This window comes from Macaca fascicularis, chromosome 8 (assembly GCF_037993035.2).
Source record: "Macaca fascicularis isolate 582-1 chromosome 8, T2T-MFA8v1.1".
In the NCBI taxonomy this organism is placed as follows: Eukaryota; Metazoa; Chordata; class Mammalia; order Primates; family Cercopithecidae; genus Macaca; species Macaca fascicularis.
In genome coordinates, this window is record NC_088382.1 from 76,093,511 (window position 1) to 76,237,689 (window position 144,179).

The window sequence follows — 144,179 nt, forward strand, 5'->3', positions numbered from 1 at the left end:
TTTTCCTTTCTCACATGGAATTTTTTGCTTCCACTCCTAGTTCCCCCAGGAAGCTGGTCCAAGAGTGGTTAAGATGAGAACAGGACATGGATCAGAATCGGAATTAGATGGTAGAATCAAATTGCTAGAGGGGTTCTGGCCAATGTTCCTCACAAAGGGCTAGTTTCTGGTTACAATGATGTGTGACAAATGCAAGCACTTGAATGCCTATGAATGAGGGAATGAATTCTGCAGAATGCTCCTTCAGCTACAGAGATACAAGAATCCACTCTTCATTAGAGGAGGAGCTGCTGAAGTATATTGTGGGGGTCAACAGAAGGGCTATCCAGAAGCACTGGCAGTCATTCTGAACTCACAAGCATCTTAGCAGGGAAGCTTCAAGGCAAGAAGAGAAATGCTGAGCGTGAGCCTCATCGGTGGACACGCAGAGTTCATTGAACGGTCCGTGTCAACAGCTCACCACCTATCCTGGGCACTGGGCTACTGGAATGGGAGACTTCTTAAAAAGTTCAATGAGTCATCCATTTATTTTTTTGCTGTCTTACATTAGAACATAATAAAAAACTTACATGTGCATTTTTCTTTACCCAAACACACACACACACACACACACATATATCAATTCTTTTAGAATAAGTGACATTCTATATCTAGAATGAAAAAACTGTCTATACATGAATTTTTTTTTTTTTTTTGAGACAGAGTCTCACTGCAATCTCTGCCTCCTGGGCTCAAGTAATTCTTGTGCCTCAGTCTCCCGAGTAGCTGGGACTATAGTCGCGTGCCATCACGCCCGGCTACATTATATTTTTAGTATTCTTAGTAGAGACGGGGTTTCACCATGTTGGCCAGGCTGATCTCGAACTCCTGACCTCAGGTGATCTGCCCGCCTCAGCCTCCCAAAGTGTTGGGATTACAGGTGTGAGCCACCACGCCCAGCTACATTGATTAATTTATTAGCATGATAGTTTTATATAAAATGCCTTCATTTCGAAAACATTTTTATTGTATTCAGCATGGAAATTATTTTTTTTAATCAATGTGTAACATACTAGAAAATTAAATATTTAGCTACCAAAACTTGAAAGATACCTGTTATTCTGAGTCAAAGAGTAAAGTTTTAACAAAATAAAATGAGTCACTTTCCTACTCATATTCTGCATTTCTTAGCTCTTTTACCTCTTCCTTTCTCATCCCATCCCCCAAAATAGAGGATTTGAAAGTGTTGGCCTTAGTCTCACAGGTGCATTTACTTGTATTTGAGAAAGCTGATTTATTCTTTCATAAATTAGAAATAAAATTTCTAAGAGAATAATAACCAAGAGTCATAGTGCTTAGTATCTGACACTGCCCTAAGAGCTTTATATTGATTCATTTAATACAACAACCTGTGAGAGAAGTACTGTCACCATCATCATCTGTGGTTTTTTAGACTATGTGACTAGAACATGGAAAAGATAAGTAACTTGGCTAACAGGGTTCAAAATGACTTTATACAATGTAATTACATGAACAATAAGAATCAAGTGTATCTTCACTGGAATTCCCCAGAATAGTTCCCTTTCTGACCTAGAAACATCATCTCTGTGGTTTCTCACAAATATCCTTCTTGGAGATGGTGCATATTTAGAGAAAACCATGGATAAGTCAATAAGCCTGAGTCTAGCCCTGCACCCCTAATCTGGATGGTCATTCTAAAGACATTGTTTAATCTTTCCGGGTAGAGCTTCCTTATCTGTAGAATGGTTTCCTTGACTGAAAGGAAAAACTTGAAAGCTCTTTAGTGCACATATGTCTAAGAATAATTTTTCTAGTAAACAATGGCTTTTTTTTTTTTTTTCACATTTCACGGAGTCTTGACACACCTCCTTGGAGCACTGCTGTTAACAAATTTAAGGGATTTGACCTTTGGATTTAGAGGTGAGAAGAGAATACCCTTTAATAGATGGAACACTTTGCTACTCCCAGAATGTCCGTTTTCTGACTGTACTGGCATCAGAACCTGCCTTTCAACCTCCTTCCTCCCAGAGTAGCAGCCAGCAGCCCAATCTCCCTAACCCAAGTGTCCGTCTGAGGACAGAGAGACCAAGCAGTGCCACAGAAAGGAGCCCTGGCTGTGACTCAGGAGGCCTGAGATCTCACATGCCACTTCTCCTCTTTGTAACCTTGGATAAGTCATTTCACATCTTTGGGCCTCAGTTTCTTCATTCTTAAGCAATTTTTATTAGAGAATATCTTTAATTAGATGACAATTATGGGACACTCTGACCCATACATGTTATGTAAAAATAACTTACATATGGTTAAACAAAAATGTACAAAAGCAAATTTCTTCACCATCCCCATATAGTTTGTTAGGGCTCTCATAACAAAATATCACAGACTGGGTGGCTTTTAAAAACAAAATTTATTTTATCACAGTTCTAGAGACTAGAAGTCTAAGCCAAGGTATTGGCAGGTTTGGTTTCTTCTCAGAATCCATGGCTTGTAGATGGCCATCTTCTCCCTGCATCTTCTTGTGGCCATCTCTCTGTGTGTGTGCATGTGCCTGCTGTCCCTGTGTTCTGTTCTCCTCATCTTGTAAGGACACCGGTTGTATTGGATCAGGACTTATCCTAATGACCTTGTTTTTGCTTAATTACCTCTTTAAAGGCCTTATCTCCAAATACAGTCACACTCTGAAGTACTAGGAGTTAGGTCTTCAACGAATAAATTGGGGTGGGGAGGGAAGTCAGCCCAACAACACCCATGCCATCAATTTCTCAAAATTGTGCCATATTTCAGTTTGCTTTATATTTGAACCACATATGTTTTATAAAGACTTTTTTTTTTTTTTTTAGAAATCCCTGAGTATCTTTGTTCTGTCTTTTTGAGAAAAGTGACATGTGCCTTTATCATATCTCTAAGGTCTCCCAGGTCCTTAATCACACTACTATTGTAAAGAATCTGCTTCTTTTTGAAAAATAATCTTCCCAGAGCCCTCTTTTTTCTTCCCCTTAATTTGTCCCGATTGCTTTCTTTGCCAGCTGCATCACTGTCAACCTGAGATTTTATTTTCATTGAGTTCCTGGGTTGGTTTCCCTTTTTCTTAAATCCTGTGTACTCCACCTTCTTGGATTCTTGCTTTGCTTTGCTGAAGTATATCCGTGGCATACACAGAGACATGCTGCTAGACATGCTGTTCTTTCCTTTCAAACAAGAACTCACTACCCAGCTGCAAGGAGGATGGTTAACTAGTAGCCACCACGTGTTAACTCCTCTAGCCGAGGTTCTAAGCCTCCGGCCAATGACTGAGCAAGGTGGTGATGCTAGGGCCTCACCATTTCTGCCCAACTTGAGACTCCTCTAAAAAGAAATCTTTGCTCTGGAGCCACCAAGAGGGTTGGCAGAAACTTTGTTGGGTCTGCATCATTGTCTAATGACTACCTCTACCCAATCCTGTGTCCTCCCCTTTTCCATTCACAGAAGTTACTCCCCTGTAAAATGTTGTGCTCTAATTCTGTTTGAGCTTCAGCTTCCTGGAGAAGCCATCCAGTATAACATCCTCAAATAATGTTTACTTACTTTTTATTTGTTTCAGAAAGGAATCATAGATTTAAACTTTATGAGACCTTGCAAGTGTGAACTATTTGTCCTCATATGTGATTACTACTTCGATCGGTATACAATTCTAGGCTTAAAATTATTTCTCTGCAGAACTTTGAAGGCCATGCTCCACTGTCTTCTAACATCCAGTAATGATGATGATAAGTCTGATCATAATCCAATTCTTATTCCTTTGTAGCTAGCCTAGTTCTTGTTTAGATTTTGTTTTGTTTTGTTTTTCTCCATCTTTGAAAGTTATAGGGTTTCATCTTTATCCTCAATGCTTTTGAATGTCACTAGGCTGTGTCCAGGCATAGTTGTTTTTCATTCATCCTAACTTGCATGATCCTTTCCATCCATCTGAGGACCAATGTCTTTCTTTTATTCTTTCCCTTGCATTGTCTCTGTTTGCTCTTTCTGGAGCTCATATTAGATACTCTTTATGTCTTCAGGATCTATCTTTTCTTTCTTTTTTTGGGGTGTGTGTGTGTGTGTGTGTGTGTGTGTGCGTGCGCGTGCGTGTATGTATGAAACCGGATCTCACGCTGTCCCAGGAGCAGGAGTGCAATGGTGCAATCAATCATAGCTCACCGCAGCTTTGAACTCCTGGGCTCAAGAGATCCTCCTGCCTCAGCCTCCCAAGTAGCTGGGACTACAGGTGCACACCACTATGTCTAGCTAATTTTCGTATCTTTTGTAGAGATGAGGGTCTTGCGTTGTTGCCCAGGCTTGCTTAAACTCTTGGCTTCAAGCAATCCTCCCGCCCCGGGCTCCCAAAATACTGGAATTACAGAGGTGAGCCACCGTATCCAATGTCATGTTTTTATTTTTTGCTTTCCACATATTTTCCATTCTGTCTTCTGTATCTTCATAGTTGATCTTTAGCCATGACCAATATGTTACTTTTCACCTTAACAATCATACTTTTATATTCAGGAACTCTCTTCTTCCCTAATTGCTCCTGTTAATATCACTGTATTCTGGTTTTCATTGCTGTAACACTCTCTTGGATGTCCCTGAGGATATCCCTAACTACTTTTTTGTTAAATAGTTCTGTTCTATTCCTTGCATTATCTCTGTTTTCTCCTCAGTCATTTATTTAACTTGTTCATCTCGGACTTTCTTTTTTAAGTTGTTATTTCCTCCCAAATGTCTGGTAAACACAATATGACGGAATACATTGATATCTGTAAAAATGACTGTGTCCTGAGGACAATCAGGCTTTGCATTTATGGTGCATGGGTGGGAACAGCCATGCTGGCCTAAGATCCCCCAACCTGACAAGTCAAGGAAGAACTTGCTCTAAGAGTTGGGTGGGGTGGCCTTCCTGTTCCCTCCATCTCTATTAGGCTCTACTCTGCCCTACTCCCTAGCCCTATACCACTCTACAGACTCTAGACTGGCAAATCTACTCTGCTTAAGCCATTCTCCAGTGGGATCTCCCTGGCAAAAAATTCAGCAGCAGCTGCACAATGTTGTGGGCGGCTGACCTCTGTGCTGCTCTCTCTGTGCCTGGAGTCTCTTATGAGCTCCATGGGGAGAATGGTTTTGTCTCTGCTAGCTTGCAGAATGTGCATTTGAAGCTGTGCTTTTCTCCATTATAATCTCATTTGATTTTCACCTTCCAGAAGTTATTTAAAATGTCTATTTGTTAATTATACCTACTGTAGTTTTCCATGTTGCAATAGATTTTTTTTTTCTTTTGTGTATTTTTATCATCTTTTCAATGTACTCCTGGGGAGGAAAGGGTGTAGTCGTATGCGCCCAACCTTCATACATGTAATCCTGATCCCTGGACACAGTGGGTGAGCACCTAAGTGAGGCCAAGAATAACGGAGAGTTTTGCAGTCAGGCCAGAGAAAGAGAAGTGACTCTCTGTGTGATAGACCATGAAGAATAAAGCTCCAGAACTTTTAGGGTGGGGGACAGCACCATGTTTCCAACTGTGTGCGCTAGAGAGGAGCTGAGAAGCACTGACAGAGAAACTTTTAAGGAGGCCTAGTGACATTTCATTTTTGGTTTCTTGGGGACACCCTTGTAGCATTATAATAAATGTCTTGCTTATACTAGCTCTTGTGAATTTCTGTCACTTACAAGTAAGAAGGCCAAAAATTATGCATGTTTGGCCTCCCTGAAACCTGTTACTCAAGTAAGGTTGGCCGTTGGGGAAAAGGGCTTGGCTAGGTATGGTAGCTTGCGCCTTAATCCCAGCACTTTGGGAGGCCGAGGCCGGAAGTCAAGAGTTCAAGACCAGCCTGGGCAAAAAAGCTAGAGCCAGGTGAGGTGGTGCATGCCTGTAATCCCATGAGGCTGAGGCAGGAGAATCACTTAAGCTCAGAAGTTTGAGGCTGCAGTGAGCTATGATTGCATCACTGCACCCCAATCTGGGTAACAAAGCAAGACTCTGTTTCTAAAAAATAATGATAAAAATAATTTAATAAACACCCTGCTTGCCACTCTTGTAAAATAAGGAGAAAGTAGGACTAAAAGGAGGCTCTTTTCTCTTAGCCTAATTTACATGGTTCTGTCCATGAACTTGAGCCAGAGGGGTACAACTCACCTCCTCCACCTCTCAGAGGTCATTTTCTCAAACTCTCAGAAACGCTGTATAACTTTAAAGATACATCAGCTTGTTACATGCAAAAATGGAAAAATGTTCACCAGGAAACAAAAATAATCTCCTCATGTTTGTGCAGCCTTAAGGAAGCCGCTTTCCCACTTAAAAATCCAGCCCTTTCCTTTTCTCTAACTTCCTATTTTCTCTTTCCTAATTTTACGTTTTATTAAAGCTTTTACGTTTGGGAACTACTATCTTATAGGGGAGATTTAAGAAACAATTCCAATCTCCCTTCCACAAATATTACTATAATAACATTAACACAGAAACTCAGTTTGCCCAAACCAACATGATGCCTTCTTGGTTAAAAGACCCCTAAGGGCAAAATCCAGGTCGTTGGATGGTTTTTATGCTATGCTAAAAACTGAGTGGGAATATGGCGGCAAACCTTTAACAATTTATAAACGCTGACTATGACCGTACAAAAATAGGCCGACAAAGCAGGATTATAGGCCTATTTGAGATTGAATAACTTTGTTAAAATTAAACATAAAATAGGAACCAGATCAAAAAGACATTTTATGTAATCTTAATCTTCTTCCCTCTCTTCGCTTAGCCGGGGGTTGGTGAGGGGACTTTCTCTAGGAACTTAATGACTCTGATGTCTTAAAGTACATGCGGTGGAACCAGCTCTGTCTACACAACCGCGGGCTTCAGCGGCGTCTTCCTAACCCGGCTTGCCGGCCGGGGGCGTCCCGAGAGCCTCGGGGCCTTCCCTTCACCCCGCGGAAGTTGGACGGGCGGCGCTGGTAAGGCCTCCCGGGCTTAAAGTGCAACGGACACTGCAGAAATCCAAACTGGTGGCATTCGCAGTTTGGGGACGCTAGAGGAAGTAATGATTTCTGGTTTGTTAACCTCAAGTGACAAAAATGCCGAGCCAGGCGGGAGCTGGACCTACAATCTTCTGCTGCGTGGTCAGACACGTTATCCATTGCGCCACTGGTCTACCACGCAACTCCTCCGCTGGCCGTTGAATTACTGCGTGTTGAGAACACACTCGGCAACCACTTTAAAGGGCAACGCAGGCTGGTAAAGGAAAAGTACGATAAGCGAGGGCGGTAGAGTCGCAGGGTCTTGGCACCGCGGGCCCCAGACACCTGGGTTGAGGGCCTTTACCCGGTCAGTCAGGCTATGGAGCCAGAGCGCGCTGTCTTTCTGCGCACGCGTGGAGCACACTGGCCGGCTCTGGCGCTGCGCTCAGTGCAATCTCCGGCTGCCTGGACTGGCGCTCCGATTCTTCTGTGCTGAATCTCAGGGGACGCCAACATCCATACACGTCCCTTCGATAGCTCAGCTGGTAGAGCGGAGGACTGTAGCTACTTCCTCAGCAGGAGACATCCTTAGGTCGCTGGTTCGATTCCGGCTCGAAGGAGACGAGTGCGGTTTTTATTCCAGCTCCCGATGACTTATGTCCCTTTCCTTGGGTGCCCTCAATGACACATTGCATTCCAACAAGCAGTTGGAAACTCTAGCGCGTTCTCCCCATTTTGGGCCTCCCAGCCTGCGCGGTAATTCTTTTTAGCTGTCCCCCCGCGGGGACGTGCCCGGGCAGGTTCCCAGCGCAGCTGTGGGTCTCCGCTCGGCCGAGCGACTGCCGGGTCACGGCTTCTGCATCTTTCTAACCGGTCTTTGGCATTGCCGGGCCCCTGAGTCACACAGGAGGCAGCGCCGGCTCCAGGGGGCCGGGCAGGGCCCTCTCCTCAGAGCCCCGGGCAGCTTCTGCGACCCGATGGCTCGCAACGGCTGCCCTGAGGAGGTGGGGGGTCCGCGGGAAGAGGGATCTAGTGCTCCTGGAACCTGGGAATCAGAAAGAAAGAGAACAAAATACCCAAAACAGGAAGCCTAAAAATGACACAATGTTACAGAGACAAGGCGGCACCCAGGCCGTTTTGCCCGCTCCCTTCGATAGCTCAGCTGGTAGAGCGGAGGACTGTAGGCGCGCGCCCGTAGCCATCCTTAGGTCGCTGGTTCGATTCCGGCTCGAAGGAGAGACTCGTCTGTTTTGTTGCTTTGAACCAAAGAAATCTGTCTTTAGTGCTGAGTGTTCTGACCCTTCTCTAGAGGAACAGATAACGAGCCGTGCCCAGCCGTGGGGGATTAGCTCAAATGGTAGAGCGCTCGCTTAGCATGCGAGAGGTAGCGGGATCGATGCCCGCATCCTCCAGTTTTCTTTCCTGTCCCGTACGGTTTTTCTTTCGATTCTCTCAGCCCAAACTAGAGCTGAAAAGTCAGACGAAGTCAGACGAAGTCAACTGAAGAGTAGGGCGAGCTCCAGGTTACCACTCTAAAACCTCCCAGACAAGGAGTGGTGGGTGCTAGCAGTTTATCCTTCTAGCTTTAAATTTCTAGACCCATTTAGTTGGGAGAAATTCACGAAATACAATTATTTCTCCTTCAAAATGGAGACAGATTGCCGTCACATGTATTATCCCTCAAAATCCTTTATGATTTGTGATAAGATGTCTGCATTTTCAGGGACTCATCTGAGGCTAAGCTGACCATCGTTCGGGGAGACCCTCAGGGAAAACAAAACAAGAAACAGAGAACTTGGAAACGGACACTGATTACTTTGAACGTTTGCTCAGCCGGGGAAGCAGGAACTGTTCGGCCCCGGGCGGGCTGCCTGGCTCCGGACAGAGGACAGATCCGAGGTGGATGGATAAGGCAAAAGGTAGCCCTGAGGAGGTGAGTGGATAAAGTCCCTGGACACAGGGGCTGCCGTTGGAGGAGGTTCTTATGTCATTGTCCTCCAGTGGAAGTAACTGTGCAGAATTTAGAGACCAGCGATGAGAGAGAATTAATTGGATAAAAATTTTATCTAGGGCAGTCCTTGAGCGTAATTTTGTTAAGCAAAGACAAGACAAAAACAAAACGAGTAAAACCCAAACACACATCCACACACTCACTGAAAGATTCAGAGATAAAACAGAACACAAAGACTTTTCTGGTAATAAAATCTCCCTATCCTAATTTTCTAGAAAAAAAGCTGTTGAAGCCACCCCGCAGTTCTTACAAGACAAAACACAAATCTTCCACACAAAAGCAGAAATACAGTATTATCCTTTGTGAGGAGTGCAGCAAATAAATGATATTTCTTCAGGGTCCTAGGCAACCTGTATACTTTTGTTACCAGTGTATACAACATGCTATGGTTTATTGCTGTCTTTCATTTTCTAGAGTGGTCTCCATTTTTACCTCGTTTTATTATTTTCAATAGTCTTTCAATTGAATGTGTTGTAAATTACTTGAAATATAACATCATGATGTTCATAAAAACAAATTCACAAAGTAAGAAAAAGAATTCTTTTATCAGATGCCATGTCCCAGTTTCTAGTTTGGGATTATGGGCGTTCTAGCTGGCTGAGGGGAGGAACTGGCAGTGAAACTTTAAGTGACCGAAAGAGCAAGAAGTAAGTAATAAGTCAAAGGAATAGCAAGTAATGCACCCAAAACCCAGTGGAGGACACACGTTTGGGGGAGGTGACCTGGGCCAGAACTCAAAGGATATCTCAGAGTCAGCAACCCAAACTGGGAATGGAATTCACATACAAAGCTCAAAGGTATCAATCAGGAAGCAGTAATGCATAGTGGTTAGTCAGGCAGACTGTGAAACCTGATGGCCTTTCTTGGCTTTGCTACTTCTAACTGTATGACCACAGGCAGGTTGCTTGACATTTCGGTGCTTCAGTGTCTTTGTTTCTCAAATGGGGATATAATAATAATACCTACTTTTAATTAAGATATAACATGTAAAAGCCTTAGTACAGTGCCTGGCACATAGTAAACACAAAATAAACATTAGCTGTTATCAGTGTGCAAGGAAGGAAAAAACAGAAACATAAAGTGTCATTTCCCTGGCAAACTGCAGAGATTCGACACATTTCAGCACCTGGAGGCCTGGCAAGCATAGCATCATACAGTGAAGGCCTGGGGGAATTAGTCTAAGGGTTTGTATATGTGTTTATATAAATATATATGGAAGTGCTTGGAAAGAGGTGCTTGGATCTACTGTGTAGGGAAAGTAGGAAGAACAATGCTAAAAATACAATATGATGGTTAGATATATTATGGTGTGGCCGTGTAATGAAATATATATAGCCCTCAGAATTGTATTTATTAAGAACTTACATTGACATGGGAAATGTTAATAATCATGCTTAGAAATAAAGTAGGTATAGAGCAATATAAACAAGCATAAGTTATTTATAGAAAAGACTAGAAACAGGCTGGCATGGTGGCTCATGCCTATAATCCCAGCACTTTGAGAGGCCCAGGCAAACAGATCCCTTGAAGTCAGGAGTTCGAGACCAGCCTGGGCAACATGGTGAAACCCTGTCTCTAAAAAAAATACAAAAATTAGCTGTATGCGGTGGCATGTACCTGTGATCCCAGCTGCTCGGGAGGGTAAGGTAGGAAGATCTCTTGAACCTGAGAGGTCAAGGCTGCAGTGAGCAGTGATTGCGCCACTGCACTCCAGCTTGGGTGACAGAGGGAGACCCCGTCTCAAAAAAAAAAAAGAAGAAAAAGAAAAAAAAAAAGACTGGAAACATGCATTAAAATGTTAACAACAATAATGATCTTTGGTAGTATGATTACTGTGATATATTTTCCTTAAAATTTTAAACTATTTTCTAAGTTTTCTGAAATAAACAATATTTTTAAATTGGAACTAGGGATGACTTTAAAAAAAATTAACAGCTGACATCAACCCAGCACTTCCTACAAGCCGAGCACAGCTCTAAGTACTTTACATGTTGTAACTTATTTCTCTCATAAAGAGAACACCAGGCCCAAATGGCTTCAGTACTGAATTCTACCAAAGAGTTAAGGAAGAAAAAAAATACCAATTATATACAAATTTTTCCCAAAAAAATGATGAAAAAGGAGTACTTTCCAACTCATTCTATGAAGTCTCTGATACCAAAATTAGGCAAAGACATTACAGAAAAAGAAAACTACAGACCAATATAGCTTATGAATATAGATGCAAAAATTCTCAACAAAATTTTAGCCAAGTAAATCCAACAACATATAAAAAGGAAAATACGTTATGACTAAGTGAGATTTATCCCAGGAATACAAGACTGGCTCAACATTCAAATTCATAACATTAAACAGATTAAAGAAAAAAAATCATGTGATCATCTGAGCAGATGCAGAAAAATCATTTGACCAAATTCAACATCCATTCCTGCTTTTAAAAACTGTCACCAAATTTAGAGGGGAAGGGAACTCATTCAACCTGATAAAGGACATAAGTGAAACACATGCAGCTTACATTATGCTTAATATTAAAGAACAGTGCTTTCCTCCTAAGACCAAGACCAAGGCAAGGGTGTTTTCAGCTCTCATCAGGGCAATAAAGCAAAGGAAATGAAGTAAAAGATCTCCATATAGGAAAGGAAGAGGGAAAACTGTCTCTGTGTGCACATCTCACTTTTAAACAGTATTGGTTACATGTTGAAATGATAATATTTTAGATGTTCTGGGGTTAAGTAAAATAATATTATTTTTATTTATTTTTAGATTTTTTAAATGTGGCTATTACAAAATTTAAAATCATGTATATGGAACATATTTGTCACATACATCTTATGTCTTTGGACAGTGCAAGTCAGAGAGATAGGCAAGGGCCAGATCACATCAGGTCTTGGGACCACAGTGAGGATTAATACCTTTATCCTAGAGGTGATGTGACCATTAATAGGATTTAAATAAGGGGTGACTTGTGAGAAGTGGATTGCAGAAGGCAAGAGTGAATTCAGAGAAATCAGTTAGGAGGCTGAGGTGGAGGAGAAGTGGGGCTGGGGCTGGGGCTGGGGCTGGGTGGGGAGGGTGGAGCCAACGTGTGGAGTTCAGACATAGGCCATTGGGAAGACCTTGGGCTAAAGTATTCGCTACTTGTTGGGACTGTCACTGCTTATTGCTGGCACATATATAATGAGTGTTTCTTATTTCCAAGAAGTGTTCAGGGGAAAGTAAAATATGTTCATTTTTCTGACGTTTCCTCAGAGATCTTTATGATGAAGTAAAATTTATAAACAACAGATTTGAAGAAGGAGTGATTATCAAATGAACAAAAGATTTCAAGCAGAAGTTGGCAAACCATCTAATGAAAGAAATGCCACAGTGTTAGCTGCTGTTAAGTGCTTTTCAAGTTCATTTCTCTTTGATTTTAGATTTTGTAAGATGTTTCTTTTCATTAAAAATTTAAAAATCACGCGGGGCGCGGTGGCTCACGCCTGTAATCCCAGCACTTTGGGAGGCCGAGGCGGGCGGATCACGAGGTCAGGAGGTCGAGACCATCCTGGCTAACACTGTGAAACCCCGTCTCTACTAAAAATACAAAAAAATTAGCCAGGCGTGGTGGTGCGCGGCCTGTAGTCCCAACTACTCGGAGGCTGAGGCAGGAGAATGACGTGAACCCGGGAGGCGGAGCTTGCAGTGAGCCGAGATCGCACCACTGCACTCCAGCCTGGGTGACAAAGCGAGACTCCGTCTCAAAAAAAAAAAAAAAAAATTTTTTAAATCACATATCCAAGCTACTAATTGCCAGGTAGACAGCTAAATAGAAAAGACTGATGACACAGGCAGAGGGAAAACATGAAGTATTTTGTAGATGTCATGGGTCAAGTCCTCAGTGCAAAGGGATGGCAAGAATATTTGTAAGGAAAGAGTGTTCTGGGTTATATTTTTTGGAATAACTTTTTTTTTTTTTTTTTTTTTTTTTTTTTGAGACGGAGTCTCGCTCTGTCGCCCAGGCTGGAGTGTAGTGGCCGGATCTCAGCTCACTGCAAGCTCCGCCTCCCGGGTTCGGGCCATTCTCCTGTCTCAGCCTCCTGAGTAGCTGGGACTACAGGCGCCCGCCACCTCGCCCGGCTAGTTTTTTGTATTTTTTAGTAGAGACGGGGTTTCACCGTGTTAGCCAGGATGGTCTCGATCTCCTGACCTAGTGATCCACCCGTCTCGGCCTCCCAAAGTGCTGGGATTACAGGCTTGAGCCACCGCGCCCGGCCTGGAATAACTTTTAAAGTTGTTACATGGAGGGAAATTTCTAAGCCGAATAATGGTTAGACAGTGCTTTATTTGGGCCACACCCTGAGCTCTAGGATACCAAAGGAAATAACATTATGTCTTCTGTGGTCAGATGGGTTATATCTGGCAGGACTGATAACCGAGCCTGGTGCTTGGAACACCAGCTCATTGAAATCCCAAATGAAGTGTGGCCTTCTCTCCACTGGTCATGAGTGGAGTTCTCACTAAAAAAGGGAGGGAGGGAGGGATGGACGGACGGATGTAGGCATGCATGTGTGAATATTGCAAGAAAGAATTAACAGCCTCACTGGCTTAGTTTAAGAGGACCTGGTTTGCACAAGATTAAGTGTTGGCCTTTGTTTTGGCATGGGATTAAAATAATTCTCAGATTATATTGGTGCTGGAGTTGACCTGAAAGTCTTGGTCCACTGGTGCCCTAGTGCTCCAGCCCAACTAAACTTCCTTCTTCAGCAATCACCAACTCTCTGCCTTCACATTCACATCATCTGATGTTCTTTCCCTGTTTTAATTCTTTAGTCAGTCACCCCCTTTCTCACTTCCAGTGGGCACAAGAAAGCAAGAATACTTCCTTTCTACCTTAGAGGCTGAGCCAGGAGTGAGATCCGTCTTCCAACTCCTCTTGTTTTCTCTTTCATCAGGACTGCACTCTCTCTGCTCACTGTTTTGCTTCAAACCATATCTGTTTTTTATTTTCTTTTAGCTGTACCCTCCATCTAACCATAAATTCTCTGTTCTGTTTGATGAACAAATGGCTCCTTAAACTAAGGCTGGATTATTTTCAAGTACCTGGAATTGCAATTACCTGCACCAAAGACACAAAACAGAACGTGGGTAAATGAAATGCTGAGGATGTTCTGGAATGTTCAGCATTCTTTGGGATTTTCTAATGTCTCCTGTTCACAGAATGCTCTGACCTATTTTGACAGTTACAATGAAGAATCGGTGCTGCTCTTCTGACCACACTGGGGCGAGTAGAGATTCATATCACTCTAGCCAGAGAGTACAAAATCACCAAAAGACAGTGACCCAGTTCTTGTTGGAGAGTCTTTCATATGCATTTGAATTTGCCCCCAATATTTTTTTATATCTCGTGTTCTAGGACTGATTGTCTAGTATAATAACCACTATCCACATGTGGACATTTAAATATAAGTTTACATTAATACAGTTTAAAATTTAGTTTCAGAGCTGCACGGTGCACATTCCAAGTACTCAAGAACCACAAGTGGCTAGAGATTGGACACTACAGATATAGAACATTTCCATAATTAGTGGAAATTGTTATGGACAGTGCCCTTCTAAAGCATGGGTGTGGTGCAGTTTAGTGGGTGAGGTCATGGGCTCTGTACTCAAAAGATGTGTCTCTTAGTCTGCATCACAGTTTCAGCAGCCATGTGACTCAAGGCAACTACTTAACTTGCTCAGCCACAGTTGACTCAGTGGAGATAATAATACCAGAGACAGGGAGCTATGATATGAAGTAATGGGTACTCAGTACATATTTATCATATTTGTTGTAGTAGTATAGTAGTAAAAATAATTTTAGCATCCCTTCCTGTCTTCCCTAGATGAAAAACACACTGAGCTCTTACTGTATAATAAAGAACTTAGCTGGTCTTTGTCCCAAGTCCCTGAGTGGGAGCCTCTAAATCCTTAGAATTTCTCGAGTGACAGACATGCCTTTGTTATTCATCGTGGGCCCTGATAGTTTATGCTAATGAGATAACTGAGGATGGGGGCCGGCCATGTCAGAAAGAACAACCATGAGATGCGAATCTTGGGGCTTTGAGCCACATGATGTCAGCCCAACCTCCAGGGAGGCAAGGAGAAAGCTGAAGATTGAGATCAGTAACATAGCTAATGATTCCATCAATCATGCCTCCATAATGAAGCCCCCATAAGAACTCTGGACACAGAAGCTGGGGTGACCTTCCCTGGTTAACAGCACTCTGTGTGCATTGTTACACATTCATGTGCCAGGAGGGTGATGCATCCTGACTCCACTGGGAGAGGATGTGGAAGTTCACATTTGGGACACCCTGCAACCTTGCCCCTATGAATTTCTTCTTTTGGCCAGTCTTAATTTGTATTCTTTTTGGCTCTAATAAAACTGTAATCATGAATATGTTTTCCTGAGTTCTGTGAGTCATTCTACCAAACCAAGGAGGTAGTGGGAACCCCCAAATTTGTAGCCAGTTGGTCAGAAGTACAGGATCTGGGAACCCCAGAGTTCGCTGCTAGTGTCTTAAGTGAGGACAGACCGTGCCCTTTACTTGTGAAATTTGGCCTAACTCCATTTAGGTCATGTAAGAATTCCACTGCAGATCTACATCTCATTCCTGGGCCCTGGCCCCTGAAAATGCCTGGTTCCATTTGGCCCGGCAGCTACAGGTTGAAAGAGGTCAAAAGCCTTCTTTTTCTGTTGTTACTCTTCAGCGTCACATCCACCGTTGGGTGCACACTCAGGTTCCTAGGGACCCATCTAATTTCCCCAGATGTATCTGGGAGACCGGAAAACTGTTGAAAGAGGGGAGGGTGGTGGTAACTTTGCTTCAGTTTTTCAATGTGTCTAAACATACTCCAGCCCCAGGCTGGTGGGACTCAGAAATGAGGGGCAACCAGGGCTTCCAACCATGGCAGCTCCCTGTGTAATTGCTCCCGATCAGTTTCTAGCCTCTGTCCTGATATGTGTGGTGAGAGTAGGGGTGGACGTGGGGGAAGCAGTGCACTCCTTCTATATAAACCAAAATACCTTCAGGAGACTACGCTTTGTTAAATTAAGTTTGACCTAAAGCTACCTTCATATATATTTTAGGTTTCACCTAAAGGTTTCTTGTACATAGTGAACTGTCGCCCAGCTGGGTGTCTAAACAGACTGTAACGTGCTCATGTAACAGGTCGCTGAGTCTCAGCCAATCCCAGGTGGTCAGCTGTTAAACCAGGTTCAAGTAAGGCAAACGCTGAGCTGTCACCAGTCCACCTAACTCTGTGCCCCACTTCTGCTTTCTGTACATCACTTCCTTTTCTCGGTCCATAAATCCTACCCAACCATGGGGCAGCCCTTCAATCTCTAAACCTATTCTGGTTCTGAGGGCTGCCTCATTCGTGAATCATCCTTTGCTCAATTAAATTTTGTTAATTTCAATTTGTCTAAATTTTTTCTTTTATCAGCTGGTTTTCATGTCCAGCACAGGCTCAGGTCCACTCCAAATCCCGGAGCCTGAAGATGACTTAAATTCTGATTCAGGTCCAGAATTTCCCCAATCTCCTGAACCCTGTGAATGATTTGGGAGTAAACAAAATGTTCTGATTTCTCCTTAGAGCAGAGCACTCCCTCCTGTGTCCCACTTCCAGCTCAAACACCCACCCCATGGACTGGTGTCTGAGAGCAGGGAGGAGCAAGAAATGAAGAAAAGAGAACGCAGAGAGGAAGGTGGTAATTATTCATGTTGTGAAGGGAAAATAAATCTTGGGGCCCCCAAATCACTAAGCTAAAGGGAAAAGTCAAGCTGGGAACTGTTTAGGGCCAATCTGCCTCTCATTCTATTCAAAGTCGCCCCTCTGCTCACTGAGATAAATGCATAAATGAAGAGGCTAATTAGAAACTGAAGAGAATGCAACCATTTTTCTCTTTTCTACCTATGACCTGGAATCCTCCTCCCCGCTTCAAATCTTCCACCTTTGCTTTGAGCTGTCCAGACCAAGCCAATGTTCATCTTGCATATGTTGATTGATGTGTCATGTCTCCATAGAATGTATAAAAACAAACTGTGCTCTGATCACCTTGGGCACACATTGTTAGGACCTCCTGAGGCTGTGTCACAGGCGTGCATCCTCAACCTTGGCAAAATTAACTTTCTAAATTAACTGAGACCTGTCTCAGATTTTCAGGGTATATTTTGGTAACCAAAAATATAATTCTAAGCCCCCCAACTCACTGATGGACGCCCCTTCTCGGCCAAGGTCGTTCCAAAGTAAACCTAAAAAATGATTTCAGGCCATCATGGGAAGATAGAGTCACACATGCCTCCTTCTAGCCTCTTTTAGAATTCAGGCTCAGCTGACCAGCATTAACACTAAAACAGAGATCTTAAGACTGAAAAAACAGACTCTTTGTAGCAATAAGATACCAAATTCCAATCTGACGCTAGTATAGCATCATATGACAGATAGCAGGCCCTGAAAGAAATTAAAGTATTTTCCCCCAAAATATATTTCTTTGAAATATTTTGAAATGGCCCTGCAACACTGTCTCTTGTGAGGAAAATCTATATTCTGTAGAGAATCCCTTCCTTTTCCAGGTCTTTTCCCTGATCCAGGAGAGATTTAACTGATTTAACTTCTACTCTCTCTGAAGCCTGCTAGTTGGAAGCATCTTCTGCACAAGAACCTTGGTGTCCACAACCCCTTATCTAAACCCAGACATACCTTACTGTAAATTGCAGGTCCTTAGGTGATATCTTAGCTCTTTTAACCAACTGCCAATCAGAAAATCTTCGAATCTACGTATGTATGACCTGGAAGCCCCTACTTCGAGCTGTCCCATATTTCAGACCAAATGAATGTATACCCCCACATATATTGATTGATGTCTTATGTCTCCCTGAAACTTATAAAACTAAACTGTAGCCTGACCACTTTGGGCACCTGTTCTCAGGACTTCCTGGGGCTGTCACAGGTCATGGTTCTTATATTTGGCTCAGAGGAAATCTTTTCAAATGTTTTACAGAGTTTTACTCTTTTTCATTGACATTCATCACCTGAGCTCTTAGTCCTGTGGGATTCATGCTGGTTTCCTGTGTCGCCTCCAGGGACAGTTCTAAGAAAAAGTAAAAGGCAGGGAGCAAGAAAGAACAGAGAGAAAAAAAAAAAAGACAGAGAAAGGAAGATAGAGATCAGCTCTGTAATCCCAGAGCTTTGGGAGGCCATGGCAGGAGGATGGCTTGAAGCCAGGAGTTCAAGCCTGGGCAACATAGCAAGACCCTTGTCTCTGCAAAAAAATTAAAAAATTAGCTGGGCCTAGTGGTGCACACCTGTAGTCCCAGCTACTCAGGGGGCTGAGGTGGGGGGATTGCTTGAGCTCAGGACTTTGAGGTTTCAGTGAGCTATGACTGCGCCACTACACTCCAGTTTGGGCAACAGAGTGACTCTCGGTCTCTTAAAAGAAAATACTGTTTCAGAGGTTTTTGTTTTTTTCTACGAATACTGCTAAGCTAGGTTATGAACCCCACTCACTTATAGAGGGCAGAACTGAAATCCTCCTAGGTGAGGTCACCTTCCAAGACCACAAAGCGAGGTAGATGCAGAAGTTGGGAGAAAGCCTGACTGTCTCTGACTCACTCTGCAGCCTCTCACTACATCATCGGTCACTCGGGCTCACGCATCTGAGTCATCTCTGTGGATTCTACTTTCATAGCAGCCCCAGGGATCATTTCCTTCTTTCCTTCCCCACTGCCATGACCTGTGCCAGGGCTTCCCGACCTCTCACCTGGACTATTGGCAACAGCCTCTGATCTGGTCTTTAGCCAGTCACCTTCATGCTAATCTAACCCAATTCTCACTGAAAGATCAATCTAACCAACCACTGCCCTCACGGAAGTGAGAAACTTTTAACGACTTCCTGCTGCTTAATTTATTAAGTGTTAAAAACTCTTTAACGCAGTATCCATGGCCAGCCAATGCTTGAGCAGCATGCCTGCACTCCAGCTCAAGTCACTGTGGCTCGGAGATCCCCTGCACGCCTGTGCATGCCCATGTTGCTGCTTCTGTGCCTTCTCTTGGAAAGCCCCAGCCATGCCTCACCTAACTACACGTCCATCCCTCTGAGATCCTCGGTGCAGCAGTTCAAACACTAACCCCACCCATGAAGCCCTTCTGATTCCTCCGACCCTGAATTGCTGTAGCTGTTGTGAAAGGAAAATAAATCTTGGGACCCCAAAATCATAAGCCAAAGGGAAAAGTCAAGCTGGGAACTGCGTCAGGCAAACCTGCCTCCCACATTATTCCTAAATAAGATAGCTACAAAGATTTAAAAGCTACATACCTCCCTTACAATTTGCACCCTGGGAAATTCCTTACAGGCCCCAATATCTTTACCTTAAAACAGTTTTGTTGAATTTTACCTTGACAGTGTAAACTGACAGCTTATCTTCACAGGCGTGGTACAAAGGACAGAACTCTAAGTCATCTCTCTGCTTACCTGAGACAAATGCATATCTGCTTTCTTCCTCTGATGTAAAAATGCAGACTCACTGAGCTAGAGGAAGACATAAATGACTATTATTCCTCTACCTACCGCCCAGCGCCAACATGTAAATTATGTATTTGGTGAAAGACTGATCAAAGACTCGAAAGAATGCAACCGTTTGCCTCTTATCTATACCCACAACTGAGAAATTTTTTTTCTCTTTCCCCAATATCCATCCTTTTCCCTTTAAATATTAAAGCCTCCGAAATCTTCTCTGGAGAAAGGCACAGACCTGCCTCCTGGCACGCGCCGTTAACTTTCTCGATTGAGACCTGTCTCAGGTACTTTTTGGCTTGGACTCTTTATCACATTTTATTTTGTACTATGTTGTGTGTGTGCACGTCTCATCTCCACTCTTAGACTGGGCTCCTTGAGGACAATGACCTATGTCTTGTTCATCTTTCAATCCCCAGAGCCTCACACAATGGAGACACACTACACATATCCAATGAATGTATTTTGAAGGAATGAATTCCTTCTACAAGAAAAGACTCTGCTGCAATGTACATGATTAGTTTAAGTGCTTTTACTTAGATTGCAAGGTCTTTGGCAGTAGAAACTTAATCTTTCCTAGAAAATATCTCACATATTGCATTCAGACCTCCCTTCCACAGCCCATGAATTGATAAACACAATTAACTGTCTAGGCGGGGTGAACCGAAGTAATTCAGTAAAAAAATTTTACCAGTTCCTGTCCTCACTGTAGTTGCTAAATAAATATTGAAAGGACTAAGATAATTCTCTAAAGATCCCCGATATGTTTATGAATACATATAACTTATTATTAATTAATAGAGCTTGTTAGATTCTCAATAAGCTCTCTGTGCACACAGCACTAAGACCACACATAACCAGTCACACTGACCTACACTTCACTGGTAATCTAATTCACACCAGGGATATGTTAACAAAATGTGTTCATTGTCCCAGGTTTTTAAAATCAAGGAGAAAGAAAGCCAAAATTTATCACATATAAACAGACATGGATTTCTTTTTCATTTTTGATCTGATTTAAAAATTTTTAAATACAATATATATTGGTTAAATTGTCGCTTCACAAAATCCCGATGAATGTCAGAATCAATGTTTTTGACTCAAGAGCAGACCAAGAATATTAGAAATTACCAGGGAAACTATGGTTTAAAAAGTCACCTTGGAGGAAGGGGAAATGCAAGGGCGTATAGTTATTTTGGAGGCAGATGAAATGCAGGTATGGAAAAAGGACTCCATTTATACTTCACTTGTCAATGGCGCTGGTAACTGTGCCCCAAGGGATGACAAAATGAAATAATAGATTTGCCACCCCCAGGCCCCTGCCAGTTGCTACCTCATTACTGATTATTGTTGCAAACTATTATATAATTTAAGAATTTAAATAATCAGTAAAAGACCATCAAATTTGCTTTGTGTTTTTGGGTGTGTGTAGGAGGCAGGGCAGCATAGGAGGAAAGAGGGCCAAGGAAGAGGAAAGCAATGCGGAAGAGCAGACAGCATACTAGAGTTGTTTTATCATATAACTTTTTTCTCAAATAATTAGATCATCCACTGGTTTTGAATTTTTATTTATGCATGTATTTATTTATTTATGAGGTGGATACCTCTGTGGTGAAGATTTGAATTTAGCTTTTAAATTGTAATTTTTCAAAGACCACAACCCCAGCTGACAAAGATGAAATACTTAACATTAAGAAAGTCTTTTTGATGATTGCCCTTGTGAAGCCTGGATAACAATTTTCAAGACATGTTTTGTTCATTTTCACCTAAGAAGGCTCTATTAGGCTACTTTTGGTGACTCAGTTCCTACACTCTCAAGACAGGGCTGGCATTAGTTACACAGTCAGACACTGTGCTGCGTTCTGCCCCTTCCTGGAGAAACTGTCACCAAATTCTCAGTGAGTGTTCACAGAGGGCATGGTTCAGTGGCTAGGCATGCACATTTGCATTTGTTGTTGACAACTGTCAGCTTTGACCTCCTTCTCTTCACAACCCTGTCTAAATGGGGTTTGTAATCCTCCTTCCCACCCACTCTCTTCACTCCCTGGGGCAAGAATGTTGACTCCTGCTCGTCACCTGTCAGGATCCATCCTCCTGTCACTGGCTTATATGGACAAGTCAGCCCACATCACGTGACTGCAGGTTGCTAAAAACAGCTCCGGCACCCACTCCAAACCAGGGCCTGAAACAATGTCCTCCACCGAGGGAAACGTAAAGGACACTTGATCACACAATCCCTGGAATAATATCCAGGAAACACTTGCTGGAGCCACTTGCAGCACCCTTCCCTGGCAGCACACTTGGGGACAGCGAGGAGATGAGCGCATCTCTGAATTACAAGTCTTTTTCCAAAGAGCAGCAGACCATGGATAACTTAGAGAAGCAACTCATCTGTCCCATCTGCTTAGAGATGTTCACGAAACCCGTGGTCATTCTCCCCTGTCAGCACAACCTGTGTAGGAAATGTGCCAGTGATATTTTCCAGGTAGGTTTGTTTGGAATTTGGTTGGGGGGAGGGGGTGGAAAAGATTCCCTTCTCTTGGAATCAAGTGCTTAACATTGAGGTGAAATGCTTTAAAAAACTTTATAAGGTTGCCAGGCGCGGTGGCTCACACCTGTAATCCCAGCACTTTGGGAGGCCGAGGCCAGTGGATCACCTGAGGTCAGGCACTCGAGACGAGGCTGGCTAACATGGCAAAACCCCATCTCCACTAAAAATACAAAAAAAAAAAAAAAATTAGCTGGGCATGGTGGCGGGCACCTATAATCTCAGGTACTTGGGAGGCTGAGGCAGGAGAATTGCTTGAACCCAGGAGGTGGAGGTTGCAGTGAGCTGAGATTGTGCCATTGCACTCCAGCCTGGGCAACGGAGTGAAACTCTGTCTTAAAAAAAGAAAAACAAACAAACAAACAAACAAAACTTTATAAAGTTGCATTTACTTTCAAGAAAAACATGTTTCTTTTAACGATTTGGTTTGTGTCCTCTTTACTCCCAAATCTAGTTTTATTTTAATACTAAGAATCATATATTTTTAAAAATCAAACCATTTAATGTGTTTCAAAACTATAAATAAGTAATTGCTGAAGACTTTAATGTGGAGTTTCTGGCTGGAACTTTTGGTTCTGAAAATGTTGAATGGAAAAATATCTTATGTACACAGTGGTATGTTCGCATATGACTGTGGATAAGGTCTGACCCTGTGTTTCAGAACCACTTGCTGAGAAAGCCCTGAGGGATGATCTTATGGCAAGCTTAAAGTAGAAGTTCATGTTGTTTGTAGTAGCAGAGAGTGAAAACAAGTCTCGGAGAAGCTACTTGTGGCATTACCCAATTCCTTTTTTCTTACTTGGCAAGAACAGGCCTCTAACCCGTATTTGCCCACAAGAGGAGGCACCACCATGGCATCAGGGGGCCGATTCCGCTGCCCATCCTGTAGACATGAAGTGGTTTTGGATAGACATGGGGTATATGGACTTCAGAGGAACCTGCTGGTGGAAAATATCATTGACATCTACAAGCAGGAGTCCATCAGGTAACACTCTTCCACTCTTCCATGTATCAAGGCCATCTGAAACTTGTTTTTGTTTGTTTGGTTTAATGGGTTGCTGCACTGAATGCTTGTTTATCAATCACAGACTGTTTTATGGAAAAATGGTTTTCCAAGTCAGTCCTTCCCAGTGAGATTGAGAGTTGCTCACAGCATGAGAGAGGGGAGTTGGTGCCCATGCTTTTGTATCAATTTAAGAATTAAGTGACTCATTAACACTAATCCATTCCAGATGGTGATGTTGAAAGAGACATACTGCTGTCCCTCTACACCTTAAATCCTGGTATTACATCCATTTTACACATTTTTGCACTTCACAGGTCCTTTGTAGCTCCAGATCTCTACAAAGTAAAGAAAAAATATCTAGTAAAAACTTAATAGAAAATTAATAGAAATGGCATCTTGCAAAATAGCCCAGTTCCTAATTCAGACAGTCTTGCCTTAAAATTGTTTGGATGGTAATAATAAAAACAAAATCCTCTAACATAGGTTGTCACTGTATTTACTCTAAGGGAAGTCACAAAGCAAGGCAAAACCCTGGCCTTTAGGGACTTAAAGTTCAGAGACATGAGGAAAAAAAAGATGAAATTCAGGTTATGTTTCCCTATTCCTTATTCTGTATTTACTGCATAGTCAGCATTCACTTGTTGATTGCGAATAGCATCGTGATAGCATTATATATCATCCATTCATTTAAAAAAATAACAAAAAAGGCTTCTTATTCACCAAACCACATTGGCTATAGAATTCCTTTCCTAGATACAATGCTGTGGGAAGCTTATTCCTAGAAAGGAACGATGTGAAGAGCCCCTTTTCAATTGTGCACAGGTCAGTCCAGTCCACAAAGCTTGATAGCAATATTGAGACCATCTAGAAGTGGCCTCATTGTGATTCCATTAGGGGACATGTATTTATGGAACATCTGCAGAGCTCTAAGAGGCTTGTGCTCTTGGAAGGAAAGCTGTTCTATAAATCTAACATAATTATTATAATTATTATAGCTATTAATTTCCGCTAAAGATCCAAAACTAAATTAGATAGTACCAGGATCTAGATGGGTTTGGGGAAGAATTGCTGATGACATATTGCAGAGATTGCAGCTGGCTGTTTCCCTTGCTTCCAAAGTCTCTTGACAAGAACAACAGTACTATTGCTGTTGCTGTTACTTTACAGATTTGATCTCATTGTATTTCACTACTTTAAAATACAAATACACACTGTCTCTTAAAAACTTAACCAACCAATTAAAAACCAATTAATTATGAGACTGATGCAAAATTGCGATTTTTGCAATTACTTTTCATGGCCAAAACAGCAATTACTTTTCCACCAACCTAATATTAAGAGAGTTTATATTAACAAGAGTTTCAGGGCTAGTCCAGTGCCTTGCACAAAATAGTTGCTCCATAAACCCAGCTGATTAAGCAATACCACAAATATTCTTACATAACAAGTTTCAGAGCTCGTACAGTGCCTTGCACAGAATAGTTGCCCCATAAATCCCAGCTGATTAAGCAACACCACAAATATTCTTACATGTTCCATTTATTGCAATAAATTTATGTTTTGTTACTTGTCACAGTGGGAATTTGAGACATGAAAAAATAGCAATACTTGTTATGAAATCCAGAGAAGAGATGTTAAAACTTGCAGTATTAGTAAAACTACAAAACACATCTTCACCTTAACTATGAAGTTGGCTTGGTGCAGCTGCCAAAAATAGTACCCAGGTCTGGGAAGTAAATTGCACAAAAGAAATGAACGAAATTTCCAACAATAAAGCTCATAGTTGAGTGGACTAGGGATGCTTTTGTAATTTTCTGTGATTTTGTTATGCTGTTTTTTCTTGAACTTGAGACTTGCTTGTGGGACAATTTTACTTGGTAGCAGAACCACAAGTGGCACAGAGCACTTGGCCACGTGTCTGGGAAGAAACGCAGGTGTCCCCTGGGGGCAGGCAGCCTTACTAGACCAGAACCTTGAGCCTCAGGGTACATTAGGTAACCCTGGAATGACCTTGGATATATAGAGTGAGAAGAGTTCAGCTGTGGCCTTTGGAAGGGGGTGGAGGGGTGACCAGTCACAGACTGGGATGTTATTGGTCAACTCTGACCTCCTCCAGAAAGGCTGGAGACTGTAAGTCTCCACCAAACCTAGCATTCTTTTTTTATTTTATTTTACTTATCTTTTTTTGAGATGGAGTCTCGCTCTGTCGCCCAGGCTGGAGTGCAGTGGCGCAATCTTGGCTCACTGCAAGCTCCACCTCCCGGGTTGACGCCATTCTCCTGCCTCAGCTTCCTGAGTAGCTGGGACTACAGGCGCCCGCCACCTCGCCCGGCTAATTTTTTCGTATTTTTAGCAGAGATGGGGTTTCACTGTGTTAGCCAGGATGGTCTCGATCTCCTGACCTGGAGGATCCGCCCGCCTTGGCCTCCCAAAGTGCTGGGATTACAGGCATGAGCCACCGTGCCCAGCCAAAACCTAGCATTCTTATCCAGAATTCTGCATGGTGCCAGACTAGCCACAGTTGGGAGGGAGAGACGGTAAGAGAAGGTACTATTTTGGCTAATATTAATAATTAATATAATAATAATTAACTTTAAACTATAATAAGTAAAACTGCTATGTGCTATGTGACAGACACTTTTCAGGGTTCCTACTACATGAATCATGTGCAATTCTTTTTTTTTTTTTTTTTTTTGAGACGAGTCTTGCTCTGTCGCCCAAGCTAGAGTGCAGTGGCACGATCTCCACTAACTGCAAGCTCCACCACCCAGGTTCACACCATTCTCCTGCCTCAGCCTCCCCAGTAGCTGGGACTCCAGGTGCCCACCACCAAGCCTGGCTAATTTTTTTTTTTTAAGTAGAGACGGGGTTTCACCGTGTTAGCCAGGATGGTCTCTATCTCCTGACCTCGTGATCTGCCCACCTTGGCCTCCCAAAGTGCTGGGATTACAGGCGTGAGCCACCGTGCCTGGCCCATATGCAATTCTTTAATTCTTACAATAATCCTGTGAGGTGTTGATTATTATAATTACTGCTATTCTATTAAAGTTTTTAGTGTCTTAAAGTAACTAACATACACACTTTTTAAAATTCAGTATACAAGGCCTCTGAAGAGAAATGCTATCTCCACCCTATTCTCTCTTTACCCCCAAGCCTCATTCACCAGAGTCAACCACTTTTAATTCTTTTAACTGTTTTTCTGCTATGTATCACCAATGACATGTGCATACTACTGGTATGCTTCTATTCTTTGACTTTTCAATTTTAGACATTTCCTATTGACTTTCCACTGTAGACGATTAGGACTGAGCCCTCACATGGCTAGACTTTACCCTCTACTTGGGAATTCTTTTACTCTCCCCTGGGTTGAACCCCTTGCTTCCTGGATTCCAGGTCTCCTTGTTTGGTGGCTTACTCTCTTGTTTCTGTGGAGCACATCCTCAAGTAATCTCTTGAAATGTGCACAAAGTCCTCCTCTTTTCAGCCTCTCCCACTCCGTCACTGCCTACTTCCGCCTTCAGGACTCCTGGCTCCTGCAGTTCCAGAGCCTTTCCAGGGTTCCATAGCTCAAGTCAGCTTGCTTATTGTAAGCTTCTCACTGCAGGAACGTAACAGAACTAAGATGCAACTCAAGTAGGTCATGTCCCTTCATCCAGATGTTCCTAATTTCCAACATTGGGTTGACATCTCTCATTTGCTGTCATCCGTGTTCACTTTTTGTCCTTATTAATGTATGCCCCTTTATTTCCTTATCCTCATTTCACTGGGATTTCAGCAGAATAAATACATACATACATATATAAATACATAAATAAATACGTGCTTGTGTGCATTCTGCCACATTTAATTAGAAGACCCTTAATCCGATTTTTGATACGAGTAAAAACTGAGACCAAAAGAGGTTAAGTAACTTGTCTAAGGCCACATAGCCACTACATGGAGAAGCTGAGCTGGAATGAAGCTTTAAGATCAGTTTGGCTGGGCACGGTGGCTCACACCTGTAATCTCAGCACTTTGGGAGGCTGAGTTGGGCAGATCACCTGAGGTCAGGAGTTCGAGGCCAGCCTGACCAACATGGTGAAATCCCGTCTCTACTAAATACAAGAAAAATTGGCCGGGTGCGGTGGCAGATGCGTGTTATCCCAGCATTTTGGGAGACTGAGGCAAGAGAATCACTTGAACCCGGGAGGTGGAGGTTGCAGTGAGCTGAGATTGAGCCATTGCACTGCAGCCTGGGCAACAAGAGCAAAACTCCATCTCAAAAAAAAAAATCAGTTTGACTACAAAGTTACTACTTGAATTGCCTCACCAAGACCAGATGCCCACTCCTCAGGAAACTCTAGGGTGGCCTCAGGAACCTCAGAGACCAGAGACAGCAGGCTACAGACTCCTCAGTCCAGCCTACACTGAATGGCAAGGGGCCACAGCCAACATTTAGCATTGGGCCTTTACCACAGCTGTGAGCTTGGCTGCTCTCACCTCATAAAAATGTATTTATGTCTTTTTTTTTACATGCCAAATCTGTCCCAAGTCTGTTACATGTTTTAAGTTGTACAGAGGTCTCATTATACGCTCATCTATGAATGGGTGGTGCCTCTGGGGCTGGGCTACAACCTAAATAGGAAAAACCCAATGAGGAATACGGGAAATCAGTGTATACAGCGCCATGAAAAAAATAAATAAATAAATTGAATCACAAACAAAACTAAATGTAGAGCCTTATGGCTGTTTTCACATTTTCAATATTTGCACATACTGCATAGACACGTGCTCTGTGACACTATCTCTGGTCACAGTTATTGATATCAGAACAGCATGTGGGACCCAGGCTGCCCACTCTTGCTTAACCCACGTTAATAATAAGGTAGAGATACCTAGGAGGGAAGGATTTAGAGGGGAAGATGCCTTTGACCAGGCAGAGACCAACTTGCCAGTCCAAACCCCAGAGGGCACTGTCATTTATTAAAGGAGTAATCAGGAAGTTGTCTGGTCTCTTCCTCTGCCACTCAGGAGTGCCAGGTGATCCCAGGCTTTCCCCATATTTGCCATGCCTTCTCCAGCTGGGTGGTGTTACACTAGAGCACAGAGAATACTGTCCATTAATAGGTCAAATTCCCTTTCGTTGTCTCACTCATTTGTGCAACGAATATTTACGGAGCCACTGCCTCTGTGCGAGGCACTGTTCCGAGTACTGGAGATGCAGCAAAAAAGAAGACTCACCATGGCCCCTGCCTTCATGGAGCTGATTTTCTAGTGGAGGAAACAGACAGACCTGAGAGGGGAACAATTTTCTCAATTGTGGAGTTGACTTTCCTTATTTGAGTTCCAAATATGTGGTCAAATCAGAAGGTCATAGACTTCAAGGAAAGCATATTGGTGCAAAACCAGACAGAAATTCCTTTTGCAACAATCAGATTCTAATATTTTGAAACTGGAAGTCCATGCAATTTTCTTATGAGACCCAGGGATTCTCCCAATGTTTGTCCTAATCTCAAGTACTTGACATCCACCTAGCAACTTATAAAGGAACATTAGTCTCTTACAGAGGTACATCAGTATGTTCTCTGCCTTTCTCTGAGTTCTGGGGTTGCAGCTACAAGATACCACACATCAGAAACAATGGGTTTCAACACCTGTATTCATGATTCACAGTAGGAAGTGCATTTTACATTGTAACCACTTACATATATGGATGGATATATATACACACACATACATACATATATACGCACATACACACACACACGAACACACATACTTTTGTTTCAGTCACATATATACACATGTACACCTGAAACAAAAGTTTCGAATAGCTATACTTTTTCTTACTACATGTAATTCACAGTATTTGCTATTCCATTCTATTTTTATTTTAACAATGCGGATCATAGCTCCCTAAATTGATTTCATGCCTCATAAAAACCTGTAGTTTTTAAAAATTGGATCTGTATAGCAACAAAAAAAAAATGTAGTCCCAAATCTAAGATATTGCTAAATAACTATGTGTTTGGAAATTTGAAGAAAGCTTCTGGATTTGGATTTGAATTTTTTTAATACTTCTGAAAACTATTAGCAGCCTCAGTCATTAGATAGGATATATCAGAATTCCTGGGGTTTATATAAGGAGGTACACCCACACTTGCCTCTCATACACAGTTGCATCCAACCAGTACTTGAATTAATAATCAGAAGATTTCGGTTCCATGTGAGCCACGCCTATCCTCACTCCTTCAAGTGAAAGGGGTGTTTCCTGGGGCCAGAGGCTGGAGGGGTGTGATCTAGCTCCTCCCAAAACTTGTGCAAACTTGACTTTTAGTTAATCAACAACTTCCTGTTCTTGGTCCATAATGGGAAAGTGTCCCTTGAGAAACTCGTGAGCATGTGGACACAGTGCTGGACCACATTCCTGACGGCTCACCAGGGTCCGATGTTCGAACTTTCAGGAATTTCACTAGCAGATTCTTAAACCTTAAATAACTTAAAATTGGCCATGTGGAAATACACCATGGAAATGGGCAAATGGTACAAATCAGGGTCTCCACGTCTCTGTCCCTACCCCAAGCAAGTTGTTAGAGATTTGCCAGCACTCCCCTGCTACACCTGCAGGGAAGCTGAATTTGGTGAACTCTGAGCACGTAAAAGGGCCCCTGGGGGCCTTCTGGAATAGAGTTGCTGGGCATACAGGGACGAGAAGGAATTTGCAAGGCAGAGCAACAGTCTCTGCTCTGGCCCAGTGAGAGCTGATGGACATTTATCTGCCTACGTCCTCCCAGGCCAGAAAAGAAGTCCGACCAGCCCATGTGTGAGGAGCATGAAGAGGAGCGCATCAACATCTACTGTCTGAACTGCGAAGTGCCCACCTGCTCTCTGTGCAAGGTGTTTGGTGCACACAAGGACTGCCAGGTGGCTCCCCTCACTCATGTGTTCCAGAGACAGAAGGTAACAGAGCTGCTCCCTCCCTCCTGCACCCCCTTCCCATCCTCACACCTCAGGGCCTTGCTGGGGCCAGTGTGAGTGGCCTCCTCTGGTGGAGGAGGAAATCCAAGCCACACAGGGCCAAGGGACACTGGGGGCACACAAGGTCTGCAGGAAGATGTGTGCACAGTTGTGCACGAGGCACACACCAAATTCCCTGGACGGTGGGGGGAAAGGCGAGACAGGGCAGGGGTGCCCAGGTTCAGGAAGGGGCACAGAAGGGCAGGATCCCTGTTTCTGTGCCCTTTGGAGGTTGCTAAAGATGAGCAATGTTAGGGGACCCAGCAAAAGCTCAAACTGCTCAAGATTATGTGAAGTTTAGACTACAGATAAGAAAAGGACAGCTTTTTACCCTACTCACAGAATACTTTTCTTCATCCACCCATGAAAGGTTTCTTTGGTCCTCCTCAATGCCTTTTCTCTCGCACTCTTAGTGAGGGAGGGTTACACTAATGACATACAGTTACAGAACAGCTTTAAAACACAGACTTGTGCTGGCCCTCCTGTCAGGGGGCCAGTTGCCTAAAGACCCCTCTGAGTGTGGTGCATACCCTTGACCCCAGGGCCTCAGCCATAGCCCCCTCTACACTTTACCAACCTGCCAACCTGGTTTCATGCACGAGCAGGTCAGTATTTATCCATCTGGTGCAGATAAAAGCGGAGTTGGGTACTCCAATAGGTGCAGCCACTCCAGGCACTGAGAATTTGAACAGTTCCACCTCTCAGTTTCTTTCATTTAGAATCATCAGTTCCACATTTGATCAGTGTTTTACTGTGAAGATCAGCACTGGAATCAAATTTGGAAGTAAAACTCTTGGGCAACTCCAACTGCAACTAGTGGCCACTAAGTGCTAAAGCTGGATTTTGCAAATTATCCACAACATTTGTTTATTTTTCAATCCAGTTACAATTTATTCCCCCTTCTGTTCTGCCCACCTCCCCCAAAGTCACAGCATGATAGAACTGTATGGTAGCTGTTTCACAGTCCTTCCTTCAGAGCCCATAGACTCATGTGAGATGGACAGAAGGACAGACTGGTGGGACCCTCACCCTTGCTCCTGTTTGGCCAAAGTAGCTTCACCTCCATATTAGCTTTCATTTGAAGAAGGTTCTGCAACTTTAAAATATTTTATAATCACTGTTCTGGTCCAATCTTCTCCTTCTAAATGTGAGAAAATTAGGCAGAAATTGAATATATGTTTTGCCCAACATCACAGAGAAGTTGGGGGTAGAGCTGGACCAAATACATGTGTCTCCCAAGTGCCCATCCAGTGTTCCCAGTGGCTCCATCAGCCAGCCTTGGGAAGGGGGTAAATAGGAACAGTAGAATCTCTTCCTAAGTCAAAAGAGCAAAGGAATTTCAAAGTTGACATTTCTCTCCTAGAACCAGTTCTTTGTTTCAGTGTGAAGTTTGTAATGACTTAGTCTAATGTGTGTTTGTGTCTGTATACACTACATTCTTATGCCCATAATAAGTGTATGTTGAATAAATGAGTATTTACTATACACATTTCCCAAGTAAAATTGACCCTTAGTTCCACTAGGTAAATAATTCCATTTGGGTCCCTGAAGTCGCATATTTGTCTCCATGTCATTTATAAGCAATACTTAACAATTCTTTAGCTTGAACATGTTGATCTCAATATTAAGAATGTGATGAAAACTGTGAAACCTCTCCCTGCACAAATGTATTCATACACAAAAGTTTGCTTGCAAAATCAGGAGGTCCACAGGCCTCCCTGTTAGTCCTTAGGGATTGCATGTATCCTAAATTAAGAACCTGTAAAGACAATATTATGACCAGTTCACAGTTGGGGTGACTAGGAAATCCCTAAGATATGGGGTTCATGTTTTCTCTTCATTAGTCTGAGCTCAGCGATGGCATCGCCATTCTCGTGGGCAGCAACGATCGAGTCCAGGGAGTGATCAGCCAGCTGGAAGACACCTGCAAAACCATTGAGGTGAGTCAGGTGACTCTCACAGGGTCTCCACCAAGCCTGCAATACCCGGGGGTTCGTGGCTTCCTCAGTGCCACACTAGACATCCCTGTTCTGACCTTTCATCCTTTGCTTCTAGAATGGCCTCCTTCCTGATATGTCTCTGAAATATTCACCTCCTGCACAAAAAGAGACATTACCACATGAGTCACTGAGGCAGATGTTGCCACAATTACTAGGGCTATTGTTGCATGTGTTGTTCTTTCTTCCTTTTGAAAGATTAGCTACAAGAAAAATAAATCCCCCATCATGGAAATCAGTGTTGTTGCTATTAGAGCAAACTTTCTTGGTGGAAATCCAAACTGTCTTAGGAAATGCTTGTCGGTGCTTTAGACAGTCATAGGCAGGTCTGAGCTGCACTTCTCCGCTCTCACAGCAATACTGCAAAGTGGTTGTCAGGAGGAGAAAAATCTGCCTAGCTGTAGTTAGAGAATGGCTCGGGGACTGTGAGCTCATGGAGGCCAGAGTTCAGGCTCGTTCATCACCACTTGCCCTCTGGCTGGCCCAATGCCTGGCACATAATCAACACTCAAAAAAAAAACAAAAACAAAAAAAAACTTGCTGAATGAATAGATGAGTGGCTGGTTGTTTAGCTTATATACGTGCTTGCCGTATAGTAGTAAGTAGAGCAAATTGACTTGTCCCTCAAGATCAAATATAAAGTATGTCATTACTGGAGGCCTTTAAAGTGTGGAAGCCTAAAGAGAGTTAGCTATGTGGCAGATATCTTTTCAGGAATTGAAAATTCACTGACTAGTTACAGCCATGTTGCTCTGGGACAGGTGCAAGATATCTGGGTTCAAGTCCAGGCCCTGGCTCTGTAACCCGGAGCAGTCCATTACAATCTCTCTGCTCTAAGCTTTGGGGTCATTGTTTGTGTAGTTGGACCTCTGTGCAGAGGGTGGAGGAATGATGCTGTTCAGTTCATGGCATATAGTTCTCATTGCTGGGTGCCAAGCCTCTCTTGTTATCTATTTATTCCCCATTATCCTCATTTCCCACTCTTGTTCTCTTCCCCATAGATCACCACTCTAACATGTTTGATGTTCTGTTTGTATTCTTATAAAATATGTATTGTGTTATATGCATGTCTTTTAATTTTATAAATGGTATTGTGTGGAATTTTTCATTCTGCTTCTTACTTTTTAAAAAACCAAGCCTTACATTTTTGGAGTTTTTGTTTGTTTTTTTGGGACGGAGTCTCACACTGTCACCCAGGCTGGAGTGCAATGACGTGATCTCGGCTCACTGCTACCTCTGCCTCCCAGGTTCAAACGATTTTTCTGCCTCAGCCTCCTGAGTAGCTGGGATTACAGGCTCCCACCACCATGCCCAGCTAATTTTTTGTATTTTTAGTAGAGGCGGGGTTTCATTCTGTTGGCCAGGCTGGTCTCAAACTCCTGACCTCCTGATCTGCCCCCCTTGGCCTCCCAAAGTGCTGGGATCACAGGCATGAGCCACCAGCATTATGTTTTTAAGATCCATTTGTGTTGCTACAAGGAGATTCAGTTCCTCAGTTTTCTCCTCTGTAAAAATGGGGCAATCATGGTACCTACCTTATAGAGTTACTATGAATAATTAAATAAGCAGAAGCAAAATGCTTAGCACATTGCCTGGCGTGTGGTGAGTGTCCAATAAATACTATTCTTATTATTTTATCATGAGAAAGGCAAATTCTGTTGAAAGCTAAAGGTCATTTTCTAAATGAGGGCTTTAGAACATTAGCTATATTTATCTCATTTTAAATTTGCACATTATTAAAATCAATTTTGTTTCTTCTCCACACTCATATTCCTGAAAAGATCCATGATCAGTCTGGGATCCATTTATAGGAGGAAAGTTTTCTCTTGGTGAAGAGCCAAAAGAGATTCGGAAACAGACAGTACAAACTTTTTTCTTTGCACTTATTTACAATAAAGGCAAAATACTATTCAGTTGTAACACCGTGAATCAGCACTCCAGGTAGTACCAACCTGAGTCTTGAGTTTATAAATAGGGGCATGTTGCTTGTGGGTGAGCAAGGTGATCTCAAGGCTTTATTGGAGATGTCTGTTGGAAGGAACAGGCTTTGTGTCTGGGATGGAGAAGCTGGAGAATGCACAGGAGAAGAGCCCTGGAGGGGTCCATCTGGGTCTTGAGCAATTTGATTCTTGAGCAAATGCAAATGATTGGGGCTCCATTTAGCCAGCATCAGAGGACACCGAGTGGGCTGTAGAAATTTGACAACCGATTTTCTTCATAGAAGCCAGTCAAGGGTGCGGTAGGAAGTGCTGTTTTTATTCACCGAAATGACTAGAAGGAACAGGTTTGAAGTTAAATCAGCAATAGGGATTAGTGCAGATGTCAGGAAGAATGCTTGGCAGGGAAGGGCAGGATCATTACCCCCATTCTTATTGGCAATAGCATTCATTGAACATGACACACTTTTCTAATAAGCATTTTCACAGGTGGCTAGGGGAGGGTATGTAATCACTCTCTGCAGGACTTCACGATGAGGCTGCAAATTGTCAGGAGTCTTAAAAGTCCATCTTTTTATCTGTTTATTTCATTTCTTTCATTTATTTCATACCTGTTTTTGTAAGATGAAAAAACATAGCAAGTATACAGTCTTATTTGTTGTTTAGAATGTATATTCATATATAACAGTATAGAAAGTACAGTCATGCACCGTGTAATATTTTGGTCAGTGATGAACTGCATATATGATGGAGGTCTCGTAAGATTATAATATCATATTTTATCATATTTTTACTGTACCTTTATATATTTAGATATGCTTAGATGCACAAATACCATGTATTACATTTGCCTGTGGTATTCAGTACTATAACATGCTGTACAGGTTTGTGGCCTAGGAGCAATAGATCATGACATACAACCTAAGTGGGCAGTAGGCTCTGCCATGTAGGTTTGTGTAAGTACATTTTGTGATGCTCACACAATGTAACTGCCTAAGGATGCACTTCTCAGAACATACCCCATAGTTAAGCAACACGTGACTGTGGATATTTACATATAACCTTCTATACATTCATGTGGAGAAATCAGGAATGAAAAACATCAAAAGCTTAAGGCCTGTGAATAGTGGGACTGCAGGTGATTTTCAGCCTCCCTTTTATATTCCTGTATTCACATTTTTATAAAGTGAGTCTGACATTTTTAATAATCAGCAAAATAAAGAATGAGTGAATATGACTCACATGAGCATAGTTCTTTCAGATCAGTTAAGGTGGCTCATCTGGAGATGTAGAGATTGTCTCAAAGCCCCATGGAGGTCTCCTACTTTATGATTCCCACTTGACACATTAGCCTTCATTTGAAGTGTCCCTGAGGACAGGGACGGTTCCAGATGGCCACCCTGTGCATCTGTCATCACTGGGGTGATCTCCCAGAGCCGGTTCCATATCAGTGGGCAAAGCCCAGAGGCTCAGCTTCTTGCCAGCCTGCAAGGCAGGACAACATGGAGCAAACCAGGTCCTCGGCTTGCAGTGAAATTGTCCTAGCTTGAGAGCCGGGTGGATTCTCTACCGGGGTCAGGGCCACAGAGCTCTTGTGTCTCCTCTTCTGCCCGGAGTTCATTTCCCTTTCTGGCTTTGCTCACCACCTGCCCAGAAACATTTTCTGAGAAGCTATGAGTAGTTCCTGGCCGGGGGGCGGGGGGGGGGGGTTGTTAAAGAATTCTCTTTTCTGATTGGTGAAGATCTCCTTAGGGATGGAAATGAAGTAGTCCCTGGGGTGGGTATTATCCTTCCATAATTACACAGCCTCTCCCCGCCCTGGGCCCTGACACCTGCCCCAGAGCCCTTTGGTGGCAGTGCCTTCCTTGCACATGTCTAATTTTGTCCTAATCATGTAATATCACATAGGACTGGCCTGGTGAGGCACCTGTCCCAGGACCCGCCCTGGAGCAATGCTGAGCTTAGAGTAAATTACATTGTGGACTCCTTGTTATCATTTAAGAATAATGTCTGCAGTTAACATGAATTTACAGTGATAATGAAGAAGGATTTGAGAATGACTATAGTTGCAAAAGGGCGGTCTGAAAGGGGGAGTGGCATTTTCCTTCCGTGCTGTGGGCTGACAGGGAGTGAAGGAGCCATGAGTCTTTTTACCTCTGCTTCTTGAGAGAGGCTTGGCCTAAGACGGTCCCTGAACTCTGGACTGCAGGTTGGTGGAGGGCTTCTGGGCTGTTCTATGAGCCCAGCATGATCTGAAGTTTCACTTGCCTTTCTAGGCCTGGAGATGTTCTGGACAGGAAGGAACTGGATGGGGGGCTGCCTACAGGCAGTGGAAATGTCCGTGGGGAGCTCTCCGCTTCCAGGAAAACATGCTTGACTTTCACTCCTCATCCCTAGAGAACATAATCTACCTCTTGTAAAATTTACCAGTGGCACTTATCCTATGTCACTGGATGCTTAAGGGCACAGACTGTTAATACTAGCCCTCCCAAAGGCAGGCTGGCAGGCCTAGAAACATCCCTGTTTTGTATGGCCTGTCTAGGGAAAATTGTTCCAAGTTGAATAATAAATATTTGATATTGAGCATTTTCAATCTCTGAAAAAGGACAACTTGAATAAAACCCTCCAATGATTGTGCAGTGAGAACAAATTCATTGTGTTTCCAAAGCAGTGATTTTACCCCAAATGACCTTTTCTCATCTCTGAGACATTGTCCATGCCTTTACAAATATGAAATATGAATGTAATTAAAATTGTTTAAATAGCTTGCCAGAATTGTAAAGTCAATATAGCATATGTTTAAAAGAACAGATTTCAGAGTTTGAGTTTTAGCTCTGTTGCTTAATTACATGACATTAGGCACGTTACTTAAGCTTCCTGCCCCTCGGTTTCCTCAGAGTTACAGTGGGAATGATAATATCTTCTTCACAGCATTGTCATGATGATGAAGTTGAAATAAGAGGCACATGCCAGGGCCTTGGTAAATGTCACCTAACAGCCTCAGAGTCAGCTTGGAAAGCATACACTTATTCTGATGATGTGACCCAACTGGAACCTCTAACGATTCTGGAGCATGTTTTAAATGGTGTCAGAAGACGGTCAGGTCCTAGTTGACTGTGATGGCAGGACTGAGCAACTTCCTCTAGAGGGACATGTTGAGAATGAATGGAGCTAGACATGACTTCCGTTCTTTATCGAAGAGGCTTTGTGGCAACAGGAAATACTGGCAACCAAGGGAGACTGAGCCTCTTCTGGGAAACGTGGTGACTATCCACAGCAGACCAGAGTGAGATAAACATCTGCTCAGCCTGACAAGTGGCTTTCGCTGAACCATGGGGCTCCACTCAGAACAGGCCCACCTGGCCCTCAGCCCTCATAATGTCTACTCAAGAAGATTCTAAATGATCTGGCCTAGCCCAGAAAAACCCAAATGCCAAGAACCCCAAGATTAAGTGTTAGAAATCCCTCAAATTATGGCATAATTATCCTTTGAACATGGAGTGGCAACATAAAGTAGTAGAAAAGAGCCTGAGTTTGGAAGACCCGAGACCCAAGCCACTGAATGGAGTTGTTTGCTGAGCACTACAAAAAGGGGCCGGCTGATAGAGAGCCGAATCCCAGTCTGGGTGCCCAGAAGATGGTGTCTCTCTAGTTTATCTGTCCTCTTTCTAGGGACATCCTAGTCTGTACTCATGGGACTTCTCCAAGTGCTTGTAACTGGAGCTTTATAAATGAAAGGCTGGATTTGATTTTCTTGAAAGGAACTTCTTACTTTAGTATAGTTCTTTTTTCAGTATTATTAATCTACAGGCTGCTTTTCTTTTTCTTTTTTGGAGGGTTAGTGGGAGGAAATCCTGTTTGCTTAATGAAGGGAATTTTGAAGTTCCTTATTTCAAATGAAGGTATAGCTCTGAACAAGTATGTCTCGATGAATGTTGGAGGAATGTGGTGGAGATACAAATGGGCCTAATCAAGCCAGTTGCTCAGTGACAAGTGGTGGGGCTAAGAGCTTATCTTCAGCTCTATTTTGGTCACAGAGCTGTATTCCTTACATGGTAAGAGCAGTGGTCGTTGTTGCCTTAGGATTTTTCCTATTGTGGCCATGACACATGCACAAGCTAGTGCTGAGCTTTCAGGGCTAGGACTTGCAATGTATGTCTTAATGCTGTCAATGCCACAAGACTTGCCAGGAACAGAGGGAGGCACGTCATAGCCTAGTGACTGTCTGAAATGTCTTCACATTTACTTGAAATTAGAGAGTCTTGGAGCTGTAGAGTCAGAAGGGACCTTAGCAATTATACAATTCAATCTTTCACTGTAGAAATACAAACATGCTAATGACTGTCCTGAGGTTCAATGGTTTCCCAAAGGTTGTATAGTCATATTTTACTGGATTTTTTGTTTTTTGGTCTTTTTTTTTTTTTTTTTAACATTGAATGAAGCAGAAGCTTGGAATATCCACTTAAATACCTATTTCTTTGGAACAGAACAAAATTGAAGCTTTTGCATGAGGGCTGAATGTTTCTAGATGCAAGTCATCTATCTATCTTTCTTTCTTTCTTTCTTTCTTTCTTTCTTTCTTTTTCTCAATCTATATTTCTCAAGTGTGCATGCGTGCCATATTTCTGTACACATAATGCTGGGAACTGGTGATGAGCTAAACATAAAAGGTCCTGTTCACAGGCAGTTTTTATTCTAACAGAGGAGTTAGGCAATAATCAAATGAATAACAAGATCATTTTAGAGAGTGATAATTACCTGAGAGAAAAGCAAACCAATAAAAATCTAGCCATTTAAAACAGTGGTATGATGGTGCTATGCTTGGAAGGCTATCTTCTCTTTTAATGTAAGGTCATCTATTGTTGAATTTTTTTTTCCATGAGAGGTTCTCTTTGCAGTTGCATGTTTTGTTTTTCTTATTACTACTAAAATATAAAGGTGACTAGAAATTGGAGTCTGCCAATTTTAACATTTCCATGATGTCAACAGTTAAACAATGGCTTTAGATCAATGTTAAATGTTACCTACTCACTTCTAAGGAAACAACCCAATGACCATTTGATTTTTTTTCTTTACATCCAGAAATGTTGGCATTGGTTAGGAACAAATATCCCACCCATCATCATCTTACCATTTCAATATGGGAAAGATAATCTTCACTTTGTAAAATCATCCCCTTTTGGTATATTGCATCCACACTGCGTTCTCCCTAGAAATGGGATGAATTTTATTTTCGTTAAAATATTATAGGCAACTTTAATTTCATTCCCCCAAGAAGCCAAGAAATATAACTGTCCCAGCAGACCCAGGAGGAAGGCTGTGCAGCAGCCAGAGGCTTTGCATCAGAGTATGCCTGGAGGCCAATACCTACTGCATTTATGGCGGAGTTATACTTCACTTGCTAAGCACACTTACACAGGTGCACACACACAGAGGATGTAGGAACCACAGACATCAAAAGGGAGAAAATGGAGACTATTTGAAAAGACAAACTCAAAAGCTCAAAAATTATATATTTTGATTGAATTACTGTCCAGAGAAGAGGGGAGGTATATGGTTCCGAATTGGTCTTAAAGATGCATACCTTTTTACTCAAGTAAATGAAAGAAGCATGCTAAAAGCAAGGAGCCTTCTTGGAAATGAGGAAGTGTTTGTGGAGAAGAGACAAATATGGTTGCTATCATGCTTTTGTAGGTAACAGCAATCCTTTAAAGTGTGCTGTCTGCAGACGTTTTCACAATGCAAAAGTCCACATATTTTCCTATTCCATTTTTCAGGCTGCTAGAAAGTTACTGCTGAAAGTGTTGCAGATTCACATTAACAAAGGCACAGCAGGTACTGAAATTCACAGTCATTACTGTCAGTAGCTAGGTGGCCTCTGAGAACATTTTTTTTTTCATGGCACATATCTGTTCCCTCATCAGCTTAGAGGGCAAACTGATAACCTGAGGTGTTTATTGTTCCCTGACTTTCACAGCACTTTGATGTTAGGGGGCACCTAAGTTAGTCTCTCGTGTGTGGGTTCTACCTCAAAGAGTGTGAAAAAATAGAAGACTTCATTTCATGGAGTATTTCACATTTGAATATGACGTTAGGTTAACCTGAACATTTTGAGTTAATTTCTCAAAGTCTGTAAGTTCCAATTTCATAATTCCAAGGAAGAGGCATGTATTTTTGCCGTTTCAGAAACAGATTTATCTAACTCTTACCCTTTTTTGCATAGAATTATATTAAAAGCTAATTAAACAAGAGAAAAATGTTTTTTCCATTAGGAATTAGAAAATATAATTTTATATTTATCATTTATGATACATTGTTTTCTTTATTATTCTCCACAACATTGAAAAATTATGGTAGGTTATTAGATCATACAATACCAGGTACAAAGTGAGTAGCTGATGAATTTTGTTGAAAGAAAGAACTAGTGAATATAATTCTGAAACAATTTAAGATGCCTTGCCTTTAACCTACCTTAAGCATTGTGAATTTGCTTTTTTTGTTTTTTTGTTTTTTTGTTTTTGGAGGTGGAGTCTCACTCAGTCGCCCAAGCTGGAGCGCAATGGCACGATCTCAGCTCACTGCAGCCTCCACCTCCCAGGTTCAAGAGATTCTCCTGCCTCAGCCCCCCAAGTAACTGGAATTACAGGCACGTATCACCACACCCAGCTAATTTCTTGTATTTTAGTAGGGATGGGGTTTCACTGTATTGCCCAGGCTGGTCTTGAACTCCCTAGCTCAGGCAATCTGCCTGCCTTGGCCTCCCAAAGTGCTAGGATTACAGGTGTGAGCCACTGTGTCCAGCCAGTAAATTTGTTAAAAGGCATATATTTCATTTACAAGCACTTCATATAATTTTTTTAAGTTACTTAAAATATGGGCCCAGCTGGGTGTGGTAAGAGTAGATCAATGACCCAGGAGTTCAAAGACCTTGACTCTAGGCCAGGCACCAATAATAAATAATCGGATGGCCTTGAGAAAGTGACATCTCTGCTAGGTTTCAGTTTCCACATGAGTGACATGATTGATTTGGAGCAGGTTACTTCTAATATTCCATGCAGCTTCAAAATTCCACAACTGCATAATTCAGATTAAGGAATTTGGACCTAAATTTAATAGACACTGATCCAGTACCAATATATCCCAGGTAATATTATAAGCACTTTACAAAGTATTTAATGATATAATAATTTTAATTGAAGCATAGACCACATATGGGGTAGTATTTCCTGCACTATAAAGTATAAACAAATGATAATAATTGTACTAACATTCAATATAAGTTATTTAAAAACAGAATAGAAATAAAATAATGCTTGGAATTGGAAGAAATATAGGAATGAAATTAGATAGTCCTTTTTTTTTCAAAAGATAGCTGAGTAATTTAATATCAGATAAAGTAATAATATCAGAGCAAAGAAATTACCAGCAATAAAGAGAGGCATTACATAATGATAGAAATGTCAGCTGAACAAGCTATAGCAGTATTAAATGTGAGTTCATTTAATAACATAACTTATTTTTTAATTTTTTAAAATCTTTATAGATTCAGGTGGTATGTGCAGGTTTGTTACATGGATATATCGTAGTGGTGGGGTTTAGGCTTCCATTGTACCAATCACTCAATTAGTGAACACTGTACTCAACAGGTAATTTTTCAGCCCTTACCTCCTGTCATCCTCCCTGCTTTAGGAGTCACCAGTGTCTGTTATTTCCCTCTATACATTCATATGTACCCACTGTTTAGTCCCCACTTATAAGTGAGAACATGCAGTATTTGATTTTCTGTTTCTGAGTTATTTCACATAGGGAAATGACCTTCAGCTCCATCCATGTTCCTGCAAAAAACTTTAAACCGGCAAAAAATTATATGATCAAAATAAATGATTTAATTTTTATTTGACTTGAGAGAGTACACTAGATTACACATGACTTCACATCTGTCTCATTATAAATGACTTGGCTGCCATAAACTTGAATGTTCTCACATATTAAATCACATAGGAGAAAACTTTTGTGAATCAAAGACCTTCTGCCTGTATTACATCTTAATATAATATTCATTATGTTATACATATTTCAAGTGCACAACTCATTTGGGAGAAACAAGCTGGAAACCATCATATGTTCACAGTAGAACTTCTAAATATCGGAGAGGCTTATTTCATGTATACAGTGGGCACATGGTTGCCTGAAGGTTGGGACAAAAGATAATACAGTGAAAGAGAGTTTGATTGGAAAACTACGAATAGGTTTCAGTTTCTAGGCCTGGTTGAACAGTCCAACTGTCAAGCTAAAGGGCTGGAAATGGATGGAAATTTGTCAAGCCAGGCAATTTCCACATCTTGACATGCTGCATGGACCATTGTTCCATTACTTTGACAACTGCCAGGACTTCCAGCATTTTCGTCCCCTCCCGAACCTCCTTTACTCCTACTCCTCCTTAAGGTCAAGCTCAAGCACTAACTCCTCTGAGAAACTCCTCCTGAGTCAACATTTCTGGCTCCCCTAAAAGGTCTTCCATCTACACAAAGGGTTGGACAAAGATTCCATAAATGCTTCTAAAACACCTGGTATAGATCTCTAAAATATTTACATTATTCAGCCTAACATATCAAATTACATTATTGGTCTATAGTCTTTCTTAGTGAACTGTGAGCTCCTTGAGAATAGGAATGATGTTTAACTCTTTTTTGGATCCCCAGAGTCTTGCATGATACGTGACACAAATGACATGCATTGTTTGTTAAATCCATGAATGCATGGGTGGATGCCAGTGGTAAGTCATTTACTATTAAAAAGGTTGGCACCACTGGATCTCCATGCATTATAATTTGGTTAGGAACTGTGATGAGAATTGACTGTGCTCCAAGAAAGGCCATGGAGTGAAGGATATATTTCTTGCACATTTGCAGAGTATCTTCATAATCAACGATTTGGTTTAGGTCATTCTCCCCAACTCCACACTGAGAATAGTAGAGAAATTGAGAGGAAACGAAACACATTAAACAAAATCTATTCCGCCGGGTGTGGTGGCTCATGCCTGAAATCCCAGCACTGTGGGAGGCCAAGGCTGGTGGATCATGAGGTCAGGAGTTTGAGACCAGCTTGACCAACATGGTGAAACCCCATCTCCACTAAAAATACAAAAATTAGCCAGGCAAGATGGTATGTGCCTGTAATCCCAGCTACTCAGGAGGCTGAGGCAGGAGAATCACTTGAACCTGGGAGGCGGAGGTTGCGGTGAGCCGAGATCCCACCATTGCACTCCAGCCTGGGCGACAGAGCGTGACTCCATCTCAAAAAAACAAACGAACAAACAAAAAAAAACAAAAAAAACCCCCCACAAAATCTATTCAACAGATATTTTCTGAACAGTTACTATCCAAGGTGCTGTGTGTCCTAGGCAGACCCAGATTCTACCCTCAAGAAAAATATAGTTTAGATATTTAAGAAATTCACGTAAAGGAAGAAAGCAATACATGACACAAAAGACTTCAGTGTTTACCAAAATGAAAGAATATGTAATAAAGGCTATAGAATGGTCAGAGATGTCAGAAATAAATTTGCTGGATTCCCAAGAAGCTCTCACTGTGCAGGAGAGCTAGGTTAGATCATTATGGCTCACAACCTGCTCTCAGCTAGAAAGATCCTGGACCCAGAGACAGTCAAGTCCAAGGAGACTGGCATGCATGCACACCAAGCTTACCAGGGATTGAAAAACCAAAAGGCCAATGACTATGTGAACTGGATAATTAATTATGATTTAAAGATGGGCCCAGAGTAAAGGGATCTGGATGGTACTGGAGATACTTCAGTCACACAACACAAACGTGCAAGCCAGACTTCCAACAGAGCCTTTCTCTCCAAGAGCATAGACCGGATGCAGTATTTCCCATTCTTAGACAGTATTGGATAAATAAGGATCTGGTAGATATAGATATATGCTATCAATGGTAACTATTATGAGATTTCAGAAAGTTAAAAGGTTGCATTCAGCCATAAACATCAAGGGACACTTTATGGAAGAAGTGGTAGTCCAACAATGTTTTTGAATTGCTTAGAGTTTGCAGTGGTGACTTGGGGAAGAACATTGCAGACAGAGGGGAAAGCATGAACAAAGAAAGTGAGTGGTTTATTTTTGCTGGAATTCAGGGTATACAATAGAGGATAGTAGAAAGTTATGAGAGAAATCGGAACCAGATCATGGAGGGGTCTTGAAAGCTAGTTATGAAGTTTAAATGTTATTCTTTGTGTAAAGGGGAGTCATCATAGCAAAAAGCATGATTAAGGCCGGGCATGGTGGCTCACGCCTGTAATCCCAGCACTTTGGGAGGCTGAGGTGGGCAGATCACTTTTGGTCAGGAGTTCAAGACCAGCCTGGCCAACGTGGTGAAACCCCATCTCTACTAAAAATTCAAATATCAGCTGGGCGTGGTGGCAGGTGCCTGTAATCCTAGCTACTCAGAAGACTGAGGCAGGAGAATTGCCTGAACCTGGGAAGTGGAGGTTACAATGAGTCGAGATCGCACCACTGCACTCCAGCCTGGGCGACAGAGCTAGACTCTGTATCAAAAAGAAAGAAAGGAAAGAAAAAAAAAACATGATTAGAACTGTACTCTGAGAAAATTAACTTGGTTGCAGCGTGTGAGTTGGCTGGGAGGAGGGAATCCTGGCTGCAGAGGCCCTTGGGAAGCTACAAAATCTATATAGGAGTACTGAAACTAGGACAATATTGGCAGAAAGAGACTTGAAGGTACAAACCAGGAAGTATCATAGCATTTTCCTTGCACACACACTCCAAAGCAAAATATAACCTATAACCTACGTAACCCAAATATAATATAAAAGAAAATCGTTCTTTATTTCTATGAAATTCTTCATTTATAAAGAACAGAAGATTGGAAAACCATTGATTCATGTAGCCAATTTAATTGATTTTTAGATAGTCTAAATATCAAATTTGTTAAAAATGGAATTTCCAAAGCACCAACATAGTGGGTGTCCATACCTAAATGGACAACTTCAGGGAAAAGAAAAAAATATCCTACATAAGTAAATGTTTTTCTTTCCCAAGATGACTAGGTGATTTCTCCAAATTGACTTTCTTTTAAATAGTTTCTAACACTAGCTAACCCAACTAATAGGAATGTTGCAGAAAACAGAAACAGGAGCTTTGTGAGAAGTTTGATTACCTGTACGGCATTTTGGAGGAGAGGAAGAATGAAATGACCCAAGTCATTACCCGAACCCAAGGGGAGAAACTGGAACACGTCCGTGCTCTGATCAAGAAGTATTCTGATCATTTGGAGAACGTCTCAAAGTTGGTTGAGTCAGGAATTCAGTTCATGGATGAGCCAGAAATGGCAGTGTTTCTGCAGGTAAGTCTCTTTTTGGCACCAAAGTAACAACCCAAAAGGTGGGTGCTGGAAAATTAGTTATCACATTTTTATTATTTTATGTACATTTCAGTTTTTATTTATTTTACCAACTAAAATATAAACCCCATATACTTACATATTCATCTATCTAACAACTTAAAAACCATGTCTGTGATACTGCTTAAATCTAAGAGGGTTCTGGTATAAGACAGCAGTTATTTATGACATTTAGAAACTAAGCTATGAGATTCTCAGAGTCAACAAAGGAAATAATTGTCTTACCACTGTCTTTTATGGAAATAATTTAAGTAAGACTATCTTTTGTTTGCTTTCACAGAATGCCAAAACCCTGCTACAAAAGTAAGAACTTTTTATTTTATGGAAAAATGCATATTTTCACCTTTACCCAAGGCTATCCAATTTTAAACAGTGACAGAAAGTGACAACTTGTCTTTGTTGCAGAATCTCCGAAGCATCAAAGGCATTTCAGATGGAGAAAGTAGAACATGGCTATGAGAACATGAACCACTTCACAGTCAACCTCAATAGGGAAGAAAAGATAATACGTGAAATTGACTTTTACAGAGGTTTGTTATTCTTTTGACCATTTGGCCGAAGCTGCAGGTGTGTGAAAGCTGCCAAAGAGTCGGGTGGGAGGAAAGCGGGGATTCAGAATCACCTCCAGAATCAGTCGACAACTTTACAAGGATCATATCCAATGTGAAGCTCTATTTCATTACAGGATCACATCGTTTGTTGACGGTGTTCATTTAGCTTTGCATATATGGTGGCTTTTTTTTTTTTTAAATGGACTTTCACTGTGTCGCCCAGGCTGGAGTGCAATGGCGCTATCTCAGCTCATTGCAACCCCCACCTCCCCGGTTCAAGTGATTCTCCTGCCTCAGCCTTCTGAGTAGTTGGGATTACAGGCACCAGCAACCACACCTGGCTACTTTTTGTATTACTAGATAAATAGGGTTTCTCCATGTTGGCCAAGCTGGTCTTGAACTTCTGACCTCAGGTGATCCACCTGCCTCAGCCTCCCAAAGTGCTGGGATTACAGGATGAGCCACCGTGCCCAGCCTGGTGTCTATTTTAATGTCAAGTTGAGTATTTGACTCTGGATAAGCAAATGCTTCATAATTGATGTAATGATGATATCTCAACTTCAATGCTATACACAGCGTTATAAAACCAATACATAAGAGGCATCTGGGATAGATATTGCAGCACATAAACCTAATCAAACTTGAGAGGGTAAGAACAGTAACAACTCATAGAATAAGTCACAGCCGAGCGCGGTGGCTCACGCCTGTAATCCCAGCACTTTGGGAGGCCAAGGTGGGCGGATCACCTGAGGTCAGAAGTTTGAGAACAGCCTGGCCAACATGGCGAAACCCCACCTCTACTAAAAATACAAAAATTAGCTGGGTGTGACGGCCAACGCCTGTAGTCTCAGCTACTCGGGAGGCTGAGGCGGGAGAATCGCTTGAACCTGGAAGGTAGTGGTTGCAGAGAGCCGAGATTGTGCCACTGCACTCCAGACTGGGTGACAGAGCAAGACTCAGTCTAATAAATAAATAAATAAAATAAGTCACAACCTGGACATAAACCTGGGTCTGTGTGATCAGTTATACTCCATGAGCTATAACCACATTCCTACCTTTTGGCCCAGAAATCCCATTTCTGAGATTTTATCCTGATTAAATAATTGAAAAGTGAAAAATAATCTTGGGGCTGACCAAAACTTTGATCACCTTGACTCATGCTAGCCCATCTAGATGTTCACACCCCTCAGCTAGAACACTGGTAATGCTATGAGGCTGCACCAACATCCACAGACAAAATTTTAAAGGCAGATCTTCAGGACATATCTTTTTTAAAAATTGCTTAACATTGTCTGTCCTTAATGTCGCCTGAGGGAATATTAAGATCAGTGGGTCAGGAAAAGAGTCACAGCATTCCAGCACTTTGGGAGGCCAAGGCGCGTGGATCACTTGAGGTCAGGAGTTCGAGACCAGCCTGACCAACATGGTGAAACCCCATCTCTACTAAAAATACAAAAATAATTAGCCGGGTGTGGTAGTGTACGCCTGTAATCCCAGCTACTCCAGAGGCTGAGGCAGGAGAATCACTTGAACCCAGAACGTGGAGGTTGCAGTGAGCCGAGATCGCACCACTGCACTCCAGCCTGGGCGACAGAGCGAGACTCTGTCTCAAAAAATAATAAATAAATAAATAAATAAATAAATAAATAAATAAATGAGTCATGACATTAATTATGGCAAAAGTCAGTATTCACTGAACAACAGAGATAGAAAGCTAAAATGACAAAAGGGTTTTGTATGTTTTCTAAGATAGGGAAGAGAGTTGCACTTCCATTTAATGTGACAGAGATAAATAAGTGGCAATCCCAGGCCTCTGGGAGCTTGTAGATGTGGCAGACTGTAATAAAAATGTGGACGGGCTCTGGAAGGTGAGGGGCATGATGCACAGCAGAGGTGAAGACTCTGTACTGGGGAGGAGAACAAGGAGGATGGGGATGGTTCCTTCACATTTGTCCAGTCCACATTCCACTAGAAGCACAAAGTCCTGGCACGGCATACTTGGACCACTGTCAAATGTCTGTGGGAGAGAACTTCCCTAGCCTTGACCGTAATTGGGGCTATAAGCACTGGCCATTAACTGTGTCCATGGCTGCAGGGATAGTTATAACAATTTACAAGATACCTTACTTTTCCAGAAGATGAAGATGAAGAAGAAGAAGAAGGCGGAGAAGGAGAAAGAAAAGGAGAAGGAGAAGTGGGAGGAGAAGCAGTAGAAGTGGAAGAGGTAGAAATTGTTCAAGCAGAGTTTCCAGGAGAAGATGAAAGCCCAGAAAAAGCTTCAGAGCTCTCTCAGGTGGAGCTGCAGGCTGCCCCTGAGGCACTTCCAGTTTCCTCTCCAGAGCCACCTCCAGCTCTGCCACCTGCTGCGGATGCCCCTGTGACACAGGTAATCCCCCCTGAGTCTCTTTCTGCAGGGCACGTTGATGTGTCTCCTTACTGAATAGCCTAAATAATTTACCCTATTCTGCCTTAAGAAAAAGATAACTATATGCCAGACATTTGTATGTGGTAGACAAAAGATTTCAGGACAGTCCTCATGTCGGGGAGAAAAGTCCTCTAGGTGATTCAACAGATTCTTCGTTGTTATTGTTAGTTAACAAAACTTAATTTAATACAACTTTCCCACCAGTAATGCCCTCAGATCTGAGGCAATCTTTGTCTGGAAATCATGTGTGTGTGTGTGTGTGTGTGTGTGTGTGTGTGTGTGTCCATATCTGTGTGTCGTATTAATTCATTGAGAGCTGATACCATGGGAACTGGGTCTGCTCTTTGCTACTTAGTGAATGTAGATGTGGGGTATAGGATGAGAAATAAATAGCACATAAGGTAAGAAATAAAAGTGATTATACTTTCAGAACTTTGAATTTTCTGTAGCTAATTGAGGGGGTAAATAGAGAAACTACACTAATTTATGTTCCTGTTGCTCACCCTGAAATACAATTTATGTATTTTTCCTTCAGTGAGCAAACAATGAAGCCTGGTTTTCTATGGATTTGTCATTTGATGAGATTGTGTGTTGACAGAATTGTTTAAAACATATCTTAGGAAATAAGCTCACCCCAGATGCTGCATCTAATTGTTTGACCTCGTGTTTCTAATATGTCACTGTCCAGTTTTCAAGCCCTTGTGCAGACTCCATGACACTTCAGCAGACAGGATCACAACCTGTTGAGTTTGCAGGCAGTGCAGACTCATCAGAGAGGAGTCCTGCTTCCACTACTGCTGTTGAAGTGGATTGAAACTCCAGAGGGGGATCTCAGAGATGGAATTGTATTTCCATGCTCTGTCTCCACAGGAAACCAGGCTAAAATGACATTTATAGTCTAGAATTTTTCAATTCTGAGCATTCCAGTTGTACTAAAATTGAAAAAGGTAGTAACTAAGTGAGGGTTGGACTTGATCAATAAGATTAATTTTTGTTTTTTTATAATGAGGCTTTGGGGACTCACATATAATGCCAACAAATTATTCTAGTCAATAGTTTGACCCTTTTCCCATATCTGATATTTTATAAGCAACATTCACTGAGGTTTCTGCTTTCTGCCTGCCTGGGCTCCCAACAAGTGAAAGACAAGCTCAGAAAAGAAGAGGGCAGACATCCAGATGCTGGACAGAGGGGCACTGTGGGCACCATTCTGCCCTTAGCGCTTCTGGAGGGTGGGATGAACTAAAACGGCCACCAAGGCACTGCATGCAGGGAGCGCGCAGTGTTCAAACCCAAAGGGAACTAAAATCGACTGCTTTTTCTTCTTCTTCTTTTTTTTTTTTTTTTACTTTTGAATTTATCTGTTCTGATTAAGGGGGAGGTTGTGCCCACTGGCTCTGAGCAGACCACAGAGTCTGAAACTCCAGTCCCTGCAGCAGCGGAAACTGCGGATCCCTTGTTTTACCCTAGTTGGTATAAAGGCCAAACCCGGAAAGCCACCACCAACCCACCTTGCACCCCAGGGAGCGAAGGTCTGGGGCAAATAGGGCCTCCAGGTTCTGAGGATTCGAATGTGCAGAAGGCAGAAGTGGCAGCAGCCGCAACGAGTGAGAGGGCAGCTGTGAGTGGTAAGGAAACTAGTGCACCTGCAGCTACTTCTCAGGTTAGTGATGATGCACTTGTGTCTATGTTTTCCCGTGCCCCCTAGGGTCCCACTGGAACAGGCCACAGCAAGAAGAAAAAGGGCTTTCAAAGGGGCAGAGAGAAACCTCAGCCAGGGGAAAAGTACAGAAATGACTCATCCCCCAAATGTTGGCTTGTTTTGAGCTCTATATAAAAGAAAACATAAAACAAAACAAATTTGAGTTCACTCTGCTGGTGCGTGGTGACCTCACACCTGGCTTCCCAGGGGAAGGGCGCAAGTGAGCCTGGCCCTTAGGCATGCTGCTGAGCGCTGCTTCATCTGCAGTGACTGGCTGTGTCCCTCCCTAGTCCTCCTTACCAATGGCCACTTGCCTTTGCTCAGCCTTCCCTGTGTCCTCCTTGGGCTTCCAAAGATTAATCCCCTGCTTTTGTGTCATTCCCAGCAACCCCCAAGGAGCACACTTGAATTGAGTTTTAAGTCTGTTCTGGAGAATAACCTCTGATTCATGGATTCTTGGAGTGTGCTTGCTACAGCTAGACAGAGACAGTCTTGGCTTGATTAAACCTGTGCTTTGTAAGCATGTGCTCCTGGAAATGGAAAAAGCACAGGTGCTCCTCCATAGAGATTTTTTTCAAGAGACTCTTTCTTTATATAATGAGTTTGAAGTCCATGTCTTCCCCCTAACACTTGGTTAGATGTTTGCATGTCTCGAAGAGTCCACAGAAGAATTCTTTTACAATTTCTTCACAAGGAAGAATGTTCATGGTGACTCCATACTCATGAGCATTCTTAAATGATGTGTGAGGTGTGAATGTTGCCCAGGCAAGAGGCTGCCTGAAAGCACTCTCCAGTTTCATGCTCCTGGGTCATCAGGTGATTGATTATGAACCACAAACAACATGTTCTCACAAATCAGAAAATGACTTATTATTTTGTTTGTATCTGCTCAAGTAGACTTCAGTTCCAGGAGGTAATAAAAGGAAATGATTTTGGAAAATTAAAAGTAACATGGTTTGGGGTTGGATGTTTATTTTCACAGATAAAAGTGACAAAAATAAATGTTTGGTGTGAAGAAATCTTTTGAGGTAGTTTTTAGGTAAAAGATGCAGTAGACTGATTATTTCTAGAAAATGTATGGCAATTCTTATACATGGTGGTAGAAGCTGAGTGCGGAGGGGCTGTTTTCTGAAAACAGCAGTGCACTACCCCATGAAGAGCATGCAGTAGGGCTCAAACCAAAACGAAAAGTCCATTGAAATAATGTTGAAAATAATTATTTGTGATAATATCAGTGAAGCTTTCTTCTTGTTTTCTCACAGGAGTTAGTAATCTGCCTAGCGCTTTTGGCTTTTCTTATACTTCACTACATCTGGAGTCAGATTCAGTGCTTGATTTTTACTTTAATGGGTAGGAAATATTTTCTTTTCCCTTGACTAACATTTCACATAGTTTCTTCCATAATGTTCCTCTTCTGTAGGCCCAGAGATTAATTTCTCCCCAAATCTTGAGGCTCAGTCCTCCCAAAATAACATTGTTCTCAGATTATACTGGAGGTCTCAAGCTCCCACAATGCAACTGCCTCAAGACCTCTTCCTGAGGAGAATTGCTCCATTATCTATTCCTGCATGGAGGGGAACCTTGACCGAGAACAGTGACTCCATGGGCAATTATTCAGTAATCCAGGAGGAGCAAACCCTCCAGAATGGTCATTAAGGGAGACCAGTTTCAAATGTCCATAATGCCGTGAGGACTTACTGCTTGTAGAGAAAGGAGCGGCAAAGGACTTCTGCAGGAAAATGCAGGTTTCCATAGATTAAGAAGAAGCATTTCATCTGCTTACACCAGAGATGCCCAGGAGGTGGCCAAGTGACTCCTGGTGGGATGCTGTTCTAGGCAGTTCCTATGCAGGTGAGCAGGTGGGTTCTCTTTGAATCCTCAGACTCTACAGAATTTCTCCTGGGAGAGGAGGTCCCTGAGAGAAAGATGCCCTGAATGAAGAAGTATCTGGGGAATTGCAACCACGTGAGACCTGAATGAATTAACAGCCAGAGGATCAATGTGCACTTACCAGCCATCAGGAATTAGAACCAAAGAACTAAGCCATAAAGTCATCAAGCAGTCTGTGTATATTATTTTCTAGTCACCCTTCTCATAGCCAAGCCTTTGCTTGATTGCTGTTATGAGATTTGCTTGAGGACTGACATCCTAATCCTTTAATACCCTTTTGAAAGTTCTCAGTTTAATTAATAATATTTAAAGAGCCCAACTTCCATGTACTTTTGTGTAAATGACCCTGCTAGGCCTGAGACCCAGCTCCCTGTGCCTGTAACTCACAGGCAGTTCAGGGTCAGTGGTGCTCAAAGGCCTCGGCTATTTCTGGCTCACTGACTTTTCCCTGGGTTGACACTGACTCTTCTGGAAGCTCCCATCATAGACTTTCTGCCTCATTAGCCATGTGCTTAGCAATGGCGGTGGTGTCTCCATTGGTCTCTGCCGTGTCTGCAACTGTGTGTGAGCAGGACCTGCCCGCAATGTCAGCTGGAAACCTGTGCACCCTAGAGTGTCCCGAGTGTCCTTACAGTCTGCTCAGCTGCCCAACTCTTCCAGACATTATCTTTGGTAAAGAGGAGTGGGAGGATGTATTGGCCATGGACTCAGGGGGGCAAATGGTGAGAGAGAAAACTCCATGCTTTATTGGAACCAGGACCTAATTGTGGATCTGAATAATTGTCTGAAGGGTTCTGTTTACATTCCAAGAATTCGGGTTTGGGGCTTTGTCACTACATATATGTCTTGTATTGCTTCTCTGAGGCTGCAGAGGGAGTGTCATGCTTCAAGGCTGCCATCCACTGAGCTCATGTCATGTATGCTGACATCCACATGCCTGCCTGGGGAAAGGAGGGTGGGTCAGGTGGAGCAGGTGCGGGGAGGGTGTTGACATCCAGTATTTCAAAGAACCTTGCTGTATAGTTCTTGGTGTTTGAGGAAGGGCCTTTCACATAGAGAAGGACACCTATTCATGATGGAGTACTACTCTTTGATCCCAGAAATGGGATATGGGCAGGTTGATAGAGACCTCGCTATAGCAGCAAATTCCCGGCCTCTGAGAATTTTTTGCAGGCCTGATTCAGCTTCACCACTTCAGAACCCAGTTTACCTGATTCATATTTGTCCAGTTCAAGGTTAGAGTGTTGGAATTTCACTTTTCATCACTAGGCTTACCTTGAACATTTAGGATGTGGTAAGAGTTCTCCTTGATTCAGTGGTGGTCTTATCTGTCTTTACCAGGTGGTCCCATGTCAGAGTAATGTTGCCTTTAAAACTCAGAAGCATCTCAGGCTCACTTGCTGACCTGTAAACTATATTCAGTCCACAACGGCTGAACTGCAAACCCTTTAGAAGCAAATGCTCTCTTTCTTGGTGCTTTCCTCATATCCATGTACATAGTGAAACATGCCCTTGATTTTACTGCCTGTGGTTTCTGGTGCTGAACAATTTCTACTTTATCATGTACCTTCTCTCTTCACCCAAGTACACAGGCAAAAAACCTTTCATGGCAAAAAACAAACATCAACTTCCTCTACCAGTGATGAACAGGACCACTACTTCTTGTTAGATCAGAAGAGTGTTGTAGCTCCCCCTTGGGCATTCTCTAAGAAAAAGCAAGGTTTGGATTCAGTCTTGTGGTGAATTTGAACTCATCAAAGGCCCCAGTTTCCTCGGGCTTCTACAGGATGCACTTGGAACCTCTGCACACCCCAGTCCTCCCAGAAAACTGTGCAAAGCCCTCACTCATGAACTGATCTTTACCTGCAGAGTCATCCTCTCAGTTTCTGCCCTTCTCAGCCAGGCCCGCTGTATTCTCAGTCAATGCAAAGAGAGTTTGGTAGAAGTAAACTTTGATTTACTTCGTATGTTAATTTTAAAAATTATTTTGAAAGAATTACACCGTGCCCTAGTCAACCTCAGAAAACAAGGCATGAATAAGGTGGGAGAAGGATGCTGTGAGACGGGTTGGCTGCCTTGGAAGCAGTCTCTGTGAGGCCGTTTCTCTCGGGCATGCCTTCTTATGGCCATTGCTTTTCCAGTCTGCTTCCACCCCCCACCCACTCCCCATGGACAGTTGGGCATTTTACTGGGGCTATGTGTGGGAATTAAATTGTTATAGAGGTGGGAGCAGCAGCAATGAAAGCCCCCTCCCAGTTCTCCTTCCTCCCTTTCCAGTGCAGCTTAGTGGCCTCACCTGGAAGAATCTGCCCAAACCATTTAATGGGAGCTAAGTAGGGAACAGGCATTTCCAGAGAAATGTGTCTTTATTTGGTGGATTAACTCAGCACCTGCTCTGGCTGATACTTGAGCTGGACACAGCAGCTGCCTCAAGGTAAGAGGATCTCCCCACCATGAGCGCGCGCGCGCACACACACACACACACACACACACACACACACACACACACAGACACAAACACTCCAGCCAGAGCCAATTGCTTTGGAGATGGGGACTTTGGCATTGAAATCTTTGCAATTTCTGCCTCTATATAGAACCACAGCTCAGTATTTCACCAGAACACAAAGTTGCTGTGATAAGAGGCCCTAAAAGCTTTACTATATCATAGCGATTTGTTGTTTCAAAAATAATTCTTCAAGCCTGAAAAATAGACAAACAAATTGGGTAGAAATTTTGCCAATGCTCAAGACTGTGGAAGGATCCAGAAGTTAGAAGAAAGGACTTCAGATCTGGTCCTGGAGCTGCTTCAGTGTCTGACTCTGGGCATTTAAGTTCTTTGAGCCTCAGTTTTCTCATCAGGAAAATAAAGAGACTACTCAATGAATAGATTCATTTATTTTCACACGGGGCAGTGTAAAATCTAGTACTAGGAATTTTATAATTGGTTTCGGGTATTTTCATCGGGAGGGTTATGGACTTAGGCCTGACACAAGTCATTATGAGTGACAATAATTACAACAGATTCTCAGTGAGATAGAGAGTCCATTGCATTTCTCAAAGTGCATTTCTTGACTGGAAGCTCTTACATAAATCCCAATTTCCCAAACCATTTTCCAGATTTCTCCCTAGACACTCATTTAGCTGAGTGTTTACACAGCTGCTATTACCTCCTTCAGATTGCATGAACTCCACATCCATGATGACTCCACTCTGAAGTCACCTAAAGGTACTTACAGACCTCACTGCTCAGTATAGCAAAGACAGGATGTACACAGCAGAGGCAGACACAGAACATTCAATGGATGAAGAAATGAAAGATGTAAAAAAAAAAAAAAGAAATGAAAGATGTGATTTTTAAAATCAACTTTATTGAGATATACATACACTAAAATTTACCTTTTAAGTATACAGTTCAGTGAGTTTGGACAAATATGTAGCATTGTATAGCTACCACCACAGTTAAGATGTAGAATGTTTTCATCACCCCAGAAAGTTCCCTCATGTGTCTTTACCATTATATCCCTTCCCTGCATCCTTGCCTCTGGCAACCACCGATGCGTTTAATTGTCATTATAGTTCTGCCAGTTCCAAATGGTCCTGTGAATGAAAACATACAGTATTGTATGCTTTTATAACTAGCTTTTTTTTTCACTTAGCATAACGCTTCTGAGATTTGTTTATTTTGTGGCATGTATAGTATCTCAGTTCTTTTTATTCCCAAGTGGTATTCTATTGTGTGGGTATGTCACTAGTTACTTATCTATACATCACTTGATGGATGTTTGTGTTCTTAGCAGCTTTGACTATAATAAATAAAGCTGCTGTGAACACTCACATATAGGTCTTTGTGTGAATACATGTTTTCATTTCTCTTGAGTAAATGAAGGAGTGGAATTGCTGGATTGTATGGTAAATTTGTGGTTAACTTCATAAGAAACTGTCAAACAGTTTTCCATAGTGGTTATTCAATTTTTTCTGTTTCCACCAGCAAGGTAAGAGAGTTCTACCTACTCTATGTTCTACCAGTGCATGGTATTGTGTCAATCTTTCATATTTCAGCTATTCTGGGTGGATGATTATGCATGGTATCTCTTTATGGTTTTAATTTGCATTTTGACAAAGACTAATGGTTAGCACCTTTTCTTGTGCTCATTGGTCATCTTTATATATTCTTTGGTGAAGTAACTGTACATATCTTTTGCCCAACTTTTTATTCAGTTGTTTATCTTCTTAGAGAGAAGTTCTTTATGTGTTCTTGATAAAATTTCCTTATTTTAATAGGAAATAATTTCTCCCAGTCTGTGGCTTTCCCTTTCATTTCTTTTAATTTTTAGTGTTTTTTTTATTTCAATATGTTTTGGGAGAGCAGGTGTTGTTTGATTACATGAATAAGTTTTTTAGTGGTGATTTCTGAGATTTTGGTGCATCCAAGCTGTGTACACTGTAGCCAGTGTGTAGTCTTCTATCCCTCCCCAACCCCTACTCTTTGTCCCAAGTCCCCAAAGTCCCATGTATTATTCTTATGCATTTGCATCCTTATAGCTTAGCTCCCACATATAAGTGAGAACATATGATGCTTGGTTTTCCATTCCTGAGTTACTTCACTTAGAATAATAGTCTCCAATTCCATCCAGGTTTCTGCGAATGCCATTACTTCATTCCTTTTTATGGTTGAGTAGTATTCCATGATATGTGTGTGTGTGTGTGTGTGTGTGTGTGTGTGTGTGTGTGTGTGTATCACATTTTCTCTAGCCACTCATTGACTCATTGACTGATGGGCATTGGGGCTGGTTTCATATTTTTGCAATTGTGAATTGTGCTGCTATAAACATGCATATGATGCATGTGCAAGTATCTTTTTCGTTTAATGACTTATTTTCCTCTGGGTAGATACCCAGTAGTGATATTGCTGGATCAAATGGTAGATCTACTTTCAGTTCTTTAAGGAATCTCCAAACTGTTTACCATAGTGGTTGTATTAGTTTACATTCCCACCAACAGTGTAAATTGTTCCCTTTTCACCTCATCCCCACCAACATTTATTATTATTTTTTTTAATGTTTTGATTATGGCCATTCTTGCAGGAGTGAGGTGGTATCGCATTGTGGTTTTGATTTGCATTTCCCTGACAATTAGTGAGATTGAGCATTTTTCCATATGCTTGCTGGCCATTTGTATATCTTCTTTTTAGAATTGTCTGTTCATGTCCTTTGCCCACTTTTTGATAGGACTGTTTGTTTTTTTTTTTCTTGCTGATTTGTTTGAGTTCCTTGTAGATTCTGGATATTAGTCCTTTGTTGGATGTATAGATTGTGCAGATTTTCTTCTACTCTGTGGGCTGTCTGTTAATTCTGCTGATATTTCTTTTGCTGTGCAGAAACTTTTTAGTTTAATTAAGTCCCATCTATTTGTCTTTGTTTTTGTTATATTTGATTTTGGGTTCTTGGTCATGAAGTCTTTTCCTAAGCCAACGTCTAGAAGGATTTTTCTCATGCTATTGTCTAGAATTTTTATGGTTTCAGGTCTTAGATTTAAGATGGATTTAAGATCCATCTTGAGTTGATTTTTGTATAAGGTGCAATATGAGGATCAAGTTTCATTCTACTACATGTGGCTTGCCAATTATCCCAGCAACATTTGTTGAATACGGTGTCCTTTCCCCACTTTACGTTTTTGTTTGTTTTGTCAAAGATCAGTTGGCTGTAAGTATTTGGCTTTGTTTCTGGGTTCTCCATTCTGTTCCACTGGTCTATGTGCCTATTTTTATACCAGTGCCATGCTGTTTTGGTAATTATGACCTTCTAGGATAGTTTGAAGTTGGGTAATGTGATGCCTACTGATTTGTTCTTTTTGCTTAGTCTTTCTTTGGCTTATGAGGGCTCTTTTTTGGTTCTATATGAATTTTTGGACTCTTTTTTCTAGTTCTGTGAAGAATGATGGTGGTATTTTGATGGGAAGTGCATTGAATTTTTAAATTTTTTTTGGCAGTATGGTCACTGATTCTACCCATCCATGAGCATGGATTGTGTTTCCATTTGTTTGTATCGTCTATGATTTCTTTCCACAGTGTTTTGTAGTTTTCCTTGTAGAGGTTCTTGGTTAGATATATTCCTAAGGGTTTTTTTTGTTTGTTTGTTTGTTTGTTTGTTTTCAAGTATTGTGAAAGGGGTTGAGTTCTTAATTTGATCAAGAACAGCTTGGTTGCTGCTGGTATATAACAAAGCTACTGATTTGTGTACGTTAATTTTGTATCCTGAAACTTTGCTAAATTCATTTACCAGTTCTAGAAGCTTTTTGGATGAGTCATTAGGATTTTGTAGGTATACGATCCTGTCGTCAGCAAACAGCAACAGTTTGACTTCGTCTTTACCAATTTGGATGCCTTTATTCCTTCTCTTGTCTGATTGCTCTGGCTAGAATTTCCAGTACTATGTTGAATAGAAATGGTGAAAGTGGACATCCTTGTCTTGTTCTTGTTCTCAGGGGGAATGCTTTCAACTTCTCCCTGTTCAGTATTTTGTTGGCTGTGGCTTTGTTGTAAATGGTTTTTTATTACCTTAAGGTATGTCCCTTCTATGCCAATTTTGCTGAGGGTTTTAATCATAAAGAGATGCTGGATTTTGTCAAATGCTTTTTCTGCATCTATTGAGATGATCATGTGATTTTTGTTTTTAATTCTGTTTATGTGGCATATCACATTTATTGGCTTATGTACATTAAACCATCCCTGCTTTCCTAGGATGAAACCCATTTGATCATGGTGGACTGAATTTTTAATATGCTATTGGATTTGGTTTGCTAGTATTTCATTGAGGATTTTTGCATCTATGTTCATCAGGGATATTGGTCTGTAGTTTTCTTTTTTTTGTAATGTCCTTCCCTGTTTTGGGTATTGGGGTAATACTGGCTTCATAAATGATTTAAAGAGGATTCCTTTTTCCTCTCTCCTTTGGAATAGTGTCAATAGGATTGGTACCAATTCTTCTTTGAATGTCTGATAGAATTCAGTTGTGAATGCATCTGGTCCTAGACTCTCTTTTTTTGGCAATTTTTTTTTATTACCATTTCAATCACGCTGCTTGTTATTCATTTCTTAGAATATTTTGAGGAGCAAACATTTTTAGTTTTGATGAAACCCAATTTATTTTTTTCTTTATGGTTTGTGTTTTTTATGTCCCATTTAAGAAAACTTTCCTTAACTCAAAATTACAAAGATTTTCTCCAATGTTTTCTTCTAGAATTTTTATAGTTTTAGCTCTTAAATCAGGTCTAAGATCATTTCGTTAATTTTTGTGTAGATGAGGTAAGGAAAGTTTGTTATTTGTTTTTTGATATAGATATTCATTTGTTTCAGCACTATTTGTTAACAGGCTATCCTTTTCCTCAGTGAATTACCTTAATACTTTTGTAGAAATTCAATTGACCATATATGTGTGAGTCTATTTCTGGACTTTGTATTTTGTACCATTGATTTGTATGTATGATATGTAAGTTTGTCCCTTCCCCTATACCACACTGTCTTGATTATAATAGCTTTAATAGAAGGCTCCAAATAAGTCAATGTAGTCTCCAACTTCGATATAATTTCCACAATGCTTTGATTATTTATCTTTGAAAAAAAACCAGCTTTTGGCTTTATTGGTTTTCTCCATTTTTTTTTAATCAGTTTTTCTATTCTATTCATTTCTGCTCTTAATGATTTTCTTCCTTGTGCTTTGGGTTTAATTTTTCTCTTCTCTTTCTGTTTATTAGGGTTAAAGCTCTGATTATTAATATGAGATTTTTCTTGCTTTCTGATATAAGCTTTCAGTGCTATAAAGTTACTTCTCATCACTGCTTTTGCTGCATCCCACAAATTTTGATATGTTGTATTTTCATTTTTATTTAATTTGAAACATTTTCTAGTTTACTTTGTAGTTTCTTCTTTGACCCTTGGGTTATTTAGATGAGTGTCATTTCATTTCCAGATATTTGAAGATTTTCAGATATCTTTCTTTTTGACTTGCAGTTTAATTCTGTTATGGAGAGAGACTAGAATATACTTTATATGTTTCCAATCCTTTTAAGTTTATTAAGATTTGTTTTATGTCTCAGAATGTGATCAACCTTAGTGAATATTCCACATGCATTTGAAAACACAAATGTTTCTGTTGTTGGGTATGGTGTTCTGTACTTGTCAATTAAGGCAGTTGATTGATAGTGTTGTTTAAGTCTACTATACCCATATTGATTTTCAGTTTACCTGTTTTGTCAGTTTCTGAGAGAGAAATTTTGAGATCTTTGACTAGAATTTTGAATTTTTCTATTTTACTGTATCAGTTTTTGCCTCATGTATTTGGAAACTGTTTAGGTACATTCATATTTAGCATTGTTTATTTATTTTCTTGAAGAATTGATCCCAAGATAAGTGTTTTCTCTGTTGAAGTCCAGGGTTTATTTCCCAGGCTCTCAGAAACCAATACATGTGTCCCCAGACCTGAGGCTTTCTCATCACTCAAGGTTCAGTGCCCTTGAAAATATTCATATTTTCCTAAGCCAGGATGGACAATGGGCCAAAGTTCCAAGGACGAACAACCTTTGTGAGCCCCGCATCTCTACTGAGTGTAACCTGCAAAAAGATAAAAGCATTTTTATGCAAATGATTTTTGAGACCAAGCTATGCATTCTGATTTCAAGTGCAAACATCCACTCCAGCTGCCACTAGAGACTGAAAGGTGAGAGATGCAGGAGGCTAGAGGGCCAGGAAGCTGCTTTTCTGAGGAAGATTAATTTCACAAGATATTACAAAGCATTAAAAAAAACTAGAGACTAAGAACATGATTTCCCATGAGTGTGACTATAGGTCTTGGGTTCTTTGAAATGATCTATTTAATTTTCCAAAACAAACGGAAGTGAATGAAAATTTAACTCTGTTCTCTAAATTTAATTGAAGGATTCAGGGTGTCAAATTATTTTCAAACAGAGATCCCTACTGAGAGCAATTGCTACGTGTTTTACAAATTAGGAGATTCAAGCTTACAAATTGCTGATATGCCAGGTGCCCTGACTGTGCTGGAATTTCAACTTGATAAAAATAGAGAAAAACTGATCAGTCCTCAGGACGGGCCTATGTTTACTCCAAAACATTGTCTGGAGCCGAATAATCCTGGAAATTATAAGAAGCTATGGTAGTGAGATGCAGACATTCTTACCCAGAAAAAAAAATCGTAGGAGAGGGTAAGTTTTTTTTAACAAGTAAGTTTGAATGAGACCATTACATTAACATTATTAATGCTTTTTCATTTGCACCCTACAACTGCAATATTGTTTTTCTGGGCTTTTTTTTTCCTGCTGAGAAAGTGCCAGATATTGGGGGCTTTGAGGAAATTTACATCCAGGCCCCTACAGCTGGGCTGCCATCTCCTCAATCTCCTCAAGGCCCCCAATATCTGTCACTATATCTCTTATTAACTGTCAATTTGGGGGATTTACCAGAAGGACAAAAAAAAGTCAATAATAAAATTGTAGACTACATTTCTCAGGATCAAATGGCATCCTAAGTAAATGTCACTTTAATAGGAAGCTAAAATGGATGTATCCATTTTAAAGAGGAAAATACAATGTAAATTGTGTGTGAGTAGGGTAATGAATTCATTCATTTCCCCTGGCAACCTGTGCCTACAACTCTACAATTCCATGAACACGAGCTCTGGGAGAACTCTCTGGGGGAGCTGTTATGACATAGCTAGCTGAGCTAAGCTTCCTGTGTTTTCAAATTGTTTATTATTCTGATTTAACCTAAGACCTTTGTTAGTGTTGTACATCCTGTGGGTTTTTTTCTGTCTTTATATGTGTATCTCAGTGATTTCCATGGTACACTTTTTCTCCCACTACAGCCCACGAAGTGAAGAGTTAGTCCACCAAGGTGTTAATGCATCTCAAAAAACGATGGCACGTGGCATTGACTGTAACTAATGTGTGTCCATTGCTTTATCATCTACAAAGTCTTTCATAAGGATTCTCTCATTTAAACCTCACAACAGCCCACTACAGTAGGAACTGTTTAACTTCCTCATTTTATAGTGGAGGAAAATGAGGATTCTAAAGGAGGCGTGACTCGCTTAGGATCACAGAGTAGCTTGTTGCCTTTCGATCTCTCATCCTCCACCAAGTGGGGCATGCAGTGTAATGGAAGCCAGGCAGCATCTTCAAGAAAAGTGGATGAATCCCCACTTCACTTCGGTTAATGGGACTGAGGCAAAATTCAGCATGACCAAGGGCTCTTCTGCTTTGACTCACCACTCAGGCTAGATCGGCACAGCCTCACAAGCAGAGGTGGGTCGTTTCTAGGCCTCCACTGCTGGCAGGGATGTGGCTGTCCACTGCAAATGAGGGCAAGCCGATCCTTCAGTTGCATCCCGTGGTGTCAACCAACCTGCCTCTCTCTCTGCCTTCGGTGGAGAGGCTGACCCTGTCCCAAGTCTTAGGTGTGCAGCAGCACCAGCTGCCCTCTTTCCCTTTGGACTTCTGGTCACTATGAACAAATCTCGGCACTTTATCCTAGAGTTACTTTGAGCAAGGTCCTCAAACTTCCTGAGTCTGAGCTTTTCTGTAACTGATAATAATACTGTCGACCTCCTATGATTCTTAAGGGCAACCTGTTGGGTCTGTTTGCCTAATGAAATGTAAGAAACCCCTGTCTGTAAAGAATTAATGATCTAATTCTTTGCAATCCAGTTCTCTTTTCAGGAAGAACAAGAATACATACACACTCTCTACATGACACACAACTGTCAGCTCCATATCTGAGAAGAATGCTGGCTGCAAGTTTTGCCAGGCTGTGATATCAACTTCCATAACCTGTCCTCTCCACCCTGATCCCATCAATTCCTGGACAACACACCTGACACAAACCAAACAGTACACATCACAGCATCCTTCTCCAGGTCAGGAAGCAGTGAGTTTAATTCCTGCTTGTTGGATGGGCCTCAGGAAATTATTCTCATTTCCGATTTTCTCTTAGCAAGAAGGAGGCAGCTGATGGCAACAAAGCCCCCCAGTCAGTTCACTCCACACACCCCCTTTATCACTCAGTGTGTATGGCTGTGAATCCCCCCAAGAAAAAATGCTTTTCTTTTTTTTAGAAAAAGGATCTCTCTCTGACATCCAGGCTAGAATGCAGTGTTGTGATCATAGCTCATTGCAACCTTGAACTCCTGAGTTCAAATGATTCTCCCACCCAGCCTCCTGAGTAGCTAGGACTACAGGCACGTGCCACCACACCCAGCAATTTTTTTTTAAGTTTTTTGTAGGGGTAGGGTCGTGCCATATTGCCCAGGCTGGCCTCAAACTCCTGACCTCAAGCAATCCTCCTGCCTCAACTTGCCAAAGCACTGGGATTACAGGCACGCACCATCATGCCTGGCCAAAAGATGCATTTTAGCGAGTGTTTTCCTTCCAGAGCTCTTTTTAGGGGTTCCTATTTTCTGCTTCCTCTAGCTGTGCTGTATTTTCACAGCTCTACATTTCATTCTTAACATACCTTGATTGCCCTGTCCCAAGCAGAAACGTCTGCATTCCTGTGAAAGAGACACCCATGATGGCAGAGCTGCGTAACAGAGTTTCTAAGGCTTTGACCCTTGGCTGTAAGTCAGAGATAGTGCCTCAGTTACTTCTCACCATGGGTGACTGGCCTGGGTTCTTGGCTGTACTCTCCTTCTCAGTTAGGAATCTGTAACACCTAAACTATCCAAGAGCCTGAGGTTCAGAAATGCTAAGTAGGGGAGCAGGCCAATGCTTGGGCTTGGTCTTTCTGAATAAACATTCTAAACATGGTCTCAGCATTCCTACTTACACCTGTTTCCAGCATCTGGCTTTGGTTCTCTGACCCAGCCTAGCAGGTGCGAGATGGATACTGGATGGTTGCCCACTCAGCAGCCTTAAGTCTAGCTGTATCCCTCCTGTCCACATTCCTTTGAGGCAAAGGCATTTCATGATACATAGGCAAGGGTTTCTTTAAATTGACCCAGAAAGACAGGCATTTAACGTGCATTGGTAACCAGATCCTGTGTCAGGTTGAATTTCTGACTGGCAGTCCCTGCAGCACTCCCTGCAGCACTCAGAGATTGAGGAAATGGCAGCCCAGCTCTGGGGGCCTGGGCATAAATTTCCTTAAGGCCCCCAACATCTCCTGAATGGCCTGGCATCTGTCATCCCTCAGGATAAGGCATGAATATTTCTAGGTAAAGTATTATCTGGCAGCGGCATACATGAGGCCATCATTATCCATTAATGTCTTCATTGCGATGCATCTTCTCAGCTTGATTGCTATCGCTTGACTGAGCCTTAAGGAATGGAACACAAGACAGGTAAGCATTAGTGGATCAGAGTCATGGATGATGTAGAGAATGATCATTTGGGGAAGGGTTGATGCTGGTATGCCATGGAGGCCCTGGGAAACTTAGAGACTCAAAGGCACTGCTCACTGATTAAAATAAGCTCACTCTTCTACTTTCGGGCAGCTTAAAAAAATAATGCCCCCATCCCCCCTAAATGTGGCTACCCAAACTTGTGCCAGAGTGAATGTCAGGAAAGCATTTGTTTAGTTTCATTAGATAGAAGAGGTGGGGTGAGATGCATTTAGGTAAAGGGGGCTACTGGCATTGACCCCCAAACCCAAACAAGCACATATCCACTAATCTGCACCCAGTTATGTCCCCTATGCTAAGATCCTGGGGACTAATCTGTACTCAAATGAATTTTAAAGGCAGTTTCACGCTTTCACTGTCAAGAATCTTGCCATGAGACACACTTTAGCTTTAAAAAAATCACTCATCACATTTAACATAAAAATCAAGCCAAATCTCTGTTGAGCATTTTGCTTTCTTTTCTTTGACACCTTCATGCTAAAAATGAACCTTCTGTTAAGAGCAGTAAGCTTGTGTGCCTTTAGGAGCCAAGAAGGTAACATGAATGAAAAAGCAGGCCAGGTAACAGAACAATGTTAATAGAAGCATAAATACAAGACATTGCTTGCTTTCCTTTTTACTCTGAGCATAGCAACTGTGTAAGCACAATGATAAGTGGCAACTGAAACCAGCCTTGCAGCAGGGGCAGCAAAGGGAGTGTTGGGCACTGTGACCCTGACCAAGACAGGCAGAAGGGAGGAAGCATTCCCAATCCAAGGCAAAACACTGCTTAGCTCTCCATGCAAGTTCTGGGTTGTTCATTTCTGCTTTGTCCAAAGAACCTGCAAATCCAGATTTTAATGTGATGTTGCCTGAATTTTAAAAAATGTTTAATTCTAGTAAAGAATGCAGAACACAAATTTACCATCTTAACTACTCCCATTACACATTCTAAGTGTCTATAGTGTCTGTTAAGAGCAATAAGCTTGTGTGCCTTTAGGAGCCAAGAAGGTAACAGGAATGAAAAAGCAGGCCAGGTAACAGAAAAAATGTTAGTATAAACAGTATAACAGAAAATGGGAGTATATAATGTGTATACTCCCATTACACATTCTAAGTGTCCAGTTTAGAAGTGTTAAGTATGTTCACATTATTGTGCAACCAATTGCTAGAACTTTTCCATCTTGCAAAACAGAAGCACTATACACATTAAACAAAAACTCCCCATTTCACCCTTCCGCAGCCCCTGGTAACCATCATCCTAGTTTCTGTCTATGAATTTAACTATCTAGATATGTCATATAAGTGGAATCATATAATGTTTGTCCCTTTGTATCTGGCTTATTTCACTTAGCATAAGGTCCTTAAGGTTCATCCATGTTGTAGCATGTGCCAGAATTTTTCTCCTTTTTAAGGCTGAACAGTGTTCCATTGTATTCCATTGATTTTTGACAACATATGTGTGCATGACATTTTGTTTATCCACTTCTCCATGGATGGACACTTGGGTTGCTTCTACCTCTTGGCTATTGTTAATGTTTCTGTGAACATGGCAAGTATCTGTGCCAAGTCCTGCTTTTTTGTTTGCACGAATTTATATTTTTAAAAAAATACCCTGCAAATATTAGACAATTAGGAGTGAGGATGTGGTAAAATTGGAACACTCATGCGTCGCTGGGAGAATGTAAAATGGTCCTTAGCAGCTGCTATGGAAAACTGTATAGAGGTTCCTCAAAACATTTAACAGAGTTACCATAAAATCCTGCAATTCCACTTCTGAGAATATACTTAAAGGAATTGAAAGCGAGACCTCACACAGATATTTACACACTCCTTTAAGCAACATTATTCTCAATAGCCAAGAGGTAGAAGCAACCTAAATCTAAAATCATTTCTTGTTGATGGGTGTTAATGAGCATGCATTCTGACAGAGCCTTGTGGACATCTGTCTCTGTGTACAGGACAGTTCCACGTTACGGAAAGTGTTTGCCTAACCCAAACTGAGGCTCATGTAAGTACGTTCTATAATGTTCACATAACAACAAAATTACCTAAGGATGCTTTTCTTTTTAAAAAAAACTTTTAAGTTCAGGGGTACAAGTGCAGGTTTGTTACGTAGGTAAACTTGTGTCATGGGGGTTTGTTGTACAGATTATTTCATCACCAAGGTATTAAGCCTAGCACTCATTACTTGTTTTTCCTGATCCTCTCCCTCCTCCCACCCTCCACCCTCCAAAAGGCCCCAGTGTGTGTTGTTCCTGTCTATGTGTTCGTGTGTTCTCATCATTTAGCTCCCACTGATAAGTGAGAACATGTGGTATTTGGTTTTCTGTTTCTGTGTTAGTTTGCTAAGGATAATGGCCTCCTGCTCCATCCATGTCCCTGCAAAAGACATGATCTTGCTATTTTTAATGTCTGCTTAGTATCTAAGGAAGCATTTCTTAGAAGGTATCCCTGTCATTAAAAAACACATGACTGTAATATGGAATTAATAATCTGTTGTTTACCTTTGTGTGCATATCAGACCAAACTGGAATGCAGGACAAGCTCCCAAGCAGGTAGAGGAGAACAGTGCTTGTAATTCTCTGTCCCTTGTTCTGCTTCATAGAACATCACTATTCCCAAGACATAGCACTTCCTGTGATAAACGAGAGCTAGCATTTAGGAAACTATTTGAAGGAACACATACATACAGCTCCATCTGGGGAAGGTTATAGGAAAAAGATCAGCTTTTGATTTGATGGGCCGTGCTTATAAAAAAGAGTTTAGATCTTTAACTCATTCTTCCTTTATGAGGTAGCCATGTGTGAAGTTGGACCTTTTGGAGATACACTGAACAGTGTCATTGATGCCTGTGATTACAGCACACTGAAGGGATTAAGTCATAGAAATGATGCCCAATTCTGGAAAAATGAGATTGCAAATACTATTGTCTTTTCTTCCTGGGGGTCGGTGCTCTTGTATACGGTTTGTCATAAACAGTCCCCAGGTGATTCTGCATGGCAGAGGACTCTCTTCACTGTTGAAAGAAAGGAGGGAGGGAAGAGGGGAAGGGAGGAAAGAAGGAAGGAAGGAAGAAAAGAAGGAAGGAAGGAAGGGAGGAAGGAAGGGAGAAATGAAGAAAAGAAGGAAGAAAGGAAGTGAGGGAGGGAGGGAGGGAGGAAGGAAGGAAGGAAGGAAGAAAAGAAGGAAGGAAGGAAGGGAGGAAGGAAGGGAGAAATGAAGAAAAGAAGGAAGAAAGGAAGTGAGGGAGGGAGGGAGGAAGGAAGGAAGGAAGGAAGGAAGGAAGGAAGGAAGGAAGGAAGGAAGGACCAACCTAATGTAAGTGAGTCATGTGTAAAGTGCTTTATGTGTATTACTTTATTTATTCAGTGCTTACAACAACCTTGTAGGGTAGGTTCTCATCTCTATTTTACAGAAGAGAAAACTAAGGCTCAGAGAGTTAACTAACTTGTCCAAGTCATACAGCTAATAAGTAGTTGGTGTGGGATTCAAAACTAGGCTAAGCCTCTTTGCACAGAACTTTCTTTGCTGAGCTGGTTGTTGGGTCCTCAGTGGATATAAACAAGACCAAGGAGATGGTGCAATTATCTAAAGATACTCAGGATAACCTCTGCTATTGGATAGCCCCCCACTCTGGTACTGGCTTTTCTGTTCTGAAAGACAGCATTGGTCCATATTGTTTGGAGGAAAACCTAATAATTTCCTAGAAACATGGAGGTGTAAGAGAAGCCAACCCAAACTATGTAATCCCAAATATGAAGGCAATAGTGGGTTAACAACTAAAACATTTTAAATGGAAGATAGACATTAATCTCTAGTACAGGAAAGCACAAAAATTTATACACGTCCCAAAAGCAGTCCCTTTTGCAGAAAACACATTATGCCACTCGTTTCACCCTTCAGCTATTTCAGAACAGCTGCCATGGAAGTTCCCTTTAGTTTAGAAACTACCTTCAAGAAAAACAGGCCACAAAATGGACTCTGATGGTCTGTTCATCCAGGCAGAATTCACTATTCACTCAAACTGAATGTTTAGAAATAAGTCTTCTTATGATATTCCCACATCATTTGGGCTTTTGGGTTTTTTGTTGTTGTTGTTTTTTGCATAAACCATACATGAGACTTAAGGGTTTGTTTTTGTTTGTTTGTTCGTTTGTTTATTAGCCAGGGTGAGAAGATTATGGTGGGCAAGGGAGGAGTTCGACATGTAAAAATAGGTGCAGGATTCTGTCAGGATAATGTTTATTTTACTTCACTTTCAAGGACATTGAGGTATCTGACACATTACCGACACAATCTAGTTACATTCTTTTTCAAAAAGCCCAATTTCACTTGATGTTTCCACCATTCCTTCATAGAAAACTACATACTTCAGTTTTATTCTACTGTGGCTGATATGATTTCATGACCCTTTTTAACTTTCTATCAGGAAATGATGTGGCAGCACAAAGGATTATCCCAAAGCCATAAAGACTTAGGATAATTTTATTGCTCTTGAAACATCATCCCCAAACATATGTTTAGGGTAAAATCTGGTAAAGTGCAGACCAATAACTTGTTTTGCTCTCAAGACTATTTTGAGTGGCAGTAAAACAATGTACTTAACCGAAGTTCTGCTTTGCTTGTGCCAGGTATTATCCATTCATATTGCAGCTTCATAAAATCATCCAGTGCTTCTGAGCTGAATGCATGTGGCTACCTCATTGCTTTGAAATCAGTGGCATTCTAATCTGGTGGGATAGTTTTACCAGTGATGTCATCGGAACATGTTTGCTTATTTATCCATAGTTCTCCTAAGAAGAATGGCGTTTGTCATGGTACCTTGAAATGTAAAGAGTTTGAGCTCATAAAATCAAATTGCATTTCAGCAAATATTGGATTTGATTTAATATGGATATGGTTATTAGAATTTATTACCTAGAGAAAAAAATCCCATCATGATTTACCCAAAATTAAGCCTGTAGTTTTGCAAAACGTATAGTAAGATAATATATATGTATGTACATGGTAGAAACTTTTTCAGCAGTGGAGGGATTATATTATGTCCCACAATGTTATGTGGCATAGCAGTGTCATTTAAATTTGGAATATTTTTAAAATTCTGCAAGCTTTTCTAAACCCAATTCCTAGCAGTTTCAATGAGACTCTCATCTGAATAAATCATTTACAAGTGGGCTTTAAAAAAAAAAAAAACTGGTATAGTCTGAACTCCTTTTTCCCAAGAACTTCTCTTCACTGCATGCATTACTGTTCCTTCTTTTTGTATCATAAGGGTGAATTATTTTCATGACTCTTGGCTGTAGCCAAAATAATCTGAGCTTGCTTTCCATTTCTAATGATTATGTCCCATATAATAATATTGTTATTATAATAATAATTGTTATTATTATACTTTCTCCTCAGTAGAAAAGTGACTGGACCAATCCAAAATTAACAAATCTCTTTTTTTCTCTGATTCCCATTTTCTTCCGTTGCAGATTGGATTTGAGGCTCCTCCCCTCCAGGGACAGGCTGCAGCTCCAGCGAGTGGCAGTGGAGCTGATTCTGAGCCAGCTCGCCATATCTTCTCCTTTTCCTGGTTGAACTCCCTAAATGAATGATATTCATTCCAACTGCTGCCCCTCTGTCTGCCTGGCTGAGATGCATGTGGGCAGCAGGAAGCCCAAGTGAAATTAATATTATGCAAATGATGAAAGGGACCTCTGAACAGGATTTCTGCAAAAATAACCCAAAACTGTAATTCCAGATGACTTATCTAACATATTCGGGGGAGAGAATATTTTGAGAAAATAGTTGCAGAAAGCACTGGAAATAATAAACTTGATCTTATGCAAATCTTTTATTGTGTGGGAAACATTGTGAAGGGTGTGTAAGTGTGGTATATGTGTATGTCAGTCACAAGTGGCAAATGGTGAAAAAAGTGGTCACTATGCTCTTGTCTCTCATAGGCGCTGGCTTTTTGTTATTATATTATAGTAGTTCTCATTTCCTTTACTCTTTAACAGTGCAGGTGGTCAGTGAAAATCAGTGTCAACTCAGAAGTGACTGATTTATCAATACATGGACAAAAAGTAAATCATTGACCAAAGCTATGAAATGTTTCACAAAGTTTTCCTCTTTTGCGTAACAGATATCACTGGATGTACATTCAGAAATGTTCTTTGAATCTGGTGACACTTTCATGGTCCAGAAAGCTGAAGGCCTGGGCATCTCTTATGACATTTTTCTAATATTAGTTTTAGATTTTCATATATTAGGCACTTTAATTGAAAAAGATCTTCCAGCAAGAGCTGTCTACTTTCTCTTGTATTCACTGTGGCACCAATCTGGTAAATTGTAGAACAATTGCATGTATTTAAATATATATACAAACATATCACACACTAAACATATATATATATATATTTAAATCATGCTTTGTTAATATTTGTCCCACCATAATGCCTCCTTCAGAACGTAAGTGTAACTTTACTCTATATGAACTCTTAAATAAATGATGTTTTTAAAAGCTTTGTCTTATAATGATTTATTCAATGTTATGTATTATCTTATTCATTTATTAGTTAAGTGTATTTCAAAGGTCCCAGGATAAGATGCATCTTCATACAAATTAATTTTGAAGTATTAAATATTTGATTGAATTGTTTAAAGCTATAACTAAACTACCAAAGGCAAATGCACTGTAAAACTAATTAAATGTGCTGTTCAGTTTTAGAAATGAATAAAGGTAGTTCATGTTCCTAAGAATAAAAGTGGGTAGGGTTGGCCTAGGCATAAATGTGGAGGATATTTGTGTAATTATTAAAGTCAAAATGTTCTTCATAAGAAAATTTTTCCTATGTGACATTTTATAATGACTAAATTTAGTCATCTTAAGTGGAGATGCTATTAAGTTTCTCTTATTAGAAGTAGTAATTGGAAAATAGCTTACAAAAAACTGTTTCATGGTACCAAAGTAGTAGTTTGACAGAGTGAGTCTTTCTCATAGAAAAAGAATGCAGCATTTTGGTCATATAGTTTGGAGGAATTTCTACCTTGACACTTCCCTTTTCCTTTCATCTTTTCCCCACTCTCTCCAATTATTTCACATCTTTTAATTGATCAGGGCTAAATGTTATTTCCATTATAAAATGATCTTCCCTTTTAGAATTACCATGATTTAGAGCTGCTGGGAGCAACTTCCTGAATTATTAACTCAACCTCAGAGAAGTAGTCCATGGCACAGAGATGAGCCCAACGTGATTGCAGGGTCTGTGTAAGCCACTGATATATGTTTGCATTTTTAGTGGAAAAGTACAATGCAGGAAGTTTTGTTTTTCTTTTCTGGTGCTGAAGACAATTTGGAGGAAGCTAAGAGATGAGAGTATTTCCAGTGTATGAGCACTGAAGAGAAAAAATAAAGTCATGATTACCTTTGCAGCTTTTATTAAAAATATAAATATTCAACATTCTCTTACACAACCAAACTGACCAAGGACTGGAAAGATGTTTTATTACTGAAACGTTTACAAGAAAAAGTTGTTTCAAAGAGCTTACAGATTTAGTCTTACCCACCCAAGAGAATGGCATTCTCTTTGGTTCAAACCACAACAAAAACAATTGGGTGACTTCTGTCTGCTTTTTCAAACAAAACGTTTTCTCACTGGTCTACATTCTCTTTAAAACACCACTAAAAACACCTGGAAACGGAAACTAAACGTAGACAAAACGAATAACATTGTGTTGTTACTGCACATGAATACACTTTGTGCATGCTAAGTAAGGGGTATAGGCTCTCTCCCTCTCTCCCTCTATGTTTCAAGCTATATAAAAATAAACAAATGGCGTAAGAGCAGCGCTATGGTACAGAATACTGTATTTTTTTTTTTGTGCTAAATGCAGAATCTTTTTGGCCAAACGCACCGTTTCATTTCCCAATAATCTCCATGAGTTTCCTGTTGCTGTGAGCTTGCTGCGCTAACTGCTCGGCCCTGGCCATTTCCAAGACTTCCCGGAGGAGGTGGAAGGTGAGATCCAGGGAGATGGGAGGCTCCTCGGACCGCCTCTCCCTCTCCGTTGCCTCCTGGTGGCCGCCGAGGGCGTTCTCGGCGCCGCGCTCAGCGAGAGCCGCGGGGCTGTCGAGCGAGCGCCGAGGCAGCAGCAGCTGCTGCAGCAACACGCGGAAAAAGTTGGCGGCCGCCTGCTCCGGCGAAGGGCGGCTGCCGCTGCCGCCGGCGAGGAGCGAGGAGGCGGGCGAAAGGGGAGCGGCAGGGCTCTTGTTGAGGTTCCCCAAGCGGAGGAAGTACTCCTCTCCCATGCGGAGCAGGACCGGCCGAGCCTGCGGCTGCTGGGGCTGCTCGGACTGCGGCGGCGGCTGGAAGAAATCCAAGGGCTGAGGGTACTGCGGCGCCTGCCGGGCTCCCGGGACCGGCCCGCGGCTCAGGAGCGCCCTGCATGGCGGGCAGGGCAGGAGAGCCACCAGCAGGACGCCCGCGGACACGAGCAGCGGCAGCCGCATGTTAGGGGCACTCGCTGCGGCACAGAGGTGGGCGGAGGGCGGAATGAGAGAGGGGAAGAGAGAAAGAAAGAGTTGGTGAGAGTTCGCTCAACTGGGAGGTGCACACGAGGTCCTCCTACCGGACTACCTTAGACGTGCTGGCTTCAGTGGTTAGGGTGGGCGCTGTCCGCGGTGCTGAAACACCTGGGGAGCGGGGAAGGGGGTGCCTGCTGGGCTCCGCACCTAAGCTCAAGCGCTCGCCGGCCAGGAGTGACCCTTCTTTCTAGACTCTGAAGGGACGGTCCCTGCGTCCTCTTCCTAATGATCCTCAAAACTAATTTTCCCGAGCCTAGGGAAGAGCCACAGATTTAAGATTCTACCCGCGCTGACTACCTCCCTTTCGGATATTTCAGCATTTTCTTCCAAATTGATTAACTCCTGCCTCCTGGTCCTCCCTCTCCACCCCTGCCCTTGCTGCTTTCTCTCGGGGGTTAGGATAGAAGGGGGTGGGGGAGCTCCTTTACACAGCCAGCTAGGAGCAACTGGCAGCACGGGTAAAGAAGAGCAGCCGTCTAAGTTTGCTTTTGCCACATCCCAGCTACTATTGTAATCTTAAGGAACAGTCCGCGAACACACACACGCACGCACGCGCGCATACACACACACACACACGCACACACACATGCATACACACGTACACAGGCAGTGGCAGCCGGCCCTGCGGCGCACATCGCGGCAGCTCAGGCAACGCAAAGTTGGTGGTGTGTTCCGTCCAGGCGCTCCCTACCTTCCCAGGCGCTTTGCAGGTGAGCCGGGTGCTGCCGCCTCTCTGCAGAGGGACGTCTCCGGGGCTTTCTCTGGAGGTTGTCTTCCTTTCTCTTTTCTGTTCCCACTCTCTTTTTCTTTCTCTCCTCTCTTTCCCCTCAGTCTCTCAATGGACTTGGTCTCCGAGTTTCTCCACTCCAGAGCCTGGAGTGGGATTTTATAGTGTCGACCCTCTTCAAAAACCACGCAGCATTTGCCTAATAAGCTGACGCTCTCTTGACAGCTCGATTGCGTGCTGCCTCTGCTCCTGCATAAATCATAGGGCCCTGCCAAGGAACGAGGGGCAGAATTTTGCTATCTCAACACTGAATCTCACATCCAATTATATCAACAGATATTTATCGCCTCTTGGTGACGTCAACTAGCCCTAAAATGGAAGGGCTTCTTATGACTTGTCCATTGACAAAAATTCTTGAATGAGATTTCCCAAGTGTGAAAACATATTGACCTCTTACTATGAAAGGCCATATTAGGGGTGTGCAAAGAGACAGCGAATAGGAGGAAGAAGGGGAAGTGGGAAGGAAGGGAGGTGTCCCAGTGCAGACCTGCCAGGAAAGCAGCAGCCAGTTAGAGGGAGTGGATTTGGATGCCCCTTCTCCTAACCTCCCTGACCAGGTGTCTCTGACAACACCTCAGTATCTGGAAATATCCCTTTGCTAGGGACAGAGTCCCACCATCTTTCTGCCTGGAAAAGAATGAAGCATCAGGAGAAGGGTGTGCAGGAACATCTAGCTTTTAAACGTCTATCTGCATTTTCCTCCCAAGAGCAAGCACATAAAGGAGTTATGAGCCTGAGGAAGCAAGGCCAATAAGTCTCTTAAAATTCAGTTGAAGTTTTTAAAATGATGACAAGAGCTACTCCTATGGTGAAGGAGCACAAACCAGGGTTAGTAAGGGGTGTGACAAAGATTTTAGGTTCTCTCAGAAACTCTCTGCTCCTCCTTTGTCTCTCTTCTCACAATCTAAAATTAATTGTGGACTCCCTTTTCTATTCCCAAATTAAAGAGAGAGAAGGCCAGTGAGAGATGCATGAGTTAAACAAGATTTACTTATTCTACTTAATGCAAACTCAGTGAGAGGTGTCCATTCTAACGTCCTAATCTATGTTGAAAAGGCTTAAACTGCTTGACCACAGGGCTAAATTCATCAGTTACATGTTTTCATTGATCAATATTGAGTCTGTAAAAAGTAATCTCATTCATTTCGCCTCCAAATACTATCAACATCCATAATAGTATCCATATCTGGGCCACCCAGGGTGGTTCTTTTTAATCATTTCTTTTTCCGAATGCAAATGTTCTTCATGTGAGCCTGTTAAATAAATAAATGCTCTCTGACGTATCGCCGAATGGAATGGAATGCTAAGCCTGTAAAACTATACTCAATTTTTGAATTAATTGACACTATCATATAGGTGGGAGGCAGTTACCTTTAATTCTGCAATTCAAAATGCAATTCCAAGTTCTTGTGCCTGTGATTCAATTCAGCTTCCAGATAACCATCAAAGTTGTTTATCAGAAACTTCCTGCTCCTCATTTCTGATTACTTCTGCTGCTTCCTTTGTAGCTAATGTGACAAATGATGCAATGCATGTTTCAACTTCCACTTTGGGTCTATACCAATCCACAACTGCTCTTAGGAACAAAGGGAAGGCAGGGAGAGAAATGCTGACAGTTTGCAGAGAAGCCAGCCCATAGTTGGATCACTGCACCATGTTATGTACTTTTGACACAAGAGAACAGAGAAAGAAATGTGCCTACTTGGAAAGATGTGAGTTGTTAATAGATCATGATTATGGAAAATGGTTGAGTTTCTGGGAGCAAGCTGTGTTTTATATTGGTAGGAAAACACACAGAACCTCAGATTTTGTTATTGTGGGCTTTTTTGTTGTTGTTGTTAAGCTGGAATGGGTTCAACATTTTTGCTTACTTTCCTTTATGACCTGTTTTCTGACCCCGTTAGCAGATTTCGGCTTGAATGTCAAGCTGGAGGTGAAACATTGACTTGGAATAGGCAGTTTCAGTGCAGTAAATGGATACAGAAGAGAAACTAGGAAAGGGATGTGGTTATGAGTTTAGCTGGGGAGGTCTGGGAGGTTCTTCCAGAGAAGACACAAGTTTTGGGCTCTGACTAACCCCATTCCCATACCAATCTCTCTCCCATTGGGCTATCTGGGGGATGTTGTTTTAGTATAGCTCCCTCCTCACTGTTGAGTCCTTGCTGTGAGGTTCTCTTGGGGTATGTCATTAATAGAGCCAAAGTGGCTCCAACTAGGGAGTAAGGAAAAAAATGTTCGTGAAGCCCAGAGGAGGAGAAGCTATGCACAGCAGCCTCTACATGCCACAATTTATCTGTATTTGTCTGTTCTCACACTGCTAATAAAGACATACCAGAGACTGGGTAATTTATAAAGGAAAGTGGTTTAATTGACTCACATTATCACATGGTAGGGGAGGCCTCACAATCAAGGCAAAAGGCAATGGAGAAGCAAAGGCACATCTTACATGGTGGCAGGCAAGAGAGAGCATGTGGAAGAGAACTCCCTTTTCTAAAACCATCAGATCTGATGAGACTTATTTACTATCACAAGAACAGCATGGGAAAGACCCACCCTTATGATTCAGTTACCTTCCACCAGGTCCCTCCCACAACACGTGGGAATTATGGGGGCTACAATTCAAGATGAGATTTGGGTGGGGACACAACCTAACCGTATCATTATCCAAAATGTATATCTCATTAAATCACCCAGTGTTCACATTAGAAATGACTTAAAGAGATCACTCGGTTTAAATGAGAACCAGAGAATTAAGTGACTTACCTGAAGTCACTCAGCTAGTTAGTGGTAAGGTGAGAATTAGGACTCAGTTCTTTTGATTACCAGCCCATATTATTTGCATAATGTAATGATAAGCTTTGGACTTTCTTTTCCAGCAGAGCACACAAATTTAGGTGAAAAGATGAATTTTAAAACATTTTAGAGCTAGAATCTCACTTTCTTGCCCAGGCTGAAGGCACCATGATAGCTCACTGCAGCCTAGAACTCCAGGGCTCAAGTGATCCTCAGACTCCTGAGCAGCTGGAATTATAGGCATCAATCACCATGCCTGGCCTGAGAAGATGCATTTAAATAAAGTAATATATTCACAGACCAATTGTGGAGTAGCTTCTTATACATTTTCCTTATTTGATAAACTAAGGCATGAGAATGCAGAAATTCTCTGTGCATGCGCATGTCTGTGGCACCTGATTTTCAATGTGTGTGCATACATTGCAATTTACTTTTCAGTATTACCAAATTAAAATGCATTAATTTGATTATTCTGCCTAGGTGACCTTTGAAAAAAGTGATCTTTGGATACAGTATGGAGGGTGAAAGGGATTCTTAAAATTATAATATAGATCTATGATTTGAGAAATAACATAATGCAGATAACTTAAATGTGCAGTAAACCAAATATCCAAATCCATAGAAATCACCCCTAACAGATCTGATCTTACATGTAGGAATAACTTCTGGAAAGGAGTCATTGGAGAATCAATTTAAATGCTTTTAGAACCTAAAAACACAATCCAAGAAACATGGGCACAAAAACAGGGATTACTTTATGTTTTAAGTCTTTTTTTTAATGGTTACATAATATACAGTATAGGTAAATTAAAACAGACCCGACACAACAGTCTAATAAAGAAATACCAGAAATAATAGGTAACTGGTGGGCATATTTTTGTCACTTGCATCACCTTATACCTTCACAAGCTTCTATTAGCATAGCTCGTGGCAAAAAAACACCATCTCCAAGTTGGCTAACAGAAACATTTGTTGAAATAAATCTACCATTTCCAATGACAGCCTTCAGAAATGCCTAGGGTGGACAGGTGGTTTGGTAATTGTTTATAACTGTTCTTTACATAGATTAAGTAACTGTCTTCTGCTTCCACAGGAGGAAAGGTTCTCAAACAGCAAAATATCTAACTGCTTCACTGGCAACAATAACTTTTGTTAATCTCTTCTGATTATCAAAGCCATATGGACTCTTTGCAAAAACTTAGAAAAATCAGAAAAGCATAAAGAATATAAAATTCCTCAGAATATCAGAATCTAAAGATCATCACAGAAAATTAATATTTTGTTGTTTCCCTTGAGCATTTTTCCTGAGCTCATAATCATAATTTAGATAATACCATGTTCTTAATACTGAATATCTGCTTTAAAAAAAACCTCTCATTTTAACACTTAAAATAATTGAGAGAGTAAATTTCAAATGTTCTCATCACCAGAAATTGGTAAGTGAGGTAATGGATATGTTCATTAACTTGATTTAGCCATTCCACAATATACACACATATCAAAACATGTTATACACCATAAACAATTTTTATTTGTCAATTTACATTAATTAATTAATTCACTGAAAAATAATTTGTTGAAGAAATCTTCCCCAGGTTCCTATATTAGGTTTAGCACCTGTGCCTTATATTTTCCTAACAGCATGAATGCCCTTCATTGTAAAGCTCACATTTTGTTATAGTTACTGGTACAATATGTGCCTCCTTTGCTGGACAGTAAACTGTGTAGCAGGACTTTGATTGTCTTTGTAAGTTGCCATATCCATTTATCTTGCCCCAAACATGGTAGATTTCCAGTAAGCCTGCTGAATGAATGAAATGCAGAAAATCTGTTGAATGAATGAAGCATAAAAATTACCCATAAACCATACATATTATCCAGACATAACTAAATAACATTTTATAGTTAAAATTTTATAATCTACTTTTTTCCACTTAAAATTATATCTCAAGCATTTTCCTATATCCAAATGAAATCCTTTTTTTATTGCGTGGTATTGCATCAAGATGTGCCAAATTTTCTATTCATTCTTCATTGTTGATCACTGCCCAAATGACCTGCTTTTTATTCTTTTTCATCTTACTCTTGCACTTTTAAGTAACATACCCACAGAATTATTTCTTGATTCTTCAAATATAAGCAATATCTCTTAACTTCTTAACTCCCAGATTGTAAGATGAGATTATCTATCCCTTCAACTTTTCAGACACCCTCCTTCACCTTGATCTCTCAGTCTCTTTCATCTATACTTTTACTTCTAGATTGTCCATGTTAATTATTTTTATAATCATAGTTAAATCTTTCATGCTTTTGTGCTTTTAGTATAATTGATTCTACACTTGATCTTAGCCAAAGGGCCAAGAACCTCTAGATAGATAGATAGATAGATAGATAGATAGATAGATAGATAGACAGATAGACAGACAGATAGATTCTAAAAGTGGGAAGCCAATATAGTTTTTAACTATTGACTATGTAAATTGTTCACTGAAGAGTAAGATCATGGACTCTGATTACATTTGTTATCTTGTTTTTTCTACAATTTTCTATTGACACTTTTATATTTTTTATATTCCCATTTTGGTTTTTTCCTAGAATTACGAACTGTCTTAATTTTTTTTTTTCAAATTTTCAATCATGATAAGTAATCTATTAAGTCTTCCCCCTCCCTCTTTTTAAGACCTCAATCCTTGAGCACGCTAACCTGCTGCTTTCAAACTAGTTACTTTCTAAATCTGACGCACAGGTGTCTTCCTGGGACTTCTCTTTTCTTCTTCCCTGGATTGAATTCCCTGTCCAGAATCACAGGACTTTTTCCCTCTTGATTTCTGAATTTTATTTTGCTAGAGAACATCCTCAGGTAACTTTCTAGGAAAGGATGTATGTGACACATATTTTCTGACTCCTTGCATTCCTGAAAATGGTTATATTTTATCCAGATATTTGAGTGATGCTTTACCAAGGTATATAATTTCAGGTTAAATATAATTCTCTTCTAGAACTTTAAGTATTATTCTCTTGTGTTGTATTATCCAGTGCTGCTGATAAGAAATCCAGTATCATTCTAATTTTCCTTTTCTTTCTTTCTTTCTTTTTTATTTTCACAGAGTCTCACTCTGTCACCCCGGCTGGACAGTGTAGTGGTGCGATCTCAAATCACTGCAACCTCTGCCTCCTGGGTTCAAGCGATTCTCCTACCTCAGCTTCCAAAGTAGCTGGGACTACAGGCATACACCACCATGCCTGGCTAATTTTTGTGTTTTTAGTAGAGATGGAGTTTCACCATGTTGGCCAGACTGGTCTTAAACTCCCAACCTCAGATGATCCACCCGCCTCAGCCTTCCAAAGTTCTGGGATTACAGGAGTGAGCCACCATGCCCAGCCTGATTCTCATTTTTCACAGGACCTTTTTTCCTATTATCTCCTGAAGCTTTTAGTCTCTTCTTTTTTTGTTGATGTTCTGAAATTTTAGAATGGTCTTTGGGTCTTTTTTTATGTACTAATTTTAATTTGGAGGCTCTTACTCTTCAAGGGTGAAAAAAAAAACTCCTATATTATTTATGTTATAATTTTTTTCCATTTTTCTCTATTCTTTCTTTTTGGAGATTTCTATTATGAGATGTTCTCCCCTCTATTGGCCATCTGTGTTTACTATTTTCTGTCCTGTTAGAACTTTTAGTTTGCGGTTCTACTTTCTAAGATACTCTTCAATATCTTCCAGCTCTTCAGTTACTTTCATTTTACAACTGCATATTCAAACTCCAGACTTTTTATTCTTTCTCCATATGTTTTTCATAACTCCTGTTCTTGCTTTACAGTGGAATGTTCTCTCCGATTTCTTTAAGAATGTTAACTAGAAGGTTTCTAAGTTTTCTTTCTTTCCCTGAATTATCTATTCCATCCGTGGTCATTATTTATCTTAAATTCTCAATTTTATGCTGGAGATCTTTGTGAAATCCCTGAAGGTGACCCTGTGTATGATTGGTAGCACCCTCATGTTTAATAGTTATTCAGTACAAAGCTGATGAAGAACCCTGTGTGCAGGGTAAGGAGCCTGCTTCTCGCCAAGCAGTCTTCCTTCCAGGGTGATCACACAGTGAACTAGTCTTTACTCGGGATATGCATGAATGTCATATTGTCAATTTTATTTAAGAAAAATGTATGTATTAGTTTTCTGAGTATGCCGTAGCAAATACCAGGCTGGATAACTTAAACAGCAGAAATATATTTTCTCCATTCTGGAGGCTAGAAGTCCAAGATCAAAGTGTCAACAGAGTTGCTTTCTTCCCAGGCCTCTCTCCTTGGCTTGTAGTTGGCCATCTTCTCCCTGTGCCTTCACACGGCCTTTCCTCTGTGCATGCCCATGCTTCCATCTCCTCTGCCTACAAAAACACCAGCCATATTGGATTAGGGCCAACCCATATGACCTAATTTAACCTTAATTACCTCTTTAAAGGCCCTGTTTCCAAATACAGTCATATTCTGAAATATGGAAAGTTAGGACTTCAGTATGTGAATTTTTCTGCATCGAGGAGACACATTTAGGCCAATAACAATATATTTGTCAATGTTTATTTCTTTATTTGCTTGTTGGCTAACAGGCAGACATTTGAATGTCTGGCATTCTCCACATGGGATGAGAAAAACTGGTGGAGAGGTTGACTCTTCCATATATAAACTTTCAAGTATTCCTCGTATTTTTGACCCTTTTCACATTTCTGTCTTTGGCGAGACTTGGAGATTCTGAGCCTTGAGCCCCTCCTAGGCTCTGCAGTTGTGCTCCTCCCTCAGCTGCCTGCCTCCTACAGCCGCTTCCTCCACATTGTCCTTGGGAGACACTGCATCTTCTTTGTCCTGCACCTTCCTGTGCCTTTGTGGACCCCTTACAGCTGCTTTCTCTCCCTTGCTTCCTCAAACACCATCTCTGCTCTCATTATTTCAGAAGTTTGCTAAACCCTCTCACCTGCTTACATTTTTTATCCTGTTCTTTTCATCATTTGGGGTTTATACGATCATTTTAATGGAGTCTCAAAGAAATGACAGGTAAACACACATGCATTTTGGAAAGACCCCTCTGAATGCAGTATGGAGGGTACATTGGTGGGGCAGGAAGGCAGAAAACAGACTTATGGTTTTTGGGTTATTAGCCCTGGGCCTCCACAGAATGAGCATCACAGGCCCAGGGACGACAGGAAGTGTGGAAGGCAAGGGCAGCGTCCCAGGAGCCCAGGACTCTCTACCTGTGGGCAGCCACATCGCTGTCCACGTTTTGGTGGGAACAGTTCCCCATCAATCAAAAATTCTGTCACTACCCATGAGTCATCACTGAGTACCTTACCTCCTTTCCTAAGAAAATGGCAAGGACTTTGTTACCTGTGCATCTATTTTTCCAGAAGTTGAGAAGTAACTGACCCTGGGAAGATGACTCAGAGCATCAGAAAACCAGCACGTTTCTGCTTCTCTTACAAGCCCTGGTCTTGACAGACACAATTGCCCTTTCTATTTACATCATAATACATCGATTGTGCTGTTTCAGACTCCAGGTAATGGATGGAGGGCAGTGAGAGGATGTGTGTGAACTTTCTGTCATGAAGGACAATTTACAGGAACTAATCATCCTGCAACGGTCGCTCAGAAAAAAGAAATTCATCAACCAGGCACCCCGAATAGGTATTTATATTCATGAACATCACTTGACTCTGAAGAAAGAGTTCCCAAAGAAGCCTCCTAGGAATGTTGCTGGTGTCATAAAAATGGAAGGGAAAAGTTAAAGAAAAGTTAAACTCATATTTTACTGCAGAATTTATTAGTGTTTTTTATTCAGCAGTGTAAATCCCTAAGGCTTTAGCATTTCCCAGACTTATTTGACCACAGAACATGTTTATCATTGGACAAACTGGGAAATATCATAAGCCCAAAGGCATTTTATGAGGAGTCCAGCTAGACTTTTTTTTCTTTATCATTTAAGTTCATGATTAGAGCTACTAGTAATTTTCTACCACTCCAAGGAGAAAATTTAAAATGTCACTTTTTGCCCTGAAGAGAGGGTCTCAGGGTATGGAAATTTGTCTGTTTTCACTCCTTCTGAGGATTACCTGTCCTAGGAAAGGTCATCTTCCAACAAGAAGCTGCCAAACCTCTACTCACCATCCATGAAATGGTCAACTCTGTTTGCATAATCACCCTTAAAGGGTGATTATGGGAAACCTATGTCTGAAAAAGAAAGGATCTGATTTTCCACATTCACTGTTCTTTTTGCATTTTAGGAGTAATCTGAGCAACAACATGGTCAGGATAACAGAAAAAGACTTAGTGACCTTAAGCAGCAGTGATGTTTAATGCACCTATTCATATAAAGTATAGATACATAGTTGAGCCTCACCTCATTTCCCAACTTGTTTTCTTTGTATTTTAATTCCAAATAGTTGTAAAGTTCCTGGTCAGAGGAAGGAGTTGGTCTCTACAGAAATGTAGCCCAGTGGAAATCCATGGACCTACCTTGCAAAGGAGAACCTCTTTGAGTAGGCAGGTGTGTCCTAGACGAAACTGGTTGCAATGGATGAAGTTGGGCTTTTCATAGGGGAAAGTCAGTTATTCGAGAAACAACAAGCAATGAGGGCTACAGAGGTGGACAGAAACTTGGGAGGCCAACATTCAGGAGCTGTGGATTTCAAAGATGTTACAGGTTGTGGGTTCAGACCTTTCGCAAACCTTGGAACAAGATCTTTTCATCGTCAAGGCTTCTGTTATCCACCTGTAGAATGTTCTCTTCATTTTGAGAGCTAGTTATTTCTGTTTATGTGTGTGTGTTTATCTGTCTGTCCCCCAGTTCAGTTATGAACTTACCTCCCACTTCTTTTAGTCCATGACTCCTAATATACTGCTTAAGCATGGTACATATTTGTTGTTGGGGATTGACCATGTGTGTCCTATTTAGGAGAAAGGCTACATCAATTAAAGATGGTCTCATAATTGTGAAAGCCAATGAGTCCTTGAAGTGTGATTATGGGAAACCTATGCTGGAAAAAGAAAGGATCTAATTTTCCACAGTCACTATTCTTTTTACATTTTAGGAGTGTTCTGAGCAACAACATTGCCAGGATAATAGAAAAAGACTTAACAGCCCTAAGCAGCAGTGATGTTTAATTCTTCTATTTATATGAAGTTAAATATAGATACATATTTGAGCCTTACCTCATTTTTCAACTTATTTTCTTTGTACTATAATTCTAAACAGCTATAAAGTTCTGCCTTGTGCTAAGGTGCTTTTATGTTTTCAGAAACAATGATAATTGTAATAAAGGGATGTTTTTAATTTGAATGGAGAAATACAATTACATAACCTGATAGATTTATTCTATAAAAGTGCTATTCTGCTTTTTGAAGTAGGACAGTGCTGGGGACTAAATGTTTGTGTACCCCCAAAATTTGTATGTTGACACCTAATCCCCAATGTGATGGTATTTGGAGGTGGGGCCTTTGGAAGGTAATTAGGTCATGAGGGTGGAAACCCCATGAGTGGGATTAGTGCCTTTATAAAAAGAGACAGAAGAGATGATCTCTCTTCCTCTCTGCAGTGTGAAGATACAATGAGGAGTCATCCACTGCAAACTAGGAAGAAGGCCCTCGCCAGACACTGGATCCACTGGTGCATTGATCTTGGATGTCCCAGCCTCCAGAACTGAGGGAAATAAATGTTTGTTATTGAAGCCATCTACTAGTCTATGGCATTTTTTTTTTTTTTTTTTTTTTTTTTTGGCAGCTCAAACTGACTAAGGTGAGCAGCATATCTGATTCTTGTTTGTAATGGAATTCGTTCTAATATCTTTACTTAAATATTTCACTACAAACAAAGCACTTCAAAGCAGCTTTACAACACTTTTCTGTGGGGACACACTAGGGGACACACTAGACTTCTAAGTATGACATTTGTCAAGCTACTTGAATACAGGTCTGACTCTTGTTTTCTAGCTGCGTGACCTTGGACATTTTATTTAAATTTTCTTAACTCATTTCCCTTTTTTTTTTTTTTTTTTTGTCAAACCAATATTAAATGTAAGTCTCCTTATTTGTTTCTCTTGTGGGAGTAAATGAGATAGTGCACTCAGGGCCTAGTTATAAGTATTCAATAAACATTTGTCATTGTTGTTGGGGTAATGATGTGTTGCTTGGTACTGTTGAAGGTGGCAATTCTGTCTAATCTCAGGTCCTCCAAGCCTACATTCTGTGCTCAGTCACAGTAAGTGTTTATTAATGAAATAAAAGAATAAGATAAATATACTCACTAGGTTTTTCTTCTAATATTAGAAGCTCTCAGCCACCTAGTTGATTGAAGATGTTTTTTCAATTTATAGACTTTATTTTAGATTGAGAGAAAAATTGAGGAGAAAGTAGAAAGTTCTCATAGATTCTTTCTCCCCACCCCAACACCACCCCTCCCTTTAGCTTCCCCCTATTATTAACATCTTGCAGTTGTTTCAGTTGATGAGCCAATATTGATGCATTATTATTAACTAAAGCCCATGGTTTCCATTAGGGTTCACTGTTGGCATTTTATATTCTATGAGCTTTGACAAATGCGTAGTGTCATGTATCCACCATTACAGTATCATACAGAACAGTTTCACTGCCCTAACAGTCCCCTAAACTTCCCCTATTCATCCCTTCCTGCCCTCAGCCCCTGGCAACCATTCATCCTTTTAGTTTCTGTAATTTTGCTTTTTTCCTAGAAAGACATGCAGTTGGAATCACACAGTATGGAGCTTTTTCTGACTGGTTTCTTTCACTTACACAATATATATTTTATATGTGTAAGTTCCTCCATGTTTATTTAAACAAAGCTATGTTTTTACTTAGGAATAGAGTCATTTTTATGGGAATTATCCATTTGGCTAACATATCTCTTCTTAATAAATCCTCATTTAAGGACTACTTCCTTGTTGAAACTCCTATTCTTAGTCTAATTTATTAATTTAACTGAAAACAGGCACACTCAAAGAGGAATTTTGCATCTTAAGGAGAGATTAAAAACAATAATTAAAAATGATTAGTAATTAAGTGCTAATTGGTAATGAACTGCTAATTAAAAGCAAAATTCAAGAGTATATGTATGCCTTTTTCCTTTCATGATTAGTAAGTCCATCACTTCCTGGTGGGAGCCTCGATTATACCACAGGCTGTTAGGGACCTGTCAGATTCTCCTAAGGTAACATGAATTATTACTCATAGCGAACTGGCTGGAAATTCTTTTTTTAAATTATAACTATCTATAACTTAATTGCTTCTGTATGACTTTACTATCATTCCATTCTTGGTATCCTTCTAAGGTCAAGGTAATAGAAAAGAATCATTCATCATAAAGTTTAAAACTCCCCTTTTACTCATCTTGTCTGTCTCCCTGATTGGATCTCTGGAGGATCCTCCCTTTCTCCAGCTTGAGATATTGGGGGAACCTGCCCCCAGTATTTCAATGTAAGTTCTATTTTCTATAAGTGTTGGCCAGCTGAGAAATAAAGAAAGAGTACAAAGAGAGGAATTTTACAGCTGGGCTGCTGGGGGTGACATCACATATCGGTAGGACTGTGATGCCTGCCTGAGGCTCAAACCAGCAAGTTTTTATTAAGGGTTTCAAAAGGGGAAGGGATGTAAAACAGGGAGTAGTTACAAAGATCACATGCTTCAAAGGGCAAAAAGCAAAACAAAGATCACATGCTTCTGAGGGAACAGGACAAAGGCAAAGCAGAACTACTGATAAGGGTCTATATTCAGCTATGTGTGTACTGTCTTGATAAACATCTTAAACAACAGAAAACAGGGTTTGAGAGCAGAGAACTGGTCTGACCACAAATTTACCAGGGCAAGTTTTTTCCCACCCTAATAAGCCTGAGGGTACTGCAGGAGACCAGGGCGTATCTCAGTCCTTATCTCAACAGGATAAGACAGACACTCCCAAAGCAGCCATTTATAGACCTCCTCCGAGGAATGCATTCCTTTCCTAGGGTATTAATATTAATATTCCTTGCTAGGAAAAGAATTTAGCAATATCTCTCCTACTTGCACGTCCATTTATAGGCTCTCTGCAAGAAGAAAAAAATGGTTCTTTTGGCCCGACCCCGCAGGCAGTCAGACTTTATGGTTGTCTTCCCTTGTTCCCTAAAAGTCACTGTTATTCTATTCTTTTTCAAGGTGCACTGATTTCATATTGTTCAAACACACATGTTTTGCAATCAATTTGTACAGTTAACACAATTATCATGGTGGTCCTGACATGACATACATCCTCAGCTTATGAAGATAACAGGATTAAGAGATTAAAGACAGGCATAAGAAATTATAAAAGTATTATTTGGGAACTGATAAATGTCCATGAAATCTTCACAATTTGTGTTCCCTTGCCACAGTTCCAGCTGGTCCCTCCATTTGGGTCCCTGGCTTCATGCAACAAGGAGATGGGGACAGCACAGATACAGCTGCCTTCATGCCTTCCCAGGGTGCCAGCCCCAGACGAGCAGGCCTCTTCTGGACTTAATTTCCTTGATAATTTTGTGTTCATCCTGTTCCACTAGATACTCTAAGATACAGTTTCTTCTGCAGCCCTTCAGCCTTCCCTCTCAGCTTTTTAAAGTTTACAGCCTTCAAGCGCTTACAAACAGTATGTCACTCCTCTGGTCTTAATTTAGAAAATGCGCAAATATATTTACTTGGCTTTTGGAGTGCTTTTTAAAAAGCCACCTTCCTGGGCCCTTGAACTTTTCATAGATGGGGAAAGAGAAGATTCTTCACCAAACTGCCTGAGACTGGGTGGTTTGGATTTCTTTAAAACAGCTGTTGTTTCCTTCCTGCTGTCATTTCTGCATCTAATCATGGGGGCAGCTCCTGATCAAAGAGCATTGTATTGGTGAGGCACCCATTCTCCCACATACGGGCTGACCCCTGGTGCAGAGTGAGTGAGGTGAGCCTGGTCAGGATGGGGTTGGGAGCACCAAGAAAGAGATGGCTCAATGCAGGGCCCTTGTGTCCACACAAGTTTCATTCACATCCCCAAAGCAGTGTCAAGCTCCTGAAGCCACATCAACTCTCCAATACTAAGCCCCTAGGTTCTTTGAGCAAAGTAGTAGACTGAGAACCAAGAAGACAATGAAGAATAAACATTAACAATGGCTGAAAAATGGGGTTTTAGGTTTTTTATGAAATACGAAAATACCAATCACATTTGTATCTGTTGGGGTTTTATCAGAAATCTTCTAGGGGAACTGTGATGGTTAATATTTAGTGTCAACTTGATTGGATTGAAGGATGCAAAGTATTGTTCCTGAGTGTGTTTGTGAGGGTGTGGCCAAAGGAGGTAACATTTGAGTCAGTGGACTGGGAGAGGCTGACCCACCCTCAATCTGGGTGGGCACCGTCCAATCAGCTGCCAGTGTGGCTAGAATAAAGCAGGCAGAAGTTGGAAGATAAGAACACTTGTTGAGTCTGCTGGCCTTCACGTTTCCCCTGTGCTGGATGTCTTCTGCCCTTGAATATCAAACTCCAAGTTCTTCAGCTTTTGGACTCTTGGACTTACACCAGTGATTTTCCAGGGGCTCTTAGATCTTCGGCCACAAACTGAAGGCTGCACTGTCAGCTTCCCTACTTTTGAGGTTTTGGGACTCAGACTGGCTTCCTTGCTGCTCAGCTTGCAGATGGCCTATTGTGGGACTTCACCTTGTGATCATGTGAGTCAATACTCCCCTTCACGTATACATCTATCCTATTAGCTCTGTGCCTCTGGAGAACCCTGACCAATACAGGAACTAAAAGAGGCTAAGCAGTTCTCAGAACTAACCACTGAGACTTTTCCTCTAGGAACTTTGGGGTACTGCAGCTCCTTCTCTTTTGGTCAAAAAAACTGCAATCATGGCTTCTCTTGTTTATGATTCTTCCAGAAGCTTTATGTGTTTTCTTTCTTTCTTTTTTTTTTTTTTAATCACTCATCCTCTCTCCTGGAACTCTGCTAGGAAGTGGAAGTGATTATCTACATTCCATAGAGGAAGAAGTGGAGCTCAGAATGGGTAAGTAACTTGGCTGATGTCTCCCAGCTGATATGTGGAGGGGTGTTGGGGTTCCCAAAGAGCCCCTCCTTTCCCTTTCTCTTCTCCTTCTCAATCTGGGGAGGGGTGGGACAGCATCACATGGTTTTGAAGGGAGAACCCCATATGTATGCCATGCTCCCAGTTTGTCTCTTCCCTCAGCACTAACTACAAGGCATGATCAAGAGGAATACTCTCTTTTTATGCTCATGTCGTTCAAGAGAAGACTAAATCAGCAGACTCAGCCAGAGCATCCCTGGAAACTTACCTGAGCACTGTCCATAGTAATTCTTCTGTTTGCTGCTGGGTTTCCTTCATCAGTTTTAATCCTTACACCTCTTCTGTAAAAACCATGCTGAACATCCATTCTGTCCTTGCTTAGTGGGGCCATTCCCAGGAGCAATGGTTACAACCTACTAACAAATGCACTTATGCAGATCCTCAAAATAGAGTCAAACTTCCCCACATCTTAGGGCCTGGGAAAGATTTGCAGTTTCTCATTCTATAATGGAAGTTATAAGTTGATGTTGATGCCTCATATCAGTTTCCAAATTAATATTTGCTATATGGAGGCCTGCTAATTAATATGAATCTTTGCTGAAGGTTCAGATCAGCTATTTGAAATGGGAGGAAGGTAGAAAGCAACTTGCAAATTCTGTGCATAATTAGGTGAGGAACAAGCTCACATGATGAAGTAAACAACTGGGCAACATTTGCATGATTCCTTTTTCTTCCAACACAAGACAAGACACAGGGAGCTGACTAGCATTCTGCCTTTGCTGTGAGTCTTACTTCTTATTTCTCCACCATTTGGGAGGATTCTCAAAGCCAAGCACAGACAACACTGTTTTGCCAACATTTTCTTATATTATCCAAGGGACTGCCAGGCAGCAAAGGTTACCCTTCCAAAGTCAACCTGACATAGGTGTCTTCTGTTTCTGTAACTTTTCCCTCAGCTGATACACTTGTGTCCAGAGAAAGGCCACAATTTAGGTTCTGACCTCTGAATGCCAACCAGCCACAGAGTACTGAAAACGTTATTACTTAACCCCAACCCTTACTGAGTATCTACTATGCCCTAGAACCTGTGCTAGAGTTGAAGATAAAAATGAACAAGTGAATGTCCTGCTGCCTTTGAGGTATTCTCTGCCCACTGGAAGAAGACACATTAAAGACACCATTATGGTGAGCGTTCTGCAGGTACACAGGAGGGAGTCTACCTCTGGTGGGGGAAGGAGGAAGGGTTCAAGAAGAGCTCCCAGAGGAGGCAATACCTGTTGTGAGACTAGAAAGAGGATCAGGAGCTGGCCAACGAGCAGTGGAAGGGGGCTCATTCTAGACAGGGTGCTCCTGACACAAAGAGGCCAAGCTGTGAGGAAGTTCCCAGTGTTCCAGAAACTACAAGTGGTTTCCTAGAGTGTATGAAGTTGTGCACACAGGAAAGTTCTCACAGGTAAAGTTAGAAAAGGCCTGCTCCTGAACCTGAGATGTGGTTCTTGGTGGACAGAGTCAACGAGGGCTTTCAACAGGGAAAATACATGGGAGGATGTATATTTTAGAAAACACACTCAAGCTTGTTGGGCTAGATGGACATGTCAAATAAAGATGATAATGAGCATGTTGGGTGTCTACTGTGTGCCAGGCACAATGCTGGGATGGCAAGGGCACAGACACCAGTCAGAAATCTTCCAGCTGAGTTGGGTCAGCTGGGAGCAGCCCAAGGTGCCAAAGAAGCCATCAAACAGCATGGTTAACATACCCATGCCTTCCCAGATCCGGATCCCAGCTCTGTGGGTTATTAGTTATGTGGCTACGTAGCTCAGGGAACTTCTCTGTGTCTCAGTTTCTTCACTGGTGAAATGAGGAAAACAGGACCTACCTCATAGAGGTATTGCTGTGAGGATTAAATGCATAGATGTATGTGATGTCCTTACTTTGGCTTCTGAAAGAGTTAAGTGATTTCTAAGTGTAGTTCACATTATCTGAACAATGGTAAGGACTGAAGACAGAGCCGGAACTTCAAGACATGTTAAGAATAAGAGGTATCGGGGGAACCCGCCCCCAATATTTCAACATAGGTTCTTTCTATTTTCCATAAGTGTTGGCCAGCTGAGAAATAAAGAGAAAGAGTACAAAAAGAGGAATTCTACAGCTGGGCTGCCAGGGGTGACATCACATATCGGTAGGACCGTGATGCCCACCTGAGTCTCAGACCAGCAAGTTTTTTATTAAGGGTTTCAAAAGGGGAGGGTCTGTAAGAACAAGGAGTAGGTACAAAGATCACATGCTTCAAAGGGCAAAAAGCAGAACTACTAATAAGGGTCTAACAAAGATCACAGGGCAAAGAGCAAAAGCAGAACCACTGATAAGGGTCTATGTTCAGCAGTGCACATATTGTCTTGATAAACATCTTAAACAACAGAAAACAGAGTTCGAGAGCAGAGAACTGGTCTGACCAAAAATTTACCTGGGTGGAATTTTTCCCCACCCTAATAAGCCTGAGGGTACTGCAGGAGACCAGGGCGTATCTCAGTCCTTATCTCAACCACGTAAGACAGACATACTACAGACTATACTACAGATATACCACATACTACAGACTATACTGAAGGAGACAGGATGGTGGAATCCAGTGCTTCTGAAAGAGTTAAGCACTTTATAACTGCAATTCTCATTATCTGAACTAAGGTAAAGGCTGGAGGCAGAGCCAGAACTTCAAGAAGGAATTGGCTGACACAGAAACAAGAACATGGATTCTTCTGAGAAGTAAAGAAAGATGTTTCACAAAAGACCCACTTTGTAGGTGGCGATGTGTTGATGTGCTGGGTCTGATACAAAGTGATCCCAACAGAAAGTTCCTCTCATCTTCAGCCTAGGAGATCTTTAGGCCTTCACTCGGATCTTCACTCAGGCCTTCCCAGAACACCCTCTCAAAAATTTTCACCTGCTTTCTCCTGCACACTTGAACTCTCCCTTTCTGCTTGCTCTCTTTGGCACTCACATTCTATCTCACCAAATTATCTGATTTCTTGTTATCTTCCACCCCAGGATGTCAGCCCCATAAAGGCAGGAATTTTTGTCTGTTATGTTCACTGTTGTAACCGGAGTTAAATGCTGCTTGGCACAAAGTAGACACACGAAAACTATCTGTTGAATGCCTGATGAATGAAATCCTCATGTAAGCACTATTGGAACAGAGAATAGGGTACGACTATTGGTCAACTAGCATTCAGAAACTATCTGCTGGGCCCTATGGGCAATGCTGAAAAAGAAAATGGAAATTCTATCATCAAATGTCTAATATTTGAAGAAATGAAATGAATGAGCCCATGTGGTAAGAGATGACTGAACCCCACTCTCCTTCTAAAGCAATGCTTTTTCTCCCTTGTAACCTCGTCTCCAGGCGGCTGTCCATCTTCTGGATCCCTGGCAACTCCAGTCCACAGCACCCTTTCTCCTCCCAGCCTAGGATTCAGTGCCTTTAGCAGCCCAGTCATGCCACTCTCTCACACCAGCCTGGCACCTGGGTGTCTCCTGAAAGCCTCCTCAGAGCTGTCTTTGATGGGCAGCTCCTGCTGCCTGTCAGTCCAACTGCAGTGAAGGTGGTTGGGGTCAAATTCCAATTGTCAAGGTGATAGGAAAGACCTCAGCGTGCTCTGTGGATGCAGAGTATGAAAATCAGCAAAACCAAATGAGGTGTGTGCTGTTTTTAGAGGAAGCACTAGGTAGACTATTTCAGTACAATTCTGTTTATTCTTTTCTGTGCAAACCCAAATTTAGTGTACCCAATACACATGCGTATGAATGCATACCACATAGAAATGCACAGACATCACACACACCCACAACAGGGATGTGAGTGTATGCATGAACACACACTCACACTCACACACCATTGTAAGGCTTGTCCTCATCCTAAGAGTTTAAGGTAATAGTTTTTTTTTTTTAAAAAGTGGATAAATGAATGAATGAAATCACTATTTTATCTGTAATCATTTAACAGAGGATGGAACATAATAGCTACCCACTCTCAACCATCCCAGTTTTAAACATTTATTAATATTGGAGTTTATTTTTAAAAGAAATTCAAAAACTTAGGGTAAAATGTTCCCCCAAAACTTTTACTGTTGCCTGGGTTTATTATTTTTCAGAATTCAATACATTTTGGGGAACTGTTTTTCCTTTAAAGAGTGGAAACTTCTGAAGAAAATAGCCATGTTACCAATGTCGTTCCGCTGAAGCCACAAAGTCAAGTTAGTGGCAATGGCCCTGGACTGAGTGCCAATTGAACTGGGTTTCAATCCTGTCTTTTTTTTTTACTATTTTTAAATGCAACTGTATGCAAATTGCTTCTTCTCCCTGAGTCTCCATTTTCTCATTTATAATTTGGGGAGTGGGGTAGAGAGTCTTTACTTAAATATAGGGCATTACACATCCATACATCCCTATTTATGTGCCCCCTTAAGATCCCTCTAAGATATTTTTATAAACAAAGGCTAAGCTTTTTAGCCATAAGAACCCATTGTGGGTGCAGGACATCAATACATTTCCAGGAGGGAACACATTGGGTCATCGGGTAGGTGGTGACTGATCAAACAAGGTGGAGGAAGCCAGAGGAGAAGACAGTAACAAAGAAAGAAATACAGCCATGCACCTTACTGAACCTTGGAGAGATTTGGGATTCTGCAACACCAGTTATGATTAAGCATCGGAGCAAGCCACAGATTGATCCTGGACTGGCATGATTTTGCCCCATCCTCAGGGGACATTCGTCAACATTTGGAGACCTCTTTGAGTATCATGACTGGGAGGTGCTCCTGACGCCTGGGAGTTAGAAGCCAGAGATGCGGCTAAACATCCTACCATGCACAGGACAGCTCCCTTGGCAAAGAGTTATGCAGCTCAAAATGTCAAAAATACCAAAGTTAAGAAACTCCACTCTACACCCAAGAGTTGATCTCCCACTCTGAAACCCTCTCCATATTTGAAGACTAACAGATACCCATCTATGTCACTGTTATGGGCTGAATTTTTGTCCTCAAAATCCATATGTTGAAGACCAAACCCCCAGTACCTCAGAATGTGACTGCATTTAGAGATGGGGCCATTAAAGAAGTAACTAAGTTAAAATGAGACTTTTAGAGTAAGCCCTTATCTGATCTGACTCGTGTACTTATAAGAAGAGGAGATTAGGACACACAGAGAGACACCAGCGATACACATGCACAGAGAAAAGTTTGCATAAGGACACAGAGAGAAGGCAGCAATCCGCAAACCACGGAGGAATGTCTCAAAAGAAATCAACCCTGCCAACACCTCGATCTTAGACTTCCAGCTTGCAGAACTGTGAGAAAATGAATTTCTGTTGTTTAAGCCATCCAGTCTGTAATACTTTATTATAACAGCCCAAGAAACTAATATACCCACTATGCAAGCAATGAGAGGGTTCTTCTCCAAAGAAATGGGATGAACACAGAGAAAAGACCTCAAATCTGGTAATTATGGATCCCCAGAATTATTGTCCACTCCCCTACATCACATTAAAGGGAACTGCCAGCCTACAATCACTGTTCCCCACCCACCAACCCCCGCCTCACACACACACACAACACACAGCTCAAGATCAGCTTATTGTCCGGCTCTTAAATATGACGTAACAGCCAAAGATCTCTGAGGAACATGTACAACACAAAAGAGAGAAACCAAGATTAACAAGCAGCATATGCAACACTGGAAAGAACAGAAATAATTTGGAAGCACAATTTAATCTTTAAAAACTCTTTAATAAATATTCTTAAAAAGAGTAGTAAAAAAAATCATTGCATCAACAGAGTACAACTAGCTAACAAGGAAAAACTATTGAAAAATAAATACATGAGCCTGAAATTCGAATAGTAAGTAAAATATAATAAAACCAATGTTGTAGAACAAAGGCAAGATGTAGGAAAATGAGAAAGGTAAGATGTGTCAAGGATCAGTCCAAGAGGCCCCACATTGATCAACAGGAGTGACAAAAGAGAAAAACAAAAAGAAAGAAATCAAAGAATTATCACGAAGGATTGTCCCAGAGTCAAAGGACACGAGTATCCAATTAAGAAGCCTATCAAGTACCCAAGTGCTCAAACTGACAACTTACATATGTGCATACACATGCAGACACACACACACACATCTGGATCCATCACTATAAAACTTCAATACATCCATAATAGAGAGAAGATACTGAGAAGGTTTATCAGGAAGGATAGAAATTTAAAAGAGACCTATGAAAACCAAGAATTTCAACCAGCATCAGACCTGTCATCATCAGCCACACTAGGTCAGAGAAGATTTATTCTGCACATGAGGTTGCCAGATGCCCCCAGGAGTTCTGGGATTCATGCCATGTGTGATTGGCTTGAAGTCCTTGGTCAAGCCCTGATTCCAGGAGGGATTCCTGACAAGTGGATTGCTCCTGCTGCCCAGTGCCATATTTATTTCACAGAATCCTATGAGATTGCCAAAAAATGGCAGCGATATGATGATTTTAAGTGATTCTCAAATACATCTCACCCAGGACAAGTTCAGTGCTCTGAGTACTGATGATGGTCCATCACTGAACCTTGGCCTGAACTGTATGTGTGGACCCCTAGGTCAGCTCTCATCTGGATTTGTTCCATAGTTTCACTTCGGATCTTCAGCACCCAAGTGCAGCTGGGGTGGCAACAGGCATCCTTTACTCCATTTGACTTTACCACTGATACCTAGGGTGGTCATCCCACTGCCCCATTCATCTGATAGGCAGTCTTTTGACAATGGCTACATCTGTCTTTACCTGGTGCTTTCAAGATCTTTGCTCTGCAACAGCAAGGGGCTTTTCCAATTGATGTCTTCCCCTGCCTCCACAGATGTGGGGATGTCTTGCACTCCTGGATCAGCTGAAGCCATTCCTGATGAGAGACAGACGTTTCTTGTGCCAATGACGCTGTTCTTCTCATTCATTTTGTCCTCTCCACTGGTGGCAGTGAGTGGAAGGCAGGAGTCCAGTTAACATTAAAAGAATCACTGTCTAGGAATGTAGTAATTACAGCATAGAGTTTAAGAGAAGATAGGGTTGGAAGCTATGCTCTATGTTTAGATTGTAAAATTCTGAAGAGTAAATTCAACATAATCAGAAAGCAAATTATTTTTCACATTTTCTTGCATACTCTGGATAAGACTTGCATATTTGGTCGTCATCAATGAAGCACAGCAACAACTTTTGAGAAAGTCATTGAAAGCCAGTATTCATGGTGCAGTATTACCTGTAACAATATAACCAGACTCCAATAAATTGTATTGCAAAAGTGGTATAGATCTATATTGTTCATTGTAAACAAGTTCCCAAGAACTTGGCATCGTGAGTAATGACAGTATTGCTACTTTTCTTTACGACTGGAGATATGGAATTAGCCAAGAACACAGAGATAGTGCCTGGACACTATGAAGAAAGAATTTTCACATGCACTGATGAAGTAATAAATATGTAAGTACCTCATCTGTATCCATTATTCTGAATTATTTTCAATAAAAATGGGCCCACATGGGCCCATGAATTTGGTAATACTTTCTTAGTCAAATTATTTATTTAGAAAAAGGTCCCACAAAAAAATATTTATCGGAGGCCCCACACATCTAGGAGCAACACTGCTGTTAGGGAATTACTTGAGGGTGTGCCTCAGCCCAGCAAGTAAATCAAGAAAACAGAAGTCTTGGGATCCAGGAAACAGGAGATTCAACCCAGAAAAGCAAAAAAGAAATCTCAAGATAAAAAAAAAAATAAACCCCAGTCTAGAAGTCAACCAGTGTTGATCAGAAGGGAAGAACAGAGTTTCTAGGGGAGAGCAGAGAGTTCCTGGGGAATGGAGAGTTCCTGATCTTGGGAGTTTCAAGGTCAAGCTCTCAGGCCTTAAATAATAGCTAATATAATTTTGACATTTTGAAATAAGTAAATGATAAGAGCAAAATTGCTATGAAGAAAAATAAAGGCAATTAGAAACTCTCAGAAAAACAAAATGCTGTACAAACCAGGAAACTAATCAATGTATTCCACTTGATTCTACAATTAACCACATTTACTTAACTAAACACTGTTAATTGATTTTAAGCTTTTATATACAACCTATAAACAAGGCATGAGACACAACTGTGCTCATAAATAAAATGTAAGTGTCATCAACTTTTAACAACAGAGAGGTAAAAATTCAAAAGATAGGAAGTGAAAGTAGTGCAGAGGAGTAAAGGAAAAGTTGGATGGCCTCATCTTTCAAAGTCGTGAAAAATTAAGGATTCATCAAAATGTGGAATCAAGGATTACAGTCCAATGACAAATGTGGAAATAAAATTGTATATGTTTTAAAGTTACAAAGTTATCCCATGAAAAAGACTATATTGGGAGGATGGGTAGATAAATGGTGGGTGTAATGAACTAAATACCCATATATTAGAGCAGTACATACTAGAAAACGTATAACATTGAATTAATTGAATTTATCAGGATATTACCTGCTAGGGAGTGGGATTTGAGACACAGTGGGGTAGGAAATTGTTACTTTTCATTATAAATATTTGATTTTAAAAGTATATACAGACATCTCTTTCATAAAATTAAATTCTAAATAAAATTTTTTAAAAAGTGGCTATACAAGATTATTTCTAAGGTTTCTTTTATATCTAAAATTCATAGAAAGTGCTCCCAAAGCTTAGTCTACTCAGGAGGAACCCTGGAACTTTTCCCTTCAGAAAGTCTGGTATATATTCAAGCTGACTGTCTGATCAGGAGCCAGTTCATGCCCTAGGAACCTCACAAACATTTTGATAAATGTCAAATTTTCACTCCTGACCTTATTTTATCTTCTCAACAGCCCTCTGAAGCAATTATTATGATCATCTGCATTTCAAAGATGAGATTCAATGAGATTAAATTAATTGTCCTGAATGATATGAGTTTTAAATTGTTAGACCGAGATTCATGGCCTCACCATGCTAAGTCATTTTCTCTCCCACCACATTATGCTTTTTGTTGAGCAGAAAGAGAAAGTAAGAAAAATTATCTGCCCAAGAGCCAATCCTTCAGTAAGATGTCTATATAAATGCACTGCCCTGAGGTTATAGGGTAGCTCCTTTAGGAATCTGATGGAGCAGGCTGACAAACTATAGCCTCTTCTCCACTTGGGGTCATGAACATCAGCCATCTGACAACGCACTTCACCAGGCTGTGAGGCTCATAAGGACCTGGAAAGACTCATCCTAAGTGATTGGCACCAACACAGTGTGCAGCATCCAAAGGGCACTGGATGTGACCATTTAGACCCCAACTGAGCACCGTTCCTTACGTTTGACCCACTCTCATTCTTGACATCTTTTACAAGGCCCAAGTCATGATGAGACACTCCTGCATTTCTCTCTCATGCTGCAGTGAGAATGCTCTCAGCACAGACAGTCATTCAGAGTGGGAACTCCAGGAACACTCTGAGATGCCACTCACACCTGCCAAAGAAAACTCCCAATACCTGTCTTCCCAAGATGTGCTGTCCACTCAAGTTACCTGCATCAAACTCATGCTTGGTGCTGTTGGGCTGCAGAATTTCTAAAGAAGTTGTTTACTGGAAATAAAATCACAGAGTTCTTTACCTGCAGAAACTCCATGAAACACTGGAGAGAGCTTACATAAATTTCCACTGAAAATATTACTTATTCCAAGTGGATCTGCCACATGGGTAATTGCAGCCTCATAGCAATCTTGTGAAGTCAGTGTGGTCCCTCAGTGTGGTCCCCCTGGCTCCCACATGGTCCCTCTGACTTCCTTTTCCCTCCTGGGATGCTGGCTGCTCAGAGATGGACTTCATGGCTCTCCTCCAGGTGGGCCAGAACAACATTGCCTCCTCAGATCTCTTCCTTCTTTCCCCTTGTCTCAGAGCTACGCTTAGGAGATAGGCCAGTGACTTGATAACTAACAACACCAGATGGTACGTATTGTTGTATTGCCCCTCCCAATAACATGTTTGCATTTTGCAGGTGATCTCTGGTAACTAAATTTAAAGGCTTGGCAGATGGAGGAATGTGTGAGCCCTATGTGACATAGGCCTCTTAGAAGTCCTATGGTTAATTGCCCTGTTGTAGAAACATGGAACATTTTCCTTTAGGCACCTATATATTTCTCAATGTTATATTTTGGTATTATTTTAGTTTTATAGTCAAGTCTTATTGGTCATAGTATGATCCACTTTCTCAAAAATATACTGTTCAGTAAAATAAACTCAGAGTAATGAAAGAAATCACCCCCTAACTCCAAAGAAATATATATAAAAAGTTTCCTTGATATGTAGACCTCTATTTTTAATTCATATTGTTTTTAATATTCAAAAGAGACATAAAGGAAATACTTTTAAAGGCTCAAAGTTATACTTAAGAAAAACATGAAATAAAAAGGTAGCAAAATAAGTATGAAGAGCAACTTACATATAAATTGTCTAGAATCAATTTTTATATTAGACTCATATATTCTAAATGAGAAAAAACTACAATGCTTTAAGTAAACACATAGGCTTTCTCCTTTTAGTAGGTAAAATATATAAACTTAGCCTAAATTTCTTGAATGGATATGCAATAAACTATTTATAACATCTTCCCTGTCCTACTTAACTTATGACTAATCCTAAACAATTAGAGAGTCAGATGGTTGAGTATTTAAAGAAGCAAACATCTCAAATAAACAGAGGGTCATATCTACCTGAAATCCAGAGCCCCACATCCCATATAGCTGTGGGTCCACTTAGCAATAGCTGCAAATGGAAGCTGCAAAAGTAATTCTGCAGAATCCTGCAGCCTAGAAGTTAGAAAGATGAGGGTCCGTTAAGATCTGGATAGTGTAGTCAGCCTGTGGGGGCAAGGAGAACTCCCCAGGTACCTGTAATAGCTTCAAAAGCAACTTTCAGATTTCTGTAAATTTCATGAAATTCTTCCCATGTGGACCCTCCTCTGGAAAAATTGGAAAACAAAAACCTACACCCACTCACTGCTGATTCTTTATGACACTCACATCACTGAAATTTCTCAATCCCCCCAAGGTAAAGTTTTTGCTAAAGCGAGGCTGGGTCTGCCCCCAAAGCCTATCATTTCACTAACATTTAAAAATATTTTCTCAACATTCTCAGGCAGTGTTCAAAATCGGCCTGATATATATAGAGCCTCCTTTGTGGAATAACAAGATTATTTTTATCATTTTCTGATTCTCCAAAATCTGACCTGTCACCAAAGAACTTCTAAAAATATCAGGATGATAATGATATCCTTCGTCATATCCTCCTGGCTTACGGCTGCATTTGTAGAGCTGGGTTTTTATTTATTTTCTGAGGGTCCTCTCTGATCACAGCACTCATCATTTCATTGCTTCAAGAAGATGTGAGACAGAACAGCTATCTCGGGAAGGTGGTGGATTTTGCTTCCACCTTTAAAGACAAGGTGTTTTTGTGCAATATTCAGTTCAGTTCACTCTCTGCCTATCTTTTAAATCTCATATTTTTGTTGGAAGTATATTGGAATAGATCCTAGAAAACAAATGCTGACTGAGGAGAAGCATTTTGGTTTTTTTTCCCATAGCCGATTCAATTCAACAGCAGCATTACTGAGTGCCTACCATGTGCCAGGAATATAAAGATGAATAGAATATTCTTTGCCCTCAAATAGCTCATAATCTACAGGATAAACAGTCCCACTAAGAAGTAGCAAGCTATCCTGTGAGAAGAGCAATAGTCTTATTGCTGTTTATATAAACTTACAAGAATGGGAGCACCAAAAAGGGAGCTACAAATACTGCCTAGAGAAATCAGAAATGTAATGGGAAACCAAAGGTATTTTCAAATAGATCCCGGCAATTTCTTGCTCAGAGATTGTGTTCCATTCTTGATATATCTGGGGTTGGAAAAAAAAAAAAAAACCCAGAAAACCTTGTTTTAGAGAATTGTGAGCAGCATCTGCTCCTTGGGTAGAATTTAGAATGTATCCTTGGGGATATATTGGTTTTGGTGAGTCTTTTTCAGTCATGTTTAGATAGAAGTACCTACTCATTGGCCTTGCAGGAGCCCTGGACAGAAGGAAGTTTCCAACAGCAGATGCTTCACCTGGAGAAGGTTCACTACTCTAGTAGTGACAATTCTCTCTTCATATTGGGCACGCTGTATCAATTATCTTGTCAACTGTTATATTGTCTATCGTGTCATCAATGAGTGCTTCCTTCTTTTGGCTGTAGATTTGGGGGGGATAAGATGAAGACTTCCACGCATTAAGAACCCTGGACCCTTGTTCCAGTGGCAGGAGGCTGGGGCCACAGGAAAGAGGGAACCCATAGAGCACTGCCTTTAAAGGGAAAACGAGGATGGAATTCAGGAATAGTGATACATGATATCTTGTTTTAGGTTTTCCTTTCCTCCGTAGTGAAATTTGTTAAATACTATTACCTCTTCTTGTTGCGTTGGTAAGCACTGGAGAGTAAAGAGCAAGTACAATATTTGTGCTTTGGAGTAAAACGGACAGAAAAAGGGCTAGCAAATGATCACGAGTGGTCATGAAGAAGCTGGGAGCAGCAGACTGGAGCAGGAAGGCACATGGGATAACCAGAATGGACTTAGGGAACATGTAGGCCTTCTCTGAGCATTCTCAGGAATATTTAGGGAAGGAGGCAGGATGATCCATTGGCCTCAATCCATTGGACGTTAAAAGAAAGAGGCACTGTTCCCCAACTCCTCCCAACCCTGACACATGCCTTCACATTGCAAAGGCTAAAAGAACTTTGGAATAATCTCCATTTTTCAAGGAACAACAGTTCTGGGTTTTGAAGAATGAGTAGATGTTCACAGGGCAGCAGAGAGAAAACAAACGAGTAAAGACTTTTACGGAAAAACAAGCATATGCTGGAATGGCTAAAGCAGAAATCTCAACCACTGTCATGACTCATGGATCTGTTCTAAGCCTTTCCAAGGTTCCACATCCAAATTGCCTTGCTTTTCTCTCTTGCCAGCATGTGCCTTATGCAGACATGCAGCTTTCTACTGTCCCTAGTTGGCTAACCAGCCTTCCATTTTTTTTCCAACTTCCAAAATTTTGGTTTTCTTTTTCATCATATCTCCCCTCTTGTTCTTAGAGGTTCACTTATTTTAAATTATTTTACTGTGAGGTTTTGGACAAGAGTGGAGATAAATGCATGTGTTCAATCTGTGGTCTCCTTCCCCAGTTATATTTTATTTATCTATTCATTATTGTTCCACCTAATGGAGAATAGCATGACACCAGGATCTTGCTTAGAAGTAGCTCTCAAACCCTAAAAGGGCTTATAAAATCACAGTCCCTCACTCAGGGTTAGAATGAGCTGTAAAAGTCAACCTGTCTAAGCTCCTATCAGATGCTTAATTCTGGAAACTCCTTCGCTTGCCTGTTATAAATTTAACTTATTGAGTGAGAATGTTGAAAAGCTGTGTTATCATTTTGCTTATCATCATTCATCATATTTAGTAATTATCAAAATAGCTGCCACTTATGATGCACATTCCATGCACACCACCCTGTGCTGAGGGGTGTTTATGCCTCTCAACAATTCTATGAGGGAGGTGTTATTCCACTCTCCCCACTCCCTGTTTTGCAGAGAAGGAAACTGGGATTTAGCTCAGATTTAACTCACTTCCCAGTCTCTTGTAGTCTGTCCATGGCAGGCAGAGCCTAGTTTTAGACCACTGTCAGGTTCCAAAGCTTATCCTCTCAGCTGTGATGGTTTCCAGATTTAGGACTATGTGACTCGGAAAGAACTGCATTGTTCTGCAGGGTGGCTGGCGTGTGCTTTCTTCTTTTCTCCACTGACAGCTTTAGTCGCTGATGTTGTTGCCATTGCCTACATTTGAATCCTCAGGGTTCTGACCCACTGTAGTCCCTGGCTGACTTCTGTCTGCTACCCAGATGACTTTTTTTTTTCAACTGATAAAAAAAATTTAGGAAACAAAAAATAATTTTAAAATTCGTTTTGACAAAACAATGAAGATAAATATGTCGTCAAAATGATGTACAATGCACTTTTAGGTAGTCTATAAATGGCACTGCATTGATTATCAATTACATCCATCATATCAAATCACCATTGTTAATACATTGAATACAGTTGAATTAAAATGTTGACCAAACCAAAAATTTCAGGTTTGGTGGGTTTGGTTTTTTTTTTTTTTTTTTTTTTTTTGGTAAAATAACCACATACTTTTTCCTGTCAATTTCAGTGGTTGAGGGTCCACTGTTAAAATAAGCAGTGAAAGAGAAAGTACCCATAACCCCAAAGCAGATAAGACAGGACCAAGTCACAGCTCTGTGCTTGCTGTGTCTTTTGAGCAATTCACCTAACTTCTCCAAGCCACTGTTTCAAAATCTGCAAGAAAGAACCCTAACACGCAATAGTATTTTGAGTGCAACTGAGACAATACATGTATAAGTGGTCAGCACAGAGTTGGAGCTTAATAAAAGCACATTTACCAGCTTTATCCAAGAGTCTCCAGCAAGTGTTGAAGAACTGCTTTTGTAATAGATTCGATAATGGGAGATAGACATTGAGAATACATGTAAGCAAACAGAAGAGCTTGGATGCCTGAAATCTCATGTATTCATAAAGCATCTCCAAGACTCCCAGGGTTGGCCCCTCTAGTTCTGACAGCTATAGTAGTCATCGGACTGGACTCAGAAACTCAGAATTGCCAGCCCATTTAACTGCACCTTGATCCACAATGTTGTGTGTGGCACACAGTGTTGCCTGTGACCTCCTACACCTCCATTGCTGCTAGGTGCAAACCCTGCTCAGCAAAACTTTGAGCATGCACAGTTCAGAAGATATGAGAATTGTCTCCTGGGGTCACTATGGGGGTCTTCTGTGGATAACAAATACCATGGGAAAGGCAACTTATTAAGGTAAATATTAAAATCTCCTAACGTCTAAAGTCAGCCAGACATACATTTAAATCCCAGCAGAAATTCTCTGAAAGGTTTGCCTCCACCCTAGGTCTTCCAACATTAGAAGAACTTCAGAGAGAAAGTAGGACATTTTGTCTCTCTTGGGTATTTGGGAATCAAGGTGCAGACTTGGGGTAGCATTGGAGATCCCATGAAGAATTGAATACCTAGGCTTACATCAGAGCAGCCGCTATCTATACATGCCCCCCAGTGTCCCCTAGCACCCCAATATTCCAAGAATGGCTCCGGGCATGGCCAGCTCCCCCACAGTCATTTCAGATTGGAGCAGGCTCCTTAGAAGTCCTTGGTGTCTGAGTCTTAGTCCCACAGTGGATGCTGGATATGGTTCAACATTCTGGATTCATGGAGAGAGGAGGGCATGTGGCAAAATATATTTAACTTATATTATTTCTTTCCTCATTATCCCCTCAATCGTCCTTATCCTAGAGACATGTGCCTCTCAGTCAAGAAGTCATTCTGACTCTCAAAGACTCTACAGGAAGTGGGTTGCTAATATGGCACCATGAACAGGGTTCTTAGTGGGCTGAGAGCTGAGATGGAGCTCCAGTCACACGTCTGTCACTGATGGAATACATCAGTCAAATTACTTCATCTCTCTGGGCCTCAATTTGTTTGTTTGTTGTTTAAGTTTTTTAAAAAACTTCTTCAGTGAGAGCAGAGGTCTTGCTTTTCTCTATATGGATTGGATCGTCTCTCTTGGCCCTTCTAATTCCAATGATCTCTAATGTTTCTATAAATCTAACAGGAAGGAGCTGAGCTAATAGAATCATGTGGCTAATAGGGAACATTTCATAATGTTGATTGTAATACTACAATCAAATACTTCTGTTTTCTCTGCTGAGTATTTGACAGAACCATGAGTTATAGGCTGGGATTTCTGGATCCTGTCTGTGTTGTACATGAAGAAAAAATGTTGAGAGCTGTGGCCTTTAAGCTGTTGAAAAGACATATTTCTCATAATCTAGGTAGCTTTGACACTACACACCACAGCCTGACAATTAAATTTCTCCTTCTCTCTCTCCCTAATTTCAACCAGTTGATATGCTACATTGAAAGTTAAACCGTTCTGATGCGAAGACACCTCTTTTTTTCAATCAGAACCCAAAAAGCTGTCAGTGCCACTTTCCTCATTAGTAACCAATCTGCTTGCCCAGACAGTGCCTCACAGTTTGTATCCAGTGAAAATGCTGCTCCCTGAGAACAGAGGAGCAAATACAGCTGAGGAATGGAGTAGAGGTTTGCAGACGGCCCCAGGAGCTGAAATTAAATGTGCTGCTCACCTCATCAAGACAGGGGAAGTGAGTGCTGTTGAAGCTTAAGAGAAGCGCTCCTGATCAGTGATATGTGCCTGAAGAACATTATCTATGGCTGACTCAAGGAATCACTCAGCTCAAGTCTTGGCTTATGACTGCTTTTTCCCTGCATTAGGTGCTCTTTTGAATCAGAACAAGCCATGTCATCTTCTCCAAGGTAGCTGCTACCACCTTAAAGTAACTAATGAACCCCATTCCTTTTCTGCCATTACACGGGAAACACACAGTATACATCAGGCATCCTAATCTTCCACTTTAGCTTATTGCAGGGCACAAGAGGCTGTCTAGAAATTTACTCTGTATTCCTCCAAAAAACTTTAAGGCCCTTGAGCAAATGGACCTCAAGGAAATCTGCTGAGGGTGGTTTATCACAAAAGACAGAGGACCCCCAAGTCAGATGGCCGTTTGTCCCAACAGAGGAAGTAAAACAAAGAGGGCACCAAACGAAAAAAAAAATGGTTTGCACAGAATTCCATGTGAATATCTTAGTCATGGTAATAGAAGTGAGCAATGGAAGGTGGAATAAAAATTCTGGAATTCTGGAAGATCCCAGCCAGAGAGAGCTCTGGATCTGAAGGGAAGGGAGGTGACTGGAGATCCTGCAGAGCCCACTTTTTTGCAGGCATCATAATGTTCTCTTCATCCCCCTCTGCCCCAGCTGATGTAGCCAGTGGTGGTTCTGCTCTGCAGTCTGAGGTCCCTTCAAAGAGATGAGTGAGCAAGATTCTGCCTTCAAAGGCTCCTTTATTCTTTTTTTCTCTCTTTAAACAGGGATCAGAGTTGAATTACCTTTTTGGAGATTTAGATGATAGTACCCCACTTTACTGTAAAAGAAAAAAAAAGAAAGCAAGAAAATAATTTGCTGCATTAAAACATATAACCAGGGAGGCCAAGAGAGTGGGTCATTTGAGGGTATGAGCACTGTAAGCCTCAACAAGAAGAATGCTTACTGTGTGTCCTCTGAATACCTGAATACTGTCTTCTGTCACAGCCTGGTGGTTATCTTAATGCAAATACTTTATTTTTAGTTTTTTACTGAAGAAGATATGCATAAGGAAAAGTGCACATATAAGTATATAGCCTCACATAATGAGCACACTCAGGCAACTGGCACCCAGAAACAGAAAGACACAGGAAGCCCCTTCCCCTAACCACCTCCAGGCACTCTGCCCCTGAAGAATAACTATTATCTCACCTTAAAACAGCATAGATTAATTTTGCTGTGTTTGTACCTGATACAGCTGAAATGATGAGTGTAATCTCTTGTGTCTGTATTATTTCCCTCATCATTGTTTGTGGGATTCATCCATATTGTTGTGTGTGGCTTATGTCAGTCTCCTCACTGCACATACCACAGTGAATATGCCACAGTGTATCCATTCTGCAGCTGAATGGCATCTGGTTAGCTTCCAGCTGGGCGCTATTTCAAATAATGCTGCTATGAATGTCTTGATACATGTTTTTGGTACACATAAGTAGCAAGTCATAATTTTTAGTAATGCTTGGTGTATTAGTTCATTCTCATGCTGCTAATAAAGATATACCTGAGACTGAGTAATTTATAAAGGAAAGAGGTTTAGTTGACTCATAGTTCAGCATGGCTTGCGAGGCCTCAGGAAACTTACTCATGGCAGAAGGGTAAGCAAACACGTTCTTCTTCACATAGTGGCAGCAATGAGAGGTGCCAAGCAAAAGGGGGATAAGCCCCTTATAAAAGCATCAGATCTTGTGAGAACTCACTCACTATCACAAGAACAGCATGAGAGTAACCACCCCCATGATTAAATTGTCTCCCACCGGCTCCCTCCCACGACTCATGGGGATTATGGGGACTATAATTGAAGATGAGATTTGGGTGGGGACACAGCCAAACCATATCACCTGGCCTGAAAGAGGATGCTTATATATTTTTCTGTTTTCCAAGTTCCATTTTAGAAATCTCAGTAGGAAAGTGTGTGTTGAATGTATTTCAGAATCTATTAGAAAAAAAAATAGGAAAATAAGATGATTTGATACTCACATCATCTCTCCACAATATTTTGGCAGTTTGTTCTCCAAAATCAAGCAGCAATGACTAAGATTACACAGCAGCTCTGCTTTTGGCAGCTGTGGGACTGCCGCATTCTCACCTGACAACCTCTTCCCACCTCCCAGCAACAACTTGTAATCACCTCAGTCATGTTGTCTATTTTCAGCTCATATAAAATTATTTCTCTTTTTTTCAAAATACTTTTTCCCAGTCTAATTTTGTCCTCCAAAAAATTCTCTGGTGAATTTGAAAATTAAAATTAAAGACACACTAGTTCAGCCTAGTATCCTGTTTTCAAAATGACACTGAAAAATGTTTTATGGGAGCTAATTGAGCTAATTGAAAAACAAAAAAGAAAAAGCTGTTCCCAGGCTGTGTGAGGGAAGGAGCTGGAGGTGAGGAGTGGGGTAAAACATGGCCCCCAAATTCTTTACCACTCCTTCCACCAAGAGGTAGAATCTGGGTGGTGCGTGACAGCTTGACGGATTGAGAAGCACAGACAAGGCACTGTGTGGCTTCAAGCCTGGGTCTGAGAGGGCCTTGCAGCTCCCTCTTGGAATCCAGCTGCCATGTTGTGAGATGCCCGAGTCACGTGGAGAGGCCACATGGAGAGGCCAGGTGGAGGCTTTGGTCAACAGTCCCAGCTGAGACTGGCCTTTGAGTCATCCCAGCTATAATGGGTTGAATTGCATCCCCAAAGCTGATATGGTGAAGTCTAACCTCCAGTCCCTCAGAATGCACCTAATTTGGAAATAAAGTCATTGCAGATATAATTACTTGAGATGAGGTCACATCGCAGTAGAGTGGGCCCTTAACGTGTCCTTACATAAGAGACACATTAAGTGTAAGACACAGACACATGGAGAAGACAGCCATGTGAAGATGGAGGCAGGGACTGAATGATGCTGCCTCAAGCCAAGGGACACCTGTGGTTACCAGAAGCTGGAAGAGGCAAGGGAGGATCCTCCCATAGACGCTTTGGAGGGGCATGGAACTGCTGATGTGTTGATTTTGGACTGTGAGAGAACACATTTCTGTTGTTCCAAGCCATTCAGTTTATAGCATGTTGCTATAGCAGCCTTGGAAAATGAATACCCCAGTCCAGATGCCAAATATGAGAGTAATGCCAGCCCCAGCTGACCAAGTCTTCCCAGATGAGGACCCAGCACTGGTGAACACACAAGCCATCCCCACCTTTCCCTATCTCAATTTCTGCCCCACAGAAAGAGTGAGCATGATACAGTGGTGGTTATTTTATGCTTCTAAATTTGAGGTGGTTTGACCTGCCCTGGTAGTAAGTGGAGAAGAAAACCATCACAGTTTCAGACCCAGGTGCCTCGGTCTACACTACACAAGGGGCAGACCGGTCATCTCTGCTCTGAAAGTGTGCTGAGCCCCAGTGTGCTTTGACAAAGAAGAGTAACTCAGTTGATCATCCCGCAGGAAGCATGAGCATTGAACCAGGAATAAGACGCAATGTGTATTGAGGATTTACTAAAAGCCAGGTAATCCTCTAAGGCAAGCTTGTCCAAACCACAGCCCATGGGCCACATGTGGCCCAGGACAGCTTCACATGTGGTACAACACAAATTCATAAACTTTCCTAAAACATTATGAGATTGTGTTTTTTGGTAGCTCATCAGCTATCGTTAGTGTTTGTGTATTTTATGTGTGGCTCAAGACAATTCTTCTAGGCTAAAAAACCTACCAGAGTCACAGAGTTAGTACATGGTAATATATAGGCTTCACACGTCAGGAGATGGCACCAAGAATCAAGAAGCTTGCCACACTCATTGGAAAGAATGGATGTGATGGGGCTAGTTTCCAGAAGAGGACAGTGGCCTGAGTGTTTATCCACTTAATGGGCATTTCTTGAGCTCTGCTGTGTCACTGAACCGTGCTCTTCTGGAAGGCACAAACTAATAGGGGATTCAGACACGTAAACTCACAGATATCTTTTCTTTTTAGTTCAGGCCAAGGCTAAATTATTTCAAAAGAAACTGTTGTAATTAGGAAAATGAGAGAAAATAATGCAAACAAGAAAAGGAGCAGTGAGGTTCCCTTGCTGATAGAAGCAAAGAGAAACTTGAGATCAAAGATAGTTATAGTTCTTAACTATAAACAGAAAGTTTGGGATAAGTCAAGGAGTGGAATGAGAAATTCAGCAGTGGCCCGGTTCTGTGAGTCTCAGCAGTGCACCATAGACTTTCAGGACCCAAGGTGTCCGATTAAATTGGACCCAGCCCAGCTGGGACAAAAACACTCACAACCACATCTAGATGAGCTCATTTTTGGACTGCATTTTTCCCTCAATCAAAATATATCTTTTGGAGTCTCAAAGGAGAGGAAAAGGAGGAAACAGCAGAGATAATACCTCCAGTAGGAAAGGGCATTCTCTGGTTCTCCCACTGCTCAGGACAGCCTGGGCACCACATTCCGCAGAATGGTTACCTGCACTGATGGGAAAACACATTCCAGACTCGGGGCACGCCTGTCATGGTGGCCCTGGCTGTCATCCAGCCACTCTAAGGTGTTGCCCTCTTTTGCAAAATTGGCAGATAAAGGTCAATGAAGCCCCTGACCTTAGCTCGCTCCCCTGGACTTTTGTCCCGCCAGCCCATCACGACTGCGTTCACCATTTCTTCAAGTGGAATGTTTCTTCAACAACTTAAAATAGTTTCAAAAAATGTTTCACAGAAAAGAGAAAAGGTCAAGGTTACAGGGAGCTGGCTCACCTTTTTTTTTTTCTTTTTGGCCACTGTTAGAAAATCATTTTGTGAGCTAAGATAAGGACTTTGGTTTTTATTTCTGAAATATTTTATTACTGTTTTTAAAAGACAGTGAAAAGCACTTCAGGACGTTCAGTTAGGGAAGAAGTGACCCGGCCCCAGTCCATGGTTTCCTCACACCCTCCATCACCTCCACTGCCTGCTACTCATCTGTAGGAACTGAGGAGACTGGAACCCCTAAAAGTCAAACAGCATTCTCGTTTCTGTTTACCAGGCAGCAATACATTACCTACTGATTTCAGAATAAGGGAAACATTTCCAGTAGAACATACAGTATCTTCCTTTGAGGATCTTTTTTTAACCTCCATTATCTTTATTGCAGCCAATGGACATAGAGATAGGGTCACAACCACAGCATAGGTGGAAAGAGCTCCAAATTCTCCTAGTTCCCACTGCGATGTGCTCTAAAGCTCTTAATGATATTTGCCCTTTCAACATAAAAGCCAATCACATAAAATGGAAGGATGGAAAGTCAATAGCTGGTGCACTGGCAGGAAGACTGTCATTGCTCTCTTGTCACATGCAGATGAGGGACATTTCCCTCATCTAATCACCTTTGGTGCCAGAAGCAGCGTACTTCATGATTGGGGCAAACTCTGGGCCAGATCTTGTGGTTTGAAATTCAGGCTCTGCAGTTTACTGTGATTTTGAGTGACTGCTTAATCTCTCTGAGCCTCTTTTCTTCATCTGTAAAGTGGGGGTAATGATGGCATCCACTTCTTAGGGTAGTTGTAACCAATAGGTGAGTTAATACAGGAAAGCCCTTTAATAACTATGCCTTAATGTCTTTGCTATTACTTTTATTCCTATAAGAAAAGGAGCCAAAGAGTGGAATAAGATGAGTTTATATTGAGATCCTAAAAGACAGAAAGCTAGTCCCTGTTCTCAATCCTCCTTCTAAAACCACTTTAACCATCAGCTCCCATGATGGTATTCTCATCTATGCAGACAGCAAACTCAGCAACAAGAAAGAACTCTTAATACTTCTCAAGTCACCAGAAACTCATAGGAAGGCACAGAAGACCAAGTTACAAACTACTCCTTTCATTCCTGTATACATTCTCTATACCTGTTGACAAGCTGCCCTGTAGTGTATGATATGTAGGGCCAATTAATCAAGGATTATTTGCAAAACATTTTGGAAGAAAAAAAAATCAAGCAATGGATAAGGTTGAGTGGATTTGCCTAGCTTCAAATTGCATAATGCCAAAAAGTAGACTGAGAGGAAAGTGGGTAAGAAGAGCTAAACCATAAGGGCTCCCTTCTTTCTACTTTTGTACCATGACTGCCCTTATTTCATAATCAGTTTTCTTACTGGCATAGTGGCTCATGCCTGTAATCCCAGCATTTTGGGAGGCTGAGGCATTAGGATTGTTTGAGCCCAGGAGTTTGAGACCAGCCTGGGCAACATAGTGCAACCCCATCTTTACAAAACAATTTAAAATTAACTGGGCATGGTGGCATGGGCCTATAGTCCCAGCTACTCAGGAGGCTGAGGTGGGAGGATCACCTGAGCCCGGGAGGTCAAGGCTGCAGTGAGTGGTGAGCACGCCACTGCACACCAGCCTAGGTGACAGAGCAAGGCCCTGTCTCAAAAAAAAAAAAAAAAAAAAAAGGTGTCTGTATCCTCTAAAGTCTATATCCTTCCTCCTAGCACAATGTCTTACACATATCTCTCTTATTTTTCAAAAAAAGAATGACAGGATGGATAGATGAAAGAAACATACATATATATGTGATAGGTAGATATACAGATTATTGAGAGACAGAAAGAGAGAGATATGTGAGTTACTTCCTATTCTTAATCCATTTGGAAGGTAAGTATCTAGTTTTTCACAAGTACTCACGATCTCAGTTGTGGAAATCTCTGGGTTTCACTTAAATCAGTTTTCTGTACAGGAATAGGCTTTTTGTGCATTTCATTATACCACAAATTTTCTTTTCAATTTCCACGAAAATTTTATCTTTCATTTCACATGAGCAATTTTCATACTAGCTGAGACACCAGCTGAAACTGTTTTACAAAGTGATTTTTCTTTCTTTCTTTAGAGAGTGTATGGCGAATTGCTTGTATTCATAGAACCGGGTCACTGCTGAATTTTACATTCCATTGTTTCATTTACCCAAGACTTCGGTTTTCTAGTTAAGAACTAAAACTGTCTTTGATCTCAACTTTCTCTTTACTTCTGTCAACAATACTTGGTCACCCTTCCTTTCAAATCTTTTTTTTTTTTTTTTTTAACCACAGAAAAATCAGTTTTCTTTTACTTCATGAATACCACCATGAGATGTGGACGCCTGGGCAGCCAGCTAGATGAACTCACTGAGCATCTTGATCTCAGACCAGTCTGGAAATATGATATATCATGGAACTTGCTCCCCATTTGAGCCCCCATGACATAATGTCTTAACTTGCAGGTCACCTTCATACATATTTGTATTACTTGTCTCAGCATAAATGAAATGCTTCAATAACAACCAAATCTCTTATGTATAACTATCTGAAAAGGGGCATCAATATTTCAAAACATTTTCTATAAAGTAAGATGGTGAGCAGATTTGGGGGTTTTGTTCCACAACATTTTTTTCCAGTGTCTATTGGAGATAACACCATTCACCTTAAGCTTTAGAGATGAAGGAATATTTTTAATAAGGAGTGATGGCAAATAGTGTATGCTATAAAGTAGTATGTGTAACTCAAATTCAATATCCTTGCTTTTCAGTTTCCATTCAAGAGTTCAAAAATCCAGCCTGTTGGATTTCTGAACTTGATTTTGAGGCTTGAGCATATAGAGTACTACTTGCTTTTCTGGAATTACTTGGCTTGAGTTACATCCTGTGAAATATTCCAGGGATTGCTGTCTATTCGTTTTGAATCTATCTAAGATAAATCGGATAACACTAAAGATACTTCCTTTATTGCCCAGAAATAGACTGAGCTTAAATTTCAAGTCTGTTATTAAAACTGAAAATGCTTCCCCTAGGAAATCTCCTTCAAGATTGTCCTTGAAGAATGGAAGCTTCTCCTGGGCTGAGTGTTCTTTTTCCTTCCTCGTTGGCCCTTGATCTTTCTGCTTTCATCTCGATCTCAGCCCAGTTTGCGCCTCATTAAAACCACCTCACTGTGGACTGATGAATGAAAAGGAAATCCATGCCATGTAAAAGAAACCCCTTTCTGACAACCCAGCACCATAAAAGACAAAATCTCTTCATTGATAACAATGCTAACGTTGGGGTAACACTTGAGTGGATTTTCAAAGCCCTCAGTTCCATGGGCATTCTCTCCTTAGAGCTCTGAGGTTGGCAATTCTCCCTGTGAAGTGATGGTAATTATCCATCCAGACCCCTTGACTGTTGTGAGACAATCCTGGGACCTCCATTCGGGGCATTAGATGTAACTAAACTTCTAATTACCACATTATGCAGCCTTGAAATAAATTGAAATCTGAGATTTCATTCAATTAAGAAAAGGCGCCCGGAGTCCACTTAGCGATGCAGTGCCGACTAGAGCTGCTCATGGCTCGGAGCCAGCTGTACCTAAACGGCGACGTGGCTTCTCCACCATGCTCACACTTTACGGCGATTGCTTTGCCCAGATCAACTGGGCAGCAGTGTGTCCATTATTAAGAGACCTGTATAAGTCCATTCTTTTTACAAAACAGACACTCTCACATAATCATTGAGGGGTATAAGCATCATTTGAGTTTACTTTACAGCAGTTTTCCCAATGTCAGATGTCAGAATGCCCTAAGGTGCATATTAAAATATCCTACTCCAGACCCACCAAAGCAAATTTTCCAGGAGATTCTCATGCTCAGGAATGTATGGGAAACACCAATTTCATAGCAATCTTTATCTTTGAAATGGGTGCAAAAACACAATTCACTTTTATCGCAAACATGTATGAAGTGAATAATGTGTCCTTCCTGCAATGTTCTCTGACAGACACAAAGAGAAATTAAATGATAAATTAATAATAAAATATGTCCGTCTTATATACCAGGTGCTTTGTATAGTCATCTCCAGATTTTCACAACAAATATATGAGGTAAATTGTAGTTTTCCATCTTACGGATAAGAAACTGAGGCTGAGAAAGAATAAGTCACTTGCTTAATTGCATAGCTAGTAAATGGTGGAACCCCAGTCATTCCAGCTCCTCATCCCATGTGCCAATCATTACTTTCCCTGATTTCCCTTTCTCCTCAAGCAAGATAAGATGCGTGCTTGGAGCACAACACAAGACAAAATGTTTGTGGGCCCCGTGAGGCTGGCCAAGTTCTAACAGCGCTCAGCGAAGAACTATTGGTGTAGTCTCGATCAAGTCAGAAAGACTTCAAGGAGGAAGCAAGGAGGACAGGTAAGATGAGGTAGGTGGGAAGAAGGGAGTGTTATAGGAAGGAGAAAGGGCAATAGGGAAAAGAGCATATTGCTTTTTAAAAACAGTAACAATAAGTATTTATCAAGCACTGAAATGCCAGGCATTTTCTCTGTGCTTTAAATGTGTTCTCACGTTTAGTTTAATGCTCACATCAGCCCAGTGACAGCAGGGACTCAAAGCCCCATTTTGACTTTTTGAAGTCCCATGTCACAGAGAACAACTAAAGTTCTGTCCACTTTTTTCCTTCCCTCCCCTTGTCCCTTGTGAGGAAATTCACACTCCAGCGAGGAAATTCACACAGCGTGAACCTTCTGCAGACGGGCCAGCTGGTGCTGGGAGAGGGCCAGTCCAAATGTTGGGAACCCCAGAGAAAGTTTTATTTCATGTTGCTAAGCAAATGCTGAAGTATGTGGAGCTTATGAAAACCACTTGAAGTGGACTAAATTGTTCATAATAATTAAATGTTCCGGGCTCTTCAGAAAGTTCCATGGTTATTAGTCATGTTCTTTGATCCACGAACTTGCTCTCCTCAGAGTGTGAATCAGAGGCGCAGCCCCTTTGTGTGCGACACTGAAGGGCCCTGAGACAGGGGTGGGTGCGGGTGGTGGGGGTGGTGGGTTGGCATGGCCAGCGCTGCTCAGGGAGACAGGACCATTTCTCGGCTTTGTAATTGCCTTTAATGTTCTTTTTAAAAACTTGACACTAAGAATTGCACAGAACTGGGGACTGGACTTTAAATGATTGAATTTGGTCTCCCTCCAGTGCCCCATCCTTCCCTTCCCTGGCACCCAGCATCTTTATGCCTCAGGCACCAAAGCTGTCAGGGGAGCCTGACCCAGGAGGCAGACTTGCCATGTGCCGCAGCTGGTATTCTTCCTCTCTCACTTCCTTGCAATCTCTTATCAAAACTCAACAGCATAGATTCCCATTCCATCACTGCTAAAAGATAATGATGAGAAAGGAACAAACTGCACCTGTTCTAGGAGGCACATCAAAGGTGCTCTTCAAATGTTAACTCTTCCAATATTCACCATAACTTTAGGAGTAAGAAATATTTTAATTGATGAGAAAAATAAGGAGGGGTTGAGTGATGGAAGGTTATGTTGTTAATAAGCAGCAGAGACAAGATGTGAATCCAGGACCGAGTCAAAAGTCAATCATTTTCTACTGTACATGGGTCCTTGGAGAAGCAGATGCAGAGTCAGGATTAAACATGTAAGTGATTTACTGGGGAGCCCATGTTAAGGAAAGGGGAGGGAGCAGGAGCAGGCAAGGAGATCCTGCAGGTGAAAACGCAGGTCTGGCCCCTGTGAAGGAGAGAGAGAAGGGCAGGATGGGCTAGGAGACCCTTAGCTGCAGCACAGTTCCTAGAAAGGTTAGGCCAGCTGATAGGGATCCCTGAGCCAAAGTGGCCTGTTGGAAGAGCCCTGCATCTCTAGGGAGATCTAGAGGTCTCTAAGAGCATTAGGACTGGGCCATGCTCAGCCCTGGGCTGGGAGCAGCCTGGGGGACATTGGCCTCACTGTGAACAGGTGGTGGATCCAGACGGGAGCTGCTGGGCTGTCAGTCAATGTTCTCTGCAGCAGGAGATCCGAGGTCAGAGTTGTGCCTCTTCATGGCCACCATGGTCACCCCATTACACGGCAAGATCTACTTTACACAGATTTGGGAAGCAGCTCCTCCATGGATCCCATAGGCCACTCTTCCTGAGGAGAGATCTGGATGACAGAGGTTAGGAATAGGAGCTGCAGTTCTCCTTGTTAGTCCTGGGACCCCATCTGGTTCTCATCCTCTGCCTCCTCCACTGTCCGTTCAAAGGTCCCTCATCCTCAGCTACTACCTAGGCGGGGCTCGGAGGACAGGGCTGTGGCATGTGTTCATTCACAGTTGAAATGGGGCACAGGAGTATTTGTAGGTATCCAAGTGGATGCCCTGGGTTCTGGGTTATGCAAATTACTCCCTGTCCCCATTGTATAGAAGCACCCTATCTCCTCTGCTGACAGGGGCAGTGACGCCCACCAGGATGGTAAGCCCTCCTCCCACCAGCTGGTCCTTGGACACAAGGAGTCCAAAGTGCCTTTGTGGCAATCTCAGCTTATAGTGCAATGGGACCCTTGTTGTGCCCTCTTGCAAGAGCACACTCCCCACTGGAAACTCCCAATTGTGAGAAAAGGAATCACAAAATCCCCATGTACCATTAGGAGTGATAAGTAGAGTCATCCCTGCTTTTGCCTTTTGGTTCCAGACCCATGCATTCTTCCATAAGGAACACAGTGGCATATATAGGCCTCTGATTTAATGTATGCACAGCTACAGCCTGGAGGATGGCACCCACTCTCCGAATGCTGCCTCCAAGCTGGCTTTTGAGCTATGCCTTTAGAAGGCCATTCCAGTCCTCTACAAGGCTGGCTGCTTCTGGATTTGGTGTGTGATACATGGTCATGGGACCACTCCTGTACCCACAGCTAGTTCCCTGGTCAAGTGTTACACTCTGTGTGAGCCCATGCTTGTGAATAGGATATTCTGTAAGTCCAGCGATGGTGCTGGCTGAGGGGCTGACATGGGAAGGCAAACCATGTACAGAACAGGTGTCTACTCCTGTGATAATGAGTTGCCAGCCCTTCGGGATAGAAAGGGCTCAATGTAGTTGCCTTACCACAAGAGGCTATCTGTCCCCTCGAGGAATATTGCCATACCAGGGGCTCAGTGTAGTGTCTGTGGCTGACAGGTTGCATACTCAGGCAGCAGTAACTCCCATGCTAATTGGTACTCCCTGCTTCTGGGCCCACACTCAACTTCCATCTCCTTCCCTCCATGCATGTGCCCTTTTTGCCAGTTATGGTGGCTGATGGCGAAGGCTGCTCACCTCATCTGCTGAGCTACTTTGTCTACTTGGTTATTCAAGTAACCAAGTAACCAGGTGAATGCTTTCTGGTGGGTGCTAGTATGTGATACAAGTGTCTTCCCACATCAGTACATCCATTCCCAAGCCTGTAGCTCAGACCTCCTTGTCTCCAGTCTCCCAGTTCTCCCCTTACCGGATGTCCAGGCCATTGGCCACTTCCCACGAATCTAGTTCTGTGATTTATATTATCATCTCCGACCTCAGAAGAGCACCATCAACAAGCCCTGTAGACTCAGATTTCCCAACAGCCGTGGTGACTGCCATGTCATCTGGGCCCTCCCCGGGAACGTCATCCTCTGATCAGTCTCCTGGTCTTGCATAATACACCCACTCTAGCATGCCTACTTCCCTGTGCTTTTTTATGCCTTCCTCTGCTGTCTGCCAAGGAAACTCTTGCATTTTCACTTTGCTCAGCAAGGGCCGTCACTCCTTCCAGGTTTCTATGAGCCACTCTAGCAATGAATTTGCCTCAACCCCAGGGGTCATCACTAGTATTCAATCCCATGTTTCAACAAAGGGTGCCCAAGAAAATGAGTTTTTGTTAATCTAATCATACACTCCAGCCCCTTTGATCCAGCACCTTCAAAAGCTATTTCCAGGAGTACTCCTCTGATAGCAGCTACATTCTAGCAAGTCCTGAAGCCTCTTCAGTGTATAAACTCTTTCCTCCTTCTCAGACCCAGCAAGTCCTCAACCAGATAATGCTGGGATTTAACCTGATGTTCACCTGGCAGCCAGATGAGGACATGGCAGCAGCTCCTGTTGACCCATGGAGGAGAGGTTTCTGCAGCCTCTCCCACAGAGGGGAAACACTAGCTTGTTCTAAGAAAGGGTGGGTTGCCTTGGCAAACTCAGAGGATTTGGGGCAGTCTTCAGAGATGTCCACTTAGATGTCTCCCTTCCATGTTCCAGGGCCCCAGGTTTTCTCATCCAGGGCCCTGACCTTAGCATAATGGACCTGCTCTGCAATTCTAAGTAGCTGTCTAACAGATAGACACTGCTCAGCTGTGTCCAGTGTCAACTGCAGGAGATGGGGGGTCTCTTTGTACACTGCCAAAGAGAACCTCTGGCTCTCACATTTAGACTTTAACTGTTTGTCAAGGCCTCAGTTTCTCACTAGAAACGTTCCCATCTCATCCTCTGAAGGGCATCAGTGCAAATGAGTAGTAACCAGCCAACCTCACTGCCCTTGTAGACATCTCCCCCTGCCCCTGCAATTTTCAAACTCCTCAATCATTACTCCTGCAAGGTGGCTCCCATCACTGGGGAGTTTTCCAGGTTACCATGGGCAAAAAGTTTAGTATTTGGGCCTCCACTCAGTGCCAGAGATCACTCATTTTCTATCTATCACTCAGGATGGTGCCCTCTTTGCCTTCCAGGCTGTGAGTAAGCCCATCTCACAACCCCATTTTACCACCTGTCTTTTCACCCAGCTCCTGACATTACATGTGTTAGTTTGGGTCCTCCGGGGGTTAAGTGTGCAAGAGGCTTGTTGGAGGAAATGTCCCGTGAAGGATAAAGGGGAGGGAGCAGGAAGAGGCAGGCACTGCCTTCAGGCCACAATGCAGGTTGAATGCCTGCGAAGGAGACGGGGAGGGAGGAGCTTGGATAGGAAGAGTCTGGGACTGTGCACAGTTCCTTGAAAAGTTCAGTCAGCTGATGGGGAGCTGTTGAATCAGAGTCATGTGTCGGAGGAGTCCCGCATCCCTCAGGAATGGACCTGTAGTAATACCACCACCATGGTCAGTCACCAGCTGGGAGCAGTCCACAGGAAATGTGGCATAGGGGCAAACACAGTGGACAGTCCGGAGTGCTAACTGTTGGGGGCATCAGCCAAAGCTGCTCCCTACAGCAGAACTTGGCAGTGTATTTTCATGAGCACCTCAATAACACACTAATGCCCAGACTAAGTCTGGCCATGACGTTAAAGACAGATAATGGCTTGAGATTTTAGTCACCCTAGATAACATTCACATTTTGATAGCTATATATTAAAAAATTACAACGATAGAGGGATTTTAAGATGTGTAGCAGGACCAAAGGGAAAAAGATAATTTGGTGCAATTGAATCTCCCTTTGCCCTCCTCAAATCAGATCACATAGGAAGCTACTCTGTATGGTGCCATTTTTGAAGAAATACATGCCCTTGATAACCTTATAAAATGGAAATGATATCATTTTAGAATTCAAAGGAAGATGGTTCAATTAGGGAGTTGGGAATGAAATGCTCAAAATAAAGTCATTTCTGCCTTCCTATCTTGGGCGGAGAAGTGAATAGTGTTACAGTTGAATGAAGCAATTTTTCCACCTGCATTTTTAATAGCCAGGGAAAGAGAATGGTAATGCCAGTCTGCACAGACTCTTAAAATTGGAAGGGACCCAATAAATCATGTTCATTGTACATTAACCTCCTATTAGCAGTAAAACCTGTGCAAGATTCTCACCCTCAATTCCTAAGACGTTAATTGTCCTAGACTTGTTTGCCTCCAGTGACAGGGACCTCACTACTTCCTGAGATAGCCAATTTTGTGGTTAGACTGCTCTAGTTTTATAATGTTGTTTTCAAAAGTAATTGAATCAGCACTATTTGCCACACTTGGCCATGTATTATCAAATATTATCTCACTGACTCCCTAAAATTACCAGGGAGGAAGGAAGAATTTCTTTTCCTATTTCATAAAAGTGGAACCTGAGATTCAGAGTGGCTAAGTGGTTTGCTCAATGTCACACAACTGGAATTCAGTTCCAAGCCCGGTTCTCTTTCTCCATCTCCCCGCAAACACCTTAGAGTGTGCTTGAATCTGTCTCTAATTTTCACTTCCACTGCTTCCAGTTCATACTCAGAAATCTCACAGAACAAGCCTACTCTTATCATACACATGATGTTCCTTCCAGTGTCTGGGTCAGCCCTTGCATTATACTGTATGTCATTTTAGTTTCCAGATTAAATGCCCAATTTCAACTGTTTCTCAAATGTATCATTCCCAGATAAGCTCAGAGAGTCTCACCCAGACGCATTTCAGGTTTCTAATATCCCTTTTAATGTGACACATCTTGAACTGAGCACATCCTCCAAGCATGTTATGACTTGTGTGATGTGGAAAGAAGCTATCACCTCTCTTTCCCCACACACTGTACTTCTGTTGATGCAATGACATCGTGCTATTGACTCTAAAAACATATAAGCAACTAATGCCACTAAATCCTTTTTCACACAGGCAGTTATTAAATTGTATCTTCCTCATTCTTTACAGGTACAATGAGTTTTTTGAATCATATTCATTCTGCTTAACTTAAAAATATTTCAAAAATATTGTTATACTGTTTATTGTATATTGCAATACTGTTAAATTAATAGTCTTTTTTTTTTTTTTTTTTTTTTTTTTTGAGACAGAGTTTTGCTGCTGTTGCCCAGGTTGGAGTGCAATGACACAATCTCGGCTCATCGCAACCTCCGCCTCCTGGGTTCAAGTGATTCTCCTGCCTCAGCCTCCCGAGTAGCTGGGGTTACAGGCATGCACCACCACACCTGGCTAATTTTGTAATCTTAGTAGAGAGGGGGTTTCTCCATGTTGGTCGGACTGGTCTTGAACTCTCGACCTCAGGTGATCCACCCGCCTCAGCCTCCCAAAGTGCTGGGATTACAGGTGTGAGCCACTGTGCCCGTGTTAGTCCTCTTAACATGATTTCAATGCCAGTTTCAATTTCAATTGAAGATGACCTGATTTCAGATGCTACCAAATCATGTCATCATCAATAAGTTAGTGTTTTTTGAGAGAGCCTGTCCCACTACCACATATTGCAGGACCTACTAAAATGTGATGTTTTTTAGGCCAGATGAGGTGACTCATGCATGTAATCACAGCACTTTGGGAGGCCGAGGCGGGTGGATCACTTGAGGTCAGGAGTTCAAGATCAACCTATCCAACATAGCAAAACCCCGTCTCTACTGAAAATACAAAAATTGGCTGGGTGTGGTGGCATGTGCCAGTAATCCCAGCTACTTGGGAGGCTGAGGCACGAGAATCACTTGAGCCTGGGAGGCAGAGGTTGCAGTGAGCCAAGATCACACCCACAGCACTTCAGCCTGGGTGACAGAGTGAAACTCCATCTCAAACAAAATGTAGTATCTTAGTCTATTTTATGCTATTATAGTAGAATACCACAGACTAGGTAATTTATAATGAAGAGAAATTTATTTGGCTTGCAGTTCTGGAGGCTAGGAAGTCCAAGATCAAGGCACGACATCTGGTAAGGGCCTTCTTGTTATGTCAAAACATGGCAAAAGGCATCAAACGGCAAGAGAGCACAAAAGAAGGCCAACCTTAATTTTATAATAAACTCATTCCCACAACAACATTAATCTATTCATGAGGGCAGAGTCCTCATGACCTAATCACCCCTCAAAGGTCCTACCACTTAATACTATCGCAATTAGCCATTAAGTTTCAACACCTAAATTATGGAGGAGACACATTCAAACCACAGCATACTACCCCCGCCCACTTATGTGCTTCTCACATGCAAAATACACTCATTACATCTTCATAACCCCCAAAATCTTAATTTGTTCCAACATCAAAAGTCCAAAGTCCAGTGTCTCATCTGAATCAGATATGGATGAGACTCAAGGCATGATTAATTCCAAGGCAAATTTCTCTTTAGCTGTCAGTCTGTGATATTAACAAGTTACACGCTTCCAAAATATAATAGTGGGACAGGCCTAGGATAGATATTTCCATTGCAAGAGGGAGAACTAGGCAAAAAGAGAGGGGTAAACAGCTCCAAATAAGTCCAAAACCCAACAGCAAAAACAACATTGAGACTTAAAGCTGGAAAATAACCTCTTTGACTTCATCTTCCCCATTCTGGACATACTGAGGTGGGAGTTGGTCTCCCAAGGCCTCAGGCAGCCCCACCCTTATGGAACTCTGTTCCAGGAGTCAAGGTCAAAGACCAAATACAGTTTATTATTACGCCATAGCCCAAAATGAGAAACAGCCCAGATGTCCTTCAACAGGTGAATGGTTTAAAAACTGTGATATAACAATATCATGGAGTACTACTCAGCAATTAAAAAGAATAAACAATTTATGCTCATAACAGCTTGGCTTTGCTGGGCTCAGTTCACCCAGCAGCTCTAATACATTGAAGTCTGGTCCCTGCAGCTTTTCCAGGCTGGAGTTGCATGCTGATGACCTTACAATTCTAGGGTCTTTGAGGCTGCCACCCTCCCACAGCTCCGCTAAGCATTGCCCTCATAGGGACTCTCCATGGTGGCTCTGCCCCTATGATAAGTCTCTGCCTGAGTCCCTAGGCTGTCCACAATATCTTTTGAAATCTAAGTGGAGGCTTCCATGGCCCCACAACCCTCACATGGGGTTGAATCTGAGTGTCTGCAGATTCAGCACTACATGGATGCTGCCAAAGCTTACTGCTTGCACCCTTCAGAGCTATGGCATGGGCCACACTTGGGACTTCTGGAGTGGTTGGAGAACTTGAGGAGCACTGTGCCAGAATGTAAGGAATAAAGTCCCAAGGCAGTGCAGGGTAGCAAATGGTGAGGTCTTGCAGGCACTGCTCTGGAAACCTTGCCTTCAAAGTCCTAGCTTGCCCCAAAGATCTCTGAAATGCCTTTGAGGTCATTCTCCCATTGTCTTAATGAATAGAATCTGGCTTCCTTCTACCCACATTAATCTCTTAGAAAATGGTCACTTGGCCACACCTTTAGTATTCTTCCCACCATCATGCATTTTTATTCTCTTACATGGCCAGGTTGAGCCACATAAGAGAATAAACCTTTTCCAAAACCTTTTCATTCTGCTTCCCTTTTAATTATAAATCTCGTTTTTAAATAATTTCTCTCAAGATGGCCGAATAGGAACAGCTCCGGTCTGCAGCTCCCAGCGAGATTAACGCAGAAGGTGGGTCATTTCTGCATTTCCAACCGAGGTACCCAGTTCATCTAATTGGAAATGGTTGGACAGTGGGTGCAGCCCATGGAGGGTGGGCCGAAGCAGGGTGGGGCGTCACCTCACCCGGGAAGTGCAAGGGGTCAGGGAATTTTTTCTCCTATCCAAGGGAAGCCATGAGGGACTGAGCCTGAGGAACTGTGCACTCCAGCCCAGATATTGTGCTTTCCCATGGTCCTCCCAACCAGCAGACCAGGAGATCCCCTCTGATGCCTACCCCACCAGAGCCCTGGGTTTCAAGCACAAACCTGGGCGGCAATTTGGGCAGACAGCGATCTAGCTGCAGGAGGTTTTTTTTGTTTGTTTTTTTGTTTTTTGTTTTGTTTTGTTTTTCTCCCATACCCCAGTGGCATGTGGAATGCCGGCAAGACAGAGCTGTTCACTCCCCTGGAAAGGGGTGCTGAAGCCAAGTGGTCTGGCTTGGCAGGTCCCACCCCCATGGAGCCCAGCAAACTAAGATCCACTGGCTTGAAATTCTTGCTGCCAGCACAGCAGCAGTCTGAGATCGGCCCAGGACGCTGGAGCTTGGTGGAGGAGGGGCATCCCCCATTGCTGAGGCTTGAGGAGGTGGTTTTACCTTCACAGTGTAAACAAAGCCTCCTGGAAGTTTGAACTTGGTGGAGCCCACTGCAGCTCAGCAAGGCTGTTACGGCCAGACTGCCAGATTTCTCCTTTCTGGATAGGACATCTCTGATAAAAAAAGACAGCAGCCCCAGTCAGGGATTTACAGATAAAACTCCCATATCCCTGGGACAGAGCACCTGGGGGAAGGGATGGCTGTGGGCACAGCTTCAGCAGACTTAAATGTCCCTGCCTGATGGCTCTGAAGAGAGCAACGGACCTCCCAGCACACCGTCCAAGCTCTGCTAAGGGCCAGAATTCCTCCTCAAGTGGGTCCCTCACCCATGTATCCTGACTGGGAGACATCTCCCAGTAGGGGATGATGGACACCTCATACAGGAGAACTCTGGCTGGCATCTGGCAGGTGCCCCCCTGGGATGAAGCTTCCAGAGGAAAGAACAGGCAGCAATCTTTGCTGTTCTGCAGCCCCCAACAGGTGATACCCAGGCAGACAGGGTCTGGAGTGGACCTCCAGTAGACTCCAACAGATCTGCAGCAGAGGGGCCTGACTGTTAGAAGGAAAACTAACAAACAGAAAGGAATAGCACATCCATTCAAACACCTCATCCAAAGGTCACCAACATCAAAGACCAAAATTAGATAAATCCACAAAGAGGGGGAGAAACCAGCGCAAAAAGGCTGAAAATTCCAAAAACCAGAATGCCTCTTCTCCTCCAAAAGATCACAACTCCTCACCAGCAAGGGAACAAAACTGGATGGAGAATGAGTTTAACGAATTGACAGAAGTAGGCTTCAGAAGGGTAATAGAAAACTCCTCCAAGCCAAAGGAGCATGTTCTAACCCAATGCAAGAAAGCTAAGAACCTTGAAAAAAGGTTAGATGAATTGCTAACTAGAAAAACCAGTTTAGAGAAGAATATAAATGACCTGATGGAGCTGAAAAACACAGCATGAGAACTTTGTAAAGCATACAGAAGTATCAATAGCTGAATCGATCAAGCAGAAGAAAGGATATCAGAGACTGAAGATCAACTTAATGAAATAAAGTGAGAAGACAAGATTAGAGAAAAAAGAATAACAAGAGATGAACAAAGCCTCCAAGAAATATGGGATTATGTGAAAAGACCAAATCTACATTTGATTGGTATACCTGAAAGTGAAGGGAAGAATGGAACCAAGTTGGAAAACACTCTTCAGGATATTATCCAGGAGAACTTCCCCAACCTAGCAAGACAGGCCAACATTCAAATTCAGGAAATACAGAGAACACCACAAAGATACTCCTCAAGAAGAGCAACCTCAAGACACATAATCATCAGATTCACCAAGGTTGAAATGAAGGAAAAAATGTTAAGGGCAGCTAGAGAGAAAGGTTGGGTTACCCACAAAAGGAAGCCCATCAGACTAACAGCGGATCTCTCAGCAGAAACCCTACAAGCCAGAAGAGAGTTGGGGGCCAATATTCAACATTCTTGAAGAAAAGAATTTTCAACCCAGAATTTCATACCCAGCCAAACTAAGCTTCAAAAGCGAAGGAGAGATAAAATATTTTACAGACAAGCAAACGCTGAGAGATTTTGTCACCACCAGGCCTGCCTTATAAGAACTCCTGAAGGAAGCACTAAACATGGAAAAGAACAACCAGTACTAGCCACTGCAAAAACATACCAAATTGTAAAGACCATCAACACTATGAAGAAACTGCATCAACTAATGGGCAAAATAACCAGCCAGCATCATAATGACATGATCAAATTCACACATAACAATATTAACCTTAAATGTAAATGAGCTAAATGTCCCAATTAAAAGACACAGACTGGCAAATTGGATAGAGTCAAGACCCATGTGCTGTATTCAGGAGACCCACCTCATGTGCAAAGATAAACACAGGCTCAAAATAAAGGGATGGAGGAATATTTACCAAGCAAATGGAAGGCAAAAAAAAAAAAAAAACCCACAGGAGTTGCAATCTTAATCTCTGATAAAACAGATCTTAAACCAACAAATATCAAAAGAGACAAAGAAGGGCATTACATAATGGTAAAGGGATCAATGCAACAAGAAGCGTTAACTTTTCTAAATATATATGCACCCAACACAGGACCACCCAGATTCATAAGGCAAGTTCTTAGATACCTACAAAGAGACTTAGACTCCCACACAATAATAGTAGGAGATTTTAACACCCTGCTGTCAATATTAGACAGATCAAGGAGACAGAAAATTTACAAGGATATTCAAGACTTGAACTCAGCTCTGGACCAAGCAGACCTAATAGACATCTACAGAACTCTCTACCCCAAATCAACAGAATATACATTCTTCTCAGCACCTCATCACACTTATTCTAAAATTGACCATAAATTGGAAGTAAAACACTCCTCAGCAAATGCAAAAGAATAGAAATCATAACAAATAGTCTCGCAGTCCACAGTGCAATCAAATTAGAACTCAAGACTAAGAAACTCACTCAAAACCACACAGCTACATGGAAACTGAACAACCTGCTCCTGCATGACTACCGGGTAAATAACAAAATGAAAGTAGAAATAAAGATGTTCTTTGAAACCAATGACAATGAAGACATAATGTACCAGAATCTGTGGGACACATCTGAAGCAGTGTGTAGATGGAAATTTATAGCACTAAATGCCCACAAGAGAAAGCAGGAAAGATCTAAAATTGACACCCTAAAATCAAAATTAAAAGAACTACAGAAGCAACAGCAAACAAATTCAAAAGCTAGCAGAACACAAGAAATAACTAAGATAACAGCAGGACTGAGGGAGATAGAGACACAAAAAACCTTCAAAAAAATCAAGGAATCCAGGAGCTGGTTTTTTGAAAAGATCAACAAAACAGATAGACATCTAGACATCTAGCCAGACTAAAAAAGAAGAAGAGAGAATAATCAAATAGATGCAGTAAAAAATGATAACGGGAACATCACCACTGATCCCACAGAAATACAAACTACCATCAGAGAATGCTATAAACACCTCTATGCAAATAAACTAGAAAATCTAGAAGAAATGGATAAATTCCTGGACACATACACCCTCCCAAGACTAAATCAGGAAGAAGTTGAATCCCTGAAGAGACCAATAACAAGTTCTGAAATTGAGGCAGTAATTAATAGCCTACCAACCAAAAAAAGCCCAGGACCAGATGGATTCACAGCCGAATTCTACCAAGATACAAAGAGGAACTGATACCATTCTTCCTGAAACTATTCCAAACAATAGAAAAAGAGGGAATCCTCCCTAACTCATTTTATGAAGCCAGCATCATCCTGATACCAAAACCTGGCAGAGACACAACAACAAAAAAAGAAAATTTCAGGCCAATATCCCTGATGAACATTGATGCAAAAATCCTCAATAAAATACTGGCACACCGAATCCAGCAGCACATCAAAAAGCTTATCCACCATGATCAAGTCAGCTTCATCCCTGGGATGCAAAGCTTGTTCAACAGATGCAAATCAATAAATATAATCCATCACATAAACAGAACCAATGACAGAAACCACCTGATTATCTCAAGAGATGCAGAAAAGGCCTTCGACAAAATTCAACACCACTTCATGCTAAAAACTCTCAATAAACAAGGTATCAATGGAACATATCTCAAGATAATAAGAGCTACTTATGACAGACCCACAGCCAATATCATACTGAATAGGCAAAAACTGGAAGAATTCCCTTTGAAAACCAGCACAAGACAAGGATGCCCTCTCTCACCACTCCTATTCAACATAGTATTGGAAGTTCTGGCCAGGGCAATCAGGCAAGAGAAAGAAATAAAGGATATTCAAATAGGAAGAGAGGAAGTCAAATTGTCTCTGTTTGCAGATGACACAACTGTATATTTAGAAAACCCCATTGCCTCAGCCCAAAACCTCCTTAAGCTGATAAGCAACTTCAGCAAAATCTCAGGACACAAAATCAATGTTCAAAATCACAATATATACACCAATAACAGACAAACAGAGAGCCAAATCATGAGTAAACTCCCATTCACACTTGCTACTAAGAGAATAAAATACCTGGCAATACAACTTCCAAGGGATGTGAAGGACCTCTTCAAGGAGAACTACAAACCACTGCTCAAGGAAATAAGAAAGGACACAAACAAATGGAAAAACATTCCATACTCATGGCAGGAAGAATCAATATCATGAAAATGGCCATACTGCCCAAAGTAATTTATAGATTCAATGGTATCCCCAACAAGCTACTATTGACTTTCTTCACAGAATTGGGAAAAAAACTACTTTAAACTTCATGTGGAACCAAAAAGGAGCCTGCATAGCCAAGACAATCCTAAGCAAAAAGAACAAAGCTGGAGGTATCATGCTACCTGACTTCAAATTACACTACAAGGCTACAGTAACCAAAACAGCATGGTACTGTTACCAAAACAGATATATAGACCAATGGAACAGAACAGAGGCCTCAGAAATCACACCACACATCTACAATCATCTGATCTTTGACAAACCTGACAAAAACAAGAAATGGGTAAAGGATTCCCTATTTAATAAATGGTGCTGGGAAAACTGGCTAGCCATATGCAGAAAACTGAAACTAGACCCCTTTCTTACACCTTATACAAAAGCCAACTCAAGATGGATTAAAGATTAAACATAAGACCCAAAGCCATAAAAATCCTAGAAGAAAACCTAGGGAATACCGTTCAGGACATAGGCATGGGCAAGGACTTTATGTCTAAAACATCAAAAGCAATGGCAACAAAAGCCAAAATTGACAAATGGGATCTAATTAAACTAAGAGCTTCCGCATAGCAAAAGAAACTAGCATCAGAGTGAAGAGACAGCCTACAGAATGGGAGAAACTTTTTGCAATCTATCCATCTCACAAAGGGCTAATATCCAGAATCTACTAAGAACTTAAACAAATTTGCAAGAAAAGCAAATAACCCCATCCAAAAGTGGGCAAAGGGATATGAACAGACACTTCTCAAAAGAAGACCTTTATGTAGCCAGCAAACATATGAAAAAATGTTCATCATCACTGGTCATTAGAGAAATGCAAATCAAAACCACAATGAGATACCATCTCATGCCAGTTAGAATAGCAATCATTAAAAAGTCAGGAAACAACAGATGCTGGAGAGGATGTGGAGAAATTCGAATGCTTTTATACTGTTGGTGGGAGTGTAAGTTAGTACAACCATTGTAGAAGACAGTGTGGCAATTTCTTAAGAATCAAGAACTAGAAATACCATTTGACCCAGCAATACCATTACTGGGTATATACCCAAAAGATTATAAATCATTCCACTATAAAGACACATGCACACGAATATTTATTACGGCACTATTCACAAAAGCAAAAACTTGGAACCAACCCAAATGTCCATCAATGATAGACCAGATAAAGAAAATGTGGCAAATACACACCTTGGAATACTATGCAGCCTCAAAAAAGGATTAGTTCATGTCCTTTGCAGGGACATGGATGAAGCTGGAAACCATCATTCTCAGCAAACTATTACAAGAACAGAAAACCAAACACCACATGTTCTCACTCATAAGTTGGAGTTGAACAATAAGAACACATGGACACAGGGAGGGGAACATCACACACTCGGGCCTGTCCGGGAGGTGGGGGGTTAGGGGAGGGACAGCATTAGGATAAATACCTAATGTAGGTGATGAGTTGATGGGTACAGCAAACCACCATGGCACATGTATACCTATGTAACAAAACTGCAAGTTCTGTCCATGTACCCCAGAACTTAAAGTATAATAATAATAATTTCTCTCTTCTCTCTTTTCACTGTACGCAGCCAAAAGAAGCCTTGCAGTGCCTTGAACACTTCGCTGCTTTGGTATTTCTTCTGCCAGATATACTAGTTCATCACTCTTAAATTCTGTCTTCCATAAAACCCTAGGGCATTGACACAATTGCACCAATTCTTTTCAACTGTATAGCAAAAATGGCCTTTACTCCAGTTGGTTTTTTTGTTTTGTTTTGAGACAGAGAGTTGTTCTGTCTCCCAGGCTGGAGTGAAGTGGCACAATCTCAGTTCACTGTATCCTCTACCTCCCACGTTCAAGTGATTCTTGCGCCTCAAATTCTTGAGCAGCTAGGACTGCAGGTGTGGGCCACCATGCCCAGCTAATTTTTTTACTTTTAGTAGAGACAGGGTTTCACCATGTTGCCCAGGCTGGTCTTGGACTTCTGGGCTCAGGCAATCTGCCCACCCCGGCCTCCCAAAGTGCTACTGTTATAGGATCCTTGGGGGGTTGCTTTTCTGGTGAGAAACCCCTGTGGCTGGTGGCACATTTGCCTAAGTTTGGCTTGGACGCACTTGGCTCATTCTGCCCACCTGACCTAGCAGGCTGAGCTTAGCTCATGCTACCAGCCTGTATCCCACACCTGTCAAACTCAAGCCAGGCGTGGAGCAGCATGGGGTGTGTGAGCAAGCGAGGGTGGGGTCTGACCACTGTGCACAGTCAGGTATGCCAGCTGCTTCAGTGGGGCAGGCAGCACCAGGTGCTGGCACAGGCACCGGCTCTCTGTAAGGCTATAGCCAGAGCAGGTGCGCTGCCGGCAGCTTCCATGGCTGTCACCAGGGAACACAGTGGCACCCGGAATCTTGGAGACCCCAGGAACCACAGAGCCCCAAAGAGAGAGTCACAGCCCTGGCTCAAGGAGCTCCCAGGTTTGGTCTCCCTAAAAGGCTACATCTCTTCTCTCCTTCTTTTCAACTGCAACATGGTGAGCAAGGGGCATGTTTCAGTCCTGTTTCTGTTATAGATCTTTCAGCCCTGCCACTTGGCAGGTCCCACGTTTGTGTCCTGTGTCCAGGAAGAATGAGGTACAAAGCCAAGTAGAGTGAACAAGGTGAAGAGGAGCTTTACTGAGTGACAGAATAGCTCCAAGGAGGCACTGGGGTGGGTAGCTCCTCTCTGCAGGTAGATCATTCTGCCATCTCTGCAGCTCTCAGAAGACAGGAGGTCTTGGAGTGGGTAGCTCCTTTCTGCAGCTGGTCATCCTTATGTCTGCAGTGGGTAGCTCCTCTCTGCAGCCAGTCTTCCCAATGTCTGCAACTCTCAGCAGAGACGAGACCCTACAGTGGGTAGCTCCCCTCTGCAACTGGTCAGACTGTGGACATCTGCTCGGCTCTGGCAGAGCCCAGGGTGATTATGGGCCTCAGAGGGGAGGAAGTGCACGCTGATTGGTCCACGGGCAGCCATGGGCAGGCCCAGAAAAGGCACCACAAGTTCTCACTCCAGTCAGTGGGACTAGCAGTCTGGCCCCTAGCCTTCAGGCCCTCCCTGAGAGCCCACCTTTTTCTGCCCAGGAGCCTGTCTGCCTCCTGCTGCCATTCATGGCACTCAGGCTGTAGGTGCCAAGGGGCACCTGAAGGCCAGTGCCCAGCTGCCCTCAGCCCCCCATCGGCTTCCCTCCTATGCTCATCAGCGCCCAAAGTCCAGAGGGGGTCAAGGCGTCAGGGACTTGGTGTGTCAGCACTGCCACGAGTGTGTGCATACCTGGCCAAGCTGTGACAGCATCTGGGTCTGGCCCTAACTTTGCTCCAAGATCAGAATGGGCGCCAACAGCAGGGAGAAGCCAGGAGCAGGAGCAGACACTTCCGAGCCTGTGAGGGGAGGAGGTGTCTTCCTGGGCCCCCAAGAGTGCAGGGATGCCTGGGTCCACAGCCACAGTTTCGGCAGCTGCAGCTGCACTAGGGATTGGGGCTTTTACCTGTTCCATGCAGCGAGAGGCCCAGGTCCACAGTAACAACTTGGGCAGCTGTGGCTGCACCCAGGGAGCTCCTGTCTCACAAACTTTAAAGGGGTGGGGATCCCACTTGGCCCTGGATTCTGCCAGCTCTGCAGAATGTGCAGCCCTGGCCATGCCTCTCCACTGCAGCTGGCATAATGACAGCAGCTGCTCCAGAGTAGCTGCCATTGCCATCACTAGGATTACAAGTGTGAGCCAGCATGCCCAGCCTTGACTCCAATTTTTAACATCTTGTTCCTCATTTCCATTTAAGACCTCATCAGAATGGCCTTTACATCCCATATTTCTACCCATCTTCTGGTCATAACCAATTAAGAAATTTCAAAGAAGTTTCAAACTTTTCCTGCAGCTCTTCTAAACCGTCACCAGAATCACCCTTAGAGGTTTGTTTACAGCAATACAGCCTTTTTCTATTATTGCTTGATCCTCCTAATTCTTCTAGCCTCTACCCATTCCCCAGTTCCAAAGCTATTTCTATATTTTCAACTATTTGTTATAGCAACAGCCCCACTTCACACTACCGTTTTTCTGTCTTAGTCCATTTTATGCTGCTATAACCTAATACCACAGACTGAGTAATTCATAATAAATAGAAATTTATTTGGCTCATGATTCTGAAGGCTGGGAAGTCCAAGATCAAGTGACTACATCTGATGAGGGCCTTCTTGATGCATCATGATATGGCAGAAGGCATCACATAATATGGCAGAAGGTGAGAGAGTGCAAAGGAGGGCCAAACTCACTTTCATAACAAACCCACTGTCATGATAATGGCTTCAATCCATTCATGAGAGCAGAGCCTTTGTGCCCTAATCATCTTTTAAAGGTCCCACCTCTCAACAGTGCTGCATTGAGGATTAAGTTTCCAACACATGAACTTGGGGGATACATTCAAACCATAGCACCTTGTTCCCTCCCTCCCCTTCTACTTTCCTACCTGTCATAATGCTTCACTCTCCCTCCCCACTCTGGGCAGCCACTGGACCAGCAGCAGTAGCTTCACCTGGAGAGCTTCATAGAAACGCAGATTTCTGGGCCCCATTTCAGTCCTGCAGAATCAGAATCTGCACTTGAACAAGATTAAATCGATTTTATTTGTTCATTAAATTTTAGATGCTCCAGTCTAACATACTTTCAGCAGGCGATCTAATTCCCTACCTCAGTTTCTTCATCTGTCAAATGAAGGAGAAGGATAAGAAGCTCTCTAAGAGTCCTACAGCTCCTAAGTTCTTGAATGCTCTGCCTTCTGTCCTTCACAGTTGCCTTGAATTTTCCCCAGAGTTCTCCTGTAGTTCTACCATGAAGGCAGGGGAAAATTGATGGCAGATATAAAGATACATTTTATCCCTTTCAATATTAATAACCATAAATGAGACTCTTTAACTCAGGAGGAGCAAGGCACTGGTTTTGCAGCCAAGAGTCATTTGATCTCTGTCCTAATTGAGCACCTGACTTTTAGTCGGGTTCCAGAAATATGACACTTGCACTGAGATCTGTGGCACAAAAAGGCTCAGAGACGTGTTTTGTCTTGTCTACCTGGAGTGAAAAAAAGTGAAAAAGACACCTCCTTATGGGAGGAAAAAGCACAGACTTCTTTGGAACCAATTGATCTAAGTTCAAGTTCTAGCCCAGCCCTTTTTTAAATGCATTTTTCAGTACGCTCATCTTAAACTGGGGGAAATAAAAGTCCCTGTGCCATGGGTTGCTGTGAGGCTTACATGAGATAATCTCTGCTATGGTTTGAATGTTTCTGTCCCCTTAAAATTAATGAGTTGGAAGCTTAATCTCCAGTGAAACAGTATTGGGCAGTGGAGTTTAATGGGAGATATTTAGGTCATGAGGGCTCCATCCTTATGCATGAGTGAATGCCATTATAGAAAGGGCTGTGGGAATGGGTTCACTCTCTCCTGCTCTTCTGCCTTGTGAAGACACAACGTGCCTCCACTCCTGAGGAAACAGTGCTCAAGGTGCCATGCTGAAAGCAAAGAGACCAAGCCTTAACTTTCAGTGCCTTCATCTTGGATTTCCCAGCCTCCAGGATGTGAGAAAATAAATTTCTGTTCTATATAAATTACCTAATCTGTGGTATCTTGTTAAAGCAGCACAAAACAGACTATGACAAATTCTGTGACATGCTTAGCCCAGAATGGGCTCAATAAATTATCTGTGTTTTTGTTATTGTTACTCTTTCATTTCTAAAACAGGGAAGCATTTAATTATCCCAAAGATTAGTGTAAGTATTAAATGATATATACACATACATTTTATAAATAGTTACAAATTACCCAATATTTCCTTTTTTTTTTTTTTTTTTTTTTACTTTTATTGATCATCCATGAGGGCAAATACTGAGCAAAGGTCTTAAGTATTACCCCCTAAAAACCTGAAGACAAAAATGAAGGTAAAAGAAGATAAATAAGCTAAAAGGAGGCACGGGTCCATCCAAACTTGATGCCTCTACATAAATTTGAAGGGTCACCACCAATCAATATTTAGATTTACCAATAATGTTAATATTCATCAATCTTATTAATCAAAGTTCTCCAGAGAAACAGAACAAATAGGATGGGGGGCACCGTGAGAGAGAGACGGAAGTATTTATTTTAAGAACTTGGCACATGCATTGTAGGGCTGGCACGTTCCAAATCTGCAGGGCAAGGCCAGCAGGCTGCAGACTCAGGGAGCTCAGGGCAGAGTCGATGTTGCAGCCAGCAGGCCGCAGACTCGGGGAGTTCAGGGCAGAGTCGGTGTTGCAGCCAGCAGGCCGCAGACTCAGGGAGCTCAGGGCAGAGTTGATGTAGCCAGCAGGCCGCAGACTCTGGGAGCTCAGGGCAGAGTCGGTGTTGCAGCCAGCAGGCCGCAGACTCGGGGAGCTCAGGGCAGAGTCGGTGTTGCAGCCAGCAGGCCGCAGACTCAGGGAGCTCAGGGGAGAGTCGATGTTGCAGCTTGAATACAAAGACAAAATCCCCTCTTCTTTGGGGAGGCCAGTCTTCAACTAATTGAATGAGGCCCACCCACATTATGGAGAGTGATATGGTTTGGATCTGTGTCCCCCCTAAATCTCATGTCGAATTGCAATTTCCCAGTGTGGGAGGTGTGGCCTGGTGGCAGGTGGTTGGATCATGCGGGCAGAGTTATCATCCCCCCTTGGTGCTATATAGTGAGTAAGTTCTCAGGAGATCTGGTTGTTAAAAGTGTGCAGCACCTCTCCCTCTCTTGCCTGTGGTCCTGCTCCTGTCATGTAAGACACCTGTTCCCACTTTGCCTTCCACCATGAGTAAAAGCTCCCTGAGTCCTCCCCAGAAGCAGATGCTGCCATGCTTCTTGTAAAGCCTGTGGAACCATAGTCAATTAAATCTTTTTTCTTTATAAATTACCAATCTCAGGTATTTCTTTATAGCAGTGTGAGAATAGACTAACGCAGAGGGTAATCGGCTTTACTCAAAATTCCAACAATTTCATGTTAATCTCTTCCAAAAACTATATTCACGGCAACAACCAGACTGGTGTTTAACCAAATATCTGGATGCTGTGGCCTAGCCAAGTTGATACATAAAACTAACCCTCACACTATGTTATATATAAATAGATACACCATACAAAAATTTTTATTATATCTTTGTCTTCTCAGCTCCATAGGCCTCGCATTCTTTCAGATAAACCAGTGGATTGCTTGGCTCTGTTTGTCCATACAGCTACAATAAGGTACTGCTAGGTCCCTGTTATTTATTTATTTATTTTTAATTTTATTTATTTATTTATTTATTTTTTGAGATGGAGTTTTGCTCTAGTGATCCAGGCTGGAGTGCAATGGTGCAATCTCAGCTCACTGCCACCTCCGCCTCCTGCCTCAGCCTCCCAAAGTAGCTGGGATTACAGGCACCTGCCACCACGCCCAGCTAATTTTTTTGTATTTTTAATAGAGACAGGGTTTCTCCATGTTGGCCAGGCTGGTCTTGAACTCCTGACCTCAGGTGATCCACCCGCCTCGGCCTTCCAAAGTGCTGGGATTACAGGTGTGAGCCACCATGCCCGGCCTTGTTTATTTTTTAACAAGGAAGCAGCCCTCCAAGTTATGAATAATAACATAACTAACATTGTTACATGAGTACAATATGCCAGATAACACACTAGGCTCTTTGCACACATTTTCCATGCTAACAGCAACAATCCCACAAGTTTGCAATTATCCCCACTTCACGGATAAGAAAACTAAGACTTCTAACAGTTGCAATGCCTTGCTCAATATCATACAGCGAGTTGCCCCAGAACGAGGATTTGAATCGAATTCTTTCTCCAGTCTTTGCTCATTCCACTATGCTATATTGCTGACAGCTCGCTCTGTTGCCCAGGCTGGAGTGCAGTGGCACGATCTCAGCTCTCTGCAAGCTCCGCCTCCCGGGTTCACGCCATTTTCCTGCCTCAGCCTCCCGAGTAGCTGGGACTACAGGCGCCCGCCACCACGCCCGGCTAGTTTTTTGTATTTTTTTAGTAGAGATGGGGTTTCACCGTGTTAGGCAGGATGGTCTCGATCTCCTGACCTCGTGATCTGCCCGTCTTGGCCTCCCAAAGTGCTGGGATTACAGGCTGGAGCCACCGCGCCTGGCCAGCAATGACATCTTAGTGTGATAATTTTTTTTTTTTTTTTTGAGATGGAGTCTCGCACTATCACCCAGGCTGAAGTACAATGGCACAATCTCTGCTCACTGCAACCTCTACCTCCCAGGTTCAAGTGATTCTCCTGCCTCAGCCTCCCGAGTAGCTGGGGTTACAGGCACCCACCACTATGCCTGGCTAATTTTTTGCATTTTTAGTAGAAACGGGGTTTCACTATGTTGGCTAGTCTGGTCTCAAACACCTAACCTTGTAATCCACCCGCCTTGGCCTCCCAAAGTGCTGGGATTACAGGTGTGAGCCACTGCGCCCAGCCAATAATTTTCTTTATGATAGAAAAAATTTAAAAGTTGTAACAAATGGCTCTGACAACTTCTCTGTTTTTTCTCCCTTCTCACTCCTTATTCTGTTAATATTTAATATCATTTTAGGTAACAGAGATAACAGATAACTACCATTCCCTGTAGGTGATGATTTATTTTAACAATATATTTTCCTAATTTCATACTAATTTTCCTTCTCCCATTAGCTATGGTAGATCTGTCAAGAGAATGTTATTGCATTAAATGATAGATGTGCCATGGCCAGTTGCAAAGGCATCTTCTCATGCTTAGGGGTCACTTAATGGAATCCATCTACAAGAGGTCAGCTCAGCCCCTCAGTGCTCTGCTGTGACCAAAGACAGTCAGTCTAAGACAAATGGCGTTAGTTGTCCTATGAAGACTTCATTAGGCACTTTAAAGTCTAGACAGAAAAATGAGTTGTCAAGGAAATTGGTTAAACTCATAAAAAAAAAAGATCCAAGTATAGTGGACTGACAAAAAAAAAGAGGAATTGTTTTTAAAGATGCTTGCTTTTAGTTACATAATGATCTTATAACCATTGCTACTGCCCCCCAGTAATGTTTGTTGTGTAAATGCTGTTAACACAGATGTCCCTGTAGCATGGAACCACAGCCTACATGTGCTGTCGCTTTAGGTGAGATTCTCATAAACCTTTAAGTGACAAAATTCTTCTCTTACAATATTAAAGGAATTAAATAACACATAAAAAGTGGCTTGAAACTGTAAACAAACTATTCTACAATAAAAAGTTTATTTAATTTTTTTAAAAACTGGCTTGGAAGCCCTTGGGAATCCAATCTTACCTGACACAGATAAATAACCAAGCGTAAAGAACATCCAGTAACTGTCTGTGCTGGATTCAGACAACGTCCTCTGACGCTCATACCCCCACTTTGAAAGGCTCCCCGATCTCATGCACAGCCAACTTCCTTAAACCAATCAAAGAAATCCTAGGGTTTACAGTGTGGGGCACAAAGCTGTACCACAAAGAAAAAGCACATCTGTTATAGCTTCTAGAGAGGTGACTTGGCAATAATGAGTTGTGAAGCTGAAAGAAACTTTTCTAAACCATCAGTAATAACAATAATAAATTTTGATCAACCATGAGAAAAAAAAAACTAAATTGTCTTTCTATTCTTGCTATAGAAAATATTACAAAATTGTCATAGGAAGAGATAGTAAAGAATTTACAGCCAAAAATGTAAGGGAAAATACTATAGCAAGTGTCAGGTATTTAATTTTGTAATGTTTATTGCTTCTACCAGCTTTTTAAAACCTGTATTTTGCTGCGATTTGTTGGTATTTAGAATTCTGTATCTCTTTTTGCATCTTTCACTTTATCTTCTTTGCCTTTAATAAATATTAAAATTTTACCAGCTTTTGCCCTTTCAAAGTTGAGTTCTGGCTAGGTGCAGTGGCTCACGCCTGTAATCCCAACACTTTGGGAGGCCAAGGCAGGCGGATCACTTGAGGTCAGGAGTTCGAGACCAGCCTGGCAACACGGCAAAACCACATCTCTACATAAATACAAAAATTAGCCAGGCGTGGTGGCAGGTGTCCATAATCCCAGCTACTCGAGAGGCTGAGGCAGGAGAATTGCTTGAACCCAAGAGGCAGAGGTTGCAGTGAGTGGAGATAGTGCCAGTGCACTCCAGCCTGGGTAACAGAGTGAGACTCCATCTCAAAACAAAAACAAAAACAAAAAAAAAATTGAGTTCTACACTGATTGTAGATTCTCCCATAGGAGACAATGTGATGAAAATGGTAACATTGGGACAGGAGATTCAGGTTTAAATCCTATTTAAGTTTCTATCTCATAGTGATTATTCCTTTTATTCCCACAAGAATATAAATTTACCTTAGTTTGAGAAATACGTAATAATCTTTATACAAGAATTGTCACAAAAACAGGAGTGTCTGTCATACAGTAATTTCAATATAATAGTTACTAAATGTTAATTAGGAAAATGCTTATAATACATGCTGTGGCAGATTCTATTTCCTCATTTTCTATAAATAATAATGAGAGCATATACTTTATTTGAGCTAATATGACTTCATCATGAATTCTTAAGTGGAAGACAATACAATATAAATATTAGCAAAATGAAAAGTGAAAATATAGCACCCAAGTAATGATAATTAACAAGATGTGTTGACCTAAATAAAACTCTCATGCTATTAATTAAGCCCTCATAATTAAAAGAAGAAAGGAAAAGAAAGGAAGGGAGGGAAAAGTAAATTACCTTTCATCAGCTCATTAGAGACTTGTTTTAAGAGAGAGTAAAGAGAAAAATAGACAATTTTGGAAGCATAGTGCTTTGCGTCTTTAAACCAGAAAAGTTTTTAACAAATTAAAAATTTGGTTTCTTGAAGATGATGCAATCTAGTTGGAGATGAAAAACAAAAAACACGCATTATCGTATTCACAAGATGAAATGCCAAAGTATAGGTAGCATTATGAATATGACATTATTGTGATTTATTAAATCTAAAGATTGCCATGATTTTATAAAATCACTTCTAGATAAAATAGCTATGTTTGTGGATTTATTAAGAAATACCTCACCAATAGAGTTGAAATAGCATCTGAATAATAGATTCTATCACAACCTTTGCCATCTTTTCACTAAAATGTCTACATAAATACTTGGAAAACAAAAAATACATAGCAAAATTACAATAATTGTCTTAGTCTGTTTTGTGCTGTTATAACAGAACACCTAAGACTGGGTAATTTATAATAAACAGAAATTTATTTGACTCATGGTTCTGGAGGACGGGAAATCCAAGATCAAGGGCCACATCTAGCAAGGGCCTTCTTGCTGCATCATCCCATGGTGGAAGGGGAAGAAAGTGCATGTAAGAGAGCAAGAGATTTCTCAATTTCACTAATCATTAGGGAAATTAAAATTAAAACCACAATGCAATATACTATCTTCTACCTGTCAGAATGGCTATGATTTTAAAAGTCAAAATAACAGACACTGGTGAAGTTGTGGAGAAAAGGGAACATTTGTACACTGCTGTTGGGAATGTAAATTAATTCAGCCACTGAGGAAAGTAGTCTGGAGATTTCTAAAAGAACTTAAAGTAGAACTACCATTCAACTCAGCAACCCCATTACTGGGAAAATACCCAAAGGAATATAAATCATTCCACTATAAAGATACATGCATGCATATCTTCATTACAGCACTATTCACAATAGCAATGACAGGGAATCAACCTTGATGTCCATCAACAGTGGACAGGATAAGGAAAATGTGGTACATATACACCAGGGAATACTACACAGCCATAAAAAAGAACAAGATCCTGTCATCTGCAGCAACATGGACGGAGCTGGAGGCCAATATCTTTGGTGAATTAATGAAGGAAGAGAAGACCAAATACTGCATGTTCTCACTTATAAGTGGCAGTTAAACATTGAGTACACATGGACACAAGAAGGAAACAACAGACACTGGGGCCTACTTGAGGGAGAAGGGTGAGGATCAAAATACTACCTATCAGGTAATATGCTGATTACCTGGGTAACAAAATTACCTGTAAACCAGACCCCTGTGACACACAATTTACCCATGCAACAAACTTGCATACATACCCTTTGAACCTAAAATAAAAGGAAAAAAACAAAAGAGAGAGATGGAACTCACACAGCCCCAAGCGCTTTTAGTATCAGCATTAATCTGCTTATAATGATGGAGCCCTCATGACCTAAACACCTCCTCTTAGGTCCCACCTCCCACACTGTTGCATTGGGGCCTAAGTTCCGACACATGCTTTTTGGGGAACGCATTCAAATTATAGCAATAATAGTTGGAGAACTAAATCTATCTCTCTCAGAGGTTGGCAAACTATGCAGACTGAAGAGCATTTGAAAAACACAATTAACAGACTTATATACGAGATAAAAAGTCACTGTGCACACCACAAAAATGAATACATATTTTTCTGAACTCCTATATATTATAAAATAAATCAGTTAAGCATGAAACTAATGAGCCAGAAAGAGAACAACAAAATAAATATCAATAGAAGGAGAAAGAAGGAAAAAAGAAGCATAACGTAGGAAAAAATTAATGGACTAGAACACACAGAAGAGTAGACAAGATCAAGAAAATCAAAAGCTACTTCTTTCAGAAAACAAATGAAATAGATAAACCTTTGGCACTTCCAATGACAAAAAAGAGAAAAGACATACATTGAAATATAAAAAATTAAAAACAGAATGTAATAGCAAATAGAGATATATAGGAAGATGTTAGAATTATAAGAAAATGCTATGCAAAATTTTATAAAAATAAATTTGAAAATTTAAATGAATAAGGAAATGAATAATTTTTAAGGAAAAGATAATTACTAAAATTAACTCAAGAAGGTCTTAGTTTGTTTTGTGCTATTATAACAGAAACCTGCATAGATAAGTAACTGTGGTGAAAAATGAGAAAGCAGCCACAGATCTAATCCTAATATGAAGGCATTTAGGCCACTAAGTTTGGGGTGAGTTTTATAAATTGTTTGAGAAACAGAACAATTGTATGATATTCACATCCTTTCAGAGCATAAATAGGAAACATCTCAACTCATTCTGCTAATCTATCTGTGTAGATAAAGTTGATTTCATCTTGGATACTAATCTGCCACGTTGACTTCTGATTAGCCCCAGTTGTTGTGGGAAGTCAGGGACCCCGAACAGAGGGACCGGCTGATGCCCCATCAGAGGAACATAAATTGTGAAGATTTCATTTTAATATGGACATTTATCAATTCCCAAATAATACTTTTATAATTTCTTACACCTGTCTTCCTTTAATCTCTTAATCCTGTCACCTTCATAAGCTGAGCATGTACATCACCTCAGGACCACTGTGATAATTGTGTTAACTGTACAAATTGATTGTAAAACATGTGTGTTTGAACAACATGAAATCAGTGCACCTTGAAAAAGAACAGATAAGGACTGAGACATGCCCTGGTATCCCGCAGTACCCTCAGGCTTACTGGGGTGGGAAAAAACCCAGTCCTGGTAAATTTGTGGTCAGACCAGTTCTCTGCTCTCAAACCCTGTTTTCTGTTGTTTAAGATGTTTATCAAGACAATACTTGCATAGCTGAACATAGACCCTTATCAGTTGTTCTCCTTTTCCTCCTTTGAAGCATGTGATCTACTCCTTGTTCTTACACCCCCTCCCCTTTTAAAACCCTTGATAAAAAACTTGCTGGTTTGAGGTTCAGGTGGGCATCATGGTCCTACCAATATGAGATGTCACCCCCAGCGGCCCAGCTGTAAAATTCCTCTCTTTGTACTCTTTCTCTTTATTCCTCAGCTGGCCAACACTTATGGAAAATAGAAAGAACCTATGTTGAAATATTGGGGGTGGGTTCCCCCGATATTTTTGAAGCCTCTCTACCTCATTTATCCATTGTGCCTGGAGATAAGGCATTAGATCAGTTGGCAGAAAGTCTTTCTAGACTAAACCCCACGACTTGGATTAAGTCTATTGGGTGCTCCACTGCAGTAAATTCTGGAATCATGTTTCTGTGTTTAATCGGCTTGTTTTTAGTGTGCCGGACCAGTCAAAGAATCCTCTCAGTCAAAATCGAGAGAATGAACAAGGCTTCATTGCCATGGCACATTTGTATAAAAAGAAAGGGAGAGCTGTTGTGGGAAGCCAGGGACCCTGAATGGAGGGACCAGCTGGAGCCGCAGCAGAGGAACATAAATTGTGAAGATTTCATTTTAATATGGACATTTATCAATTCCCAAATAATACTTTCATAATTTCTTACGCCTGTCTTCCTTTAATCTCTTAATCCTGTTACCTTCATAAACTGAGCATGTACGTCACCTCAGGACCACTGTGATAATTGTGTTAGCTGTATAAATTGATTGTAAAACATGTGTGTTTGAACAACATGAAATCAGTGCACCTTGAAAAAGAACAGATAAGGACTGAGACATGCCCTGGTATCCCGCAGTACCCTCAGGCTTACTGGGGTGGGAAAATTGTGGTCAGACTGGTTCTCTGCTCTTCAACCCTGTTTTCTGTTGTTTAAGATGTTTATCAAGACAATACTTGCATAGCTGAACATAGACCCTTATCAGTAGTTCTCCTTTTTGCCCTTTGAAGCATGTGATCTCCTCCCTGTTCTTACACCCCCTCCTCTTTTGAAACCCTTAATTAAAAACTTGCTGGTTTGAGCCTCAGGCAGGCATCATGGTCCTACCGATATGTGATGTCACCTCCGGCGGCCCAGCTGTAAAATTCCTGTCTTTGTACTCTTTCTCTTTACTTCTGAGCCGGCCAACACTTATGGAAAATAGAAAGAACCTACGTTGAAATATTGGGGGCGGGTTCCCCTGATACCCAGTCTCATGAATGCCTCCTGATTTCTTCTTTATTTACTGTCATTAGTGTAAGAATATGTCAACCTCAATGTTATCACACAAGTTACAGGCTATGATGCACACAGAATTTGTGCCTGTCCTGGGTGGTCACCTTAAATAGTCTGGTTGGAGCTTGTATGCCCTTTCCCTATGGCATATAAATCCATATGAGAATAACTATAAACATTTCTATGTGAAATATTGGAAAATGGAGTCAGCACTATAGTTATTAAATATGCAGTATGAAAAAACAGACTTTATTTCAGAATTGTGAGGATTATTAGAATCTTAGTAGATGTAATTCACAAGATTAACAGATTATGTGCAAAAAATTGTGGTCATCTCAAATTACTCTAAAAAATATTTGATGAAATTTTAAATCTCTCTGAATTTAAAAAAACACATTATGAACAGGAATAAAACTTTCTTAAAGTAAAATATATCTACCAGAAACATAGAACAAATATACTTAAAGTTTTTGTTAAAATAATTCTTATTAAATTCAGAAAACAAGGGTGCAGGTGGCTAGGCTATATTACTGACATTCTCATTGAATGCATTAAGATGACAAAAGAAGCATGAGAGCAAATTGTCATTATTTGTACAAAATAATATTGTATAATCCAACAGAATCATCTGAAAACTATTAGAATTAATAAAAGAGCAGTAAATTTGCAGAATATAAAAAACCAAAAATATCCTTCTAAAATTGATTATTGCTTATATTTAAATACATATAAGATAAATATGAATACATAAATATATAAGCAATAATATATTTATATGTTAGCAATAATTAATTTTATATATTAATATTTTATATCATATTTCATAAATAATAATATATAAATAATAAATATATAAGCAATAATCAATTTTAGAGGGATATTTATATATTAGCAATAATCTATTTTAAAAAGTCATGAAAAAAGGATACTATTCAAACTAATAACCAATAAATGAACAGAAAAACCTAGTGAAATATCTAACAAGAAATTCTTAAGACCTATAAAAATTGATGGAGGAACATAATAGAAGATTGGAAAAAAATAAGAAAGAAAGCCATTTTTTAAAGTTGTCCATTGTCCCCCAAACCATCTATAAATTTAATTAATCTTAACACAAATTCCAACAGAATATATATACATATATACTATACATATAAGTGTATATAGAGAGACAATAGGTTTTTGAAACAAATGAACAAAAACTTTCTTATAAGATTTAAAATATACCGTAAGGCTATTAGTATTGAAGTAATATAGTATAGATTAATGAAAGGAAATAATAACCCCCATGGGTTTATAGTGGGAAAGAACTTCTGTAACAAAGGACAGATTCACAAGAGAAAAACAAGCAAAGGTTTATTAATATGTATATTTCATATATACATGAGAGACATGGGACTGAGTAGTTCTCAAAATGGTGGCTTTAAATTTCAGCTGTAAACCAAACAGTATCTGAGA

General features: G+C 41.5%; 2 protein-coding genes, 1 long non-coding RNA gene and 3 other non-coding genes across 12 annotated transcripts; 5 read left to right on the forward strand and 1 right to left on the reverse strand.

Moving 5' to 3' along the window:
• Positions 1-7,481: 7,481 nt before the first annotated feature.
• TRNAY-GUA (transfer RNA tyrosine (anticodon GUA)) lies at positions 7,482-7,574 on the forward strand. The gene is made up of 2 exons: positions 7,482-7,518; positions 7,539-7,574. It is a non-coding gene; the product is annotated as a tRNA-Tyr (tRNA).
• Positions 7,575-8,101: 527 nt separating this feature from the next.
• On the forward strand, positions 8,102-8,190 carry TRNAY-GUA (transfer RNA tyrosine (anticodon GUA)). Its single transcript is given in 2 exon segments — positions 8,102-8,138; positions 8,155-8,190. It is a non-coding gene; the product is annotated as a tRNA-Tyr (tRNA).
• A 103-nt stretch (positions 8,191-8,293) lies between these two features.
• TRNAA-AGC (transfer RNA alanine (anticodon AGC)) lies at positions 8,294-8,366 on the forward strand. Its single transcript has one exon. It is a non-coding gene; the product is annotated as a tRNA-Ala (tRNA).
• Positions 8,367-21,676: 13,310 nt separating this feature from the next.
• Positions 21,677-70,883, forward strand: TRIM55 (tripartite motif containing 55). Of its 7 annotated transcripts, XM_045398342.2 has the most exons (11): positions 21,677-21,984; positions 22,860-23,032; positions 29,827-29,992; positions 31,894-31,989; positions 45,128-45,361; positions 45,699-45,721; positions 45,824-45,948; positions 48,105-48,355; positions 49,770-50,057; positions 51,359-51,446; positions 69,853-70,883. In XM_045398342.2, exons 1-11 carry the CDS (start codon positions 21,817-21,819, stop codon positions 69,861-69,863), a joined length of 1,623 nt encoding a protein of 540 aa, XP_045254277.2. In that variant the 5' UTR covers positions 21,677-21,816; the 3' UTR covers positions 69,864-70,883. The 7 variants fall into 7 exon arrangements, with proteins under 7 accessions (XP_045254277.2, XP_045254275.2, XP_065375367.1 ...); XM_045398340.2 differs by lacking the exon at positions 51,359-51,446; XM_065519295.1 differs by lacking the exon at positions 51,359-51,446 and having other exon boundaries at positions 49,770-50,022.
• A 900-nt stretch (positions 70,884-71,783) lies between these two features.
• CRH (corticotropin releasing hormone) lies at positions 71,784-73,810 on the reverse strand. Its single transcript, XM_045398347.2, has 2 exons — positions 73,639-73,810; positions 71,784-72,886 (listed from the first exon to the last, which is right to left on the reverse strand). Exon 2 carries the CDS (start codon positions 72,870-72,872, stop codon positions 72,282-72,284), a length of 591 nt encoding a protein of 196 aa, XP_045254282.1. The 5' UTR covers positions 72,873-72,886; positions 73,639-73,810; the 3' UTR covers positions 71,784-72,281.
• Positions 73,811-82,947: 9,137 nt separating this feature from the next.
• LOC141407419 (uncharacterized) lies at positions 82,948-84,240 on the forward strand. The gene is made up of 2 exons (XR_012416453.1): positions 82,948-83,056; positions 84,105-84,240. It is a non-coding gene; the product is annotated as an uncharacterized lncRNA (long non-coding RNA).
• The last annotated feature ends 59,939 nt before the right edge of the window (positions 84,241-144,179 follow it).

What these genes read in the sequence shown, in the direction of transcription:
- CRH (XM_045398347.2), bottom strand. Translation starts at nt 72,872, where the DNA reads ATGCGGCTGCCGCTGCTCGTGTCCGCGGGCGTCCTGCTGGTGGCTCTC.
- TRIM55 (XM_045398340.2), top strand. Translation starts at nt 21,817, where the DNA reads ATGAGCGCATCTCTGAATTACAAGTCTTTTTCCAAAGAGCAGCAGACC. An exon ending in TGAAATTGACTTTTACAGAG is followed by an intron (nt 45,949 to 48,104) that starts GTTTGTTATTCT and finishes TTACTTTTCCAG; the next exon opens with AAGATGAAGATGAAGAAGAA. An exon ending in CGGATGCCCCTGTGACACAG is followed by an intron (nt 48,356 to 49,769) that starts GTAATCCCCCCT and finishes GTTCTGATTAAG; the next exon opens with GGGGAGGTTGTGCCCACTGG.